This window comes from Episyrphus balteatus, chromosome 1 (assembly GCF_945859705.1).
Source record: "Episyrphus balteatus chromosome 1, idEpiBalt1.1, whole genome shotgun sequence".
NCBI lineage: Eukaryota > Metazoa > Arthropoda > Insecta > Diptera > Syrphidae > Episyrphus > Episyrphus balteatus.
In genome coordinates this window covers 157229207-157373385 of record NC_079134.1, presented here as the reverse complement: position 1 = coordinate 157373385, position 144179 = coordinate 157229207, and the positions used below count along the sequence as shown (strand labels likewise).

Sequence of the window (144179 nt, the reverse complement as noted above, 5' to 3'; positions counted from 1 at the left end):
AAGTCGGTTTTTTAAGTCGGTATGCCATTTTTAAGAAAATATTATTCAATACATAAAAAACGAAGTTTCAATAAAATTCATCAAGCCGTTTTTAATAAATTGATTTTTCAAAAAAATATTGAAATATTTTTTTAAAAATCCAAAAATGTGTTTTTTGAAAAATTTTTATACATACGACGAAATTTTTAAACGTTTCTGTATAAGAATTTTGAAATCGTTCTATATGGCAGGTACCGTAAATAACGGTACAAATTATATTTTTTACTTGCGATATAGGTACTATAGGGCAAGTTTAGGATTCGTAAAAAAAATCGAACTTGAGATAACAATTTTACATGACATTACGATGATGGAGAATGCCAAAAAAGTGGGTCCGGCAATTCTGTCTGTCTGTCTGTCTGTCTGTCTGTGTGTCTGTCTCTATCTGGAGCTGCACCCTAAACGAGTGAAGTGATTTTCTTCAAACTTGGTAGTTAGCAGTTTTTGGTGATTCCCTAGAGGGGAAATTGAAATTTTTTTTTTATGACCAAAACTAACGGTACCTGCCATATAACGGAAATAGAAAAGTTAATTTTTTTCAAAAACGGCTCTAACGATTTTGATTAAAATTTTTGTGTGTAGTACAACACATAAGAGCCAACTTTTTAAATAAAAAAAATATTTTTTGTACCGTTATTAACGGTACCTGTCATAGAACGGTTTTTTTCGTTTCTGAATATCTCGTACAACATTAACCCGATTTAAATGAAAATTTTTATACAAAAGTGTGAAGTAAAGATAATATTAAAATTTTAGAAAATTTTCAAAAAACGCATTTTTGGATTTTTTAAAAATATTTCAAAATTTTTTTTTGAAAAATCAATTTTTTGAAAACGGATCAATGAAAAATTTTGAAATTTAGTTTTTATGTGTAAATTAATTATTTCTTCAAAATGGCATACCAAGTTTTTTTTTGAAAAATGTTAAAAAATTTGTATATATAAAAATTTATTTTTTTAAAAAACGGCTCCTACAATTTTCGAAAATTTTTTTCTAAAAATACCTTTTTATACAAGAAATAAAATGGCATATTTGTTTTTTTTTTTAAGATAATTTAAAACGGAGTTTAATTAATTATAAAAACAGATTTAATTTTTTTATACTACTTATGAAATTTCTTCAAAATAAATATAAATATAAATAAAATTTCTTGAATAAATAGCTTTAACATTATAGTTACTTTAAGCATAAGAGCAAGTACGTGCGACCCCAGTCGTGCAATTTATTTTTATTTCAAAAGAGAGCTCTTATGTTTTACACTAAACAGAAAAATTGGAATAAAAATCGTTTGAACCGTTTTTGAAAAAACTTTTCTATTTTCGTTATATGACAGGTACCGTTATGGGGACTTTTCACGAGTCGATTTTAGCCGCACGATATGTGGGTCGATTAGGATTTTTCTACGGGAATTGTCACTTTAGTCGCCTGCAACTCACGTTCACACGAGTCGAAAAGCTTCGCCGCACGGCAAAAATCCACTCGTGAAAAGTCCCCATTAGTTTTGGTAAAAAAAAAAATTCAATTTGTTTTACAGGGAATCACCTAAAATTGTTAACAACCGAGTTTGAAGAAAATTGCTATAATTGCCGGACCCACTTTTTTGGCATTCTCCATCATCGTAATGTCATGTAAAATTGTTATCTCGTGTTCGAATTTTTTTACGAATCCTAAACTTGCCCTATAGTATACCTATATCACAGGTAAAAAAAAAAAAAATTAATTTTTGCTTCAATTAAAAACCACATTTTTTCTTAAAAAAGAAAAGATTCACAAACTCTATATTCTCCAACACAAAGCATAGCCGTATTTAGGGGGGGGGGGGTTTTGGGGGTTTAACCCCCCCCGAAATTTTTTTTTCAGAAAATCAAAAGATATAGTATAAAAAAATACCTATAAGTCTAATATTTGCAGTACTAAATGGTTTGTTTTTGTATTTTAGTAATTTAATTACCTATCTGAAAATCTCGGGTTGGGGTCAAAATTCTGCCGGAGTCAAAATCCTGCTTTCAAAATTCTGCTTTACAAAATTCTGCTTTCAAAATTCTGCTTTTCAAAATTCTGTTTTTCAGAATTCTGCTTTTCATAATTCTGTTTTTCAAAATTCTGCAAAAAATTAAAAAAGGGTTTGGAAAATGTTAAAAAGCGCGCGCTTTTTAACATTTCCCAAACCGTTCTTTAATTTTTTGCAGACTTCTGTAAAATCATCTTCTTGAAAAACTATCTGCTTATTTGATAACTTACCTACATAATTTGTTATTCTTTGAATGTATATTAATTTTCTTTTTATAAATAAATAAATTTGAAAAAATTAAGAACAGGTTTTTAATACTAAACATTTCCGAAAATAATTCAAAATTTTTTAAAAGGAATATTTTGTATCAAACAACCGATGGGTTCCAATAAGTTATAGATTTTATTTGAAAAATATTTGCGACACTCAAATAAAAAAATTTGGGAAAGTTCCAATGTTGAATTACATTAATGAGGTGTATTTTTCTTTAGTCAGCGCATATGCTATAAAAAAAACAGAATTGGCAGAATTTTTTGTTTAAGAATAATGCTGGCAGAATTTTGAAAAGCAGAATTTTGAAAAACAGAATTTTCGTTAAAAAAGCAGAATTTTGAAAAGCAGAATTTTGAAGCCAGAATTTTGACCCGATCCCGAAAATCTCCCTAAAAGTCTCTACCAATTTCGTATCGTTTAAGAAGCTGTCGATGAAGTTTTTATAAGGAAAAACAACAATTTTGTGGTCCATTACAACGTTTGGTAAGGGATTTTCAAAAAACTAGTTTTTACCTCTTTGATCATTTCCTAAAGCACTATGTAAACACCTTAAAATGTTTTTTTAAGAACCCTTTAAATAACACAAGTATTTATCTACAAGGTTTTTGATGTCGAGGCTAAACTATACTTTTTCAAAGGGTTGCTGAACTCGAATCCGAAGATAAAAATATTCGATCACATCACGTTTTTGAAATATTACCGTTAAATCTATTTAAGTCTTTCCGACATCTTATCCTTTTATTTCAGAGAGTACCTATGTAAAATTTTTCGTTATATTTTTAGCTTTCTATTTATCAAATTGTTTCAAATTAGAAAATTAGCTCATGCCAAACAACTTGGATTATTTAAAATTTTTAATTTTAAGTATTCCCGATTTAATTTAGAACTAAATTGATATAATAGAATATTTAAATTTTTTGCTAAAAAATTTTAGTGGGAGAAAAATTTCATTTTTCAATGTTTTTATATATAAAATTGTGCGAAATAATTTTTTGTATAAAGCCTAATAATGGTTCAAATTTATTTTTTCAAAAAAATTTTCTTGCTCGCTAACGCTCGCAATTTATATCAAACATCTTATCACTCCTTGTACCAATTTAAACTAGAGATGCCGCCGAATATTCGGCCATTTTATATTCGGTACATTCTTAAATTCTTCTACGGTAAGCAGAGCTATTTTAAACTTTTAACTATGAATTTCTCTCCTAAAAAATACTTAAAAAGGATATTGACAAGTTTTTCGCTCTGACACAGTTCTAATGACCATTTGCTTTAGCGGAATTAAGAATCGACTGCAGTAACATATAAGGCGTGTTTTTTCTTCAACTCAGTAGCTACTCATTTTTTTATTTTATTCGAAAAACATTAAAAACAAATACTTACTAGTGTAATTTTTATTATTGTTTTGCGAATAAAATCAAAAATGAGTAGCAACTGAGTAATAGAAAAAACACGCCTATAGTTGATAAAAAAGTTTTGTGAATCTTAAAAAAAAAAAATTTTCAGTCTGAGGTAACCCCCCCCGAAATGAAATCCTAGCTACGGCTATGACACAAAGTGAAACTAATCAAAGTTAAGCTCAATGTCCACACTTCTTCCAGACAATACCATTTAAAAAATGATGATAACCGCACTTGACCGGCAGGCAACAGAAGCACCCATCACCACAATCAAGCTGATACAATTGAATTTATATATCCTTTGGCAGCCACCTCCTTGGAAATAATAACATTTAATTACTATCCTAAGGCAAACTACTTGCAGCAATGTGTATCCACAGACACCACAAAGTACTCAAAAAGGATTTTCTTTTTTTTTCTAAAATAAAAACAAAAACCAAAAAAAAAGAAGAAACTTTTTTCCAAGGAATGAAAAACCATCGTCAAGAGGAGAGGTACTTAACAAAAAAAAAAATTAAAAAAAAACACAATGCAGAAGCTATTTCAAAAATTCCTTCACTTTCCTTCTCTTCTGCATCTCTCTAGATCCTTTCGAAAAGTTTTCTTTTTTGAGTTTTAAACAAGAAATATACATAGTGAATTATGTTCTCTGTTTCTTTAAAGGACAAACTTCAGCTTTAAAATAATTTTTTGAGTTTAAGAGGGGAGAAACTATATCTCATGTCCTTGTGTTAAAAAAAATCTAAAATAAAGAATTTAAAAAAGATGTTCTTTAACCATGTCTTTAAGAAGCTGGAGATGGAGAGATCCAAAATAAAGTATCAAGTTGTGCCATGGGAATACTGGATTTATAAAAAGGTCAAAGGGTTTTTTTGTTTGGTTCTATTTCAATAAAACACGATGACAAAGCATATCCTGTATCCTCTGTTATCCTGTATAACACCTTCAAAGCAAACATCAAATATTCACTTGAGAAGAAAAAAAAATTAATAATTCAAAGGAACCGGATAATCTTTCGAAATTGAATGAGTTTGTTCTATTTTGTGTAAGGTATAAGAAAGGGCTTTCATTTTGTGTGTGTTGAAAACATTGTTGATTTTTTTCTTATACCAAAACTTCTTAAATAAATTGATAAGTAAAATTAAATTTTAAATAAAGTTTGTTATTTGTTTAGATAAAAAAACATTTCTATTTAATAATTCATCGCCAAGTCAAAAAATTAGCTTTGACATTGTAAGGATTTGTGTAGTTGCGAAATTTTTTGGCCTATTTGAAGTCAAAAAAAAAAAAAAATTGTATAAAAAAAGATTAAAAGAATCCCAGGGAGACACAATAACAAGAAGGAAAAAATATTCCTAAGCCAATCTTATTTATCTACTATTCTAAGTAAGCGAACGATTTTATTAGGGTTAATTTGAATTGCAAAATGATGAATTTGATTTGCAAATAAATGCATTTTATTTGGAAAAGGGTGAACTTACTTTTTGAATATAGTGAAGTGAGGAACAATTAAGGATATTATAAATAGTCTTGCAACAATGATATTGGAATCCATTGAATATCCCAAAAAGAATACAAAATTTCTTAAACAACTTGGATTAAAAAAAAGAAGTTGTCTGTAAAAAAGCCAGTTTACGGACGACTTTTGTTTAAAATGAGTCAATTGAAGCGTTTATTTATTTCAAATAATCATAATTTACAAGAAAAAGCTTAAAAAAAAATTATCTTTTTTCTTTTCTCATTATATTTATTTTTTATTCTAAAAGCTTCAAAAAAAATTATACCATTAAAAAGTTAAATATTACTTCTTAAGGGGGCGTTTCCATAGCATTTTAATGGAAGATGGTTGACTAATTGTTGTATAACTTTTGCAGTTTATAAGATAATCTTATAAAACGTACTTTTTTGAAAAGGTAATAAACGTACGAATATTTTTGCATCATTTAAATTTTAAAAACATTTCTTGTGCGATATTTATAAGGGTCGAAAATGATTCTTTTCCTGTAAATTAAGATTGAATCAGAATAAAACCATTAAACCATTTTTAAATTTTTGCAATGCGCAAATGCAAAAAGTATTAAAATAATTTATTAAAAACAATCATTTCTTATGAAATAAGTGAAAAAATCACTTCCATCACCCAAAAATCCATTTTTTTTGACATTTTTATAAATTTTATACCACCTGAAAGCTAATTTAGTGGAGTCAAATTAGCTTTATACCTCGGAATCCAGGGAAAGTCGATGCATCTGAAAAACGAGTATAGGACTGCATTATAAAAGGGTCAAATAAGAAAGTTAAAAAAAAAAATTTCACCGCTCTCGATTACAACAGTTTTTATGGACCGTTAACTGTCATTCCGTATGGAAGCGTTAATCGGAATTGCTGTCTCATTTTAGATTTTGATCAAACTTTGTAGGGATGTTCTCTAGGACTGTAAGGAAGCAAATCCATGATGATTTAATTTTAAGTTGCGTGGTTTCCCCGCTACCCGCATTCGAACTTTTTCAGAAGGTCATTTTTATGTTATTATAACTTTGCGTCTACTAAAGATATCTTTTTGTTTGAAACGCCATTTTAAAGCTAAAGAATAGTAATTTTTGAATATATATTAAAAAATTACGTAATAATTATCCCTGAATAAAAAATAATTTTTGAAAAACTGGTAATTTTGCTGATTTTTCATGGTTTTTGACTGGCTCCAGAACCTTGGCTATTATATGTAGGAAGCTTATACTTACCAAATATTAAATATAGATATTTTTCAACAAAATAAATCTTAAATGAACTCGATGGCTGTACTCCTTATGTTAAAATTTTAAGTTCAAAGTATTGAGTATTTTAAAAAAGCTAATTTTTATACTGTCATTTTCTACGATTTGACTAAACGAAGAAATATGAAACTTACAGTGTGTTAAGCTAAGAGTACGAACTAAATATACTATTGATTTCATGCTTCTATCTTATGTCAAACATAGTGCAATCATAGCCTTAAGTAGGGGTTATTTTGGCTTTTTAGCATTTTTGCGAATTTTCAAACAAGCGGTACACTAAGAAGATATGAAAATAACACAATTTTATTTAGAGGACTTAAAGTTAAAAGTTTCAAATTAACACACTGTTATTTTCATGTTTCTATCTTTAGTCAAATCGTAAAAAATCATAGTATAAAAAAAATATTTTTTCAAAAAACTCAAAACTTTGAACTTAAAATTTTTGCATAAAGAGTACAGCCATCGAGTTCATTTTAGATGTAATTTGTTGAAAAATATCTATATTTAATATTTGGTAAGTATGAGCTTCCTACATATAATAGCCAAGGTTCTGGAGCCAGTCAAAAACCATGAGAAATCAGCAAAATTACCAGTTTTTCAAAAATTATTTTTAATTCAGGGATAATTATTACGTAATTTTTTAATATATATTCAAAAATTACTATTCTTAAGCTTTAAAATGGCGTTTCAAACAAAAAGATATCTTTAGTAGACGCAAAGTTATAATAACATAAAAATGACCTTCTGAAAAAGTTCGAATGCGGGTAGCGGGGAAACCACGCAACTTAAAATTAAATCATCATGGATTTGCTTCCTTACAGTCCTAGAGAACATCCCTACAAAGTTTGATCAAAATCTAAAATGAGACAGCAATTCCGATTAACGCTTCCATACGGAATGACAGTTAACGGTCCATAAAAACTGTTGTAATCGAGAGCGGTGAAATTTTTTTTTTTAACTTTCTTATTTGACCCTTTTATAATGCAGTCCTATACTCGTTTTTCAGATGCATCGACTTTCCCTGGATTCCGAGATTTTACAAATTTTATGCCTAATTTGACTCGACTAAATTGTTTCAGCTCAAAATATTTATATAGATCATGTCTATTAGACATCTACAAAAAGAGCTAGAATATTTTGAACTCGATCAATTTTCATCAAAAAAGGCAAAAAAACATATAATTTTATCTTCTCACGCTATTGGATCAATTTTTTCAATGTCAACCTATAAAAAAATTTTATATCATGTGAAAGCTCATTATTTCACCTTTTAAAAGACGTTTCAATCTTATTTCTGCGATGCCTAGAATTTTTTAAAGCCAACCATGTCGAAATTCCAAACTGAGATTACGGTGGTTGTTCATGATCAACAGATCTCCACAGGTGTTTTGAGGTATTTAGCAAGTTTTTTAATCTAACATTGTTTAGCTTATGCTGAATGTACCTATACCTAGTTATCTGTGATATATCAAATGAAAGGTAATATTATCAGGATGCTCAATAACGTTAAATCAAATTTGTATTTGCTCTGGATCAAAAGATATAATCTGTTAAAAAATAGAACTTTATTTTACCGTTATCTCTTAATTTGGGAGAAAAAAAATTGTTTTTCCTGTTATTCGGTCAAAAATCATTTGCACATGTATGCGCACAGGCATAGACTACATGGTCTATAAGTTTGAGATTTTTCGAACGCTACGAGAAATTAAAAAAAATAAAAACTCACCGAAAAATACCCCAAAATAGGTAGGTGTCTTTCAAAAATTCATATTTCGAAACGCAGACACTAAAAAAAAAATCCGGATTAGACCCCTAATTTTTTTTTATTATCTTTCGAATGACGTTTTTAAAATTGTCAAAAAAAATTTTCCCTACCTATCACTTATTCGTCAAAGGACTACTTTATGTTTTAGTTTTAGAAAACCATTAAGAGCTTGGTTTTTTTAGAATTTTTTCAATACCATTGTCAGTCTTGTAATAAATTTATCTATCGATTAAAAAAAAAATTCATTTCTTTACATTCTCGTGTTTAGAAAATAGCCAATATTTTGCAATTTTGTTTTACCCCTATTTACCCTATTAAAAGACGGATTTTTTTTAAATAGTTCAAATGTATTCAACTTTAGGTTCTTATCTTTCAAATAAGCTATAGAAGATTTTTGTATCTCTAATAGTTTATTTTTAATTGAAATTTTTGACGCACTGTAAAAGTTTGAAAGTGGAACGTTAGAAAATGGCGTCACTTTTTTGTGGTGGCTGCCATGGTTCATCGATTTATAAGACGTTATCACGTCAAAAAAATGCTCAATTTGTATGACTTAAAATCTTTCTTTTTTTTTGAACTAACGTGGTGAAGCTCTCGGTCCTGAATGGGTCTCAGCCTCAATCAAGCTGTTGTAAAAGAAAAAAAATTTGTAAAAAAGTGTTCCCAACCGTATTTCATATCATCGTATCCCACGTATTCATAACTTTTTAACCAAACTTCTTAAAGGACATCAAACTTTTCTACATGATAATAGATAGCACTTAAATTCATGTTATCACATTTTCTTTTAATTTTTTTCTACCAAAAAAAGTTTTCCTTGTAAAATTGTTTCAAAAACATCAATAACTCATTTAAGAAAACTTTTATTTCCATTGTTTTTGTTCTTTTTCTTTTCACAATTTCAATAAAGTTTTCATTCAAAAACACAGGAAGTTAAATGGCCTAACACCAAAAATTAATTAAGCCTCAAAAAGAATAAGAGGTAGAGACAAATTGTGGTTCTCTTGTCAAAACATAAAAAAAAGAAAAAATCAAAAAAAAAAAAAAAACTTTCAATTTTGAATGCGACAACATGTTGGAATAATGTTTTAATTTTTTAACGTCCAATCGACAAAGTTATTTCACTTTCAGGGCACGTGTCCAATTTATTCAGATTAAACTTTTCTGTCAAAAAAAAAAAAAAAATAAAGCAAGTTTTTTTTTTTTTACTTAAAAAGTAATTAAAATTTATTTGGCATGTCGAAAAAGCCTCCAAGCTCAAACAAAACTTTATTTTCTTTCGATTCCAACACTTGGCACCACCCAACAAAAAAAAAAAAAACAAAAATTATATATTGAACCGAAAAATTGATGACAGCTTGTTTGGAAATTTATGACAATCTGTTTTTGCAGTCAAAGCACTCAACAAATCTTATTTTCTTTTTTTTTTTTTTTGTTTGTTTGAAGTTCTTCACAAGGATATTATCTCATTCCCCAGGGAAAACGTATGCAAGGAAATAATTTGCAAGTTGTGTGATGTCCTTAATTGATTTCTGATGAATCATCATCAATCATTAAGTTATCCAGATGGGATATTTTTTTTTTGTATCATTTTTGTATCCTTCCATATTCATTGGGATTTTTGTTGATAAGTAGATGGTATTTTGGGACAAATGAAGAGACAACATCCACGACCGACCGACGAGGAAATTCTTTGTTTGTGTAGGCAGTAGGAATGAAGATTATTTCTAAGGACATATCCACAGGATTTCTCGATTAATGGGTGACAGTTATGTAAATAGGCACCCTAAAGCAAGAGGTACTATTATATCCTACTGTGGTTATGGGTTATAATTCAAATATGAGGAAGATAGATAAGAATGTCGGTTTAATTAATTGAAAATATATACCCCCAGAGGAATTCCAATACAAAGCGGAAAATTATATGGACATGGTGTCAAATGATGTTTAATTAAATTGCCTTATATCTCTCTAATTGTTTGTATTTAGTTGTTTTGTGTTCAAATAATTATGAACAGTTTGTAGTAGATTAGAACAAAAGTTTTGAATAATTTATTTGTTATTGACCGCCCGGAGGGTATACCTACACATGGAAATGTGTATTGCCTTCACACAAAGTTATGGGCGTATTAGATTAGCTAGGATTAAAAGGTTTTTTTTTTTTTTTTTTTTTTTCAAAAAAAAAGTATGTTATTTTTAAAATTTAAGGGCTTGTGATCTAATATTAAAATATGTACATAAAAATAAATTTAAGCTAATTTTCTGTCAAATAATATAAAACTTTAAATTTGTTTTTCAGAAAACATAGTAAGACATTTTTTTTATTAATTTTTTTATTTAGGTATTAAATCATCATAAAAAAAAAACTGAGTCAAATTAGCTATATTTTCCCGAGAAATAAAAAACAACGTGTTAATCTCAAAAAATGTGAAAGGGTAGAGTTGCCTACTTCCGGCCGTCTCCAGTAGCCGGCCACCTTTCAGAAAAATCGTTATAACTAGTGATTTTGTAGGATTTATTCCAAATTTTTGCTCTTATGCTGTTCTTTTAAATGTCCCTCCTAAAATAACAATATTCTTATTATTCTTGTTATTCAGTTTTCTTAGAAAAAATAACTTTTTGTGAAGTGATCCAATCGGGTATGGTTTTTTTTGTAATTTTACTGCCGAAACCCACTATCGTAATTAGTGTTTTGTGGAAACAATTTTCGAGCTAATGCTTTGAAATGTTGTTTTTCTTATTAAATATATATTATTCTTCAAATAAAATAGGTTATAAACAGAAAAAAGATGGGAATTTTGGTAATTTTAAGGGGGGCCGGAGATAGAACACAAAAAAAGCTTTGAAATTCAAGAGTTTCCTGTATTCGGCCCCCTTTTATTGATAAAAGTTTAAAAAATGGGAAAAAATAGATACATTTTTTAATTTTATTTAATGTTATAACTTATTAACAATTAAAATTGTTTCTAAATTCTTAAAACAAAAAAAAATTAAATAAAAAATATTTAATTTATTTAAGCTTGGCCTAATAAAGTCAGTGGCCGGAAATAGGACACTAGATGGCCGAAAATAGGAAACAAAGACCGGATTTAGGAGAATCGGACTTTTTTAGACAAAAACTTAAATAAAATATTTTTGGGAAATATTAGCAACTTTTTTTTTAACCATACCGAAAAATTAATATAAATAAAGTACATTTTATTTCAAGAATTATTCAAAAATGTTGATATTTGAGGTTTCTGTGCTTTATTCTTTGAGACAAAATCCTTAAGGGGTTGGCTACTAGCAACTCTACCCTATTCACTGAAATTTTTTCCATATACAAACATCAACAAAACTTGCGACAAAAGTCACACTCTTGACCAAATGAAATCATTCTAGACTCACATTTATAATTTCGGAATAAAAAAACACTCGATACTGCGCATTAAACATATCTGTAGCTCGATAGTTCTCAGAACTTGTTCTGCTTTCGAAGAGGTTTTAAGAAATACTAAGTGTATTTTACCACTTTGCCGTCAGATACTAAATACTATTTTAAAAACTTATGTTAATGAGTCAATGCTCCAGAGCAAGAGTGCTTTTCTTATGAAAATATAAGCCACATAAGATTGCTGGCCTAAATAACTTTTACAACTCTAAAATGTAGTATTTCAGACTTTCGGACGAGAAACTGAGAAGGGTCCGAAAATCTGATATACAGGGTGTCCGGTAAAAAATTGATAAGCCTGAAATGGCTGATAGCTAAACTATAACAGTACTAAAACAAAAAAAAAATATTAGCTTTTTTTCGTTCAGTGTATTTTAAATTTCATCATCTTACGTTTTCGTTCACCACAACAACGAATGAATGGATTTTTTAAATTTATTTTTTTTTTATAATTTTCTACAATAATTGACTTAAACCATAAAAACTTAAAAATTTGTATAGCTGTTGCACTTTTTCTTTGAAAAAATATTGAAATTCGTTTCTCGATGCAAAATTTAAAAAAAAATATTTTATTTTTATTTATTTTAAACACTTGTGATATAAAAAATTACTATGGGAATGTAGGTGGCCAACTTTTTTAAAAATGTGCGCGTTAAGGTGGGTCGTTTTTTGGGTTTTTTTTTTCGAATTTCCAATCGTAATAGCGCGGAAAAGTTGTGAATGGTGAAGACAAAGAAGGGGCTAAAATATAATCAAAATCAGTTAATACCTGCGGCTCTAAAGGTTGAAAAAAAGTCATGTGTGCAATTCACACGTGGTAGAAGTGAAACCTTAAAAAAAAATTTTCTTGCAAAAAAAAAGAAAAAATCTACCTATTTTTTATTCTATCTCCTTTAAATACATGTTTTTTTATATGACAACCTACATATATATTAATTTTATATCATCTGAAAGCTTATTGTTTCAGCTCAAAATATTTATATCGTCCATGTCTATACAACATCTACATAAAGAGCTTATTTTTTTTCAAACCAAATCACTTTTCATCAAAAAAGCAAAAAAAAATCAATCTTTTTTCTCTATTAACACCATTAAATATATTTTTTTAAATGACAACCTATAGTAAATTTTATACACTGGTCATCGTCAACAGATCTCCATAGGTGTTTTGAGGTATTTTTCAAGTTTTTCAATTTAAGATTGTGTAACTTGTAGAGCTCGTACAGTTAATTGTGATATATCAAATATATCATGTTATCAGCATGCGTATAAAAGTTAAATCAAATTTGTATGTGCACTAGATCAAAAGATATAACGTGTGTAGAAAAAGAACATCTTTTTACCGTTATCTCAGAATTTTGAATATGAAATTAATTTTGTACATTTATAGTTTATTTAATTATCTATCTACAGTACAAATTTCATTCATCTATCTATTTAAACAAAAAAGTTATAACAAGTTGAATGTTCGTGTCGCGTTTTCGTTTCATCTTGTTTCAAATCACTACGATACTAAAGAAGTTTTTACTTCAAAAATGTTAAAAAATGGCATTTTTACAAAAAAAAATTAATCTCCCTAACATCTTTTTTTAAATCAAAAAACTTTGGACAACTCATACATGAGCTAAATATTAAGTAGAAACAAAAAATTGTAAAAATTGGGTAAGGAAATTTGTCGAAATATGGCAAAATTCCTATTTTTACGATTTTTTTTTTTAAATTGTTATAGACTACTTGGTAAATTATTATTTTTACCAAATTTGAAGTATAAAAATGAAGTTGACACAATCAGTGAATGCTATGAACTCGTTAAAGATTTAAAACTGTGTCGGCCAAAAAGAATTTGACTATTTACCATTCTCCTCCTCGCCGGACAGTGATGCATTTGGTGCTTAATGGCGTCAAAAATAATTTACATGGCCATTTCTTGACGAAAAGTCATGAAATTTCGAACACTGAAGCATATTAGTATGAGAATTACGAAAAATCTTTCAACTTTTATTTTTTCAAAATGGTGGTTCCAAAATGGTGGGCAAAATAAGTGTTAATAGAATTTTATTTTTCAAAACTGTACATAACCTAGAAATATGTCAAATAGACGTTCGCTCTTGGATTTATGTAGATCTGTTCATATTCAATGAAAAAAAAAAAAAAATAAAAAATTAAAACAAATTACAACAAAGACCACTAAGTACCATAGTAGTAAAACACAATTTAGACCTTTTTTTATGATATTTCTTGGATTTGTTGTTTAAGTTTGCACTTTTTTTAAATTCTTTTTTATTTATGTTCATATCTTTATTGGTGTTATATTGTTGCCAACAACTAAGAGCAATTTTTCAGTACGTCAGGGTGGTCAGACCCCTTAAAGTAATTTACATTGTGAAATCCTAATAAATACAGCTTCAAAGTTTTCAAACACTCTAATATGACCATTTTAACCAAAAATACGGCCATTCGAAAAATCCCTAGTTTTAAATGAAGTTTCTTCTTAAATTGAAAGTATTTGTAGCACTTTATTGCATTTCGATTAAAGAAGTTGATTGCTGATTGGTAAAAGTTGAACATTAAACTGGCATTAAAAATACACAGTATTGGAATATCTAATTTTAACGTCTCTGACTGGATTATCTTTATTGCTTGATTAAGGGGGGAAATCCCTCTGGACGACGGGTTTTTCAAGAATTTTTTTTGGAAAACTGAAAGCATTAATTAAAATTTGGAAAAATACATGATATTATTGACATCAGGAAGTGTTAACACAATTTTTTTGAAGTAATACAAAAATAAAATGGCGGCTCTACAGCTGTTTAAAGTTGATGCCTCACGTTTGCGCCGTGCAATGCCCAGGTCCAGTTAATTATTTATAATCAGAAGAGAAATTTTTTTCCATTAAAATATATTTATAACTGACATGAACCTAAATTTAGCAAAAAAAAGTGTAAATAAAAATTAGAGACCAAAAAAAAAAGAAAAAAACACAATGTTTTTTTATAAACAAATTGTTAAAAAAAATATTTATTGTAAATATTATATTGAACTTTTAGGTTCATGCTATGGCCAATAAGTTATTTCAAGTCGATAGCTTTATTAGTTTTTGAGTTACGTTGCACGGCGTGTAAAAAAACGTGTTTCGAGAAAAATTCGTTTAAAGTTTTCTTTTTTGTACTGTGGCAGGCTCGGAACGCATGGGTTTCAGGACTATCTGGGGACTTTTGAGGCTTCATTTAAGGCTCCGACCACTAAAATAGTTTCTTTGGTTGATAAATGATTTTTTAGGCAAAAAATTAATAATGCAAAAATAAAAAAAAACCAGAGGGTTTTCCCCCCTTAACATCACAAATTTAATTAGTTTTAACCCAGTTTTAACCTCAAGTCGAAACTATTAAATAGAAATTAAAATTTAACAACGTTACTCAATGAAATTCAACCCCAAAATAATGATTAATTTAATTAATTTGTTCGCTGAAAACAAACGATTCAATTAATTACAAACGATTTTTGATGATCTCTCATAACTTTTTCTAGGCCCCCTCTCATATTGTTACAAACAAACTGAATACTTAAATAAATACGATCAATTTCACTCAAAATGATTGTCTACCCAAAAATAAATAAATTACAAATGGTATTATATATCCTTTATTCATGGGAAAATTTTCATAAAACCACACACTTTTACGTCGCCACTTTGCCACTTTTGTATTCTACCTACTTTCTCCTATTCTTCTGAATTCAAACTGAATCATCATGTAAACAGAAAAAAAAATATTCGTCTATGAATACACTTAACACTAATTAACCAAATTAAAAGAGATATCAGAATGCTTAATCAAACAAAAGAATACAAAATAGAAGAACGATAAAGAAAAGAATAAAAAGAAAAACCACAAAAAAAAAAAAACACATTTAATGAAGACAGGATATCACGCGAGCTATAAACAGGATATACACTCCTTACAGTCACTCATCCATATACAATACACAAATGGCGGTGCTTTAATTTAATGTCAAATAAATAAATACGCAAAAAGGTACGAGTACGAGGATATACACATTCGACAAGAGTCTATAACATTCTTAATGAGGATGAAATACACACAAATTATACGCACAGCATGAATGCGTGTACTGAGTATTTGTGAACAATTATCTTGAACCAACAATTTATTTTTATAAACTGAAGCAGAAAAATCGTGAAAATGTCCTTACAATTAAGGGATTTTTTTCTTTATTCGAATTGGTTTGGGAGATCTGCGACATATCGCAGTTGGTGGTCATTAAGAATAAGGATTTAATTATTGTGAATTGCTGCTTATGGGTGTTGTCCTTTTTTAGTCCTTTGCAGCGGATTGAAAATGTAAAACAGTCTTACTCTTTGTAATTTTGTCTGTTTCTATAGCATCGTATTTTGGTTTTCAGAAAAAACTGCATTAATTACACAGCCACACAAAAAAAAAAAAATAAAAGTCCTGACCTGAGGTTGCGACTATGTTTTTCATATAGTTTTTGGGTCGCTAAAACCGATTTCAAAGTCCGTTTTCCCCATCACGTCAGGTTTTCGAGATAACCTCAAAAAATGTCTCGAAAAAAATTTTTCTAACTAAGTTTTTCATATAGTTTTTGGGTTGCTAAAACCGAATCCGAAATCTATTTTGCCGTATCACATCAGGTTTTTGAGATATCCTCAAAAAATGTCAGATAAGAAGGTTTTTTTTTTTTAGTTTAGACATTTTTTGAGGATATTTCAAAAACCTGACGTGATAAAGCAAAATAAACTTCGGATTCGGTTTTAGCGACCCAAAAACTATATGAAAAACATAGTCGCAACCCCAGGTCAGAACTTTTATATTTTTTTGTGTGGCTGTGTTATTCCTTAATAATTTTTAACATGATAAAATTTGGCATAAATGTTCTATTAACAATAAGAATGAAGGACCAAAAGAGTCCATAAATAAAAAAGAGTGTTTTTTTCAGAAAAAAAAGGGAAAGGCAAGAGTGAAGATTAAAATAGTTTACGTGTTAAAAACAACAAAAACTTTATCTGTATAGATTTTTGAAAAATCCAGATAATTATCCAGATTTTACTTTCTCTCGATAAAAACAGTAGTGCCAAGGTACTTTATTTGTTGTGTTCATACAAAAATATCTGAAAATAATAACAAAAAAAAAGCGGAGAAAACGAGGTTTGAAAAAAACTCTCATAAAAAAAAATAATCAAAAATTTGTTTGACATGGTTGCATTGAAATGTTAATATCTCGAGATATACGCAATGCACTTTTCAGATAAAAGTCTTAAATGGATCCTGATAAGATTGTTGAACAGATATGTTTATAAAATTACCAAAGTTTTTTCGAAAAAATTAGAAATAAAAATAAAAAAGTTTTCACATTTGATTTTTAAAAAATCGAAAAAAAAATTCAATATGGCTACCTTCAAACGCTTATAACACAAGAACGACGCAACTCATGTTAATGGTCATGGTCTTAAAATGTAGCTAAGAATATACAGATAATTTTTGGTTTTTGTGTGAAAAAAAAAATTTTTTGAATCCAACATGGATGCCATGGCCATATGAAAATTTTTGTTTGCATCCAACATGGATGTAATGGCCTTCCCACTTCGGAGTTAAAAAAAAAAAAAAAAACAAAAGCAACATTTTTGAAAGACAGCTGCCAAAGTATATGTACAGTGGTGCCAAATGTTTGCATGGATTTCAAAAATCCCGATGTTGTTTTTTTTACACAAAATCTATATAGATAAACAAAAAAACACACCTAATGTGAGATAAAAAAGGCGAACCTACATTTTCAAATTCATGTTATTTTTTGCAAAAAGGAAACATTTTTGAACAGAACCATGATTGTTTTTGTAAAAAAAAAACGAGAAATGGTAAAGCAATTTAAGCATTTTGTCGTTTAACATCCTGGAAATATCCTTCCTTCAACTTTGTTTTTTTTTTTTTTTATTTTTTCTTCTGAAAGGATAAAGCCTCTCTCTCCTATAAGACCGATGGAATCGTGCGGATAGTAGGAAAAAGAAACTAGTATTCATTGTTTTGCTTAGCAGCACGCGCTGTCAAGAGGCCTTGTTGTACGTTTTCTGATATTGTTACACAGAACACCATAAGACCAAAGACCCTGCCTTGTAACTATATGTAAGCATAATAAAATGAAGCACAAGGACCATTAAAACAGGCTCTCAAGTTCAGAAACAGTTTATTAAAGGATATTTATCCATTCAGAGAGAGTATTCAGTTTTTGAATTGTCGGTAGGTCGTCGTCGTCGGAATCCTCGGTGTGTTCGTGTCTTTGTTGTAAAGTTGCTGTTCTAAGCTAAAGCTCTGAGATGCACATTGGCAGCGATTCAAGTGGAAACACAATCTCCTATCATTTCTCGTTCTTCGAAAGTGATAGAGAAGGGAGGGCATTCTGTGGAATAGTGAAGGCTTTGTAAATTGTTAACAGCCGCTCCTTGTTGGGATGATTTTTCTTTTTTTTTTTTATTGTTGTTTTAATTTTATTTTACTCTTTTCCATCTATATCGTTCTTGTTTATACGGCGTTAAGAGAGTTTCTGAACCTATTGCACGATTGGCTCGAAGTGTTTAATCAAAATAAAAAAAAAAAAAATGAATTGAAGTGTTTAACATGACATTATGTGGATGTCAAAGTTGGGTTTATAGCATAGTCGATCATAGTAGTATTCGACAAGTTTAGTGCTTTGTGGAATTGTTCAAGTTGAGGACTTCAATTTGTTCTTGACTTCGATAATGGGATTGTCATGGTTTAAAGGAGTTCTCACATTGAAAGGGATGTGATGAATATGCGGGCTGTCATAAACAGGAAAAGTGTGTGTTGTTGTCAGTTTGGATGCTGTTAGCTCGTATCGTACGTGACCAGCTGATGTCGGGAGTTAAGTGAATTATATGGCGAGTAGGAGAGAACTTAATGAACTTTTAAAAGTTTTTTACTATCTGGCTGCTTTAGATGATAAACTACAAAATTAATTAATTTTTAATCTAAAATTATAATGTTTTTTATTAACCTACAATGAGAAAATGAAAAGATACGTGTTAATTTTAATTATATTAACTTCATCCCGAAAATAATTCAAAAATATCTTTAGATCAAAAGAATTGTCTTGGATATTTTCAAAGAAAGAAGTTCAGCAAATTTTGAATGCCAAATGATGACAAATTTAAAAACCCTGGACTTTTGGTACTGAACTAGGTATACCTAAGGAAAACCTATCTAACATTTTCTAAAATTTTTTCTACATTTTTCAAAAAAAAAAAAATTCTGCCATAATTAAATAAAGCCTGAACTACATCAAAACACAAAGTCAAAAAAGTACAAAAAAGTAAACAAAGCTCAAAATATAAAAATCACATGTATATTTACCTGACATCTATTGGAAAAAAATTAACAAAAAAAGCTCTTTTGTTTTTTTTTTTGAAATTTCAAATAAAAAAAAAATTGAAAAAATAAACAAATTACAGTCAACTCCATCTAAGTCGAATTGTTACAGGACACGAAAATTGGTTCAAGTTGGAGCGAAATTCGACTAAGAGGAATCTATTTAATCTTTTTGCTGCACGCGGTTTCATTAAAAACGGTAGAAAATTTGAGTTAGAGGAAAATTTGACCTAAAGGAAGTACGACTTATATGGAATCGACTGTATTTGAAATTTCAATTGTTTGTCAAAAGAGCTTTTTTTCGCAAAATGACAGGAACTATGTGATCGAAGAGCTATGTACCTTACGGAAAGGATATAAAATATTGTTTGAGTGTATTTGTTTTTAAAACTTTGTGAAAATTGAAAGCTTGGTCTTGTTCAAGCTTTTTGAATCGAATACTTTTTTAAAATGAAAGAGAGATATACAAACAAGCTACTAGGGAGAAGAAGAAAAAACATCGTGTTTACTTTTTTGTTCTTTTTTGACTTTGTGTTTTGATGTAGTTGAGGCTTAACACTCAAAAATGAAATTTCGAAATATTTAACAAACTTCAAAAAATTGATTTTTCAAAAAAAAAGTTTAAAATAATATTTAAAAATCCAAAAATATGTATGTTTTTAAAAATTTTCAAAATTTTAATATTACGGTTACTTAAACTATTTTCGTTGAAATTGGGTGAGTCGAGTACGTGATGGTGGCAATGGTGCAGTGGATGTAGTACTTGACTGCTAACCTGAAGGTTGTGGGTTCGAGCCCTACCTCAGGCAGCATTCTTTTCTTAATCCCCCAGCTTGGAAGCCACCCGTGGGACTATATGAGATAATAATCATCTTATTCTCAATTCACTGTACCAACAAAAAAAAAAATCTTTCCTATCTTTCTATTCCTTCTAACTAGTGCCGTGCAGTTGCATTTAAAAGACCTTAGGTCTTACAGGCATAAAGTTAAATTATTATTATTATTATTAACTAAAAAAAAAAAACCGTTCTATGGCAGGTACCGGTAATAAAGGTTCAAAAAAACATTTTTTTAAATTAAAAAATTGGGTCTTGTTTGACACATTAAACACAACAATTTCAATTAAAATTACTTATTTATTTCCTTTATATGGCAGATACCGTTAGTTTTGGTCCTAAAATAAAAATTTCAAGTTTTCCCTAGGAAATCACCCAAAGCTGTTGACTACCGAGTTTCAAGATAATCGCTTTACTAATTTAGGCTATGGCTCAAGATATACTGTAATTAAAATAATTTTCTTTTCAGGCGAAACAAAAAAATGTATAGGGGCCAAAATACTATTTAGTGTCTAAAAAGTTGTCTCTTTTGACAGTGAATTTTGAAAAAAAAATATGGATATTTTTATCAATATATGTTCATATATTTTAGTTGACATAGAATGGATAACTTTAATCTATTATAAAATAACATTTGCACATTTGCCAATTTAGACACATTCCCAATACAGGAAATGGTAACGGAGTTACGAATAACAGAGTTACGCGCGACAGAGTTACGGCCGTCAAAGTTACGCGAAACCGAAGTTACGAAAAACTAGAGTTACGAATTCTAAAGTTATGTTAAGCTATGACATGTGATTTTTGGGTTGGCAACAATTGCGAGGAACGATATAGAATTATGGAAATACAAACCAGAGATTAACATTTTTCTCATTGGTCAGAACTAAATGAGTTAAGCGCAAATGGGTGTTATTTAATCTTGTAAAATTTTGATTGGATAGGTATAGATATACAAAGTAGGTTTTACAAAATACGCTATGAATAATTATATACAGGGTGTCCCACAGTCACCGCCCCAAATGAAAACCATGGATTCCTGAGGTCATTTTAAGTCGAAAAACTTAAGAGGTAATTTTCTCGTTTTCGTCCCGTTTTCGAGCTACCACGGTTTTTATGATTTTTTCTCTTTTGTCCTTTAACTGGCCTTATCTTTGCCAAACTACGTTTGATTTGAAAGATTTTTTTTGCAACCAATCAAGAATTTATTGCAGTTTAAGTTTGTCTCAAATCTTTTTTTTCTGCGGACAACCGTTTCTCCACAATTTTGCATCAAACACAACTTTCTTCGTTTTTTAAGTTGTTTTTTACACTTTTATATTATTTACGTCAAAAAAACACGTTAATGAGTATTATTTTTTTGTGCTTTTTATTAAACCCCAGTTTATTTTCATAAAAAAAATAGGTTTTATTTCATAAAAAAGGCTACTGAAAGTAATTAAAAAAAAAATAAACAAACTGAGTGAATTAAAAAAAAAAATAATTTTTCAATACAAAATTAATTTAAATGAATTAAAACTTTTTCTGAGCTTTATCTATTTGTTCTTTTCTTAACCACAATTGCTCAGAAAAAGTTTTTAATTCATTTAAATTAATTTTTTATTTAAAAATAATTTTTTTTTTCATTCACTCAGTTTGTTTATTTTTTTTAATTACTTTCAGTAGCCTTTTTTATGAAATAAAACTTATTTTTTTTTATGAAAATAAACTGGGCTTTAATAAAATGCACAAAAAATTTATACTCATTAACGTGTTTTTTTGATTTAAATGATATGAAAGTGTAAAAAACAACTTAAAAAAACGAAAAAAGTTGTGTTTGATGATAAATTGTGGAGAAACGGTTGTCCACAGAAAAAAAAGTTTTGAGACAAACTTAAACTGCAATAAATTCTTAATTGGTTGCAAAAAAAATCTTTCAAATCAAACGTAGTTTGGCAAAGATAAGGCCAGTTAAAGGACAAAAGAGAAAAAATCATAAAAACCGTGGTAGCTCGAAAACGGGACGAAAACGAGAAAATTACCTCTTAAGTTTTTCGACTTAAAATGACCTCAGGAATCCATGGTTTTCATTTGGGGCGGTGACTGTGGGACACCCTGTATATTAATAGAAAAAAAAAATACGTAGGTGCAATACCTATTAGTTGGACAAATAAGAAGTTAATTTCAATTATGTCCCCCAAACTTAAATAAGTATACTTATGTTTTGTTTTCTATTTCAACGTTTTTGCGATCTTCTGACAATAACAAAACCATATGTATATCTATACCTATCCAATCAAAATTTTACAAGATTAAATAACACCCATTTTCGCTTAACTTATTTAGTTCTGACCAATGAGAAAAATGTTAATCTCTTGTTTGTATTTCCATAATTCCATATCGTTCCTCGCAATTGTTGCCAACCCAAAAATCACGTGTCATAGCTTAACATAACTTTAGAATTCGTAACTCTAGTTTTTCGTAACTTCGGTTTCGCGTAACTATGACGCTAGTAACTCTGTCGCCCGTAACTCTGGTATTCGTAACTTCGTCGGTTTCACCCCAATACAGATAGGTAAATGTTACACATACACCCCAGTGACCCAGTGCAAAGTACATATCTCATTAAATATCATGTGTTTTGACAGATTTTTTTTCCTTTGATGTTTTAGTATATCTCAAAGTAGAATAAAAAGGGCAGTATTGTTAGGAAATTTTAAAACATGTTTGTTTAATGGGTCTAGGTTTCTTACCATCTCACAAACGATTAATAATTTTTTTCAGAATTATAAAAAAAAAATTGACATTATCTCAGAATTTTAGTTTCAGTGCCTTTCTTAGAATAATAAACGGGCTAGGGGCAGTCAGAATTTTCATCCTAAAAGCATGAAATTCTAGAATTTGCTTTAGGCTTTAGTTGTTGCACTAAAAATTCTATTTTTATAAACCGTAAAAACATGCATTTTATCAAATTAAATTATTCTGATAACAAAAAAGTGACTGGCACTAAGATTGATCTTTTGTCTCCAATACCTACTTATGAAAGTTCTATTATAATGTAGGTATCTTTCCAACATCTTCATAAATGGAAAGTTTTCAATCAAAATTTTTAACGTCCTGGAGCTTTTAAAAGTTCAAACTCTTTCCTTTACTTTTTCAACTATAAATTAAACATCTAAACGGATGTTTAATAAATAAAATAAAATTCAAAAACATTAAAATTGATAGATTTTAAGATTAATCATTCGAAGATTAGATAAATAAAATGCACGACTGGGGTCGCACGTACTTGCTCTTGCAGTTCAAAGTATCGTTATCTTAAATAGCTATTGGAAATTTAAGATTTTGTTTAGTCGAGAAAAAAAAATCAAAAAATAAAGTTACAAGTTAAAAAAATTAAAATTAAATTTTTTTTTTCAAAAACTTAAAAAAAAAAAATTTTCAAAAACTTTTTTAATTTTTTTTTTTTAATTTTTGACACTTCAAAATTATGTCTGTAAATTTTGAATAAAATTAACTCATGTTTTGATGAAATATATGAACTTAAAAAATATGTTAATTTTTGAAAAACGGCAACGCCATATTTCCGTTCTCCGAATTTTTTGAGAAAAACTAAAAACGCAGTTTTGTTAGAATCAATAAGAGTATTGCGCACAGCAAATTTAATCGAAATCGTTAGAGCCGTTTTCGAAAAATTTGCAATACCTCGAAAACGTTATATGGGAGATATGCGTTAAAATGGAGATATTAAAAAAATAAAAAAAACGGACCTAGGGAATTACGTAAAAATCATCTGTACCAAGTTTCAAGCAAATCAATCCATCCGTTTAGGCCCTAGCTTGATGTACAGATGGACGTACAGACGCACAGACGCACAGACCGACGGACGGCATGACGAAAACCACTTTTTTGATCTTCTCCATAATCGTAATGTTGGTTTTGATTAAAACCTCGATTTTTTTTTTCTACACGAAACCAATACTTGCCCTATAGAGCAAGTAAAAAGAGAAAAGGATCTTGAATGGTATAGTGAAGACATTTAAATATTTCAAAAAAATGTATATGGTATAATTCCAGCAGACAGTTATTTTTCTTCCCTTAAATGTATGTCCATATATTTTTTTAAATATCCTCTTTATCCTTCTTATGGAAATAAATTTGTACAAATTTGTAATTCTTTTCAAGGAAAAAAAAAAAAATATATTATTTCTAAATTTGTCTATTTTTCTTCTTCTTTTCAGATGTCGTTTCATCCTTTTTCACAACCGACCCAACTCACAATTTCAACAAAAAATCCTCACGAAAATAGAATAATATGTGGACTTCTTTAAAAGAAAAGGGTTAACCCTCTTTAAAAAAAAAACGATACAAAATAGAACCCCCAAAAATATTCAACAGCAAATAATTCTCATTAAAAATTCAAAACAACAAAATCAGAGAATAAGAAAAAAAAGATGTCTCTGCGTCATTTAACAAAAAGAAGTCAAAGTTAACAGTTTTGTCAGAAGAATAAAAAAAAAATTATTGTAAAATATTCAAAAAACCAAAACCATTAAATTCTGCAAAAAAAAAACAAAACGTAATAGCAAAAACCCTTAACAAAACCACAAGAAAAATAAATCAAAATCTCTTCAATTAATCAAAAATAAAATGAAAAACAACAGAAACTCTTAATAATTCAGCAAAAGTTCGTAACATGCCAGAGAAATGTATTGCTGCAGCAGCAACACTACTTCCCCCATAATCAGTGCTGCCAATCCTTGCGGAGTAAGCTGCTCCAGCAACTGTCGGAATTAAAATTAATTACAAAATCCTTGGGAAACTGCATGAAAAATATCAAAAAATACTGGCCAAAGGATGTCCTGATAAATTACCACCACTCATTTGCTAAAAAACTTACGGCAAAATAACAATAAATTTCTATATATTTTTCACCTTCTCTCTCTGTCTCTCTCTCTCTTCGTCTTTTTGTGGCTTCAAACATTCTCTTGAGAATCGAGAAAACTTTTCAACTGTAACGAGGGGTAAAGTCAGCGGGCAGCAGGAATGAAGGGACCGGACTATCCACCACCCACATCAAGGTGACGGCATTTTGAAGAGGCTCCTCAAAGTCTTCGTCGTGTTCGTCGTTCGTTTGCTCCCGTCACCATCGCACTGTTCCGTCACGCCGTCACGCCATAAACAACAATCACCGCAAAGTTTTTTGGACACACGAAATAGGCTTCCTCTCTCTCTGTTTTCCCAGGACACACAAAACGAGCCAACTCGCAAACCCACAGAGCCACATGAAAAATGTTCTCGAATGGAAACTTTTTTGTTTACTTATTCATCGTTTCGGTACAACTGCATCTAATTTCAGCCGAGACAGCAACCATCCGCCGCACAAATATTTCACAAAATGCCACATTCTCGACGACCAGCAGCGCCACCGAAGACTTATTAACCAAAAACAACAACAACGAGCTGGACAAAAAGAGAATTTCATTTATGGCCGCCGCCACTACCGCCGCCGCCGACGATGACGACAAACCGGATGTGAACTATAATCTACTTAAAAATAATCACACGAAATCAAATCGACGACGCGAAAAGTCTCTTCCCGATGACGACGATCGACGAGTCCTGGCAGCAGCAGCCACTCCCTCTTCGATGGATGCTGCTGCAACAGGATTCCGGATTGAACTCTCCCAAGGGAATATTGAGGAACTTCCGGAACCGATGGCTCTATTCGGGATGGGCAAGTCGTCTGCATCGGCAACGTCATCTGGCGGTGGACATCATCATCACTCATCTAGCCACCATCGAACTCCGGTAGTGGCGGCAACAGATGGCCTTCTGAGTGGGCCACTTCCGGTGTTCCCAGAGCGCAGTGATGCAGTTTATTTTGTTGTTGCTGTGATTGGTGGTGCCAAAGTGTGGAGCCGCACTCTGGCGAGGTGCCTGATGGAGATGGGGCCACCATTTGGGAGTCCTTTGGGCCCACCGCTGCGACCGTTGTATGTGGATTTGCCAGCTAATGGAAAGTAAGTGCATATAACTAATTCAAGGGTTTGTATATATTTTATAATTTAAAGGGCAGACACGAGGGGGTAATAAAAATCATCCAGTTTGTGTGCGCGAATGGGGATTATAAAAATATAGAGTGAATGGTTTTTTTCGGTGGCGTAAAAACACAAATTTTGTGGGCGTAGAGGTTAGAGGTTTTTGTCATTTTTTAAAATTTTATTGTGGTTAAGGTATTCTATGAATTTTGATTTTTCACCCTCGTGTGTGCATAATGGCATAGACGTTAGTTTTGCAAAGTCCTTTGGGGGAGACAAATTGAATGATTTAGATGAAGTTTGCAAAAGTTGTGGTATTTTTTTTTAAGCGAAGCATGACCGAATGAATGTTTTTCGATGTGGTTAAATAGTTTCGAAAACATAAAGTTGTTTCAAATTTCGTACGGTTTTTTTTTTTTACTGAGATTAAATTTTTCTCGGAAAAATGTTCAATGGTTTAATGGTTGTATCTAAGTTCCAACGAACACACGAAATTCGGTAACAATAAAAGAGAATCCAAATATCGCTAGTTTCTTTAAATAAGGTTTCTTAGTACCAATTTCTTAGTCACAACTTCGTTTACTAAACTAAATTCTTCAATATTCAGAAAATTGTCATCCAGTTTTTTTTTTTTTCATTTATTTAGAAAAAGAAATGTCTTAGGCAAAAATTTTGCTGAACGAAAAAAAGTTACTCATACACCACAGTGACCGTTTAAGTTTAAACTTTAAACTATTGATACACAATAAAAACCTTTGGGATTGTAGCAAAATATTATAGCAAATGGGCTTTGTTGATTTTTCATAGCCTTTTTTTTTAATGCTAAAATAATGTTGTTGATACATATCTCATGGAAAAACGTCAAAACAATTTCTAGACCTTAAAAATAAAAAATAAAACGCACGACTGGTTCGCACGTATTTCCTGTTATCATAAAACTTTCTTGAATTTTAAAGCTTATTAGGTATAATAATGCCTAATAATACCTATATTTTTAATTTTGTCATTAAAAAAAGTTTAAAAACATTAAAAGTTGTTTTTGAAAATACGAGAACACCCTTTTAAATAGTTTTAATTTCCTGAAATGTGTGCATTTAAGAAAAAATTCTAAAAAATTTTGGAACTAAGCTATAACGTTTTGTTTGAACGTTGTACACGTGTTGGGGCTATGACAAAATGATGATACCCTAACGACGAATACTTCAAGAGTGTGTGTTTAAGCGGCTATATTCCGCCTGAGGCATTCCTCTATTTAGATAGTCGGGGGCTTGTACAGGATAGATTGGAAGTTCCGCTAATCTACCACGTCGGGCGAAGAACCGTGGACAGGCGACTGCTGTATGACAGAGACATCCTCGCACTAGGCGGAGAAGGGCACCTTCGGTTCAGTAGGACTGTGTCCGATCGGGACCGAAGAGATAGGGTAAAGCAGGAGAACCAGTTTTGGTGGCTTAGTAATGGTATTCATGTATTATAGGTAAAAGTGGTCTTCGTTTTTTATGCCTTGGCCGGCTTACATAGTTTTAGGTGTTTAGTTTTAAGTAGGGACAGTCGGGGTGGCACAAAAAAAAAAAAAAAAAAAAAACAAAAAAAAAAAACAAAACAAAAAAAAAAAATAAAAAAAAAAAAAAAAAAAAAAAACAAAAACAAAAAAAAAAAAAAAAAAAAAAAAAAAAAAAAAAAAAAAAAAAAAAAAAAAAAAAAAAAAAAAAAAAACAAAAAAATACAAAAAAAAAAAAAAAAAAAAAAAAAAAAAAATCAAAAATTGCTTGCTGTGGCTGTTCTAGTTTTTTAAGTAGTTTTAAGTAGTTTAAGTAGTTTAAGTAGTTTTAAGTAGTTTTAATTAGTTTGTAAGTTTTAAAATAAAAAAAAAAAAAATGATATGAAACCAAGTTTTTTTTTTTTTAAATTATTTCTTGGTAAAAATAAAAACCATTAAAATATTAGTATTAAAATAGTTATAAGGCCGAAAGGCATTAGAATTAAGAAAAAAGAAGTATAACTTAGAGTGCCCGTATAGGGCCAGTAAGTTAGTTGTAAGTAATTGATAAGTAGGCTAGTTTTTATGAATTTTTTGTCTAGCTTTAAGATAGTTTTAAGTTGATGAATAATAAAAAATGAATTTACAAAAAAAAAAAAATGATGATTTTGGGTAGGGAAAATTTTTTTTGACAATTCTAAAGGTGCCAGGTGAAAAATGAGGGAAAAAAATCAGGCAACTATTACGGTTTTTTTCCCACACTCTGCGTTTCGAAATATGAATTTTTGAAAAACACCTTGTTTTTTAGGGGTATTTTTGGGTAGTTTTTGATGTTTAGCTTTTTTTTTGGAGCGTTCAAAAAAACTCAAACTTATACGACATGTAGGTTTTGGCCTAATTTAAAAAATTGGAATCGTTTAATGAGTTTTGACTGAATAACGGAAGAAACAAGTTTTAAACAAACGCGTTTTTTGATCAATTTTAACCGATTTTCATCGTTTTTTTATTTTTATCTTTTTTTCTTTAATAGATACAGGAATAAAGTAATAGAGTAATGATAGACCATGACCACGACTAAATGTGTGCGAAGTTTCAATCATTTTCGTAAACACAATTTTGAGATAACGGTAAAATAAAATTTTAGAATTCAACAGGTTATAACTTTTGACCAAGAGCAGATAGAAATTTTATTAAACTTTTATGAGCATCCTGCTACAATTACCTTCTATTTGGTATATCACACATAACGGTAGACTAACTACAAGCTACACAATGTTAAATCAAGAAACTTGCGAAAAACCTCAAAACACTAGTGGAGATCTGTTGCCCCCCGAACAGCCACCAGTGTGGGAAGTACCGTAATCTCAGTCTGGAATTTCGACATGGTTGACTTTAAAAAATTCTAACTTCTCATGTAGGCATCTTTGAAATGAGATTGATACGTCATATGAAAGGTGAAATAATAAGCTTTCACATGGTATATATTTTTTATAGGTTATCAAACAAAAAATTGATTCCATAGCGTGAGAACATAAAAATAAATGTTTTTTTTGCTTTTTTTAATGAAATTTGATCGAGTTCAAAAAATTCTAGCTCCTTTTTTAGATGTCTCATAGACCTAATCGATATATATATTTTGTGCTAAGACAATAAGCTTTCAGATGGTATAAAATTTTTTGTAAAAATTCATGTTTTTTTTTTTTGCTTTTTTTGATGAAAATGATTGTTTTCAATAAATTATTTTTATACTTTTTGCGCATTGTAAAAATTAAAAAATGGTTTTATTCTTAAGAAGAATAACTTGGCTTTTAAATTGCATAATTTTTTTTGTAAGCTTTTAAAATAAAAAAAATAATATAATGAGAAAATAAAAAAAAAGGTATTTTTTTTAGCTTTTTCTTGTAAATTATGATTGTTTGAAAAAAGTAAACGCTTCAATTGACTCATTTTAAACAAAAGCACACAACCTGTTTTCTGACGACGTTATCACGTAAAATCATCGTCCGTAAACCGGCTTTACAGACTACCTCTTTTTTTTCAAATAACCAAAATCTAAAAAATTCAAAATTTGTTAATTTTGTTTTTTCAGTGTAAAAATTGTCCTTTTTTCGAAAGTTAGAACTTATTTGTATTTTGTTTTTAATCAAAATCGTTAGAACCGTTTTTGAGTAAAAGATATTTTTCCATTTTACTCATATGGCAAGTAGAGAAGAGTGGGGCACTTTTTTAACATGGGACACATTTGAACACTACCTATAAAATTTTAGTTTTTCAATCTATTTTAAAAGTAATTCGATATTTTAAACTGTTAACATCATATCCATAAGCGTTATAGTAGCAATTACTTCCGAACTAATCTAGAAATATTTTTGTTTCTAAAGTTGGCAACCTGCCTTTAGAATTTTTAATAAAATATTTTTTTTTACATTTTGCATCGAAAAACAAAACTGTTTTTTAAGAAAAGGTGCAAGTTTTTAATTGCTGACGAAGCTAGTCAATTGTAGTAGAAAATTATGAAAAAAAAAAGAATTTGATAAAATTCCTTACTTTGTGGTTGGGGTGAACGAAAACGTTAGATTTTGAAACTAAAAATACACTGAAAAAAAAAACATAATATTTTATGAACTAGTTGCAATAGAATTTTTTTCTAAAGTTTTTTTTTATAAGTTATCTTATAAGAAGCTAAAATGAAGATTATGTGGTTATTTGGTTATATCTATGCATTCATGTTTATCTGTTCCATCATAACTACTGAACTACTTATTGTAATTTAAAAAATGAAGTACTTATGAAAGCGTCTTGCTTGGCTGCTGTCTCGCTTCAGATAAAAAATTGTTTCTTTTTTTTCATTACAAAAATTAGTTTTTGTTGATCTATACCAACAAGCTTCCTCTAACTTTTCCGTTCTTTGCCAATCTCTCTACCAAACCTATCTCAACAAAATGCAAACCAGTCTCATCACTGAACCAAAACGTTTCTATCAATTTATAAACATAAAAAGAAAATCTGATGGTCTTCCTTCTACATTTAATTTCCTTGACACATCTTCCTCTGATCCCAAAATAATTGTTAATCTCTTCGCTACCTTCTTTAGTCAATCCTATACCACAAATCCTAATGAACCCGACCTTGAATACCACAAATTTCTTTCAGATAGTCCTCACACGTCTCTGTCTTCCGTTAACATTTGTCCCCTGACCGTCCATGAAAAGTTAAACTCACTGAATGATGAATTTTCTCCTGGTCCCGATGGCATTCCATCAATATTACTTAAAAAATGCGCTACTGCACTCTGCGAACCCCTCACTAATCTTTTTCAACTCTCGCTTTCTCAGTCTGTCTTTCCTTCTCTGTGGAAAGAATCCTTTATTTTTCCAATTTTCAAAAAGGGTTGTAAGAACCAAATCTCAAATTATAGACCGATTGCTAAACTCTCCGCTATCCCCAAGCTTTTTGAATGTATAGTGTATGACTCCCTTTATTTCCACTCCAAATCAATTGTTTCTCCACTTCAACACGGCTTTTTAAAGGGAAGATCCACCACGACTAATCTTACTCAGTTCGTCTCCACAACACTCATGGCAATGGAAAAAGGTTACGATGTTGATGTTATAACTACTGATTTCAGTAAAGCCTTCGACAAGATCAGTCACAAAATCATCTACACTAAGTTACAAGCCTACGGTTTTCCACCATCGTTCATCAAGTGGATCAAATCTTACCTCGAGAACCGTATTTACAAGGTTGCTTTCAGAAACGAAGAGTCTGATCCGATCCTCGCCTCCTCTGGTGTTCCCCAGGGTAGCCATCTCGGTCCTCTTCTTTTTGTACTTGCCATTAATGACGTCAGTAGAATCTTTTCGTTCTCAGATCTTTCCATCTACGCAGACGACATTAAAATCATAAAAGTAATTACATCATCTCATGATTCTTTACTGCTTCAACTAGACCTAAATTCTTTTCTTACCTGGTGTAGCAAAAACTTTCTTGAACTCAATGTTAATAAATGCCAATCCATGACCTTTTCCCGTAAACGCTCACCTTCTACTCCTCGAATCTATCACTTCCGTAATATACCTGTCCCTACCGTTTTCTCAATTTGTGATCTTGGGGTAACATGTGATAGAGAGTTAAATTTTCGCTCTCATATTGACAATATTATCGCGAAAGCAAATTCCACCCTCGGATTTATCAAACGATGGTCTAAAGAATTTTCTAACCCGCATGTTACCAAATCTCTTTATACCACGTACGTCAGACCTATCCTCGAATACGCTAGCCAGGTTTGGTCTCCCTTCCAAATCACTCAATCCCTTAGAATTGAAGCTGTGCAGAGGAGATTCCTCAGGTTCGCTTTGCGTAATTTACCTTGGTCCGACCCCTTTTCTTTACCCCCTTATGAAGACCGTTTGCAACTTATTAGCTTATACCCCCTTTCTGAACGTCGTCGTATCGCTGGCATTATCTTCGTATATCAGCTTATCATTGGAACGATAGATTCTCCGGCGTTACTTGAATTTATTAATATTAATACCAACCCACGAAACCTTAGAGCTGTCCCATTTTTCCGCCTCCCTATTCACCGCACTAACTACGGCCATTTTAATCCAATGAGCAGAATGCTTCGGCTTGCCAATGCAGTACAAGATATTTTCGATTTTTCCCTTAGCTCCCCTTCCCTCAGGAGAAGACTATACAATTTACCCTCCATTCATCAATCTATAGAATTAATTAATTTTTCAACTAGCGAGTATATTTTTTGTATATACTTATTCAAATATGTACATATTTCTTATATATTTATCTTTTTTTTTTCTGTTTTTGTTTAATAATTATTAATTTATAAATAATTACTTTGTAAATAGAATCTAAGTTATCCGCTTGCAATAAGCTAAATAAATAAATAAATAAAATAAATAAATATATTTTGCCTGTAAACGAACAAAATACCTATTTGCACAGAAAATTATAAAATAAATTTCGAGAACGTCTGAAATTTCATATCCAAACTAAGTGAGATTAAAAAACAAAAATCCTCCGTCATTTTAAAAGTATTTGGCCTCAAAACAAAGTGCAAAAAACTATAACCTATATAAACCAACTTTGAATATTAATACAAGATAATCGCATCCATCTTATAGCCTTTAACCTTTTTTTTGTTTGCTAGCAAGTTTATGTCCTTTTGTTTACAAATATGTCAACTTTGTTAGCTTACGATTTTAAAATGTGCCCCCCATCAGAAATATTAAAACAACAAGATTCAAACTTTGTTTATTTTCAACACACACCAACCAGCCAAAGCCCACAAAGTCAAAGTTTTTCTGGCACCAATTTTCTGGATATTTTTTTCTAAAGTTTTTGAAGTGAAAACTTCTTTAGTATCGTAGTGATTTGAAACAAAATGAAACGAAAACGCGACACGACTTCAACTTGTTATAACTTTTTTGTTTTAATAGATAGATGAATGAAATTTGTACTGTAGATAGGTAATTAAATAAATTATAATTGTACAAAATTTCAATTAATTTCATATTCAAAATTCGGAGATAACGGTAAAAAGATGTTCTTTTCCAACACACGTTATATCTTTTGATCTAGTGCACATACAAATTTGATTTAACTTTGATACGCATGCTGATAACATAACCTTTTATTTGATATATCACACATAACGTTACGTGCTCTAAAAGTTACACAATCTTAAATTGAAAAAAAATTAAAAATACTTAAAAAAAACTGTGGAGATCTGTTGACGATGACCAGCTACCAGTGTAGAAGTACCGTAATCTCAGTCTGGAAATTCGACATGGTTGACTTTAAAAAATTCTAACTTCACTTGTAGACATCTTTGAAATAAGATTTATGCATCAATATACAAGTTGAAACAATAAGCTTTCACATGGCATAAAATTTTGTATAGGTTGTCAAACAAAAAAATTGATTTAATAGCATGAGAACAATAAATAAATTTTTTTTTGCTTTTTTTTATGAAATTTCATCGAGTTTAAAAAATTATAGCTCTTTTTGTAGATGTCTCATAGACCTTATCGATATATATATTTTGAGCTAAGACTAAAGCTTTCAGATGATATAAAATTTATATAGGTTGTCATATAAAAAACATGGATTTGAAGGTGATAGAATAAAAATAGGTAGATTTTTTCTATTTTTTTTTTTTTGCAAGAAAAATGATTTGTTAAGGTTTCACTTCTACCACGTGTGAATTGCACACATTATTTTTTTTTTTTATAAGTTATCTTATAAGAAGCTAAAATGAAGATTATGTGGTTATTTGGTTATATCTATGCATTCATGTTTATCTGTTCCATCATAACTACTGAACTACTTATTGTAATTTAAAAAATGAAGTACTTATGAAAGCGTCTTGCTTGGCTGCTGTCTCGCTTCAGATAAAAAATTGTTTCTTTTTTTTCATTACAAAAATTAGTTTTTGTTGATCTATACCAACAAGCTTCCTCTAACTTTTCCGTTCTTTGCCAATCTCTCTACCAAACCTATCTCAACAAAATGCAAACCAGTCTCATCACTGAACCAAAACGTTTCTATCAATTTATAAACATAAAAAGAAAATCTGATGGTCTTCCTTCTACATTTAATTTCCTTGACACATCTTCCTCTGATCCCAAAATAATTGTTAATCTCTTCGCTACCTTCTTTAGTCAATCCTATACCACAAATCCTAATGAACCCGACCTTGAATACCACAAATTTCTTTCAGATAGTCCTCACACGTCTCTGTCTTCCGTTAACATTTGTCCCCTGACCGTCCATGAAAAGTTAAACTCACTGAATGATGAATTTTCTCCTGGTCCCGATGGCATTCCATCAATATTACTTAAAAAATGCGCTACTGCACTCTGCGAACCCCTCACTAATCTTTTTCAACTCTCGCTTTCTCAGTCTGTCTTTCCTTCTCTGTGGAAAGAATCCTTTATTTTTCCAATTTTCAAAAAGGGTTGTAAGAACCAAATCTCAAATTATAGACCGATTGCTAAACTCTCCGCTATCCCCAAGCTTTTTGAATGTATAGTGTATGACTCCCTTTATTTCCACTCCAAATCAATTGTTTCTCCACTTCAACACGGCTTTTTAAAGGGAAGATCCACCACGACTAATCTTACTCAGTTCGTCTCCACAACACTCATGGCAATGGAAAAAGGTTACGATGTTGATGTTATAACTACTGATTTCAGTAAAGCCTTCGACAAGATCAGTCACAAAATCATCTACACTAAGTTACAAGCCTACGGTTTTCCACCATCGTTCATCAAGTGGATCAAATCTTACCTCGAGAACCGTATTTACAAGGTTGCTTTCAGAAACGAAGAGTCTGATCCGATCCTCGCCTCCTCTGGTGTTCCCCAGGGTAGCCATCTCGGTCCTCTTCTTTTTGTACTTGCCATTAATGACGTCAGTAGAATCTTTTCGTTCTCAGATCTTTCCATCTACGCAGACGACATTAAAATCATAAAAGTAATTACATCATCTCATGATTCTTTACTGCTTCAACTAGACCTAAATTCTTTTCTTACCTGGTGTAGCAAAAACTTTCTTGAACTCAATGTTAATAAATGCCAATCCATGACCTTTTCCCGTAAACGCTCACCTTCTACTCCTCGAATCTATCACTTCCGTAATATACCTGTCCCTACCGTTTTCTCAATTTGTGATCTTGGGGTAACATGTGATAGAGAGTTAAATTTTCGCTCTCATATTGACAATATTATCGCGAAAGCAAATTCCACCCTCGGATTTATCAAACGATGGTCTAAAGAATTTTCTAACCCGCATGTTACCAAATCTCTTTATACCACGTACGTCAGACCTATCCTCGAATACGCTAGCCAGGTTTGGTCTCCCTTCCAAATCACTCAATCCCTTAGAATTGAAGCTGTGCAGAGGAGATTCCTCAGGTTCGCTTTGCGTAATTTACCTTGGTCCGACCCCTTTTCTTTACCCCCTTATGAAGACCGTTTGCAACTTATTAGCTTATACCCCCTTTCTGAACGTCGTCGTATCGCTGGCATTATCTTCGTATATCAGCTTATCATTGGAACGATAGATTCTCCGGCGTTACTTGAATTTATTAATATTAATACCAACCCACGAAACCTTAGAGCTGTCCCATTTTTCCGCCTCCCTATTCACCGCACTAACTACGGCCATTTTAATCCAATGAGCAGAATGCTTCGGCTTGCCAATGCAGTACAAGATATTTTCGATTTTTCCCTTAGCTCCCCTTCCCTCAGGAGAAGACTATACAATTTACCCTCCATTCATCAATCTATAGAATTAATTAATTTTTCAACTAGCGAGTATATTTTTTGTATATACTTATTCAAATATGTACATATTTCTTATATATTTATCTTTTTTTTTTCTGTTTTTGTTTAATAATTATTAATTTATAAATAATTACTTTGTAAATAGAATCTAAGTTATCCGCTTGCAATAAGCTAAATAAATAAATAAATAAAATAAATAAATATATTTTGCCTGTAAACGAACAAAATACCTATTTGCACAGAAAATTATAAAATAAATTTCGAGAACGTCTGAAATTTCATATCCAAACTAAGTGAGATTAAAAAACAAAAATCCTCCGTCATTTTAAAAGTATTTGGCCTCAAAACAAAGTGCAAAAAACTATAACCTATATAAACCAACTTTGAATATTAATACAAGATAATCGCATCCATCTTATAGCCTTTAACCTTTTTTTTGTTTGCTAGCAAGTTTATGTCCTTTTGTTTACAAATATGTCAACTTTGTTAGCTTACGATTTTAAAATGTGCCCCCCATCAGAAATATTAAAACAACAAGATTCAAACTTTGTTTATTTTCAACACACACCAACCAGCCAAAGCCCACAAAGTCAAAGTTTTTCTGGCACCAATTTTCTGGATAAATAATGAAACTAAATATGGGACATTTTTGTGTCTCTTAGCGGTTTTATTTTTTGTATAAAATCATCTTTTTTATCTAGAAAATAGGTATTTTTTGTTAGCTTGTTTGCATAGTGCTCAGCAGCAGACAAACAAGAAAAGCATAAATAAGGCCAGCAGCCTAGGACATGGAACCTAAATTGAAATTCCTTCGGCGCCACTTTGCAAACACATCAACAGAAGCTGATGTTTGTTTTTATTTTATGTTTTTTTTTTGCAAATAGATTTATATTCATTCAAATATACCAACACACACATATAAAAAAATCTAAAGAAAACATCTTTATGGAACAAGGACATTATACCTAGAGGTAGGTTTGTCTTTGAAAAGCCATTCATTTATCAGCCCAATCTGATATTTTTTCTCCTCGATTGATTGTGATTCCAGCAGAAACAAAAAAAAAAAATATAGGATTTCTTTTTTCTTTTTTGTGAATATCGAAATTCATTTTTATTTTTTTTTTGCTTATTTTTTGATTGAAGTTAATCCTCTGAAATTTGTTTTCACTTCATCATCGATTTCGTTCGAGATGTGAAGAAGAATTTATCTGATTTTGGTTTATTTTTGTGTTCTTCTATTTGTATCTTTGACGTGCAAATAATAGAATCGTTTGACATCGTTATAATAAATGAGATTTTTTTCGTTCGTTCTTTTATCTTTCATTTAGGGAAGCACATATATATATCTATAGCAAAGGACATCTTTTCATCTTTGATTTTTGTTAAATTATGTTTTGAGTTTAGTTTTTCTTAAAGGCAATTGATTCTGGTCTTATTTCATATTGAAATTAAAAATTTCTTTTATAAAAAAAAGTCATGTGTGCAATTCACAACCTTAAAAAAATCATTTTTCTTGAAAAATTTACACCATTACAAATTTCCCTTAAAAAATAAAGCCATAAGTACTTACATTTTTACAATGCGCAAAAAGTATAAAAATATTTTATTCAAAACAATCATTTTTCATGAAAAAACAAAAAAAGAAACAATCTTTTTTCTCTTCTAACACCATTAAATTCATTTTTTTAAATGACAACCTATAATAAATTTTATATAATCTGAAAGCTTATTATTTCTCTTTTTATATGATGCTTCAATCATATTTCTACGATACCTACAAATAAAGTAAGAATTTTTTAAAGCCAACCATGTCGAAATTTTAAACTGAGATTACGGTAAATCCTACACTGGTGACTGATCATCGGCAACAGATCAAAAAATATAACGTGTTTAGAAAAAGAACATGTTTTCACGGTCATCTCAGGATTGTGAATATAAATAAGCTTATTCTATTACTTAACTAAAGTATAAATTTCATCCAAATATCTATCAAAACAAAAAAGTTATAATCAATTGATTTTTCCTGTCGCTTTTTCGTCTCATCGTGTTTCAAATCACTACGATACTAAAGAAGTTTTCACTTCAAAAAATTAATGCAAACTGAAGTTTTTTATAAATAATTTTTTGAAAAAAAAGTTTTAAAATAAAATTGGTATGCCATTGTGTAGAAATCACTAATCAACATCTAAAAACAAAATTTCAAAAAAATACAATGTTCCGTTTTCGAAAATTTTATTTTTCAAAAAAAAAATGTTCACAATTTTTTTTTCAAAATCCAAAAGTTATTTTTTTCGAAATTTTATTTTTGGTTTATATTAAAATTATATGAATGCTTCTTTATATAAACTTACACTTCTTAAAACTTACACTTGAATTTTTTAAATAAAATCGTTGGAGCCGTTTTTGAGCAATATCAACTTTACTAAAATCGGTGTATGACAAGTACCGTTATTTTTGGTCCAAAAAATTAATTCCAAACAAACCCTATGGAGAGTCTCCCAAAAATGCTAGATACCAAGTTTGAAGTCAATCGGTCTATCCGTTTAGGCCGTAGCTCCTTATACAGACAGACAGACAGACGGACTTCCGGAACCCACTTTTTTTTTGGCAATCTCTACCATCGTAATATCATGGAAAAATGTTATCTCAACTTTTTTTTGATACGAATGCATAACTTGATTAGTACCTATATCGCAAGTAAAAATAAGATGTTAGGGTGATGAAATTTTTTTTTTATAAAAAAATATCTTTTTTGATATTTTTCAAAATTCAGGGCTGATGGCCGATGCGCGACCGGAAGATATGAACCGATTTTGATCATTTCTTAAACCCTTCTTAGTTCTTTGTCTTCACCATTCGCAGCTTTTCCGCGCTATTACAATTTGAAATTCGAAAAAAAATAGTTTTTCCGCCCACTTTATTGTATAATCTAAATATAAGATTTTTTTTTTAAATAAAAAACTATACAAAAAAATTTTTTTTATTTATAAAAATGTATAAAAATGATTTCAAAAATTTAAGTACAGATAAAAAAGTACAATAAATCAATATTATAAAAAAGGTCCAAATTTACCAAATTGATTTCATTTGCAGTAAAAGTGAACGGTCAAAGGATGCTATATACAAAAAATTGCTTTGGGGGTTTTTTTCCGGAAGGAGTGGGTGGGGAAGATCAACAAAACAACACTATCAGGGTGCTTGTTTTCATACCAAAACTTAAAAACATGGTGAAAAAGTTTCGTTTGTTATAAAGATAAAGGGTCACATTTTTATTAAAAAGGGTGTTTTTTTTTTAAAAGAAAGATTGAAATTCAGAATAAGTACCAAAAAAAAAAAACTGTGAAAACAATAAAAACTGTTAAACATTTTTCATTTACCACTTCATTTTAGGTGAAAGGGTTATTTATTTTCATAAGAAATAAGAAAAATTTCTGTTACATTAATTTAAAAAAGCAATCACCTATTTTGAAATAAATTAAAAATGTTGTCCTTGCAATCCGCAAAATTTAAAGTTTGCCAAATACGAGTCAGAATTAATGACACATTTATTCAATAAATTTAATTACTTTTTAAGAAGAGGCTGAACCTTATCAGTTATCATTTTTTCCCCCGAAAATGTCTCTCTCAACAACATATTTAAAGAAAAATTTAACGATTTAATTTGTTTTCTATTTAAGACATTTAAATCCAATAAAAATTTAACCCCTATTTGAACAAAATTCAAAAATACTACCCTCATGTTAAAGTAGGAACCTAACATATTTCGTTCAAAGTTGAACACAACCTTAGAGATTTTTACCATCGTCTTCATAAATATTTTTTTTTCCCTCTTAACCTTAAAATATTTCAAACTTGGAAAAATCCAAAGTGGATTAGCTTTGAATTGAAAGTAAGTTAATAGGGTCTTAATTTGTAAGCAACAGAGGGTGGCAGTTAAAGGCACAAACACAATCATGGGGAAACTTAATTTACAATACTTTTTCAAACTGTAATTATTAAAAAATTTCAATAAGATAAAGTAAAAGTAAAAGCAAAAGTACTGAAAGTTCCTTTCTTTAACATTAAAAAAAAAAAGTTTTAGAAATTAAAACCATAAAGCCTTTAATTTAATGAGGGGCAATTTTTTAATCAGAAAAGCAGAGAAATCCCTTGGGAAAGCTATTTCATCAATAGAACCTAATTAGTTGCTTAGGAAATGAAAAACAAAGTTTTAGTGATTAAATTATAGGTATTTGATTGTGTGTGTGTGTTTTTGAATGTGAAGTGGGTGTATCTTAAATTTTTTTATAATGAAGTCAATTTATTCTCAATTGTTGAATTTTTGTCTATTTATTGCTTTATTCATATTTTTTTTTTCATTTTTAGATTTTCGGTAAAAGTTTTGACATCATTTTGCCAACAAACAGACAGAGTGCCTTTGGCTGGGGTTGTTGTTATTGGTGATGGACAATCAGCACGTGCGATTGCTTTGTCAGGACATTCAATGCAGATACCAGTGCTATGGGCTAGAGGAGGAACAGCAAATATTCACAGTACGCACAGTGAGGTATTTATTGTTCAGATTTATTATTATTATTTTTTTTTTTTATTTTTATATTTATTATCATGATGGTAGAGTGATTTGTGTATAATAATATATTTCTACTTAATGGTGGAATGTTTGAGACGTGAGCTTATTAAAATATTTGTATTGAATGGCTTTTAGTACGTGAATTGGATATTTTTCATAATAATGATTAGAATGCATTTGTGTAGAATGGTATCTATTATTTTTGTTCACATTCTGTTGACAAATAATATAGTTACGGGTGTGACTTTTGGTAAAACCATTTGGATAGTAGAGAAATTGGTCAGAATTTTTTTTAGATTTTTTTCTCTATTTGACTCTATTTTTTCAATGAGGACTTAGACCCAATTTATTTACTCTCCATTATTTTAGAAGTCCCAATTAAAAATAAAAAAATCTGTCAAATCACATATAAATTTTAAAATTTAACGTTTTTAATGGAGACTTTTGATTTAATAAAGTGTGAATAAATTTGGCCTTAAATTTTGATATATTCTACACCATTTTAAAAACTTAACCCCGAATTTTTTTTTCATGGGGGAAAAGTATGAAAGACTAATAAAAGTAAAATTTTGCTTTGAATACCCACTGGTTTTCATTTAATAATTTCATTTCAATTTTACGTCAAGGCTCCGTCAGAATTTTGACAATTTGGAACAATGTTCGAAACAGATTTTTAAATTTATCAGGGACTGTAGAACTCATGTATGATAATCGAAAAAAAAAACGTGCTCAGATATCTGAACCAAGAAAAATAGTTTTGTGCGTGTTTGAAGTTCCGCCCTGAAAATATCAACACTTATAATTTTTGTTTTTATTCGAAAAAAAAAGAGTTTTGAGTGAAACTTCAATGATTAGAACTCTTTGTTTTCTTTTTGGGACTCTATACCAGTCTGAATTCCTTTTTTTCCCGAATTTCAAAGTTTTGCAATTTTTTGGCACGAAACTTTAAATTTGTTACTAACACTAGTTTACAAAAAAATAAAAAATTTTTGCACACTAAGTGCCGTTATATTTTTCGTATAGATTTAATCCCCGAAAACTCAAAAATCTTATCTAAAAAAATATTCATGGATAGGTTTTCGGGATATGATTTTTCAAAAATTGTTGTCGTTTCCAAGCATAAAAAAAATGTCTTACTGAAAAAAAAAAAAAATGCAAAACAGTTCGAATAATCTCAGTTTTAAATTTTGTAAGTGTAGTACACATTTTGATAAAGATTACAAGATAATTTTCTTCAAAGTCTTTGAAGAAGTTATGAAGATATGACCATTTTTGTACCGATCAAAGTTTTTTACTCTTTTTGATACTCTTTTTTTTTGAGTTTAGATCTATAAATTGGAAAGCCAGCTGAATTTGAAAATTTTGATCAAAGAACTTTTTGTAGATAAAATTAAATTTCCTATGGATATGGATTCTTTTGAAAAAAAAATTAAAATTAAAGTATTTTGAAAAAAAAACTTAAGAAAAACTATTTAAAAAAAAAGAGAAAAAAAATGAAATTTTTGATGTTTTTACTAATAACGCTGTTCGGCAACGAAAATAGAGCTTGAACCAAAAGCTAATGTTCTAAAGGATGTCTGTGCTGAGTCCGAATCCGAAGTCAAAATTTCACTGGAAAGTCACGTTTTTGAAATATTTACATAAGTATAAATAGGTCAAAAACGCTTTTTTTGGAGTAAATTTGATGTCGAGTTACATCACCGTTAATTTTTTTTGCAAAACTGCTTATGCAATCTTAAAATGTAATATTAAAACGTCCTAAAGTTATTTACTTTTTTTCAAAATTATTTTTTTCTCAAAATTTAGATTGTTTTTTTTTTCAAAGTACCTAAAAGTTTTTTTTTTTTGAACCAAATTTCAGTTTACGTCTTCTGATTTGGATTTAAAAAAAGGAGCATATATTTTTAACTAAAACTAAATTGAAAATTAGTTTTTGAGACTTTAAAATAGTGATCAATATAGCTATAAAACTAAACGTGACAGAATAAATCTGTAAACAGTTTTGAGTTCAGTTTACTAAAGTCAGTTAAAATCATCTAACAAAATTCTTGCTCCCAACTTTTTTTTTATTTTTGACGACTAGTGTAGTAATTTATTTTTAAGCTGTTAGCAACATCTATAAATGTTGAACAAGTGAAGAAAAAATTAAATTTTATTTTTTACCAGGATGTTCACAAAAACAGAATAGGGCTAAAAATTCTTTCGGAGTTTATTTAGAGAAGAGTTTCTAAAATGATAGCAAGTCGGATCACACTTTAAAATTGTTAAAATATCAAAAACTATAGACAGTAAAGAACAGAAGGCAGACAAAACCACAGTAAACAGTTTTTGTACTCAAAAAATCTTAATTATAATATTTTAAAACATTGAATCAGGTCAAGTTCTACAATCTTCCTATTTCTTTCAAAAACATTATTCATAAAACATGTTCCAAAAATCTAAAAACTAACAAAACACAAAGGTAATTGTTATATTCCTGTAGAAGTTACAGTCTCCATCTATTGTTCTTTAAAAGTATTCCATTAAAACTCTAAGCTTCTTATTAAATTGGATTTAGGGTAAAATTTGAATACCCTACTTAAACAACAAAAAATACACAAAAAAAAAAAAAACAACTCAAGATTGTTTCGTTTCATATTCTTCGTCTTCCATTTTTCCATCTTTTTATATTTTAATTTTGTAGTGTTCTATAATACATTTCAAAAAATTTCAAATTTTGTACACAAATCTCCACCTGAGCGTTGAATTTGTAGCTTCGTTTCGTCATTTATTTTCCTTCATTGCATTTCATTGGCTTTATGGTTTCTTTTCTTCTCTTTTCTTATTTTTTGTATAGTACCATGCGACTCTTCAATCAATATTGCAACCATCAGCAAGGGAGATTCTGGAAGCAATTCGTGCACTATTCCTGCAGGTAAGTTTTTTTTTTTTTTGTTGCTTTCTCTATAGGTTCTCCATAGAAGCATTGCATATAGTCAAATTGAGCAGATAAATAAATAAATTTTTCATTTTTTTTTTTTGTATCTTTTCATCTTTTTCATAAAAAAAAAATAACAAAACGGTAAATACTATATAGACTCACTGGCATTCGTTCTTTGTGCTGTCGGATGTGGATGCAACGATGGTGCTGGCCGGAATCGAGGGTTTTCCACTTAAGCAGCCACCTCTAAAGCCAACAATTCTTCCGCTACCACCAGCGGACGGAAATGTATTCAGGTGAGTTAACGCTATAAAAAAAATATGATGGCAGTGGGTCTGCCATCATGCTACTTTTTTACCCAAATACCCCGGAAGTGGAAGTTGAAGTGAGGAAGATGCGGGAAAAGAAAAAAAAAATAATGTGAACAAAACTAATTATGGCAGGTTGTAGTTTCTATTGAGTATTTTTTTTATGCGAACTACTTTTATGGTGGAATATGGTTGTGGTTCTTCACTGGAAAAATACGAAAAATTAAATTAAAAATTCTAGCTTTCACGTTTTTAGAGAATAAATATTTTTTACTTAGAATAGAAATTAGTATAAGATGATTAGAGGTAAAACGGTAATTGAAAAATTTCGCAGACGATCGATTTGAATGTTTAAATTTATTGTGAATGTTTAACTGAACTGAGCTCAGTCGAAGATATTTATTTTTCAATATCGATGGAAATTATTTCCTTTTGTCCTTTTATCTTGAATTCGCAAATAGAATTTCAGCTTTTTTCTTTACTTTCATTAATTGACAAATAATAGAGGTTTTCATTTAATGGTTAACCCTTATTTAACCAAGAAATAAACTAAAGTTTAGAATAATTATAATCTCAAATTTAACCATGAAACCCCAAAATTAGGGTGAAATAATAAATAGATATCTTTTTTAAGTGTTTTTGAAGCCTTCGACAAATTAATTTTTGCATAGTATAATTAAGAGAAAAACAATTGAATGTAGGAAAAAGACATTATTATTGTTATGTTTGGATAAAGATCTATTAAAAATAATAGTTAAGGTCGTGTTAAAATGGGTTTGGATATTTACATTAATGTCTGAATGTCCCTTCAATTAAAATTCCAAACAATAAAAATGAGATTTTGTTTAGTTTATTATTAAAATTAAAAGCTTGGGATTTTGTGAGAATAAAATCTAATTGTATGGTTCGAAAATTATCCCTGGAAGTAAAAAATTAAAGACTGTTGAAAATTCGATTCATTCACCTTATTCGCATTCTTTGAATGAGAAATATTTGTAATTCTAAATAGTATGTATATAATCTTGTAATTCAATACAAGTTTAAAAAAAAAAAATTGGATATATGTATTTGTTTCTGTATGTATAAGATTTTTAAAGGAATTTAAAGAAAATTGATTTATTTTTAAAAATAATTTTTTTTTTATTATAAAAAGTTTTAAAAAGAAATTTTTTTTTTTTAAATCAAAAGTACCAATGGTTTTCCACAAATTTTTGAAAGTACTACAGTAGTTTGTTCTGTATTTTTAATGGAATCCCGCTTAGATAACTCATTTCTATTAATAAAAAGCGAACGAATTTGATTGAATAAATGTACATAATAAATAAACAAAAGAGCTGAGCAGCAAACTTGATTTTGTGAAAACATGTCTAAAACTAACACTGTTTTTTTTTTTTTATAAAATTACCAGTACATACAAAGCTACTCCTTCTTTCATTGTTGTCGTATTCTTCTTTTCTTTTCATATATTATTTTGGATTTTAAAAATTATGTTAAGGGGTTATTTCTAGTTGTTAGTGAGAAAAATCATGCATTTTCGTGAAGAGGCTTTCTATTAAATATATAGACACAGTAAATGTACATATAGCGAATTTAATGTATTTAAAGAATTCACAATATATTTACAAAAATATTGAGTTCCGTTATTTTTATACTAGATCTCCTAGAGGACTTATTGGGGTGAGGAAGATATCTCTGATCCAAATTGTTTTAAATATGAAAAACCAAAAGATTCGTTTTAAAAATAGATGAATAGAGGCAATAAACGCAGGAATAGTCAAAATATTTATTTTTGACAAAATGGCGGCTTCCCAAAGAAAAAAAAAATCGTTTTTTACCAAGAAAAAAAGGGAATTATGGTCAGAAAAATTATTCCTTCGTTCATTTTCTGGCAAAGGTATCTAAGAAAATCATGTTAAAATTTCAAGCCGTTAAGGAGAAATTTTGCTCACCGACTTTGAAAACACCGTTTTGAGAAAAACGCGTTTAAAATTTTTGGGAACCATTTAAACTAAGTTAAAAAGTCTTTACAAATACTCTTATTTCTCCGAAACGAATTTCCGTATCAATGTGAAATTTTCGGACAATATTCTCATAATACATATGTATGTACATTAGTGTGGTCCACGTTATAAGGCAAAAAAGTAAACCATATAATTCATTAGTTCCCCACCCATAATTTTGCTACAGACATCAATACCAACATATGCTGAAAGTTTTAGCCTTCAAAACTAAAAGGAAGAGGGCGCTCATCAGCTTTGGAATATTAGACTTTGTTACCCTTACCTTACCCTTAATATCTGATTATATCGTATTAGGACTTGGCTTGAGGTTGCAATTTGGATTAAACATGATAAGCACGCATGTTCCCGACAACCAAGTAAAAGATTTTCACGTTTCTTTGGTTTTGAGTCACTAGCTCGTATTTCATTGATTAATTCTGTTTTGATAACTTTAAGCAAAAAATACTTACAGACGAATTTAAATGAACAACAATTATTATCTGTGAAAATAACACTTAACTATTGGTTTTTTATGAAAAACTTCACATCATAACTTAATTCACTTGATAAATCAAAACAAGAGTTAATTACTAGGCATGAGGACCCAGCTATACCAGCATCTGAGCAAAAACTTTGAGCCTGTTGAGCGCCCACTTACACTTCACCTAAAAAGCTGAAATCACGTGTGTAATACAAAATACATATGCAACCAATTTTTGAGTGGGGAACAACGGAAATGTAAAAACCAAAAAATTGGACCACCCTAATGTACATTCAAAATATGTAAAAAAATATATTTGATTTTTTTCAAAATTACAACTAGATATAACTTCTGAATCAATCAAAATAAAAAAAATGCACGAACGTCTCTAGAATTACAACTTGATTTAATTGATTAAAAAAATTTATATTTTTTAACTAATACAAGTTTTTTTAATAAGAAAATATTCTATTCACTACATTTATATTTAGTAGTTAAGGAAAATTAGAAATAATTTTTGAAAATTCTTACTTCAAAACGAAAATTCTCTTTTTTTCAAAATTCTGCTTATTTTCTATTCTGTCTTTAAAAAATTCATTTTTATTTGATAAAATTTAAAATATTTTTCTAAAATACTAAACACTAAACATTAAAATTTTTTAATATTTTTTAATTTACTGATTTATCAAAAAAAAAATTAACAAAGTAAGTGAGTAATCAAATAAGCATCGAATTTAGCGAGAAGATATGAATTTTACAGAATCCTAAAAAAAAATAAAATATTGATAAGAAAATGTTAAAAAACTCGCACTTTCAAATCAAAAAAATGTTATTTAATTTTTGTTTGTAGAATTTTGTAAAACAGAATTAAGAAAAGCAGAATTTTAACTTATATAACGTATTTGTTGGTAGGTAAAGGTATAAATTATTATTTTCGCGAATAGTTTTTGTGAGTTAAAAATTTAAAAGTTAAAATACATATTAATAAAAATTGTTAACTTTGATGATCAAGGTATTTTTATTTTTTCAAAAACTTGCGTTATAAGGTGATGCTCTTTTAACAAACCTAATGGTCTTATCAATTTTTGTTCAACAAATTTAACAATAAATTAAATTATATGATTGTTAAAAAAGAATGAAATTGTTTAATATTTTACTAAATAGAATTAAATAATTTGCTATAAAAATCAATTTTTGTAGTTTGAAAATTCATATAAAATATTTGAATAAAATTTTAAGCTCCTCTTTTCTAAAGAGCATTTTCTTGGACTATCTGTTTAATATGCCCTATTTCTAAACCTGCTTAATATTTGCCTCAAACGAAGTTATAAGTAAAAAAAAGTGGTAATACGCACCTTCACCAATTTTTTTTTAATTTTTTATTTTTTTTTGTGCTTTTAATCACCAACTTCTACTTTGAATTCAATAAGGGTTTTCTCACTATTTCGATTTACTGATCCAAATAAAAAAAACAACTACCCAAATTGCATTCCATTTATCTCTCCATCCAAAATCAAATCAAGTTCAATATAATCGGATAGCTTTTATTTAATCCACTAAAACTCTTTTATTCTTCCTCTCTACCATCAAATATTACCAAAAAAAAAAAAAGTATAACAATTTATATAAATTAATTCAATAAAAACCAACCCAAAACTCAATTGCATTTTTATCTACAAAAACAAAAAAAATTTGGTTACAAAATCGATTAAGTTTGGTAAATTTTACGATTCATATATTTTTACAACCGAATTCTTAACGCGTATTCCCAACTAATAAACACACCTCTCGCGTGGAATCTAGATAAGAAACCCCCATTGCTCCAATGTATCCCTTCCATGTATTCATATAAATCTCTTAATGCCCCATGAATTCAAGTAACCTTCCAGCCCTTTTATACTATCTACCATACAAAATCTACCCCATAAAAATAAAAACACACACCAAACTATAAGATGTACAACATCAAACTGACGACATAAATCCCACCAACAAAATATCCTTAAATGTGTCTTGGGTTATCCTTCTTTGCGCGTCAATAAACCATTCTATTAAATCCCATGTCACAGAAAAAGTAAGATGCGGAGGATCTAGTATATGCTCTCAGTGTATCCGTACAAAATATTTATGTTAATGCGTTCTTATACTCGAAAGAGACTCTTTCAATCCCATTCAACGAAAAAAAAAGAAAGGAAAAAACTTTCACCAGAATTGAAAACGCACCCCGTCATCGTCATCGTCATCTTGTTCATTCGAAATGCGAATAAAAAGGAAATTTCTGACATCAATTCACTAACCCCATTGGGATTGGCTGACTCCAGCCACCAATTTTTCTATCTGGCTAAGCATGTTCAAGGTCAAGGATGAAGCTAAAAACACAACAACAACAACAAAAAGCACCACCAACGCAGAATTGAATATCATCCTTGAATCTGTTTTCTCATAATGCATGGCCTACTAATGGCATCCGCCACACTGCCGCGCCACGCCACTGCTGCTGAACTGCTGAACAAAATGCTGAATAGCGCCACACACATAGTCATAAATATTAATCTTGTTCTTCTGTTTCTTTTGCTTGTTCTGCGTTCTGCCCCCTTACGCTCGCTGTGTTTTGTGTAATCTTGTCTAACACATCCGCAGCAATTTCCATCGCTCGAATATCCCCAAAGTCTCAAATGGATGAATAGTGGGGTTGGAAGGGTGGATATGGAGATTGCGAAATGTTTGTATGAGGCTAAGCACTGTGGGGCCATTGAAATAAAATTATGTAAATTTATTTAACTTTAATTTAAAAAACAGAATAAAAAAAAACAAGATTTTGTAATTTATTTTATTTCTCGGATACTCTGCACCACCGGAACGGTCATTCGAAATGATGAAAAATTCAATTATAAAATTGCGAAACTTAGAAATTTGTTTCTTAATATTTTTCTTTTTATTTATTTCTCAACCAAAGCATGGACTCAGACCTCTATGAAGCTGTTAATTCAAGATTTTCAGAAATAGTTCCAAGGAATAATTTTTTTTTTTAAATTTAAAGATCCAAACTGAAAATATAAGTTAGTTGGTACCTACCCTTTTCTCATGCTTATATTTTTTATGAGAAAATGACTAATGATGCAATTACAGTCGACTCCCTCTAAGTCAAACTTTTACGTTACACGAAAATTGGTTCGAGTTAGAGGGAAATTCGAGTTAGAGGGATTAATTTGGTCTAATTTCTTCAATTTGTTATATAAAAAATGGTGAAAAAGTTCGAGTTAGAAGGAAATTTGACTTGGAGAGAGTTCGACTTAGAGAGAGTGGACTGTATATTGTTGACAAAAATCCGGATGTAATGTAAAGGATCCTGTTTGCCGAAAATCGATATTTTCAGAGCTTCGCTTAATCAAAACCAGATCATTTGAATTGATTCTCATACATTTCATACTTAATTTTTTGCCTCTCTTGAAAAGTAGACTTTTCTGTTTAACGAGGTATTAGAACTAAAGATGGGAACTATCGATAGTTAGTAACTGAATGATTTAAACTATCGAATAGTTCATTCATTTATTCATTCCAATAAAAACTATCGAATAAACTGTCGAATAAACTATCGAATAAACTATCGAATAAACTATCGAATAAACTATCGAGTAAACTTTCGAATAAAAAAAACTATTCGAATGAAAAAACTATCACGTATAAAAAAATATCGTTTAGTAAGAAAACTATTCGAATGAAAAAACTATCTGATAAAAAAAACTATCCGAATGAAAAAACTATCGAATAAAAAACTATCGAATGAAAATAGTAACTAAATGAATGAATGAATGAATGAATGAATGAATGAATGAATGAATGAATGATTTAAAACTATCGAATGAATGAATATTTTACAACTATCGATAGTTTGATAGTTTTTATTCGATAGTTCCCATCACTAATATATATTTCTTAGGACTTTGTATGTTGTAAAAGTAAAATGTGTTAGTGTAAAAAAAATGTATATAAATACTGGCATTTATTCAAAAATCGATCCTAAAATTTAGTTTTTCGCAGTATATTTTTCTAAAATAGCAGCTTATTTTTTCTACGCCATAAAAAAAATGCTGCATTCAAATTTTCAAAACTAAAAAAATTGGTCATCAACTTTTTTGACTGAAAATTAGGTAATTTTTTCAAAAAAAAAAAAAAAAATCGAAAAATTCATATATTTTTTTTTAATAATTTGTCTTATTTGAAATATGAAAACATACATTTTCTCAAAATTTTAACTAATCCAGTCAAATAAGGGTTTAACCTCGGAATGAATGTTAGTAGAAATTTCTTTTGCTCAATATCTTCCTTTTGCCATTCTATAACATATCTCAAAAGTCTAGAAAAATCTCATGTCCGCTTGTCGCGATTTCAAGGTCAAATCGCGAAATGGACATTTTCAAAATTAGCAAAAATAGGCTATGGTATTATATACACATATGATACATGATTTCAAGGAATTTTTTAATGCTGATTCCAAAAAATCTAAAATCAAGACAATCTGACGTCTCTGGAAAATGTTATACCTGTTTTTCATCTGTCAACTCATATTATTATAACAGTTGCAAACTTACTGCCGAAAAACCCTTAAAAGTTATGGTAGATGAACCAAATTTTGCATGAAAATTTTAGAATCCATCATTATTACAAATCAAAACAATCCATTACAAAAATATATATACCTACGAAATAATGGTATTTTTTGATGGGGGGGCAAATTTTAGGATATGCACTAAAGAAGATTCTTGTTCATCTAAGGAATAAGTGCTAATAGGCTAATTTTTTCATTTTAATCTTTGTTTGGATATTCTTTAACTACCCTCAAAAATCTAAAAAATCTCATGTCCGCAAGTCCTAATTTTCTTGGTTTGAAAATAAGGTGTAGATTTTAAAAGATTGAAAAACTTCACTTCAGATATTTGTGTCAGATCAACATGAATAAGGTGCATTACTTTTCAGGGATGGTCAGGTTGACTTGTTTGTGAGTTTTGTTGGAATTAGTGTTAAAAAATACCTTTAAATCATGTCGCTTATGTTGGTATACATATAAAAATTTAAACTTTTCTTATTAATTTTTTAAAATCTGCACCTTATTTTCAAACCAAGAAAATTAGGACTTGCGGACATGAGATTTTTTTAGATTTCTGAGGGTTGGTAAAGAATATCCAAACAAAGATTAAAATGAAAAAATTAGCCTATTAGCACTTATTCCTTAGATGAACAAGAATCTTCTTTAGTGCATATCCTAAAATTTCCCCCTCCATCAAAAAATACCATTATTTAGTTGGTATATATATTTTTTGTAATGGATTGTTTTGATTTTTAATAATGATGGATTCTAAAATTTTCATGCAAAATTTGGTTCATCTACCATAACTTTTAAGGGTTTTTCGGCAGTAAGTTTGCAACTGTTATAATAATATGAGTTGACAGATGAAAAACAGGTATAACATTTTCCAGAGACGTCAGATTGTCTTGATTTTAGATTTTTTGGAATCAGCATTAAAAAATTCCTTGAAATCATGTATCATATGTGTATATAATACCATAGCCTATTTTTGCTAATTTTGAAAATCTCCATTTCGCGATTTGACCTTGAAATCGCGACAAGCGGACATGAGATTTTTCTAGACTTTTGAGATATGTTATAGAATGGCAAAAGGAAGATATTGAGCAAAAAAAATTTCTACTAACATTCATTCCGAGATTTACCCCTTTTTTCTCCTTATTTTACTGTATTAAACCACATTCAACTTTTTTTGTTAAACAATTAGTTTTTTATTTTTTCAATATTTTTCATGATTACACTGGGTCTGCAAAATTTTACTTCTTTTTCTCCTTCAAATAATTTTTTGATATTATGAAAGATTAGACTTTCCTGAATCTAAATCTGGTTTCAGAAAAATTCTATCAGGTACCATTTTTGTAAATATGATTTTTGAAAAATGTGAGTAGTTTCTAAAAAATCAACCTTTTAGATTCATTTGAACTTGTATATAATTAAAACTATTTGTCGCATTGAGCTCAAATTTGGAGGACTTATTCATAATATGACCTATCGATTGACACCAAATATGTTCTTTTACATTCATGTTTACTCATTTTTTAAAATACTGATTGACAAAAAAAGCAGACATTTTGAAATCCTTCACTTTTTAGTAAATCCTACATGAACAAAAGCACCTTTATTAAGGAAAATGTAAAATATCAATGCCCATTGTATTTAAAAATATGTAAAGAAAACCAAAATAAAAAACATTAAACAAAATTTTTACGTGTTTTGTAATTTTTATACTATTTTTATATTTAGAAATATCTTATTTGTAAAAAACCATTCAATAAACTGCCTTGTAAAGCTTCAGATTTGTTTCTCCTAGAAACAATAGTACACTTTTCTTATAGTTTTTGATGTGCTGAGTTAGAATCCGAAGTCAAAAAAATTCTATCACGTCAGGATTTTAAGATATTTGCATTAAAGTATCACAAAATCAAGTTTTTTTAGAAAATCTCAAAAAAATACTATATCTCAAAAACCGGAGCTGACCGAAATTTTTTGAGTTCCGATTCAAAATAAGCACACTTAAGTCCATTAGAAAAGTATATTTTTGTTCTAGGGAGAAAGATATATTAATTTTTAGAGATCAGTTTCTATATGGTAAGATATGCCAAACCTACTAAACTTACTTAAATTAAGATATCTCGGAGAAGAAAAGAGATATTGAGAAGATTGAAAAACCGTATCAATTTTAATTGAAAAAGATAACATTATGCCAAAATATTTCTTCGAAAACAGCAAAAAAAATGGGTTTTTGAGATTTTCTAAAAGGAATATTTAAAAAACGTGACGTGCTAGGTCAATTCTGACTTCGGATTCGGAATCATCATACAAAAATCCTTTAGAAAAGTATAGTTTTATTCAAATGAGGAATTCATTGCAGACCAGTGTTATCTACAACTTTTACATAACATTTTCGAAAAGAGGGTTATTTTTGCTTGATATAAAAAAAAAATTCTTTTTTTTTTAAACTTCGCTCTTTTCCACCACCTCCATTCTGCTACGTTCCAATTAATTTTTCACCTTTTCTTCAATTTTTATTCTAAATTTGCTCATCACTCAATTTCTGTTAATAACACTACTTGTTTCAATAACACGGTGTAACACTCAAAATATACGCGGGCGGAGACCTATCAGGTTTTGTAGAGCTAGTCGCACTGAATACGAAACGGTATTTTAAAATCCCCTAACACCCCCAAAATCTGGAGTTACGGGCAAAAAACGGTTTTTTGGACCTTCACCCATTGAAAAAATTCTAGCTTCGACAATTTTTTACCCATTTTCGATTTTTTTACAGTTTCTGATAGAAGATAAATATACCTTTTTAACAATGTATAAAACATGTAACTCGGTTAAACCACTTAGAATTTATAAGATGTCAAAGATCAAAAATTAAATTTTTTTTGTCATTTGTCCAACTTCGGCATCAATTTAAAGTATATGTTTTCAAGACAACATGCTATTTTAAAAATATATTATAAAACTATATCTATTTCCCAATTGATCGAGGTATTTTTTATGAAAATCACTTCAAAATTGGCTTAGAAAAAAAAATTTTTCGATTTCAACCCAGTTACAGAAATTCGAACTTTTAGGCATAGAACAAAAATGTTGTTTCGGCACGTAGTAGTATAAGTTGGGCTCCAGGATTTGATGAAGGGTTTTTGTAGAGGAGCTCAATACAAACATTTTTTTTCTTTGTTAGGGGGGTCTATCTCCCCCCGTTTAGGTGGGAGGGGCATTTTTCTAAAAAAAAATTATCAAAATAAAAAAAAATTATTAAAAAACAACGGCAACACTTACAGTAATAAATGATACCATTTCCAAAAGGCGAAATTGTGCATTTGATTCTAATTTTTAAATCAATATAATATTACCAATAGTTTTTGAAATAATCGATTTCAAAGTTAAAAATAGGGTAAAAAAAAATTTTTAAAACTCTTTTTATATTATTTTTGTCCATGCATTGAATTTTAGTAAATAAATTACTTAGACAGAAAACTGCCTCAATTAATTCCTTATCGAACCGTGAAAACTATATGTTTCTATGTCTTCTAGTTTTTGGGAAAATTGAAAAATTATTTTATCAGATTTTTCTTTTTTCAAAATATTTTTTGTTTTCATTTGTTTTTATTTTCAATTTTCTCAAAAACTACAAACTACAAAAACTCAAAAAAGACATAGAAACATAATAGTTTTCACTGTTCGATAAGGAATTTATTGAGGCAGTTTTCTGTCTAAGTAATTTATTTACTAAAATTCAATTCATGGACAAAAATAGTATAGAATGAGTTTTAAAAAAATTTTTTTCCCCTATTTTTAACTTTGAAATCGATTATTTCAAAAACAATTGGTAATATTATATTGATTTAAAAATTAGAATCAAATGCACAATTTTGCCTTTTGGAAATGGTATCATTTATTACTGTAAGTGTTGCCGTTGTTTTTTAATAATTTTTTTTTATTTTGATAATTTTTTTTTAGAAAAATGCCCCTCCCACCTAAACGGGGGGAGATAGACCCCCCTAACAAAGAAAAAAAAATGTTTGTATTGAGCTCCTCTACAAAAACCCTTCATCAAATCCTGGAGCCCAACTTATCCTACTACGTGCCGAAACAACATTTTTGTTCTATGCCTAAAAGTTCGAATTTCTGTAACTGGGTTGAAATCGAAAATTTTTTTTTTCTAAGCCAATTTTGAAGTGATTTTCATAAAAAATACCTCGATCAATTGGGAAAAAGATATAGTTTTATAATATATTTTTAAAATAGCATGTTGTCTTGAAAACATATACTTTAAATTGATACCGAAGTTGGGCAAATGACAAAAAAAATTGAATTTTTGATCTTTGACATCTTATAAATTCTAAGTGGTTTAACCGAGTTACATGTTTTATACAGTGTTAAAAAGGTATATTTATCTTCTATCAGAAACTGTAAAAAAATCGAAAATGGGTAAAAAATTGTCGAAGCTAGAATTTTTTCAATGGGTGAAGGTCCAAAAAACCGTTTTTTGCCCGTAACTCCAGATTTTGGGGGTGTTAGGGGATTTTCAAATACCGTTTCGTATTCACTGCGACTAGCTTTACAAAACCTGATAGGTCTCCGCCCGCGTATATTTCAAAACCTCATTTTTGTAACACAGTGTAATTATTTGTTCCTAAAAAGTTTAAAAAAAAAATTAACGGTAATGAAATTCAAAATCAAATCAAAAAAAAAGTGTAGGGGTGTCAATTGCTTTTGTCACGAGGATGATTATCTCTATAAAAGTTATGGCTACAATTGTTGGATTTTTCTAGTCTATTATAGTATTATAGTGAAAAGGATTTTAATATTACCAGCAGATACAACACAAAATAAAAAAAAATGTAAAAGAAAACGGAAGATGAAAGTGCTCAAAAGGGTATTTGCTTTTTCAAGAAAATATTTCATTTTAAAAGAGGCAGTTTCCAACTGCTTTACAGAAATGTGGGTTTCGGTATATTGAATTTCACACCCTAAAACCTAGATTTGGCCCATATGACTCGGTACAAAGGGTTTAAGTAAAAAAATTTTAAAATTGTATGGTACTAAGGGCGTAAGTTGACTTAACTCCTTTGTTTTTGCATTAACGGTCATTTTCTGGTCAACAGCGTATGGATATTAACACGTTCGCTGCCATGTGACCCGCCGGCGGTCACAAACAATACATTTTTAAATACTTTTTCTGAAGAGGCCTGTTGAAGAAAAATTTACTTTTCAATGTTGGCACCTAGATAAAAGTCTAAATTATATAAAAAAAAACCCAGATTAATCCATTTATATGTAGGTATAAGTATATATACATATATATATATGTAAGTATATAAGACAGGTGCCATGTGACCCGCCGGTAGTCACACTTAAAAAAACATTTAATAATTTGACAAAACACAAAACAAAAAACACAGCACAGTTTATATATAAATAACGAACACTTTTGAACAAAAATACACTTATGGCACACAGAGAAGAAAATTTTTTTTCTATGGGGGCAGCGAACGTGTTAAAATAGATCTTATAAATGATGTTACTGCATCATTACTTTTTAAAAATAATAATATTCAGATTCACAAACAAAAATTGAAACTTTAATTTCATTTTCCTCAAAACTACATTTTCTGACTTAACACCTTTGTACCCGGCGCCAAAGAATTATTTTCTGTTTTATGAAAAGAAGATATAAAATTACTAAAGCTACAACAAATATTTTAGAAGTTGTGTTATTTTTATTAAAATATGTACATAATGTATATTAATGTAGATTACAAATTGTATTACAAATTATTATGTATTTAATTTATGATATTCATAAAATGCTAATTTTTAACTACCTGCATTATGTTAAGTTAAATGGCTTCAGGAGATCGAAATTTATTATACGTGAGTCAAAAGTTTTAGTCTTACTTTCACTTTTCCTGTTCAAAAATCTACAAAGTTTGGTTCCACTGTGCTTCAAAATCAAAAATATTCAACCATAAAAAGTTACAAAATACTATCGTGTTTTGTCAAATAAAAAAAATTCCTTTTTACTCTTCCAAACAAGATAATATAAATGTTTGAAAGAATTTCTTTATAAAACATTCTACAAAAAAATGAATAAAATAGAATCATAAATGGATGTAACCCATAATATTATCTTTTACTCAGTACCACAACCACTACCAATTTACTTTATTCATTTTGGTTTTCGGTCTGCTTCTGTCTACTTTCATAAAGCAGCATCAAATATAGTTGGCAAAGACCAATTCACGAAAAAAATATCCTTTTTTATTAAGAATATAAAGAAACTTAAGATAGAAAGGTCCTTTTGGTTAAGTAGGTATACAGGAATGCAGACAAAAAAAAAAAAGAAAAACCTTCATTCAATTTTGTCCTTGCATTAAAATGAAGCTAAAAAGTTGAATAAGAAAAAAAAAGGAAAAAAAGTATTCGGTTCTAGTTCAATTGGGTGAACTATACAATTACAAATTCAGGTCGTAAACGTGTGGAAGGGTATCCCCAGAAAGTAGTGTAAAATGGCTAAAATTAATGGAATCCACATGATAATTGCATGGCTATCTCATTTCGTTTGTAGAAGAAGAATTTAAAGAGATAATGATGTGATGGAGGATAACAATGGAAACAGTTTACTAGTACAGGAAAGATAGACTTTTTCATGGAACGAAAAACAGGACGGCTGAATTTTTCAAATCTGAAAGACCGGTATTAGAAAAGCTTAAGTCCTGGTTTTCGGGACGGCACTCCCCTGGCGAAATCCGCCATTTTGGAAAACGCGAATCGCTCTATATCTCTAAAACTATGGGTCCTATAGAAATGGTTATCAGACCAAAGTTATTGGAAATTTAATTATCTTTTTCTTTGTAGTACATTATTTTTCTGCGCGGGCAATAATTTTGAGGTTATGTTGTTTTAATTTATTTTTTTTTCGGTTTTTTAAAGATTTAATCATTCCCGGTATCAGTTACATAATTTTTTAAACAGTAAAGGTTATAGACCATCAATTTTGTAATAATTTGGTATATTTTTGAAAGTCATGCGAAGTATAAGTTGAAAGTTATTGATATGAAAACTATAATCTAAGTGCAGGAAAGTTAGTAAAAAAAACAGGCATTTTGTGGAACAAAATGCAGGACGGCTGATTTTTACAAATCTGAAAGAAGGGTATTAGAAAAGCTTAAGTCCTGGTTTTCGGGACGCCAACCACCTGGCGAAATCCACCATTTTGAAAAACGTGTATTGGTCCATATCCACTACACTTTTGGCTTGACCGAATAAGTTACTTAACCAAAGTTGTAGGTAATATAAATATCTTTCCTTGTGCATGCACTCTTTTTCACCGAGGACAACGCTTTTGGGGTTATGTTGTTTTATTTTCTATTTTTTTTTCTTTTTTTTTTTAACTTTTCTCAGTCTCTATGATAGAAACATAAGCACCATTAAAGTTGTAGAACATCAAATTTCTATTAATTTGGTATACTTTTGAAGATTATATGATTTTTAAAACCAAAGATAAGGAACTTTAAGAGCAATCTATCTCAATATTTTCAAAAAATATACCCACTTATATATTTTTGCATAAGGTATAAAAAAAAGGCTAAATCGTGTACGTTATGTAAAAACGAGAAAAATATGATGTGAGAGGGATTTATTAAGGTGGGTAATGGTAAGACTTACAATATTGTGGTACACATATTTTGTTTTAAGCCAACATCCAACTTTTATATTTCTATCATAGAGACTGAGAAAAATTCAAAAAAAAAAAAAACGAAAAAATAAAAAAATAAAACAACATAACCTCAAATGTGTTGTCCTCGCTGAAAAACAGTTAATGCACAAGGAAAGATATTTATATTACCTACAACTTTGGTTAAGTAACTTATTCGGTCAAGCCAAAAGTGTAGTGGATATGGACCAATACACGTTTTTCAAAATGGTGGATTTCGCCAGGTGGTTGGCGTCCCGAAAACCAGGACTTAAGCTTTTCTAATACCCTTCTTTCAGATTTGTAAAAATCAGCAGTCCTGTATTTCGTTCCACAAAATGCTTGTTTTTTTACTAACTTTCCTGCACTTAGATTATAGTTTGCAGATCAATAACTTTCGACTTATACATCGCATGACTTTCAAAAATATACCAAATTATTACAAAATTGATGGTCTATAACCTTTACTGTTTAAAAAATTATGTAACTGATAGCGGGAATGATTAAATCTTTAAAAAACCGAAAAAAAAATAAATTAAAACAACATAACCTCAAAATTATTGCCCGCGCAGAAAAATAATGTACTACAAAGAAAAAGATAATTAAATTTCCAATAACTTTGGTCCGATAACCATTTCTATAGGACCCATAGTTTTGGAGATATAGAGCGATTCGCGTTTTCCAAAATGGCGGATTTCGCCAGGGGGGTGGCGTCCCGAAAACCAGGACTTAAGCTTTTCTAATACCCCTTTTTCAGATTTGAAAAATTCAGCCGTCCTGTATTTCGTTCCACAAAATGCCTGTTTTTTTACTAACTTTCCTGTACTATACTAGAAGTAGAAAAATCAGGACAAGGTCCTTACGAATTGGAACAAGTTTTTTAAATAAAAATAAAATTATAGAAGAAGTTTAAAAAATAGTTTTAAATCGTATTTTGTTACCAAATTAATCTAATTTGTGCAACAAGTGATTTATTAGATTTAAAGTTTAACTTGAAACCTCAAAATTTCCAAACCAAAAATAAATACACATAAGGTTTCAAAAACTCTCTCTCTCTCTTCCTGCACACACAAATGCAATTAGAACAACTGCCAAAGTCATGTTTACTATAGAAAACACCTCCAAAAGTTATGATGCGAGTTTCCCTGGTGGTTATCATTTCATATTTCATGACAACCATTATTGCAATCAAGTTACACACAAAATTAGTAACACAAATGTAACTCGTTTGCCAAACTTAGCAAAACTATAAACTTTCAAAATACTCTTCTAGGTCTTTATGCATGCATATACATAAACCATATGTGTCTGTGGTAGAGACATTATATATACAACCAAAAACAGTTTGCAAAACAAATATCCTTTAATTCATTTGTGTGTGTGTGTGTGTAACATAACCATCCTCTTAATCAACCATTCTGTTTCCTTCTCTCCTCGTTTTTCCAATTCAACACCATTCCCCCTTTTAACTCGCTTCATTCATTCGAAACCCAATTTTACTCTCAAGAAGGTTACTTCTTCTTCTGTTCCATTAGTTATTACCCATCTGAAGTCGCTGGTATCATGATATACGAGCGCATTAAATTGTATCCTCAAAATTGCAAATACAATTCTCACACAGGATACAATATCCTTGGAATATGGAATTCCTTCCGGCAGCGCATTTTGGAAGATGGAATATCTACTCCCCCCTTCTCCCCTCTTTGCAATGAAATTCAAATTCTCATATCTGGTATATCTGAATGAACACTTATGTGTTTGTATAAAGGACATTATATTCAGGACGACGAGGAGCGAGATAAGAGAGAAAAGGTATTATAGCAAACTCGTATCCTATTAAAATTGACTTGGCCTTAAGGCATAATGAAGAAGGACCTCAAATAAATTTGTTACAAAAGAGACCCCATACACAACAACACCGATGGCGGACACAAACAGTTATATTATGCTGACATACATTTTTTTTCGTTCTTTTTTTTATTTTTATTTTTTTTTTGTTAGAATGGTTTCATCTGATTTCCAATATATTCTACCTACACCATCATGGTTTTGCCATTATGCTTCTGGTAGCTATAAATTTTAATCAGAAAATACACTTTTATAAGAAGAAAGAATAAAAGTATACATTAAGATAGGAAGGAAGTAAGAATATTTTTGGCTTGAAGCATGTTATTGGTTTCCAGTTGGGCGCCAATTTTAGCTTGTTCACAAAAAAAAAAAAAATCTGACCTAACCAACAAAATAATGTCAAAACGATGACCAGAATGTAAGAGTGGGAAATTAAAAGAAAAGAAAAAAAGGAAAATTAATATTTAAAATATTGTTGTAGCAATTTGAAAGAAGCCTGAAGGAAAATATATCTTACTAGAAATTAGGAAAAAATCACGTTCACTGAAAATCAGGTGCTTTTTTAGAAATATTTTATCGTTAATGTAGCCACAGGAACTTGGCTGGAAGCAGAATAAATGTTTAATTTGTATTTTATTACTTCTTAAGAAAGATGTCATTTTACATTTTTGGAGCAATTTGGAACAAATTCTTCATTTAAAATGAAGAAGAACAATGAAGGAGAGAAAAAAAGGTTGTATATTCAAATATTTCATGTGAACCAGGTGCTTACAGATGCTTTTGCAAAGTTCAATCTTACCATCTTTTATTGGAGAAGTCAGTTTCAAAGTCCATCTCAGTTTTAGTATCAATTCTACATTCAGCACCAATTTCAGTATCAGGTTTATATTCAGCACCAGTTTCAACATCAGTTTTTGTATCAGTCTCACATTCACCATCAGTTTCAGTATCAGTTTAATATTCAGCATCGTTTCTACAACAGTTTCAGTATCAGGTTTACATTCAGCATCAATTTTTAATATCAAGTTTACATTCAGCACCAGTTTCAGCATCAGTTTCAAATTCACCACCAGTTTCAGTATCAAGTTTACATTCAGCATCAGTTTTTAGTATCAAGTTTACATTCAGCACCTGTTTCAGTATCATTTTCACTTTCAGCATCAGTTTTAACATCAGTTTCAGTATCATTTTCACATTCAGCATCAGTTCCATCATTGGTTTTAGTATTATTTTCTTTTTCAGCATCAGTTTCATATTCAGCACCAGTTTCAGCATCAGTTTTAATATCAGTTTCATTTTCAGAGTCAGTTTCAGTACCATTTTCCCTTCCAGCATCAGTTTCAGCATCAGTTTTAGAATCAGTTTCATATTCAGCATCAATTTTAACATCAGTTTAAGTATTAATTTTAGATTCAGCATCAGTTTCGGCTTCAATTGTAATATCAGTTTCACATTTAGCATCTGTTACAGCACCAGTCTCACATTCAGCATCAGTAAAGCATCAGTTTCAGCACCAGTTTCACATTAATCATAATTTTAGCATCAGTTTCATTATCAGTATCACATTCAGCATCAGTTCAAGTATTAGTTTAACATTCAGCATCAGTTTCGGCTTCAATTGTAATATCAGTTTCACATTCAGCATCAGTTAGTTTCAGTATCAGTTTCAGCTTCAATTGTAGTATCAGTTTCACATTCAGCACCAGTCTCACATTCAGCATCAGTTAAAATATCAGTTTAACATTCAGCATCAGTTTGGGCTTCAATTGTAATCTCAGTTTCACATTCAGCATCAGTTTAGCATCACTTTAGCATCAGTTTAAGTATCAGTTTCACATCCAGCATTAGTTTCACTTTCATCATCAGTTTCGGTACTATACTTTTCCTCCCAATCAACCTACTTTAATTTACTTCAAAGCCCTTCACTGTTGGGCGCCATTTATAAAATCTTTTTCGTTACCTTTTGTTGTTTGTAATTTTTCATTTCCGCCTTCTTCCTAACCTAACAAGCTGATTAAAACTTTGTAAATCCAATTTCCTCAGAAATTAATTTCGATTCCTGTTACACAAATTCAACACTTTGTATCTTTTTATCTTTCCAGACAACTAGCAGAAATATCCCGTTCCACACGTGGCATCGTTCTACTCCTCTGCAACCTAGTATCAGCTCGAAATGTTATGTCAGAAGCAAAACGTCTGAACATGGCCGGAGGACATTTTATTTGGTTGTGGGCTGACACAAGTAGCACTGCTGAATTCTTCGATGTAAATAAAAGTCCTAGCGTTCCCGAATCCCAGGAACACAATGGCGGCGACAATGGTGATGGTTTAGTGGATGAAGATGAGGAGAATCTTCTCAATTATCCAGAGGCTGTGAAGCAATATACCAACACTCATAGTGCTGGTGGTGTCAATGAAAATGTGATTGCTGGTGGGAAATCAAATCCCAGTGGTGGCGGTAAAGTATCCCAACACCGTCATCATTCAGCACCAGCTGGATTCCATCAGCGTGGAGGTTTCGACACAAGTTGGAATCCCTTTCACAACACCGTTGATCCACATAAACGGGGCTCCGCGGGCGATTCAAACTTTGAAACGTTAGATAGACGTGGTGGCTCGAGTAGTAGTGTTGCCAGTGCCGAGGGAAGGTACTTAGTCGATGTTCATGAGAGTTCTTATGAAAGTGTTGAGAACAGTTATGTGACAACAACAAAAGCAAATCACATGATAGATTCCGAGGAGTACAGTGACGAAGAAGAAGAAAACGCTGCCGAACAACCAGGTTTTAAGAAATTCTTCGAGGCCACCAAGTTTGACAATAAAAATCTCGATTCTTACTACAATGTACTAAGTAGCAGCACTGGTGGCGGTATAAATACTAGCGATTCATCGTCGTCAAATCATCAAAGTCCAAAGCCCAAACGAACCTCATCATTGCATTATGGCATTAATGCCTCTTCAGCATCGTCACATGTCCTATTCCATCATTATAAGGACTTTCCGGTAGGTCTCCTCGCTCTGAGACCGGTCAAGATGGCGGTCGATCAGAATTTCATTCGATCGACGATAAGATTGTTTGCCTCAACCTGGGCGCAGGTACAAATAAACGCAGCCCGTGATCTGGAGAAGACACGTCAGCGTGTCAGTATAAATCCATATGGTGACAGTATGAGCTGGTCACCGGAGAATCAAGATCAGAGTGGTCGAGGGACAAGGCGACGTAGAAGAGGTCGTCGGAGGCGAAGGCGTCGATTTATTGATGACAATGAATTCGATATAGTTAACAGTAATCAGCAGCAGCAGCAGTTGAAACAAAATTCAGTGCATAGAATAAAAAATCTAAGTAGTAATAGTAGTAAAAAAACATTTCGTAGCGAAAAAGTAGCAGATAGTAGTAGAAGTAGTAGTACTAACAGTAATATTAATATCAATCGTAGCGGTGATAGTAACAAATTGAATTCTAGTTTTTATATACACAACAACAACAACAAAGAGAACACAACAAACCAGAACAACAACACAAGTAACAGGAGCATACCCACTCAAAATAGTAGTGGGAGTAGTAGAAATAGTAGTTATAATCAAAATTTAAGTGGCTTAACCAATCAAAACAATGAAAATGATGATAAAAGTAAAAAAGTCAACGACGACAAAGAAGAAGAAGAAGACAAATCGTCTTGGGAAACACCAAGAACTAACAATCAAAGCAATACCAACACAAACAAACAAGAAGAAGAAGAACAAAGTGCCGATAACGTTGACAAGAATAACGACGACTCCAAGGCACAGCACGAAAGTCCTCTTCCTGCTGCGGGCAAAGTGAAGAGGGCGTCATTTCCTTGGAGCACTAAGAAGGTTGTAGATAGTGGAAGTAGAAGAAGTTCGAGTTCAAGCAGACGTAGACCCACTGACGGCGGTGATATAGTAGGTGATGACAACGAGTCCAAGATGGGCAGTAGGCTAGCAATGGACGACGATGAAGACGATGGGAACGATGGACGATATCGCAAACCAGGAACACCATTTTTCACTGGTGGATGTTTCGGAAGTGCCAGCCGGTCGGATGTGCACAGAGCTGAATTATTTTCCAGGTGAGTTTTGGTTTTTTGAATTGAAAGTAAAAAATATATTATATTTTATAACAACAGTATGTGAAGCAAGAAATTTTGAACATTTAAAATAAAATTAAGAAATTAAAAGTGCCCCTCCCCCAAACACTTTCACTTTTGAACCAAAAATTACAAGGGGTCATAAATCCAAGTAAACAGCAGATATATAGCCCAGTAATTTTAGACATTTTTTAACCCAATCTGCGGAAAAATTCCTACTGGGCTCGATTTTATTATAGACCTTCGTTACGGCGTTGTTATGAAGATGTGAAAAATCGACATTGATATCGTGTCCGCGTTAAGAGTTATAGGGGTCAAAAGGTCACAAAAACTGGTTTTTCACGATTTTCAGCAAAACGGTAAGTCTTATCAAAAAATTTTCAATGCAAGAATTGTAGACCAGATTATTATATATAAAAAGTGTCATGACACTTTTTTTCCTAAGACCCACCGTTTCTTAGGTATAACGATTCAAAAAGTTGAAGTTTAGTTGTAATCGTCATAATCCTATTCCTGAAAAAAAAACTCCTAACTGAAAAGTTCCTGAAATTTCATTATTTTTTTAGCTTGAATTTCGTTCCTCAACTGTTAAGAATATGGGGAAACCAAAAAAAAAATGGAAATTTTCGCCATTTTTCCGATTGGGGCCCTTCTCCCGAAACCATTTCCCTGGGAATTTTTGTTTAGAATATGTCTAAAAATACACAGGGTGTGCAATAGAGAATGGACAACCCTAAAACGGCTTATAGCTACACTTATGATTGTTCTAAAAACAGATAGAAAAAAGTTCTATCGCAACCAGTTCATAAAGTATGGACTTTTTTTCGTTCAGTGTATTTTAAATTTTATCATCTTATGTTTTCGTTCACTACAACCACGAATGAATGAATTTTATTTATTTCTTTTTTTTATAATTTTCTACAATAATTGGATGAGTACATAAACACTTTAAAAATTTCATAGCTATTGCACATTTTCGTAAAAAAAATTTTGAAATCTGTTTTTTGATGCAAAATGTAAAAAAAGTATTTTATGAAAAATTTTAAACACCTGTGGTATTAAATAAATCTATAGAAACCTAGGTGGCCAACTTTCTTAAAAATATTCTCCTTATACCAGAATATTTTTAAGAAAGTTGGCCACCTAGGTTTCTATAGATTTATTTTATACCACAGGTGTTTAAAATTTTTCATAAAATACTTTTTTTACATTTTGCATCAAAAAACAGATTTCAAAATTTTTTTTACGAAAATGTGCAATAGCTATGAAATTTTTAAAGTGTTTATGTACTCATCCAATTATTGTAGAAAATTATAAAAAAAAGAAATAAATAAAATTCATTCATTCGTGGTTGTAGTGAACGAAAACATAAGATGATAAAATTTAAAATACACTGAACGAAAAAAAGTCCATATTTTATGAACTGGTTGCGATAGAACTTTTTTCTATCTGTTTTTAGAACAATCATAAGTGTAGCTATAAGCCGTTTTAGGGTTGTCCATTCTCTATTGCACACCCTGTATATTTTTAGACATATTCTAAACAAAAATTCCCAGGGAAATGGTTTCGGGAGAAGGGCCCCAATCGGAAAAATGGCGAAAATTTCCATTTTTTTTTTTTGGTTTCCCCATATTCTTAACAGTTGAGGAACGAAATTCAAGCTAAAAAAATAATGAAATTTCAGGAACTTTTCAGTTAGGAGTTTTTTTTTTCAGGAATAGGATTATGACGATTACAACTAAACTTCAACTTTTTGAATCGTTATACCTAAGAAACGGTGGGTCTTAGGAAAAAAAGTGTCATGACACTTTTTATATATAATAATCTGGTCTACAATTCTTGCATTGAACATTTTTTGATAAGACTTACCGTTTTGCTGAAAATCGTGAAAAACCAGTTTTTGTGACCTTTTGACCCCTATAACTCTTAACGCGGACACGATATCAATGTCGATTTTTCACATCTTCATAACAACGCCGTAACGAAGGTCTATACCAAAATCGAGCCCAGTAGGAATTTTTCCGCAGATAAAACCTAAAATTACTGGACTAATACTGATATTTTTGAAAATGGAAAACTGAGGTCTCATCTAAAAAGACTCCTTAATTGAATATTTAGCACCTAAATAGTGTCAAAGTACCACAAAACGCTCAAAAATGCACTGTTTGAATAAAAAGTTACCAGGGGCTCATAAATCCCAGAAAACAGTAGGTATACTGATATTTTTGAAAATAGAGAACTGTGGGTCTCATCTAAAAAAGACTCCTTAATTGAATATTTAGCACCTAAATAGTGTCAAAGTACCACAAAACGCTCAAAAATGCACTGTTTGAATAAAAAGTTACCAGGGGCTCATAAATCCCAGAAAACAGTAGGTATACTGATATTTTTGAAAATAGAAACTTGTGGGTCTCATCTAAAACGACTCCTTAGTTGAATATTTAGCACCTAAAAAGTGTCAAAGTACCACAAAACGTTAAAAAATGCACTGTTTAAATCAAAAGTTACTAGGGGCTCATAAATCCCAGAAAACAGTAGGTATACCTACTGATGTTTTTGAAAATATAAAATTGTGGGTCTAATCTAAAAAGACTCCTTAATTGAATATTTAGCACCTAAATAGTGTCAAAGTACCACAAAACGCTCAAAAATGCACTGTTTGAATAAAAAGTTACCAGGGGCTCATAAATCCCAGAAAACAGTAGGTATACTGATATTTTTTTTGAAAATAGAGAACTGTGGGTATCATATAAAAAGACTAATTAATTGAATATTTAGCACCTAAATAGTGTCAAAGTACCACACAACGCTCAAAAATGCACTGTTTGAATCAAAAGTTACCAGGGGCTCATAAATCCCAGAAAACAGTAGGTATACTGATATTTTTTTGAAAATAGAGAACTGTGGGTCTCATATAAAAAGACTCCTTAATTGAATATTTAGCACCTAAATAGTGTCAAAGTACCACAAAACGCTCAAAAATGCACTGTTTGAATCAAAAGTTACCAGAGGCTCATAAATCCCAGAAAACAGTAGGTATACTGATATTTTCGAAAATAGAAAATTGTAGGTCTCATCTAAAATGACTCCTTAATTGAATATTTAGCACCTTAATAGTGTCAAAGTATCACAAAACGCTCAAAAATGCACTGTTTGAATAAAAAGTTACCAGGGGCTCATAAATCCCAGAAAACAGTAGGTATACTGATATTTTTGAAAATAGAGAACTGTGGGTCTCATCTAAAAAGAGTCCTTAATTGAATATTTAGCACCTAAATAGTGTCAAAGTACCACAAAACGCTCAAAAATGCACTGTTTGAATAAAAAGGTACCAGGGGCTCATAAATCCCAGAAAACAGTAGGTATACTGATATTTTCGAAAATAGAAAATTGTAGGTCTCATCTAAAATGACTCCTTAATTGAATATTTAGCACCTTAATAGTGTCAAAGTACCACAAAACGCTCAAAAATGCACTGTTTGAATAAAAAGTTACCAGGGGCTCATAAATCCCAGAAAACAGTAGGTATACTGATATTTTTGAAAATGGAGAACTGTGGGTCTCATCTAAAAAGAGTCCTTAATTGAACATTTAGCACCTAAATAGTGTCAAAGTACCACAAAACGCTCAAAAAAGCACTATTTGAATCAAAAGTTACCAGGGGCTCATAAATCCCAGAAAACAGTAGGTATACTGATATTTTTAAAAATAGAACATTGTGGGTCTCATCTAAAAAGACTCCTTAATTGAATATTTAGCACCTAAATAAGTGTCAAAGTACCACAAAACACTAAAAAATGGACTGTTTGAATCAAAAGTTACCAGGGGCTCATAAATCCCAGAAAACAGTAGGTATACTGATATTTTTGAAAATAGAGAACTGTGGGTCTCATCTTAAAAGACTCCTTAATTGAATATTTAGCATCTTAATAGTGTCAAAGTACCACAAAACGCTCAAAAATGCACTGTTTGAATCAAAAGTTACCAGGGGCTCATATATCCCAGAAAACAGTAGGTATACTGATATTTTTGAAAATAGAAAATTGTGGGTCTAATCTAAAAAGACTCCTCAATTGAATGAATATTTAGCACCTTTATAGTGTCAAAGTACCACAAAACGCTCAAAAATGCACTGTTTGAATAAAAAGTTACCAGGGGCTCATAAATCCCAGAAAACAGTAGGTATACTGATATTTTTGAAAATAGAAACTTGTGGGTCTCATCTAAAAAGATTCCTTAATTGAATATTTAGCACCTAGATAGACTCAAAAAATTTAAGGTATCACGAAACACTCTTTGAACTTAAAGTTATAAAGTGATTCTCAAACCTTTAAATTTTGGTCAAAATTAATTTAAGTATTCTGTCAATGTTCTTTGCAATAAATATGAATTATTGAAACAAATTTTTGCTCTACGTGCAGGATACTAAAATGAAAATATACCAGTCGCCAAATTTATTTCTATCTTTACCTTAAAACAATACAAAAAAATCAAGTTTTCTTCTTCTAAATCTCTACATGACATTCTCAAGTATTTTGTTTCTGTCGACGTTGTCGTTTGTTTAAAAAAAAAAATACATAAAATATACAATAAAACAAACACAAATAAATCAACTCCATAATTCTTGCCGCGACACATTGTCATACCAAACGTATAAGAAAAATCCCCCAAATGCACTCTTTTTTTTTTCTTTTTTCGCCATCTCCTAAACAAAAATAAAATTCCATTTCCAACACAATATTGGCCAAGAGCGCAAAAGACAACAATTTCAAAAATTCCACAAACGTTTTGTTACCTAAGTGCCGTATTTTCTTTTCGGTTACATCCATTTTTTCGAATCGACGACGAGTAGAAAGCTACGAGTATAAGTAAAAGTAAACATATGTGAGATGTGACCTCGTGGAAAAAGCGACAATGCTACGCCATGGTGCACCGGAAATGGGTTGTTGCCTGCCTCCATTACTTTTACTGTTTTTTTTTTTCCCAAAAAAAGAAAAGATATAACTTTAACTTCCATAATGTATGGGAGTGTATCGTGTTGCTTAGCTGAGGGTGAAAGAGATAGAGACAGATTACATGAAGCATGAAATCCCAACTAGAACCCAGATACAAGATGACATACAGAGCAGTGTGGCGGGGGGGGGGGAGGGTGAATGTTGATACATTAATCTTCCGCAGGTGCAAAATCGTAATGCAATAGCGAACTATTTCCAAGAAAATTCTCATTTCACAGAGACATTTTCACTTGCAGCGCTATGAAATGAGGAAATGTGCTTTCATGTTTGCCAACTACACACATGGCTAATGTACAAAAAAGGAACACCCTAATTTCGTGAAAGGTTAACACATTCGTAGAAATTTGCTGAACAGTATGATTAAAAGAGAACTTTTTTTACAACTTTGCAATAATAATTTGTGTTATGTTGAAAATGTAGAGAATATGCTAGAACGAGACAGGGAAATTTGTTGCTTTTTGACCTTTAGCAACAACACAGTGGTTTTGAATTAACATAAAAGAACTGTCCAGAAAAGGAATAGACCCTTCATTAAAACCTTGTGGGAAGAGCAAACATTCCCATCGGATAATTTAAATAAAAAAAAAAATGAGTTAAAAAACCAAAACCCATTTAGTTCATGACTTTTTGACTCATGTTAGAAAAAAATTAAATAGCCTATAACCTGGAGACAAACAATGTGCTTCCAACGATACCTTAGTTGTTCAATGAAAACATGTAGTTTAGAAGTTATGAAGGAATATACCTACTCACCTACATAAAAACTCTTTGGGGTGTGAAAAAATCATTTTCTCTTCCGTTTTAAATAAAATTTTCTTTAAAATTACCCTTCAATTGCATCACAAAAAATATTTCTATTTCTAATTTTCACACGAAGATATTTTGCAGCAAATCGAAAATACAAAATTAATAATTCCAAATCAATTCACTTCTTCCAATCTGTGTCTGATATTTTCATCTATTACTTAAAATCGTTTTTCGGTATTGACAGTCTCACCTCTGCATACATTAATTCATTCAAACAGCAGCAGCATGTGCATAAATAATTTGAATCTCATTTCACACGATTTATTCTCCACAGCAAAGTGATGTGCTCTCTAACTGAGTTTCACTCAGTTGCACTAAACTAATATACCATTCTATCAACCTTTATCACAATCCTATCACGTACCGATATCTCGAATTTACATTTTTTGGGTTTGTTCCAAAATAAAAAAAAAAAATTTAGACAGAATGAGAGCTAACATTTGAATTGAGGAAATAGGTTAGGAATGGTACACTGAGAGAAAAAAAAATTAATGAATTTTTCAAATTAGTAAAGAGTTGTTTTTTTTTTTTTTTTGTTTTTGACCCTCCAATTTAAAGTCGTCATTTAAAACGTGAAATTTCAAAATTTGTATGTAATTTTATAGATTTCTCATTTTTTCCAGCAATTTTAAATATTGTAAGGATTAGTTGGGATCAAAATCCCGAAACCGGAATGCCAAAAACCAAAAATCCCGAAAATCCAAAATCCAGAAAAACACAAATCCAGAAAATAGAGAATCCGAAGAACCAGAATCTCAAAAATCCAAAATCGCAAGAACCCAAAATCTGGAAAACCCAGAAATCCGATAACCCAAAATCCCGAAAATTATTCGTTTTATTTTCGGGATTTTGGCCCTTTCTTGATTTTGGGTTTTCGGGATTCTGAGATTTTTGGGATTTCGAATTTTCGAGAAGCTGGGTTTTCTGGATTCTGGATTTTTGGGATTCAGGGTTTTCTGGATTCAAAATTACAGGATTGATGAATCCCAAAAATCTAGAATCCTGAGAACCCAGCTTCCCGAAAATTCGAAATCCCAAAAAACTCAGAATCCGGCTAAGAATTCCTAAATTTTTTAAATTTTCTCTGTTCGAAGAATTTGGAGCGTCTTTCATTCAATTTCCATGTTCACTTTTTCTTTTATATTTCTTACATACTTAAATATTTTTTTTCTCAGTGTACAAATATATTTTCAGTGTAAATTTATCATCCTTTCGAATGTGGGTGGAATTTTTTGTATTCTTCTAAAACAACTTCTCCTCTCACATGACTTTATAGATGTTCTTGTTTTCTTCTGCAATGTTTTTGGTATTTTTTTATGTGAATTTTTCAAATGCATACCTTCTTCTTTCTCTTGAGTGGAAATCAATTTTGAAAGTTCACTTTTTTAAGAATTTTGGCAAAACGAAGTTAAAAGCCACTTAGAGAGAGAATGGAATCTATTGAATTATTTGCATAGTTGGTAGTGTGCATTGTTTTTTGTGTGAATGAAAATTGGAGAAAGATTCGAGAAAAAATGCAATGATTTGCTTATCAATGTTTCTATTTTGATCCAAGTTTTTAAAAAATCAAAATAATTTAAAGGCTTTTGTTTGGATTTGGGAATTGAATGGATTAAGTTGGAAGATTGTGATTTTAAGCCTGCCTACATTTTAAAATTATGAATTCTTCAGAAAATTGTGTGCATTTATTAGGGGATATTGCAAGATTTTAGTCTTAAATCTTAGAAGCCCAAACTGTATTATACAGAACAGACAAGTTACTTAGGGTGACCCAGACAAGTTACTAAGTTAGGAAATAAAATAATGGGATAAAATAATTGGGATAAGAACCAAGGACAAAAAAGTCTATACAAAAAAGTTGGGTGGACGGGTGTTTTTTCGCCGACAAGAGGGGTGGAGTTCAAAAATATAGTGAAAAAAAATTGTTAGTCAAATATCATCATATGACACATGTTTTTAAGGTATTTTTTGATGCTGAATGTAATGACATAAGAATCAAGTCAATACGATTGCTCTAAGTAAAGTTATAGTTTACGGTTTTTTGTCTAAAAAAAATTGAAATATTTTCGACAGAATTGCCCTGTTAATTGTTATCCCGAGTTCGATTTTTATTACGAATCCAAAACTTGCCCTCTATAGTACCTATATCGCAAGTAGAAATAGTGAAAAAGACCTTCGACGAAGTTGTAGCATTTTTTTTTTTGAAAATTTGTAAGATGGATACACAATAGAAAAAAGAACTATTCGTCTTATATCGATTTTTTTAAGTCCTAGATTTTGAAATACGATTTTTTGAAAAAAAACACACTTTTTTAGATATAATCTTTGAACAACAGCAACATTTTGAAGGTGCTACCACCAAGTTAACGTTTTTTTTTGGGCGGTTTTATTTCTTTTAAGGATTTTTGAAAACATCCAAAAAATATCAAATTTACAAAACTTATAGGTAGGTTTGACTGATGCGCATGCGTGTCAAAAAAAATTATTTCAAAAAAGATATTTGAGTGAATAACGTTAAAAACTTTTTTTTTTTTGGGCCTAATGTTTTTGATCATTTTCAACCGTTTTTTATTAATAACTTTTTTATTTTAAAAGAATTCAGAGATAACTGTAAAAAGATCATCCATTTTTCAAAGTTCAAAATTACCGTTTGCCGACACCATCCACCAGTGAGGGCAGTTTTAATTTCGACGTAGTTGGCCTTATAAGTAGGTGTCGCACAGAGATGATTGAGATATGTTACTTAAGCTGAAATAATAATATTTATTGTAGGTTGTAATATTAAAAAGAAAGGATTAAAGGGAGGTGGAAGAAAAGTTTTTTTTTTTTATTAATAGCTATTAATTGATTTCCAAAAATTCTACCTCTTTTTGTAGATGTTTTACAAACATGATTGATGTGAATATTTTGACTTGAAATAATAAGCTTTCAGATGATATAAAACTTATTATAGCAGGTTTTTATATAAAAACATTTATAAACTGTTATAAAAAGAAAAAAAAAGTTAATTTTGTTTCCTTTTTTTTATGAAAAATGTGTGATTTCAAGAAATGATTTTTAAACTTTTTACTTTTTAAGTTGCTACCTACCTTTTTCATCAAACGTCGAAAATAAATTCTTTTTAATTTATTTTTATTCTCAACAGAACCTTTAAATTACCTCAAATAAATATCAAAAAAAAAATATCCTTACCAAAAATAGATTTGCTTCCTGACATGTTGTGTTTATTGTTTTTATTGGCAATATAATTTAAATTGCTCTCAAATACTTCCTTCCGTTTAAATCAAAAGTTAAATAAAAAATAAAAAATCAACAGAAAAAATAAAAAGGAACAAACAAAATGTTCCTTTACAATAAGGCAGGTATAGGTATCGCCATGAAGAAGTAAATCAATCAAAATGGCCACCCTTTTATTTCCTCTTAGCCTTATTTTCCTTTTTTTAAAGTTCTGTTTGTTGAGTATTTTTTTTTTTTTTTTTTTTTAAGCTGAGTGCCTTCTTCAATTTATTTGATTGTGTGCACAAAGGTTTGGCAGAGGCAAAGCAGTCTTTTCAATTTTATTTGGCAAGTTTTATTGGGTTCAAATTTCACATTTACCTTTTACAAAGAAATAAACACCTAACTAATAGCCAACTATAAAAACAAAATTGGAAATAAGCAATTTAGTCAAAATGATAGTAGTTTGATCCCTGTCCAAAATGAACCCAGCCAGGATACAAATGGGAATGGTAAATTGCATTTCAATGATCAAATATTAACTTAACCTAAAACCCACAATTTATTTATTGAATTAAATTCACTTTTGCACACTTTATTCAGTGATATAAATACACTCGCATGCCGTCTATCTATTTTAAACAAAATATCATCTCTCTAATTTGAAAACCGCAACAAGGATGCCACCAAAAAACCAAAGTTAAGCCTAAATATATTCGCATACAGTATCTATATATAAATCTACCAAAACCGTGAGTATCCTGGTTAAATAATTATCACACACAAACGCGTGCGATATTCCAATATTATTCCAACAAACACATACACACGCATCAAACAGTAACAGAGTAATACCCACAATCCCCTTGGAAATTCAGACAAACAGATTATCGAACCAAAATACCGTTGTAATACAATACACCATAATTCAGCTGAAATTCCCCCGAATTACACACATGCTTGTAAAGGGAAACAATAATAAAATTTGGCATCCAGTAGCAGTACAACGGAACTGCTAGCAAAAGCATCACGACGTCAGAGGCTTTAATCCAGCTACAATAATCCACAAAGGAAACACAATGTGATTTGCTGGCGGAGGATTTCTTTAATTAGCTCACCATTTTGTTATGGAGGAAGAACCGGAAGCACGTTTACACATTTAACTTTAAATGAGGCTTTTCAATTATTATTATGGAAACGGTTTCTGTTTTCTGTTTTGCATGGGGGACTCTTTTCAGGGAATCGAAAGCTCCAATCATTCAACATTAATTTTCAACACTGTTCGATTGTTTTTTTTGTTTATTTTATTCAAATATTGTTGTGGGTTGGAAGGTACTTGAATATACAAAACGATTGTTCAATAGGTATTTGAAAAGTCATTGTTAATCGAAGGATTATCCTTTTGATTAATGGAATTAGCATGTGTTATCCTTTTTAAAGTTTATCCTAATATTGTTTATTTAGGTGCTTTAATCTCCATAGTTGCATTATAGCGTACTTATTCAGTATTTATTGTTTTTTTTTTTTTTTTGGCGTGATAACGTCTTATAAATCGATGAACTATGGCAGCCACCACAAAAAAGTGACGCCAGTTTCTAACGTTCCAATCTCGCACTTTCGCAGTGCGGCTAAAATTTCAATTAAAAATTAAAAATAAACTATTACGATACAAATATCTTCTATAGCTTATTTGAAAGATAATTGCCTAAAGTTAAATAAATTTTGAAGGATTTTAAAAAATTCTATCTTTTGATAGGGTAAATAGGGGTAAAACAAAATTTCAAAGAATTGGCTATTTTCTAAACGCGACAATGTAAAGAGTTGAATTTTTTTTAAATCAATAGATAAATTTATTGCAAGACTGACAATGGTATTGAAAAAATTCAAAAAAAAATTCAAAACCAAGTTATAAATGGTTTTCTAAAACTAAAACATGAGGTAGACCTTTGACAAAGTAGTGATTATAGGTAGGGAAATTTTTGTTTGACAATTTGAAAAACGTCATTCGAAAGATAATAAAAAAACAAGGTAGGATTCTGATACGGATTTTTTTTTAAATCTCTGCGTTTCGAAATATGAATTTTTGAAAAACACCTACTTATTTTGGGATATTTTTGGGTGAGTTTTTATTTTTTTAAATTTTTGTAGCATTCAAAAAATCTCAAGCTTATAGAACATGTAGTCTATGAAAAAATGGTTTTTGACCGAATAAAGGGAAAAACAAGTTTTTTGTAGCAAGTTTTTTGACCTTTTTTAACCGGACTATATCTGTGCAAAATTTTAATCAATTTTGTAGTCACAATTTGGAGATAACGGTAAAATAAAGATTCATTATTCAACATGTTCTTTCTTTTGATCTAATGCAAATACAAATTTTTATTTTATTTATTGAGCATTCTGATGATGTTACCTTTCATTTGGTATATCACACATAACTGTTCATTCACTATAAGCTACACAATGTTGAATTAAAACTCAAAACACCTGTGGAGATCTGTTGATCATGAACAACCACCAGTGTGGGAAGTACCGCAACCGACATGGTTGGCTTTAAAAAATTCTAACTTTTTTTCTAGGCATCGCAGAAATAAGATTGAAACGTCATATGAAAGGTGAAATTATAAGCTTTTACATGATATAACATTTTTTTATAGGTTGTCTAAAAAAAAATTGATTCAATAGCGTGAGAACATAAATTTATATGTTTTTTTTTTTTATTTTTTTTGATGAAAATTGATCGAGTTTAAAAAATTCTAGCTCTTTTTGTAGATTCCTAATAGACATGATCGATATATATTTTGAGCTGAAGCAATAAGCTTTCAGGTGGTATAAAATTTATTATAGGTTGTTATATCAAAAAAATGAATTTTTGTGTAATGGAAATGATTTTTTCACTTTTTTCAAAAGAAATGATTGTTTTTAATAATTTATTTTAATACTTTTTGCTCATTGTAAAAATTTAAAAATAGTTTTATTATTAAGAAGAAATATTTGGCTTTTTAATGGTATAATTTTTTTTGTAAGCTTTTAAAATAAAAAAAAATTAATATAATGAGAAAAGAAAAAAGGTCATTTTTTTTACCTTTTTCTTGTAAATTATGATTGAAATATTTATTTATTTATGAAATAAATAAACGCTTCCGTAAACCGGCTTTACAGACAACCTCCTTTTTTTTACTTTACAATGCCATAGCAGAAAAAAAGAGTAAGCATGCATGTATGTATGTTCTACCATAACTTCCAAGCTTCTTATCATAATTTGACAACTTAGGTATTGTTGAAAGCATCTTCTTTGTCCGCTGGTTAAAGACTATGTTGAGTTGACTTTAATGACGCGAAAATTTTGAACTATACGGATTTGAACTCATCTTTTTTGATTTAGCTATAGTAGGTTTAAATTAAAATTTTTAATTCATAACTTGTGACTTTATATCGTGCAATATTAGGTAGAATTCAGATAATCTATAACCAACGGTAAAGCAATATGCTTTTAACGATACCTTATTTGTATAAAATTGATAAATAGTCTAGAAGTTATGAGGGAACATACATACTCACACGTAGAATTAACAGTTAAATACACAATATGTACTTTCTATTATTCATTTAAGAGCACAGATCAGTATCTTTTAATAAAAGTTTCCCGCTCGAGTAAAAATAAAATTCCGTTAAAGTCACACCCGTAACGTTTACTTACTTATCACACCCGTGACAGTGTTTTGTGTAACAATGTGGAAAGACTACCGAATATTTTGTAGGTACTAAATACTTGATTTTGTATTTTAAAATCCGGTGTATTTTTTATTGTCACATCCATAAAAAAAACTAAATTGGATATTGATACTTACGTATGAATGAAAGTGTCACATACACGTCACACAGAAACACCACATCAAACCTGATTTACAATAAAAGTTGTCAGTAAAATTCGTGCCCACATTTTTTTATAATTTTTACTAAATTTAGTTCTTAAAGTCTTGATCCACACAATTTTAAAAAATTACTCCTACGCAAACTCTTATATTCAACACTGTTCATGGAAAATAATAAACAAAACGAGGGTGATTTTAAAACGAATTTAGGATGAAATCGTTTTTGAAACCAACTCCAACGTTAAAACATACCTTGCTCAAATATCGGGAAGCCCAACTACTCACGCTGGTACTACATTCATGTTTTTACCAACAGTCTACATAAAAAGCCTTTCAATTAGTGTCGAAACAGTTTTTCGTACATAATCAAAGCATGACGGACAAAAAAGTCTATTTAACCAAGCCAACAACCACGAAATATAGTGATTATCGAATCAATTAGTAATAGTGACATCCTGGTATTGTCCTGTGCACCTGTTTTGCACTTGCACGCACATTAATCAGTTTTTCTCCCAAAATTACCACCTTTTTTCCTTCATTCTCAATATAACCAAAAAACCAAAAAAAAGTGAAACAAAAAAAAAATTCAGTTAAACCAAAATGTTGGACAAATTAAAAGCAAGCGCCCCCAAAATTGTATGACCCCGCCTTTCTTCAATGAAAGCAATTTGCACCCCAGGATCTGATTCTCCAAATCTACATCATAGTTGTTCCTGCTGCTATACAACCTATTGAAGATCACCTCTTCCGATTGCCATCCGCACTTTTGCAAATGAAAATATCCTGTCAGTGGAAGAACTCAATAGGAGCAGAGGGGATGAGCTGTCCGTGTTGGTGATTGGTATGAATGCAAACCCATCATTCCACTTCACACAGTCCACACAATACAAAAAAACACAATGAATTGCATTTGTTTGCTTGTGTATAGCACAAAATAATAGAACTTGAGGCATCGAATTGCAGCACACATTCACTCTGTGTACAATAATTTCCCATACATCGCATCGCACCGGAAGAACCCAGTCAATGTATCCTTTTTCACTCCTTTTTATGGTCAACCACCATCCTCACATTTTCTGCTCCTCCTCAATACCATATTGATGACTATCGACATGGACATCGGCATCTCTCTCTCTCTCTCCATCGAAATTAATTAATTTTCCCATTTTGCTAGCCTCCATGTATGAGAGTAGAGATGGTAGAGGTCGCCACACTCGATGTTCAATTACCGATTGTGCTCCACAAAATTAAAGTTCCATTGAGAAAAATTGTACACGATTTGTTAACCTACTCTGTATCTCTTGTTTTTTACTCCCTTTTTTTTGTGAATTCTAGTTTCTAGGAATACATTGAAGCATTATCTTTAGCTCGACACCTATTTTCAAAGAAATGGCAGCGGCGGCGAATTGAAATGAGAAAATGGGAAATACTCATTTGTATTTTCGAATTGTGTGTGAACCTGAAAGTAATTTGTTTCCGTTTCCAGTTTTTAAAATGGATGCAATGTGTGGATGTGAATTGTAAAACAAAAAAAAAAAAAAAATAGCTGCTAAAGGCGATCGATAATTTTACCCCTGACTTGCATTTATTTTAACGGGTCGTTCGTTGAAATAATTTTTTAAAGGAGCTTTTTTTCTTTTGTTTTTTATTCGCTTCGCTTTTTTTTTAATTTTCTTTGATGGAAGTTTTAAAGATGAAGAATGAAAAGAAGGTGAATACTTTAATTTTGTTGGAAGGAATTCCAACTAGGTTAAGAAGTTTTTTTTTCTATGGAAGAGTTACGATGAAGAAAAAACTTGGGAGTTTGTGATGCAAATTTTAGCCTTGTTCTTCTTTTTAAGAGCGTGATGAAAACAACTAGGTCAACTTTATGATAAAAAAAAGATGAAGTTTAAAGATAACACTTTTAAATTCAAAGTTTTTAAAAATTAATGTTAACTCCGACAAGTCAATCTTCTACATTTATGGTGAATATGTGAATTAGGGGTTATAACTTGAGTTTTAATAGTTGCGTCTTCAACAATATTCTTGAGAAAGTACTCAACAAATTATCGATATGAAGGTTGATTTATTACGCAATTACTGCTTGCGTGTGTATGCAGTAAGCCTTGATGTAATGGATGGGCTTACGGTGGCTAATTCGATGCAAATAAGTGTATTTAGTAATGCTATTGGGGCAATTGTTTAATCAGAGGGATCATCCATTGATGGTCTAGAGGTCAAAGTGGATATACAATAATTGGATTATACATCTTCATATGTAGACCAGTGCCAATCCGGTTTTCAAAAGGCAAAATTTGAACAAATTATTAGCAGCATAAGGGTGGTGGGAAAATTTAGGATAAATGGTATATGAAAGGGGAAAAATAAATTGCCCACAAAAAAATTTGGGGAAAGGGGGTGGGTGGGCGAAAAAGTGGGGTGGGTGTCAAAAATCATGGTTTTTTACGTTTCCTGTCAAAATTAGACGTCCTATCGAAAAAAATCAAATGCAAAAGTTGTAGGTAGTATAAATGTCTACAACAGTAAATGACAGTAATATTGGCGAGAAATAATTTTCCATAGAAACCAAATTATACTTTTCTAATGGCCTTTGACCTTCTTAATTTGAATCAAGCAGAATAGCTCTAACGTGCAAAGTTTTTGAGATATTGAATTTTGAACGTCCCAAACACTTTTTTCTGATTTTTGACATGGTAATATGTCAAAAACGTGATGTGATAGAATTTTTCTGACTTCAGATTCAAGCTCAGCGCACAAAAAACCATTAGAAAAATATACTTTGATTTCTATAAAAAAAACTTTTTGGCTAGTGAAATCGAACAAGGCATTCGATTTTTTCTGCCCTGTTCGATTTTACAAGTCAAAAAATTTTTTTTATAGAAATCAAAGTATATTTTTCTAATGGTTTTTTGTGCGTTGAGCTCGAATCCGAAGTCAGAAAAATTCTATCACATCACTTTTTTGAGATATTACCATGCCAAAACATCACAAAAATAGTGTTTTGGACGTTCAAAATTCAATATCTCAAAAACTTTGCACGTTAGAGTTATTCTTATTCTAGATTCAAATTAAGAAGGTCAAAGGCCATTAGAAAAGTATAATTTGGTTTCTATGGAAAATTATTTCTCCCCAATATTACTGTCACTTACGGAAAAATCAATCTTAAAAATCGTTTTTTTGTTTTTTTTTTCAATTTTTCTCAATATTTTCTGAAACAAAAGTATAGTTTTTCCACACAATCCTAAAAAAACGGTTTTAAGCTAAATAATTATTGCATTCCAAACTATTCAAAAATCAAAAATTTTTTCGGTAATTTTTTTGATTGAAAAATAGGCTAATTTTCAAATTAAATTCGTCAAAAATCCAAAAATTAACTTTTTGCTTTTATAGATAGAAAGCATAACAAAGTAATTTTTAACCAAGTTTTGTTAAAATCCAACTATTTTTGTAAAAGATAAAAATAAAAAATCAAATAATCGTATTTTTGCATTTTTTCCAATGTTTTTGAGGTTATAGAAAAAAATTGTTTGAGTAAATGTTGTAGACATTTATACTACCTACAACTTTTGCATTTGATTTTTTTCGATAGGACGTCTAATTTTGACAGGAATCGTAAAAAACCATGATTTTTGACACCCACCCCACTTTTTCGCCCACCCACCCCCTTTCCCCCAATTTTTTTGTGGGCAATTTATTTTTCCCCTTTCATATACCATTTATCCTAAATTTTCCCACCATATACTGCTAATAATTTTTGTATTTTCAAAAATTATTGGCACTGGTCTATAATGGTCAAAGCATCTTCATAATGGTTTTGAAAGCTCAGGCATCAGACTTGTGAAAGACATTAGATAAAGTTAATTATTTAGTTATCATCACACTTTGATTGAAGCAATTTGGGGGTAGGTAAGTTATTGAAGAAATTTTTTGCCAGTATAAAAAACCTGGTTTTGCTTATTGAGTAGGATTTTTTTTTTCAAAAAGGGATAGGTTCAAAAATTTTAATTTTTAAACGAAATATGCCGTTTTGTTCCTAACATTCCAATGCTTTGAAAGTTAAGTCAAAATGAAAAAAAAACAAACTCAAACCATCGGACTAAAAAAATACGTGAAAGCATGATCATGAAACCATATCGAAATCTAACACTTCGCATTTCGTTTTGCCGAATACGTGAAAAATGAATAAGAGTGTTTTTGTTTCCTTTTGAAAAGTCACTGCTAGGCAATTGACTTTTTCTTTATTATATCTGCCTTTTCAGAAAATCATGGGAAGTGTGCAGTCAGTTTTTATCATAGTAACTTAAGCCCTTTTACCTTGACGAGGATTGAAGAGGCGTTTAAGTCATCATTTCGAGGCGCTGATAAATGTGACCAATGTATTGATTAAAAAACACTCGGTCGACACAAAAAAAAAAAGTTGGGAGCAATAAATTTGTACGGTGATTTTAACTGAATGAATTCTGATTCTGTGCTGAGTTCAAAACTGTTTACAGATTTATTTTATCACGTCTAGTTTTTGAGCTAAACACATCACTTTTTTCGGTATAAAGTTTCAAAAACTAATATTCAATCAAGTTCTTTTTGATGTTTAGTTTAGTTCAAATCAGAAGACGCAAACTGGAATTAAGTTCAAGAAACCATTCGTTACCTTGAAAAAATAATCAAGGTTTTGAGATAATGTATCATAATTTTTTGGAAAAAAAATAATTAAAAAAAAAAAAAATAAATACCTTTAGGACGTTTTAGTATGACGTTTTGAGAGTGCATAAGTAGTTTTGCAAAAAATAAATTTAACGGAGATGTAATTCGACGTCAAATGTACCCAAAAACCGCGTTTTTGGCCTGATAAAAATAAAGTATTTCAAAAACTTGAAGTGCCAGTGAAATTTTGACTTCCGACTCGGACGCACAAAGAAATCCTTTAGAAAAGTAGGGTTTGGTTCATGCTCTATTCTCGTTGCCGACAAGTGTAATCAGTTATTTTTTTCTGGCAAACAACTCAATAAAACTTTTAAGAAAAACTGCTTTAAACCAAGCTAAATATTTTTTTTTTTACATAAGAGGAATAACTTTCTCGATATAGCGATCTTGTGATTTTGTAATTTTTGACCTTGTAGTTGCAGATGTTCAATGGGTTTTATAAACTTTTACAAAATTTTCTCAACAATTTTGCTGATCTAAAATTTGTTAAGGAATCTCAGATAAGTTGTGCAAAGGTCTTGCTAAAAAATTATATTTCCAAACAATACGGTTAAATAATAACATGGAATGAAAAAGAATTCAAAATTTAAAATAAACTATTAGAGATACAAAAATCTTCTATAGCTTATTTGAAAGATAATAACATAAAGCTTAATCCAAATGAAGGATTTTTAAAAATTCTGTCATTTAATAGGGTAAACTAAACAGGGGTAAAACGGAAAGATGAAATTTCGGCTAAAATCTAAATGCGAAGTCGTAGAGAATTGATTTTTTTTGCTATAGATAGATGAGATTAATTTAAGAATAACTGTATTTAAGAAAAAATTCTAAAAAAATTTGAAACTAAGCTATAACGTTTTGTTTGAACGTTGTACACGTGTTGGGGCTATGACAAAATGATGATATTGGGTAAAGGAAATTTTTTTTGACAATTCTAAAGATGCCAGGTGAAAGATGAGGGAAAAAAAATTAGGGGTCTGATACGGATTTTTTTCCAACACTCTGCGTTTCGCAATATGAATTTTTGAAAAACACCTTGTTTTTTAGGGGTATTTTTGGGTAGTTTTTGATTTTTAGCTTCTTTTTTGGAGCATTAAAAAAATCTCAAACGAATAGAACATGTAGGTTTTGGCCTTATGCATACCATGTGAAAAAACTTGGAAACGTTTAGTGAGTTTTGATTGAATAACGGAAGAAACAAGTTTTTAAAAAACACGTTTTTTTTGTTTTTTATTTTTATCTTTTTTTCTTTAATAGATACAGGAATAAAGTATATAGAGTAATGATAGACCATGACTAGGACTATATGTGTGCGAAGTTTCAATCATTTTCGTAAGCATAATTTTGAGATAAGGGTAAAATAAAATTTTAGAATTCAACAGGTTATAACTTTTGACAAAGAGCAGATAGAAATTTTATTAAACTTTTATGAGCATCCTGATACAATTACCTTTCATTTAGTATATCACACATAACAATAGACTAACTACAAGCTACACAATGTTAATTCAAGAAACTTGCGAAAAACCTCAAAAAACCAGTGGAGATCTGTTGCCCCCCGAACAGCCACCAGTGTGGGAAGTACCGTAATTTCAGTCAGAAAATTCGACATGGTTGACTTTAAAAAATTCTAACTTCTCTTGTAGGCATCTTTGAAATGAGATTGATACGTCATTTGAAAGGTGAAATAATAAGCTTTCACATGGTAATTTTTTTTATAGATTGTCAAACAAAAAAAATTGATTTCATAGCCTGAGAAAATAAAAATGAATGTTTTTTTGCTTTTTTTAATGAAATTTGAACGAGTTCAAAAAATTCTAGCTCTTTTTGTAGATGTCTCATAGATCGATATATATATTTTGAGATCAGACAATAATGTTTCAGATGGTATAAAATTTTTTATAAAAATGGACTTTTTTTTGCTTTTTTTGATGAAAATGATTGTTTTCAATAAATTATTTTTATACTTTTAGCGCATTGTAAAAATTTAAAAAAGGTTTTATTCAAGAAGAAATACTTGGCTTTTAAATTGAATAATTTTTTTGTAAGCTTTTAAAATAAAAAAATTAATATAATGAGAAAATAAAAAAGGTATTTTTTTTTTAGCTTTTTCTTGTAAATTATGATTGTTTGAAAAAAGTAAACGCTTCAATTGACTCATTTTAAACAAAAGTACACAACCTGTTTTCTGACGACGTTATCACGTAAAATCATCGTCCGTAAACCAGCTTTACAGACAACCTCTTTTTTTTAACAATTGTTCTTTAACTGAGACTGATTTTTTTTGGCTTTCAGGTACCGTTTTTTTATGTTCAGATTGGTCATTTATTACATAAGCTACATATACATATGTAGACCGAATATTTATAATGCTTGTAAAAACAACGGTAAAAAACTTTGAAAAATCTTACGTCCGAAAAATAAATTACAAAAAAATTATCTGTAGGTACCAAATTCCAAGACACCTTTTGTAGAATTTTCCATCAACGTAATTTTGGATTGGAATAAAACCTCGAATTTTGTTTTACACAAAACCAAAAATAGTGCTGTTGAGTGTTTATTTTGGCTGTATGCCAGTATTATTTGCCCTAAGCAGGATAACACATTTCATTACTTTCTATTTTATTGCTAAAATACAATTTTTCTATCTCAAATATAGTGTCGTCTATTTATTTTTATACTACTACTTGGATTGCAAAATTTATTTGAACTTCTTTCAGAATGTACCCAAATAAATGATGATAATTTCTCATAATGAAGATGAGATAATGAACAAGATAGTCTCTGTTATTTCAAAAGCAGATCTTCAGACCCTGGCACTATTCTTTCGGCTTTACCTATAAATACATTTATGATCCAATTTTAAATATAATTATGATCTGCTTTGTTTGATCTATACAACACCTCCAGAGACTCTCAATACGTTTGGTGAAGAGTGTTTTTATTCCAAAAGGCTAATTTTCGAGCTTTTAGCTGAATGGATACGAAACACGTGCCGTGCATGGATGAAAACCTTCAAAGTTTCTTCTTTCTTCAAAGAAGAATTAAAAATTATTTATTTTTTTTTTTTCAAAGCAATAGGTACTTTCGAATAACCGAAATTTTGGTTAAATTTTAATCCCGACACGTTTTGATATTTTCAGAAAATATATATTCTAACCTTTATATACCGACTTCAATTGAAAAGAATCGCTGTTTCCTATCAAATAACCTACCTAAATTCGGTAGAAATAGATACGGAACCAATTTCCAATTATCAATTGAATTGGGATTTCTTTTGTAGAAGTTTTGTATGAACTGTTTTCTAGTTAAAATCAAGTGAATCGTATAAAAATTCGCTTGAAAGAAATAAATTCAATAGCTAACTTTTCTCTACTTCCACAAAGATACATAATATATCACAGACAAAAACAGGATTCACAAACTCTCATATAAATACGAGTATTCCTCTTACTACATTCTCCTGTCTATTCAATTGAATTCGACTCTAGTTGCGCTGGGGAAGGACTATACTAATGACAAATGAATGAAAATCCTGATACCGATTTTTTCGTTTGACATCTTCTTTCATCATCATTATCTCCCATCAACGTCATTGTGTTACCCAAGACGAATCAAAAGGATTCTCTTATATTCTCTACACAAAATGCACTTTACTCTTTACCACACTGTCCACCGTTCTCCTTTCGTGGAAAAAAGGGAATCCTTTTTCAGTTATAAACTAAAACAATTTAAAACTGAGAATAGCACATTTAACCTTCGTTGGTGGGGACTGGGGAGTTTTTGTAGTTGCAAAGTGGAGGAACATAATATGTATACCGAGGACCGACAAAAAGATATTTCATTTCGAAATTGAATCCAAAGGAAAAAAAAAAACAAAAACAAAAAGGATATAGAAGAAGATGAAGCAGCACCATCTATGGAATTATCTTGCCAGTGTATAGAATAGATACATTTGCAGGACGAAACAGGACATCCATAAAGTGTGAATGTTTATGGGTGTTTTTCGGTACCGGTTTTTGTAGGAGTTGACCACTTTATTGGATCGTCCTTTTTTTATGGGGTGGCGTAAATATCCTGGCATCGTTCTTTCTAACACACAAACATACACCTTATACCATACCCCCAGCACGAAAATCAAAACGAAATTTTATTTTTCTGCTTCAGCTCGGATGGTGGGAGGGGGTGGGAATCATGCTGGAAAGTGTAAAAACTATTTTGTGGATGTTTACACAGAAAAAAAAGTATCCTTTTATGTGTTTTGAGGGATTTGTGGTATTATAGCCACTTGTTTTGTATTTTAATACTTTTTTTTTTTCAATTTTGTTTAAGGATGTATGTGAACGCGTGTCGGTGACCCTTTTTTATGTTGAGAATTTGTTTGGTTATATTTTTTATTTGACCTTGGGAAGTCCTTGGTGTTAAAAAAGGATGCTTAGTGTTTATTTATATGTAAAATTGAGGTTTAGTTATATCCTTTCTAGTTGGGGTACGAATTTGGGTTTGGGTTTTGATGATACGGAGCTTAGTAACAAGCAGAATAAGCTAACATTTAGGATCATTTATTTTTTGACAACATTTTTAATTTTTACATATTCTTCCTGGGTTGGGGTCAAAATTCTGCCGGGGTCAAAATTCTTTTGTCAAAATTCTGCTTTACAAAATTCTGCTTTCAAAATTCCAAAATTCTGTTTTTCAAAATTCTGCAAAAAATTAAAAAAAACATTTTTCTGTAAAATCATCTTCTTGAAAAATTATCTACTTTTTGAATGCATATTAATTTTTGTTTTATAAATGAATAAATTTGAAAATATTAAGAAAAGGTTTTAATACTAAACATTTCCGAAAATAATTCAAAATTTTTTAATTTATCAAATAAAGATGAATATTCAAAAATTTGAATAAGAAATGGAATATTTTGTATCAAACAACATCGGTTCCAATAAGTTAAAGATTTTATTTTAAAGAAAGTCAGTCTAAAAAATATTTGCGACACTTAAACAAAAAAATTTAGGAAAGTACCAATTTTAAATTACATTCATGAGGTGTATTTTTCTTTAGTCAGCGCATATGCTATAAAAAAAAAAAAAAAAAACAGAATTGGCAGAATTTTTTTGTTCAAGTATAATGCTAGCAGAATTTTGAAAAGCAGAATAGAAAAAAAGCAGAATTTTGAAAAACAGAATTTTCGTTAAAAAAGCAGAATTTTAAAAAGCAGAATTTTGAAAAGCAAAATTGAAAAAAAGCAGAATTTTGAAAAACAGAATTTTCGTTAAAAAAGTAGAATTTTGAAGAGCAGAATTTTGAAGCCCGAATTTTGACCCGATCCCATTCTTTCTCAACAAAAAAATATCTTTCATTTGACACCTTAGTGGGTATTTGATGTATTTTTTTTTAATACTTGATTTTTTTATGGCGTTTTTTGGCTGCCATCTTGTCAATTATGAATAAAAAAAAAATAAAAAGTGACCATTTCTTAATTCAGTAAAAAAATACCTATCGTTTGATATCCATATTGCTATATTTTGATTATTTTGAAATTTGGTCATTTTTCTGACCATCATGGCAAAAAAAAACATATTCGTCTCAAAAGTACAAATGTCGATTTTGGAACGTCTCACCAACATTTTGGGACATAAATCATTTTTGTCGGAATTAGCTCGACCTTTGGACCTTATTTTGCTTAGATCTACGGTGCTATTCTACAATTTTGTTTTACCTATTAATTTTTTTTTTACTTTTCTTTCAGAGCTCTCAAGACATCTACATCGCAAGCCATGTCCGGAGATCTAACCCTCGATGGTGGCCAAAGAGAACATCCGCTGATAACAAAATTCGAAATTCTCAACTTGGTACCCGATAACAATGGCCGCCATTTGCAATTGTTCGAAGACGAACTAACGATAGTTCGTCATCGTTCACAGCAACGAAGACGGCCCCGTTATCCATCGACCAAGTGGCGTCGGGTCGGTTTAATAGCAGGTAGGAATGTACATTTGGATACAATTGTGTGGCCAGGAGGAGACATTGTTGTCTCAGGTAAAGAACAACGTCGTAAGTCAAACATAAGATTGGCCCTTTACAGCGTTGGTTCTTCGATAGGCCTGTCGGCGAAATCACGAACGGTATTTCGTGTTGTCACTGCCTTAGCGCCGCCATTTGTAATGGCGTCCGAATTGGATGAAGATGGTTTATGTTTGCGTGGATTGCCGTGCCATCGATTGCTGCCGAATCGCAAGCATAATTTGACAATTATGTTTAATAATATTGAGACTCAGCAAAGGTTTACGCAGGATTACTTGGATCACGGCGGCAAAGTGCCTTCAGATGAGACGGATAATTTTTCAAATCCAATGTTTGAGTAAGTAAATTTGTCTTTTTTTTTAGTTACGTTTTTTTATCTAATATCTCTTGAACCTTAACCTCCTTAAAAATTTCTGTTTCAACTTTGACTCAATTCACTTAAAGGAAACCCCTTTTCTACCAACTAAAACCAAGTTAAACAACTTTTGAAAACAAAGTTCTTCTTCTCGCACGGTGACTTTTCAACTTTTTTGACTTTATTTTTAATTTATCCAAATACAATATCAACTTTCAAAACATCCTCTTAACCTAATAAAAACAACAACAAATTAATGCGGCAGCTTCCGACAATTTTAATTGTCGTTCTATTTTTAAATTTAGGATTTTATTCAAATTGCAAAGGAAATTCCTTAATGACTTTGCATTTTTTAGAGCAGAGAAAAGTGGTTCGGTATTATTCATGGAATACCAATCAGCATTTTCGTATAGAAATAAATAGTTTTTCTTCTTAGAGAATATTGTTTTGGTATGTTCAATAAGTAGTTGAAGCTCAGAGAGGATGTTTTTAGTTTGAAAATTTCAAATATTTATTAGAAACTTTAGAAACTACAGCAAAACTAAAGTTCACGAACGATGATGATGGAAGATGAAGATGACGAAGCAAAAGATGAAGCAATTTAAATTCCTTAAAATAGTTGGTTTGAAGTTTTACTTCAATCATTTACAAGTAAAATTAAGTATCATCTTGTTTATGTGATCAAACTAGGTTACGAGTAATGAACAATACAGTATGGCTTAAAAGTAATATTAGGACGATAGGATAGAAATTCATATATTTTTTTTTAAGTTTTCTTAAATGTTCTTTCAAAAGTTCTATATTGAAAAACACAGAAGGTTATTTTTTTAATTCTGTAAAACCAAAATGCTGTTTTCCAAAATTCTGGATTTCCAAATTCTGTATTCCAAAATTCTGTAAATGATAATTGAATTTTTTTATTATGAAAAAAGTGCACATTATTTTTCGCAATTCAAACTATGTATGTATTTTTTTTTTTATTTGTCATTTACACATTTTGGAATATCGAATTTCAAAAAGTTTGTTAGTTTCAAGCAAAAATGACTGAATTTTAATACACATTCTAGCTCATAAATGTAGTTTCAATTTTCTTCAATTTTTTTAGGTATCTATAAGTTGTTTCGTTTTTGTTATACCGCTCAAATCCTCGATTAAGATTTAAGAATACCAATTACCAATTTTTTTCAAAAACGACTTCGCTAAACTTAAATGTTCATTTGTAACAACTAATAAAACTGTGTTTTAGTTTTTCCTAAAAGATGGGGTCGCTATTTTTTTTTTTTCAAAAAATTTTATATGTTAATTATAATAATAGTTTGGATTGGAATTAGCAGTTAAAAGTTCTTTCTAAAATTCAGCGTAATTTGGATAGTAATAATTTTTTTTTGCATTGTTAGAAAAAAATTAAAAAAAAAAAAACAAATAAATTAAGTTTTCCATTTTGGAGTAAAAATTAATAGACATAAAACGAAATGGTTTAAAACGAATTCAATATACCATTTCCGAAAGATTGATTTTTTTAAATAAACTATGTTTTAATTCAGTGTTTTTTTTTTTCAAAATTTAGTTATCGAAGTAATAAAAAAATCAACAGCGTTCAACAAAATTTGCCCCACTTTTCCATCAAATGAAAAAATATTAGAAATCATGAATAAAATACTAATCACATCATGAATGTACCTATACTCTTAATGTTGTTAATAAGAGACTAGGAAAAAAAAGTTATAAATTAAAAAATTATTAAATTATAAAAACTAATAAGGAAAAACAGTATTAAAATTATTAAAAAAAAAGTTCAGACAACAGAAGCTATAAGCGTTTTTTTTTTTTTTTAATTTTAATTTTAAATCTATAATTTTTACTTTAAAATATCTATGTACTTTTCTATTACATCGCCTCTTCTAGAGCCTAGGTTTATGTCGTTTGTAAAACTTTTATTTTCAAATGGCTTAGTATTCTTTGTAATTCTCGTAAAGCTACCTAAACGTTTCTGTAAAAACAAAATTCAAAACCGTGCAAATAAAACAAATAATAAATGAAAAAAAGGTTACACATACACCTCAGTGACCAATCTTGAAATGACAAGAAATTATAATAAAAAAGGTGTATGTTCTCATGTAGACAGACAAGAGGATTAACTTTTTTTATCAATTACTTATGTGCACGAATTATTAACACATTTATTCACCAAATAAAAACAGAACATTATGAACATTCTGAGTGAAAAAAGAAACACAACAACACAACACCACAACACAAACAAATGGAATCGAATGGATTAACAAACTGAATTAATTGAATAATTTGAAATGAAAAAAAAAAAAACCGACCTTATGTCTGAGAGTTAAATCCAAAATGACAAAGCAAAAAAATAACATAATAAGTTTCAAAGTGGCCGCTCAGATGAAGATTTTACAAGTTTACGCGCTAAAAAAAGTATAACTTAGAGCCGATTTTTCCATCTTCTAATAAACAGTCAGTTAACTGTTCGACGAATAAATTTATTAGGCTCATAAACAATCGGATAACAACATTGAATTTTTCAATCAAAAATAATCTATTCTACAGAATAACAAAAAAAAATTGTCAAATTCAATAATATTCAAAACTAAACGTCTTTTTTATTTATAATTGTTTTTGTTTTCTTGTGTTCCTCTGTATTCTTTGTCAAAATTATTTCAAAGCAGCTTTGACAATTGACACAGTATTTTTATTGATATTATTCCTTAGAATAATTTTTATTCGTCTCTGAAAGAAGCAGATAGTTTTATTCATGGGAATAAGCTATGTTTGCCTGTTGAAAAAATGATTTTTTCTCTATCAGGAGAATAAGTACTAACTGATTGTTTAACTGACTGTTGAAAAATTGGCCCTTAAAATACTTGGTATTGCTTACTAAATAATCAAAACAAATAAGAAGGTATATAGTGGAGTAACTAAAGCTCAAAAATTGGCAATATTAGGGAACCCGGCCGAACAGCTTAGATTTTGATGATCTTTTTTTTCAAACGTTGGTAATTAAAAATACTTTAAAGTCTATAGATTCAAAATAACCGGTGTTGCCGTGTTGATTTTTTTAATTTAATTGAAGATTTTTGTGAACAAAAACAAATTTTTTTCAAAAATTTTTCTTAAATTTCATAAATTAAATGATGCCAAAAGATTGTCTAGGAAATTCAAGGAAAAAAAATATATGGGAGTGAGGGACAATCTTCCATAGTTCAAGCGATAAATGCAATTTTCTTATTAATTGACTTCAAACACAAAAAAAAATATTTGAACACAACGGCATCACCTACAATATTCAAATATACATTTTTTTAAAGCTAGAAGCTTAGTTATATATGTAAAATTAAAATTAAGTTAATTGAATGAACGGCTTTTGAAAGAATGGTAATTGAACTCAGATTTTTGAAAAAAAAAAAATTATTGAAAAACTTTTAACATGTCGTTTTTTAAACTTGGTCGTAATATAAAATGCATTTATTTTCAAATTTTTTTGGCCGCATTAATTATGATTTCAAATTATAAAAGGAAATGTCAATATGTGTTACGGTTTATGAAAAAAATTAAAAAGTATTTCATTTTCGAAGAACTTTTTTTAATAAAAGTTTTGAAAAAAAGTGTAACTTATTTTTTTTTTAAGTTCAACATCTAAACATAAAATTATTTTTTATTCATTTAATAACCCTTACTGTTGAAAGTTAAATAGCAAAAATTTAAAGTTCCTATTTACCACAGTCTTTGAGAAAATTAATTATTTCAATGCAAAAATTCAGTTTTAATAAAAAAATACCATTGAAATTGAAGTAATTTTTCATTTTTTTTTTCAAAAGTGTGATATATTTGACCTTTTTTGCTTCGAAATTCAACTGATAATATTTATGGCCAAAAATTTTTTTAAATAAATTCATATTTTATTAGAAAAAATTTGGAAAAAAGTCATTTTAAATTTTTCTAATAACATTTTTTTTTTTAATTCTGAGTTTGAGGACCATTTTTTCAAAAAGTCTTGATTAAATTTAGTGGTTTTAAGTTTAAGAGATAAGAATGAGCTTCTGGCTTTTTTAAAATGTATTTTAAAATATTGTAGGTGTTGCCGTTGTTTTCAAAAAAATTTTTTGTGTTTGAGGTTAGAATGTTAGAAAATTGCATTTATCGCTTAAACGATGGAAGATTGTCCCTTACTGCCTTTTATATATTTTCCTTAAATTACCTAGAGAATCTTTTGCTATCATTTGTTTTATGAAATTTAAGCAAAAAAAATGGTTTTGTTAAAAAAAAATTTAATTTTAATTTTAAAAAACAATACGGCAACACCGGCAATTTTTAATCTATAGACTTTAAAGTATTTTTAATTACCTACGTTTGAAAAATAAAATCGTCAAAATCAGAGCTGTTCGGCCGGGTTCCCTAATAATTTGCTTTAGTTACTCTACTAATAGTCCAGTCAAATAGTTTTCAGACTCATATAAGATTTGAAAATTCTGGTATAATGGTTTTTGGTAGCTTTCCTTTAGGGACTTTTTCCGAACATGAATCTGAAGTTATTTAACAAAATTTCTCACGGAAACCATCAGCAATTACCAATAACTCCAACGTGTTTTTTTTTTAACAAAAGCGATCTTTTTAAAAAAAAAAAAAAAAAAAAAAAAAACAAAACAAAAGAATTCAAAATTTCCAACAATTCACATAAATTATTTATTTTTAACCAATTTTTGATACGATCTTCTGATTTTGAAGATGACTGAAAGCCAAAAACCGTATAGATAAAATTGGGTAACACATAAATTGTTGGTAATATTTTCTTCTTTTTATACCCACCAAAAACAATTACACCAGAACTCTCCATTTTTTATTATAAATTTTTTTTTTTTTTTTAAATTGCTTTTTGTCAATTTTTTAATCAATTTTGAAATTAAATATCAGCTCTAACTGACGCTATAGGTACCTGACTCCTTAACTTGGCAGAAGAAGTATTGACCATTTTTTGGTATATAATTAGAAAACATTTGTACTCTTTTATTGCATTAATTAGTAGGTACACTTTAGGTTTTTTTTAAATAGCAACTTAATAAAAAGTATCATTTAGCCAACTAACTTTTAAACTTAAAAATTAAAAATGCCAACCGATAAGCAATCTTTTCCAAAATTTCTTTTCATTTATTTTTTGTACAAATACAGTGAAAATCGGTTAATACGACATCGTTTGTAACGAAAAAAAAAAATTAGTTATTCCTTATTTATCTTTAAGTCCCAAAAGAGGTTCATTCAAATATGTATGTAATAGCAAATATGTATGTAATAGATTAAAAAAAGTCCCATCGAGTTCGTTATAACCGGTTTTGACTGTATTTTTAAAAGAAGGATTCATGTTCATAAGAATATCTTCATGCACCTTGAAAAATTTTTCGTCTTAAAATCTGAAAACTAGATATTTTGAGCTTTAAACTAATTTTGACCTTAACAACACAACTGTTTTTGACGGCCAGTTGAAAAAGTTTTTTATATTAGAGCTGCAAACATAAATATTATATTGTTACCCGCACGAACTTATAATTTTTATTTCTGTAACATTTCGTCAACAACATTTTTAGATATTAACCATTTGCCGACATCTCGTATTAAAACTTTCCTTTCATCAAAAGTTTTAATTGGCTTAACTTGATAAGGAATAAATTCCCTAGATCTTTGTGAAAGTTAAAAACCCGACCCTAGTTAATCCTAACTCCCATAAATTGCTAAATCGATATGGTAATAGGTTTGGTAACCAACAACGGGAAATGTCAAATGTTGAAGTTTCTACACTTTATCACACACACTGTTCCCAATACTTCTTCCTTTTTGTTTCGAACAAAAACTACTCCACAGTATACATTACAAGTTGTTATATTCTTCTCTCAATTGGCAAACAATCTACATTCTACATCCAATAACAAACCCTATCTATATGTGCTCTATTCACTTTAATTACAGAACAAAGTGCTGTTATGGCCTTTCCATGGATCTGCTCGACAACATTGCTACAGAATTGGAATTCGAATTTCATTTGTACATTGTTCATGATGAATTATTTGGTGCTAAATTCTCGACACTGAATGATTTTAAGCCTCGAAGGGCTTCAGCTAAGGGTGCCAATGCTGGTAACAATCATGATACGAACAACAATCGACAAGCATCATCCGGCAGCGGAGGCAGTTCAACATCAGGAGTCAAGGAGCAACAACACGAACAACACAAAACGAAAGATTCAACAATGATGGTGGACGATGTGAACGATCAATATCCTGCCAATTCAAATTCAGCTGCCAATCAACAGCAACAGCAGAAAGAACAACAACAACAACAGCAACAACGTCGATATCACTCACCCGAAGGACGAACTCGTACTCGACGTCATTCGTCTCCTCCTTCTGATGGCAGCGGTAAGTGTTCGTTCTAATCAAATGAGTACTTAGAATGTACATGAGTATGAATGTGTAATTTATGTGTGTGTGTGTGTATCCTGTCTATCTAAAGAAAGTTCAATTAAAATCCCTTTTTGTTCAGCCAGCTTAGAGCGTGAAAACAGCTTGAATAGCAATGAATTCAACTCGATGAAGAAAAAGGTGTCGTCCTCTTCGGTAAATATGGGTGTTAAGCAACAAGGACGACGCATCCTTAAAAGACATCAACGTCAAGCCACCGCATTCAATTCGAATGACAATGATGCCGCCACCACTGCCGACGACTACAATACTCAAACCAATGTCGAGGTTAGCAACAAAATTGACGCCATTTCCGCCACGATGAAGGATTCCAAGGATGTGGTCGAGGATGTATCACTAAATGACTGGGTCGTGCTGAATGATTACATTGACGATCAAGAGGAAACAGGTGCACCAAATGACGACAACATGGAGCAACCTTTCAATGGCAAACGAAGTATGACAACCAAAATTGCTTTAGTCCTTTTTTTCATTTTGTTTTCATCAATATAATTTTAATTTGCCATTGTTTTAAGCAAAGCTTTTGACGATAATGGTTAGAATTAATCCTTCTTCTTCTTCTTTGTGTGATATTATTTCTCGTTGCAGTTCAGTGGAATGGAATAATTGGTGATTTAATATCCGGCTCAGCAGACATGTCATTTGCACCTCTCACAGTCTCAAGGTAAGTACCGCATTCATCGGCTCTCTGTCTGTTGAATATTGGATTTTGGGGAGGTTTTTGAAGTGTGTCAATAGCATGGTACATCCTCGAATCGGAATGTCATGTGTCAAGTGGATTTTCATGACGAGAGAGGGGAGGAGGAGGATAAAGGATTTTCACATATTGAGAACTGTTGCATTTATATATGCAACGGAAACAGGTTGCAAAATGCTTTTGATTTTAATCGATTCACAAGAGCATAGCAGCACGAGGTGGAGCACTGTTTTTGAGATTATTGCGTTTATGCATATAATTTTGAAATAAAAAAAGAATGTTCAAGTATGTAATTTTAGAAGTGGCAGCATATGGTTTTGATAGCAGAATCTTTGAATTGAATAACTCTGGCTGACAGCTGTTTTATGAATGCAGTTGTATGACCTACTTGAGAGATTTTTTAATGAGGTTACCTAGAATTTTTTTATGAGGAAATGACATTTTAAGTAAAGAACGAATACATTTTTCAAAATTTCTGTAGCGAATAGTCGTGCAAAGTGGAACTAGGATGTGTGAATTGAAAGTAAAGTTATGAAGTAGAAGCAGTTTATTCATACCTTATTTCCTCTTTTCTAAAAGTTTGGAGTAAGATGTCTTACCAGTAATCAACTCAAAACAAATTTTTGTATACATTCTAGCACTTTGCTGCCAAAATGGAGCCCTTTGGATTATAAACATGAAATTCATAGTCGTTACTTGACTTTTAGTTTATAAATGCAAACTGAGAAAATTTTTATTTGAGAAAAATCTCAACTTTAATGAAAACTATAAATTCCATCGTAAGTGTAGGAAAAATTAAGAGGAGCATTTAAAATTTAACATTGAAGTGGCACTTTTAAAAAAGGACGCTTTAAATGAGATCTGGCGCCACATTCACATTGCAAGTTATTGTGTATTCGATAGCCAAAAACTTCCTGGTGCGTTGGTACCAAGACCAAAGTTGTAGTTTGAATGATATGTACTTTTCACTCGTGCACTGTGGCGTATACGTGTTTTTTTTTTTAATTTACTTGTTTTAACATTATATTGACATTTTATATGAAACGAGAAATAGTACAGATTGCGTCAGAAAAATTATTTCATGAATTTTTATAAATGGTTTTGACGCAGAATTTCATCGTCTATAGCAGGTTTAAAGTCTACCTAAATCCCCCTTTCGATCCCTTTTTAATCGATTGATTCGTTAAAAAAATATAAAAGTAAATAGCGGTAGGTCCGAAAAATTTAAATTCTTAAAAAAAAACTAATACCAATATTGGCACTAAGGACACAACTCGAAATAATCTTATTCTTGTTTGGTCAAAATAACATATCTCACTAAAAACATAATAAAAACGCTTAAAAATTATTTTTTTACCTTATTTGTGTTAATATTATTATTTAAAATAAAATTGCATTTGGAGGAATTTTTCTAACTTTAAAATGCATTTATCTCAAAACGACGATTTTGGACTTACATATGTATAATTCTTTTTATTAAAGGATGAATATTTTTTTGTAACCACAACAGTAAAAAAGAAAATCTATTTTCATTGTTTCACATGAGAAGGTATTTTGTGATGGATATTAGGGTGGGTCAAAAAAATCGAAATTCTTTTTTTTTTTGATTTAGTACTCCGAAAAATCGATTGCTAGACACCTCTAGAATATACACACAAATATACAAATATGAGCTCTTAATATTAATGGGAAGGTCCTCCGCTTCGCAATTTTCCATTTTTACATCAAGCTTCTACTAAAAAAAATCATTTTTTTTTTAAATTGACTTTTTAGCAAATTTCTTTACATATTCTTGTAGGAAATTGAACGCTCTACAAAAAAGGCCTTGAACACTTTTTTCGTTTATCTAACCGTTTAATAGATATTTGAGGTCCAAAAATCGAGAAATTCTTAAAAAATTCGTTTTTTGTTCTTAATTTTGTAGAAAATTGAAAAATTATAATAATCAAACGCGTAAGACATATTCTTATAGGAAATAGATTGTTTCACAAAAAAGGTCCTAATAACTTTTTTCATTAATCTAACCATTCTAAGGATATTCGAGGTCAAATTTAAAAAAAATTATAAAAACACTTTTTACTTTTCAAAACTTTTGAATTCACTGAAAGTTCATTATTTTCAAATTAGCAAGATATATTCTTGTAGGGGCTTAAACGTTCTACAAAAAATTTAGAAGATATTTATATCCAAACCAATGGCCACACACCAAATTTCATTTTTAATTTTACATCAATTAACCGTCATTCCGGGAACGCTTGTTTTGGGGTATAGATAGATTGAAATTTTATTTTTTTTTTTTTGTGATATTATGATAAAAAATAGAGGCCACTACAATATAATCTCAAAAATATTTCGTTTTACTTTTACATCAATTAACCGTCATTCCGGGAACGCTTGTTTTGGGGTATAGATAGATTGAAATTTTATTTTTTTTTTTTTGTGATATTATGATAAAAAATAGAGGCCACTACAATATAATCTCAAAAATATTTCGTTTTACTTTGTGACATAAATAATAAAAAATAAATTATGGTCAAAACGTCATTTCCGGGAACGCTCTTAGAATCTGAATAAATAATGTAGTCTTACACTCATAATTTTGCATTTTTTTGGTTTTTTTTTACTCAGTATCCTATCGAAGTATGGCTGTAATATATCTACACATTTATCAAAAAGTTACAAAAAAAAACAAAAGAAAAAATTAGTTATGCCCTAAGTGTTTCGGACGTGCATATAAGCAAAGTTATATTTGATTTATTTAAGACCCACTATCTTCATATAATAATATATTATTCACATTAATACTATTTCTAGACCCCTAAAGTCATTTTGAAGAGATCACCACCATTTCGAGGAACGTTTTTCTAGTACCTACTAATTTTTGTGGTTTTGCGGTAAATTGAAAAATATACATTTTTGTGCTTTGCCCGTTCATAAACCGACAAATTATGGCTAAAGCGAACATTTGAGCATGAAATTTTTATCATAAAACAATGTTGATTTTTTTAAGAATTCGGTCATCGAAATTTCCCACCTCCATGATTTTGACCCATATGTACCTCCAAAATCTAGTTTAAGGGACAAAAAATATTTTTTTCAACCTTCAAACATTGAAAAATTCTAGCGTCATTTTTACTTGTTTTAAAAGAAGATATCAACGATGCATAAGACATGTGGTTTTGATACAAAAAAAAACTCATGCTCAATAATTTCTAAAATACTTCTTTTTCTACATTTTTCGAACAAATTGAATTCCATAAATCCAGATTTTTGGGGCGCAGTGAAATTTGTACATTCCAATTCGTAATAAGTGTGACCAGCCCTATAAAACAAAAAATGCCTTGATGACCTGTGAGTGATCTGAAGATCAATGTTTAGGCTTGTGATTTCATCTTATTGATGACATCATAAATCGAGGGCTATTGCAAGTCACCGATTAGTCACTTATGCGGGATTGCCATCTGGTAAGAATTTCTTAGTTTAACTTTATAGAAATTTAAAAGTCGGTTAAATATGGACACATTAAGATATTTCAGTACAGTAGCCAAACAAAATTTTAAACATGCCATTAGTCAAATAAATTTGGCAATATGGGTTAGATATTTCTGTGCCCACAACCAATAACCGCTTAAGTGAGTTAAGACAAAAAAATTTCAGTGGTCTTTTGATGCCTTCCAAATCGAAGCCTACATATTTTTAACAATAAAAAACGAAAAATTAAAACCATCTACATTGAGTTTAGAAAAGATTGAGTTGTTAGTAAAACTTAATTTTTGTTTTCTTTTTCGACTTAAGCTGTTATTGGTTGTGGTCACAGTTTAATATTAGACCCACTTTGGTGATCCAAGATGTTCTATGCGATGAATTTAATGAATTCTTGTAACGTATATTCGTGCGATGGGCTAAGATGGCAGAGTTCTGGGTTTGTATCCAAGCTGCTACTCAACATCTTGCAAAGAACTAGAAAATTATCCAAAAGGTCAGAGCCGGTTTTAGGGGGGGGGCAGCCTGGGCCATCGCCCAGGGGCGCGAGAATTGAGGGGCACCGCAGGCGCCCCGAACTTTTACAAAAGTTATATAAATAACGAAGTCTTTCCAATCGATGTTTTATTTTTTTTAACATTCACAAAGGCGCCCCAATTTTTTTCTATTTTACATTTTCAACGACGATCGTATTGTTTGTCCTAAACTTTTTGAAGAATGAAGGCGCCCCCCAATTTTGGGTTAATTTATTTGGCTTCCGGAAGGACAATGGTGTCCAAAATCTTCGTTCATCTTTGAAGAACAAGGCGCCCCAATTTCTTTTGAAAGACTAAAGCAATCCTAATATTCCTCCTACCAATTTAATTTTTGCAAAGGTGCCCCTATAATAATGAATAAGGAAAGAGAAGGGAGACGGACAGAATCCCGAAATTAAAAATCCAGAAAGCCCAAAATCCAGAAAACCCTAAATTCCGAAAACCCAAAAACACAAAATCCCGAAAACCCACAATCCCAAAATCCCGAAAACCCAAAATCCAGAAATGCCAAAAATTGACAGCTTCTCCATTTCTCATAAAAACTACGTTTGTGTGTGAGAATAAAAAAATAGTTCTGTTCGTTGTTCCCCCCTCCAGGGCACTCTAAGGCATTTCAATTAACTGTGAAAAAAATCAGAGTTTCTCGGGTTTTCATTTTACATCGAACACCTCAGAGCTTTAGTTTCATCAGCGAACATCGAACACAGAGGAAATAACTCTGGTTGAAAAAGGAGCTACAAAAAACGCTTGACAACGAATTCGGAGCGACCCAGAGTGCCCTAGAGCTCACAACGAACAAACCTTATACTTATAAAGGTATGTTGTTTTCGATTGGCCGTCCGGAAGCGCCTGGAATCATTAAGAAGCGTGCTGCAAGTTTTTTACTCTCCTAGTGAAAAAACAAATACAAAATATTTGATTTTTCACCAATACAGATTTAAATTTTAGAATTGGGTGGAAGCGATTCAAAGTTTTTTATTGGATTTCAGAATGAGTGAATCATTGAGTGATTCCAATTGAAAACGACATTAATGTACCTAGTTGAAAAAGTTTTTGAAAAAATATTGTTCAAATAAAACCAACTGTGTAGTCTTGTCAATTGAGCCTAAATGACGTGAATAATTAATTTTTTTTTTTTTAAGTTAACCTTTTTAAGTTAATACACTGCACATTTTTAATAAATGCATTAACAAGTATATGAGAGGTAAGACATAATCTGCTATTGCTTTTTTTTCGTGATTTAAAAAAATTGTTTTTAGATGAATTTTTTTTAGAGGCGCCACTTGCAATCTTGCCCAGGGGCGCCGGTAGTGCTTAAACCGGCACTGCAAAAGGTTTAGTGCCATAAAAAACTGCATTCTTTCTTAGCCATTCGGACTTGACGGTAAATTGTAGGTTCTTTCTATTCATACAAACTAGTTACACGCACAATTATTGACCATCCTAAGAATTGATTCGTCTAATATTGGCTTTCCTGATTTTCACCTTTTTTGAAACATTTTCCAGAAGCTCATTTATCTGACTCAAATAATAACCTCTTAACAACTCAAACCAAAGTCCTTAGAATAACGTTCTTCTTAAATTTTATTTAAACCTTCGACATCCTCCTGTATACTTTGGTTGGAGGTGGTACCGGTTCTAAATTGGGTTTTTCAACTTTTTTTTTGTCAGTTTTGTTCTTTATCCTGTTTCATATCTGTCATTGAATATTGAATATTTTTTCTCAATTTATTTTACTTTCCAATAATTGGGGGGATTGAACAACTACTTCTGTGTACATAAAGATCACAAAATTGCATTCATGCATAAAACTTACCTCTAAGTAGCTTTGATTTATTCAAAAACCACTCAACTGAAGGTATGGTTTGGTTAATAAATCTCTGTTAAATCAAATTTGCTAAGAAATTGAAAAGAAAAAAAAAAGAAAGAAAAAAAAAAAACAAACAGAAAAAAAAATAAACCCGAAGAGGATAATCAAATTCCAGCAAAAGAAAATGTTACTCCTTGACTTCCAGTTGAAGAAGAAGCTGTCACAAAACCTAAAAAAATATAACAAGAAATAACAGAGACAAATTCAACCGCAACCACACAATCCACAATCTGTCATTTCCAATTTGCACTCTCTTAATAGGATTTGCATATCAAATCTACTCTTTCGTACAAAAAAAAAAATAACAAAAACACACAACTTTACCGTTTTTCATTTTTCCCATTTCCATCCACAACAGTATGCAGTTTATCTTCTTAAAATTTTGTAAAAACAAAAAAAAAAAAAAAAAAAAACAGGAAACAACATTAACTCCAACATTCTTCGTTTAGAAAATTTCCTTCCTCGTCCTTAATTGACACAATTTAAAAATTTAACCCAAACAAAAAAAAAGTAAAAAAAAAAAAAAAAAAAAAAAACAGACTAACAAGGACGAACGTCGTCGAGAGGATACAAAGTTTTTTTTTACGTTTTAATTTTATACTCGTGCTCGCGTATATGAACTTTGAACTCTTTTGCATATCTCACGCATTCCACATAACTCGTTTGTTGTTGTTGTTTTTTTTAGGGCTCGTGCCGAGGTAATAGACTTCAGTGCCCCATACTTTCATGGAGGTGTATCCTTGTTGGCAGCACCAAAGAGGAAGTCTGAAATTCCATTGCTCGCCTTCCTGTTGCCATTCTCGCCGGAACTCTGGATTGCCATATTCACATCACTCAATGTGACAGCTATTGCTGTTGCTATCTATGAGTGGTTAAGTCCGTTTGGACTGAATCCTTGGGGTCGTCAGAGGAGTAAAAACTTCAGTATGTCATCAGGTAAGTGCATAACTAATATTTACTGTTGCTTAAATTAACTTGAATTGAGTTATATACAATGTGGATGTTATGTGGAATGTATGTATGTATAATATTTATTATTATTTTCTTTGCAGCACTTTGGGTAATGTGGGGATTACTATGTGGACACCTGGTGGCTTTTAAGGCTCCCAAATCATGGCCTAATAAATTCTTAATCAATGTTTGGGGTGGTTTCAGTGTGATATTCATTGCTTCGTACACAGCCAACATAGCAGCGCTTATTGCCGGGTTGTTTTTCCACAATTCAGGGAATACACCCGAAGTGTCGGTAAGTACTTTACATAATACTTTTTTCTGTCAACATTTTTTTTTTTTTTTTTTTTCTTTCTTATTTATGTGGAAGAAGGAAATATACTTGAATGGGATTTTTTTTTTCTCATGTTGAGGAGGGGTTTGTACTCTCTTGAGGGATAACAAAAGTTCTTGAGAATGAAACATGAATAGTAAAATTTGTTCATAGTCACTGTGGCGTATGAGGAACATTTTTTTTATTGCTCTTTTGGGAGATATGGTTTTTTTTGGTGGTGGAAGGAGGAGAGAAAATAAAAATAAGGATGTGTGCCGAGTTTTATGGGATTTCGTTTTTTTTTTTTTCTTGTTAAGAGAATGTAGGACTTCTTTCTTGGGATAAACTTTTGGTGTTGTTGTTTGACTTTGAAGGCTTTCAACTGGGCTTCTTTAAGAAAGAAAACAAGAATAATTTTGAATTCTATTCTAATTTCAGTTTATGTCAAAGGTTATGTTTGAGAGAATATTTAATAAGCTGAAAAGACAAACAAGAAAATGTATGGCTAAGAGATTTAATGTCAAAGTTATACAAAATTAAAGTTTGTCAGGGGAATGATTTTACAAAGGGAATCTCGGTTATAAAGGCTTTTTTAAATTTGATTTTTATTTTTAGGAGACATGAGTATGTGGGTAAATTATTTACATATTTTTACGAAAATGTTAATGTTTTTGGGCTTAAACAACTGACAAAAAAGGTGGCGCATACGCTACAGTGACCACGAGTTTTACAGCAATCATAATGTATTGATGGGTCACTGTGGCGTATGAGTAACTTAATATATTGAAAATAAAATGAAATGAAAAAAAAATTAAAAAAATGAAGTGAAATGACGTAAAGTGAAATGAAAAATGAAAAAAGAAAAATGAAAAATGAAGAATTAGAAATGAGAAATGAGAAATGAGAAATGAAAAATGAAAAATTAAAAATTAAAAATTAAAAATTAAAAATTAAAAATTAAAAATTAAAAATTAAAAATTAAAAATTAAAAATTAAAAATTAAAAATTAAAAATTAAAAATTAAAAATTAAAAATTAAAAATTAAAAATTAAAAATTAAAAATTAAAAATTAAAAATTAAAAATTAAAAATTAAAAATTAAAAATTAAAAATGAAAAATAAAAAATGAAAAATTAAAAATGAAAAATAAGAAGTGAAAAATGAAAAATGAAGAATGCAAAATGAAAAATGAGAGATGAAAAATGAAAAGTAAAAATGAACAATGACAATAAAAAATGAAAAATGAAAAAAGAAAAGTGAAAAATGGAAAATGAAAAATGAACAAAGAAAAATGAAGAATGAAGAATGAAGAATGAAGAATGAAAAATGAAAAGTGAAAAGTGAAAAATGAAAAAAGAAAAATGAAAAAAGAAAAATGAAGACTGAAAAATGAAAAGTGAGAAATGAAAAATGAAAAATGAAGAATGAGAAATGAAAAATGAAAAGTGAAAAATTAAAAATGAAAAATAAGAAGTGAAAAATGAAAAATGAAGAATGCAAAATGAAAAATGAAAAATGAGAGATGAAAAATGAAAAGTAAAAAATGAACAATGAACAATGAACAATGAACAATGAAAAATATAAATGAAAAGTGAAATATGTGAAATGAAAATAAAATAAAATATTTTCTCTTGATTCTCGTGTTAAATCAAAACAAAGATAGTTAAAACATATATTTTTACGTCATTGAACAATTTTGCATAAAGTTGTCAAATAAAAATATCAATTTTGTTGAACCTGTTTCAGTAATTAACTTTGTGGTAGAATTCAACCAAAAATACCCAATCAATATTATTTTAACGTTTATTTTTATCGATAATGGTTTTGTATTAAAATTCACAATATTGCTCTTGCTCTGTACACTTCAATATGGACGCAATTTACTTTTTTTTGTCTATAATTTATTTGGAAATTTAAAACATAAAATAGCGTGCGAATAATATCAACCCTTCTAATCCAGATGTTAAAAGCGATTAACTTGATCTGTCAAATTGCATTTTCCACAATAACCAAATTCAGCTGCATGTCCAGGAGCTATCTATTTTTGTATTTATCTTTTTATGTCTATACAATCCATGCAAAACTATTCAAATCAAATCTTTTGTTAAAAAAAAAAACAAAAACGAGCAAAAAATTCCATCCCCAAACAACTATTTTCAATGCCTCTCTGAATAAAAAAAAAATGACTGCATTTTCACCCCATATCCAACTGTTGATGAGAATTCCACTGTTCTATCATGGCAGTGAGTAGGTATTTCATTTTTTTTTTTAATTCTCTGCAACTGAGCTGCAGCAGATCTGTTTCCTGTTGATTAAATCAGGATTCCATTTTTAGAATAAAAAAAAAATATTGTCATATGGAATTCGAGTCCTGAATTTGAATGCAAACACAATAAATTACCATCACTTTACGGATATTTTGAACCATTTTGCATTTTAATTTAAAACACACACACATACACATATAAAAAAAAAAAAATTATAATCATAATAATCGGCTCCTCTGGCTTATCCAGCATTATAAGCTAATTAGTTGGCTGGGTAATATTGTGTTGTTAATTAGATTACTTCTAGACTGATTAAAAGCAATTGAAAGGATTAAAATTCCCAATAAACATAAATTGCCTTCAGAGGAAGGATGGATGTAGGCGAGTAAAGTCAGTGACCTAAAGTGACTTAATCAGGATACGGATGAAGGAGAGAGAATTTATATATCCTTTAGCTGAGAAGTCCTTGTTATTTGTCATAATACTTTACGACTAATTCAAAAAGGACGTGTTAATTCATTTTGATTTATCTGGTCCATTCAACTTCAACAATTCGCCATATCAGCAGCTCCCTGTCTGTTGTTTGTCGAGGATATTCCAACAACATTATTATATTTATATGAAATTAAACTCAAGGACCTTGAAGAATAATGGACACTTCAGATGGAGAATATACACCAGCTAGATACACTGCAATAATAGTCAATTGAATTGGGATAAAAGGAGTTCATTCACAATGTGTCCTTACAGACACACAAACACACACATACACACACAAATAGAACGATAGACGATTTTTTTATGAAATGTCCCTCTCTGTAGGGGGCACATTGCTATCATTTCCGCACATCCTTGGGATGATCCAAAGAAGCTCTGCAAGCCAGTCAGGAATATGATGGTCTCATCTCGTTTTGAAGAAATGAAATGAAATATTTCTAAATGAAGAGGATTCATTCTATGAGCACACAGCACACTGAGAGAGAGCAAGGAAAAATGATAAGGATATTATTAAAGCTGACAGAAGGACTTAATGTTTTTTTTTTTTTGTTTATTTGTGAAGACGACGACGATGACGAGGATGATGATGGTGATGGAAAAGAATAAGAAAAGGAATTAAGATTTATATGGGAATTTAAAGGAGGACTACTGTTTTTTTTTCGGTGATTTATTTTATAGTTATTATGTGCTCTTTGTTGAAAAAGATTAAAATAATTGCCAGGCTATAAATTTAAAGACGGAGATTATTTATGAAATTTAAACGAAGTTTTGTATATTATTTTTTGGATGGTGAAAAATTGAATGTCGCCGAAGCTTAAGTTTGTTTAAGCTTTTGTTTTTAATTATAAAATTATAGATGTGATGAAGGATAAAGGGATTATCTAGTTTAAAAATTCAGTGATCCTTTTGACAGATATTGAGTGGTTGTCTTAAGGTTATAATTTACCTGTCTCTATCTCATGATTGATGAGAATGTGTCGTCAATGATTTAAATCAAAATTTAAAAAAATTGTTGCACTCGGGGACTGCCGCAGTTAAGCTATTGCATTGCATTTTTTTATCAACTTATACAATTAAAATAATTTATTTACTTTTTATTAATACCGTATTTTTGTTTCTTTAATATTAATTTAAGTTACAATAAATGCCAAAGAAAAAAATTAATTAAAATTAATTAAATTAAAAATAAGCATTTCTCATTATGTCAATTTTTTTTTATATGCAAAAGTATACAAAAAAAAAATTATACCTTAAATAAACCTTATATTTCTTCTAAAGAATTAAACTAAACTAAAGCCATGTTTTGTAAAAATAATACAAATTATTTCTTGAAACTTTTTTTTTCTATACACATCATACTCTCAATATTTTTACATGACAACCTGTAATAAATTTTATATCATCTGAAAGCTTATTATTTTACCTTTCAATATTTCCTTAAATCATGTTTGTACGACATCTGCAAAAAAAGAAAAAAAAAAATTCTTGAATGCAATCAATTTTCATCAAAAATATAAAAACCATTTTTTTTTTCGTCCATCTCGATTTGATGCATTTTTTTGTTTGCCAACTTACAGTAAATTTTATATCACTGAAAATCTTATCATTTCACCTTTAAAGATTTGCTCCAACCATATCTGTAAAAAAAAAAGTTACAATTTCTTAAAGACAACCTTATCAAAATTGAAATTGAGATTACCGTATTTCCCTATTATTATTATTTTTTCCAAATAACTTAAGGCTTAAGAATTGAAAATAACGGACCTTTTGAACTGAACAGTCGAACGCTGGAGATTAATTTTAAAATTATTTTGACAACCTAGATCAAAGATCAGTGGATTGAATAAAAAACTCGGTTAAAAAAAAACGAAAATGAAAAACAGCTTTAATAAATTAGTGTTAACATAGGACTGAAGAAAAGGACAAAGGATTTATTTAAGATAGAGAGTAGTTCAATTTTCATGTATAGAATAGATATACAATGCAAGTAATACAAAACAAAATTTAATTATTTTTGTCAATTTTTTTAAAATGTTACAGCAAGAGCACGTATCCTTTCAGAAAAAAAAACGATACTCTTGCAAAATCCAATTTTAAAACATATTGCTACAGGAAAAAAAATAAATTTCAAAATTGTATAGTATCTAAAAAATGTATTTTACTTTCATTTTTTACCTCGAACTCCGATGTCCACACAAATGCAATTATATAATGTCCGATGGAATATTGGTATTTCCAATATGTCGAATTTTATACACTTGTTTGGATTAGCAATTTCAATGCGCCTATACAAACCAACCTACATCCGTTTTACCATTTTGTGTGTATCTAACAATTTCTATTAAAAAAATATACAAACATATACTTTTTGTAGTAGGTACGTTTACCTACCACAATTTTCAATATAAAGTCAGAAACCATAACCATTAATATAGAGGTTTTGACATTTATTACTTTGTGATTTTTGGTCCTCGTTGGTGTTCCTATACAAATTCCTGTATGAAATATAAAAAGGTAGCCTGAGGTTGAATTAGGCTTTTGCTAATAATTCTATTTTATGGAGTTTTGCTTTTTAGCAATAATTTTTGTCAGTTTGTGATGGATTAATATTTTGCTTTTTGTTGTTTTTTTTTTTTTTCAAAATCGATATTTCTCTGTTACATTATTTAATAAATTATTATTTTTTTCATCTCTCGCTTAAGTTTTTGGAGGTTTAACTTTTAATGGAAGTTTTATTTTTTTTTTCTGTCTATTAAAATGATTTATAGGCCTTTAGAAGATTCATAAAGAGAATGGGTAATTTAATATAATTGAGAGCAGTTATGGGTAATAATTTATAAGAAAGGTGACTTTATATTATAGTCGATAAAATAATGAAGTAGATGGAATTTGAGGAAGAGGATCTTTGGAATGTAAAATAAGAGACTAGTAATTGAGAAGGTCACTGTGACGTATGAGTAACATTTTTTTGTATATGGAATATTTTCAATATAAGTGGATACAAAATTGATGTCTTTAATTTTTTTTTCACATTTTAAATATACAAACGAAATTTTTATAATAAAAAGACAATCTTTTCTATAAAAAATCACAGTTTGTAATAAAAACTAGGATTGTATTGTGTATGAACAAAAATTTTAATTTAATTCGCAGACGGTCCTGTTAAAATATACTCTACCTAAAACTCACTTTCTTTTTATCGACTTCCAAAAAGGAGGAGGTATTCAATTCTGTATTTTTTTTTTTTTTTGTGTTTGTTACCTCATAACTTTGGACCAATGTGGTCCAATTTCAATTTCGTTCAGTTTTGGCCATAGAAACTATTAGAAAAACCATAGAACACAGTTTTGATCCATGGAAGTCGGTTTTGTTTTTTGATAAAAATGATTTTCCGAAACAGGTATATGTTCAAAGTTCTTCTTCTTCATCCAAAATATTTAATGTGTTAATCATTTTGAGTATTATTTGATCTCAGAGTACCGTTTGAGTTATTTAAATAATATATCCATCATACATAAAAATAAAAAGCTTTCTTTCTTTTTTTTTAATACAACTCCTCTCAAAGGAGTTACAAAATGCCCTAAAAACCTATAAATTTTCAAAGAAAAGAACATTTTTTTGTTCAACAAAAACAAACAAAATTTGTTTCCCTTTCATTGTTTCAATTGTTGCCAGAGAGCATAAACAATGTGTTTGTTAATTGTTGAGTCTTTCTATGCCCTAAAGACCCATAAACATATCACTTGCACACTTTTAAACCATTATTTATTTTTTTTTTTGTTTGTTTTGTTGTTTTTTTTAGAAAGGATGTTGAATACTGTTGAATATTATGTAATTTAAGAAACTCTTTCATTTACAATTTAAAATCATAAATAAAAAGAAAACAAGGCAAAACTTGTTTTTGTTATCCGACAGTACAAATATACCCTACAATTGCATGTTAAGGGATAACAATTCACTGAAGATTATATTAGGATAAATTTTTCTCATTTACACTCATATGTTTATGAAATCAGCAAGCCTTCCTTCACTCTTGCTTTTAATATCTTAAGTGTTTAACTGTATCCGGATAATTTTGATAATCACAGAAAAAGGCTCGGATAAGAGTTTTGAGGGTAAATTTGAATGATTTTTTGTCGTATATAAATCCGAAGACAAATGACACGATTTTCAAAACTATCCGGATATCTGAGAATATTTTTTGTTGTTATCCGAAACTATTTAAGTATATCAAACCATCCGAATAACAAAACCTATCCATATTGAAGACTTGGTAAAAAAATTATTCCTATAGCTGAAATAAATAAATCCTGTAACCCAAACCTATATTCGGATAAGTGACATTTTTCGAAAAATTAAAGTATGCCAATCTCACTGATATCATATATTTTCAGATTATCAATTTCGGGTATCCGAAGTTTTCGTGTATCCAAAATATTATGGATATCCAAAAACAAAATTTTTTTTTGTATAGGTAAGATATGCTCTCCTCGCAAAGTGCGAAAAAGAAAATAAGTTTTTTTTTTTTCTTTTTCAACTTTTGTTTTGTTCTCATGCAAAACTTGTATTTATGTATCTGAATTCTCAAACTATCTGGCTAACCAAACATATCCAGATTGAAGTCTTCTTAAAAAAAAACATTCCGATAGCCGAAATAAAGGAATATTGGAAGTTATCCTGTAATCTAAAACTAGATTTGGATAACTGATATTTTTCGGATGATTCAAATTATCTAAAATAACGAAAGAGTAAAAGTACGCCTATCTGGATATCCCAAAATATTCAGATATTTCGGATATCCAAAGTTTCCGTGTATACAAAACTTTCTAAATATCCAAAAAACATAATTTTTATTTAGTATTTATGCTTTTTGGCTAAGTGGAAAGGAAAATAGTTTTTTTTTTTCATTTTAAAACTATTGTTTTGCTATTATCCGAAATTACATATTTGAAACTATCCGGATAGCAAAACATATCCAAATTCTAGTACGAAAAATTTTCCTTTACTGAAATAAAGAAATATATGAAGTTATTCTGTAATTCGGATAACTGAACATTTTCGGATAATTCAAATTATTCGAAGTAATGAAAAAAATGAAGGTACTTTAATCTGTCCAAATATCCAGATGGGTTCAATATGATATCGTTGCGTTGCGATCTATTTTTGATATCCGAATAATCCGGATCTCTTTAAGCACCAGAATGGTTGTCAACCGAAAGATGTAAAGATAACAGAATTTATATAATACACCCTATTTTTAAAACTTCACAGCAAAAAAAAAACTACAAAAAAAAAAAATCAGTATTCACTTCATCAGGGTCACAAGACCTAAATACATACATTTCTTTTGTTTCATAGAAGCATTCCATTAAAAAATTAACCACCACTCGGAAGTCAGAATAAATAAATTCCACTCGCATCCTACGCCAGCAACAACAACAACAACAACAACTGCAACGTTCCCATCGACCATCCGGATTGTTTCACCGGGTTAAAGCAGCATAGGAACACACACAGGAGCCTGAGAGAATTAGAATCCCCCAGAGAGTGTAGGTGGTGGAATGGAAGCATGTGTGATATTAATGTGGATGGGAATGGGATGGAGGTGGCATGAAATTTCAATCGGTATACCCTAGAAGCCAAGTGCAGTGCAACAGAAGCAGCTTCCCCGCTCATCTCTTTCTAATGGGAGTGCTGCTGCTGCATGTAATCCATGTTCCGGACATGACGACGATGACATTATTTTGTCTTTCTGTTCGTGACGACAACGACGATGAGGACGAGAAACGAGAGTACGTGAAGGAGCGTCCTCGTCGTCGTCGGTCGGTCGTGTGGTGTGCTTATGTGCTGCTCTGTGTCATTGTTGTTTAATGTCCTTATAGTCACAGAGTAAAAACAACAACAAAAACAAGCTTGAAAGAGCGATAATGATAGAGAGTATATATGCACATGAGCTGGGAACTGGATCAGCAGTTAAATTACGAGCATGCAGCACCAGAAGCAACTGAAGCAGTTGTGCAACAATGGCTTCTTTTTTTTCGTCTTCTTCGTCTTCTTCTTGTACATGTTGGAGGCTATAACAATAAGGACCCGATACAAATCATATGCACACACAAACATGGGGATATGAAGAAGAGTCCTCGAAAGTAGGAGGTAATGTGTGCAATCATCGTCATAGCCCATCATCACTCTGCGAAAAGGTCCTTGAATAAATCCTTGTACTAAAGTCTCTCTCACTCTCTCATTGGCGGCAGTCTTTAAAAAGGAAGTTCATCAGAGATCGATTTGTCTTCGTGTTATCCACTTCTGGGTTTTGCAATTGTCGGTTAGTGACGGGTGAATGATGCTCTCCTCTGGCACATATACGAGAAAAACGACGATGATCGAATTTTCGTTTCCCGAAAACGAAAAAAAAAAAAAAACAACAACAAACAAAACTATCCTGCTCCTGCATCTCCGGCTACTTAGTCATGTAATGAGATTCGAAATTGGATTTTGATCCGATATGTGTGCATGCGAACGACAAAAAAAAAGAATGAAGAGAAAATCAGGAATCTTTATCGAAAGTAGTGGGTTTTGTGTCAGAATCAGGCAGAGTATCAGTGTCCTGGTCGTTCTTCTCGTGTGGGTAAAGTAGTTTTCAAGTTTTCTTGATTGGCTTTTAAGGAAACAGATGTTCAAGTGCTAAATCCAGTTTTCGAGTGAAAATTCTGACAAAAAGATTTTCTTTTTCGTGGAAAATTCAATGTGGTGTTGATGATATTGTTACATTGTTACATTGACATCAATTCAGAGTTGAGGGATTGGTAAATTTTGAAAAAGTTCTTATGGAAACGATTTAGTAATTGAGTTATTACTATTTTTTACCGACTTCCAAAAAGGAGGAGGTATTCAATTCGTCTGTATTTTTTTTTTTTTTTTTTTTTTTTTTTTTTATGTTTGTTACCGCATTACTTTGGACTGAGTGAACCAATTTTGATAATTCTTTTTGTATTGGATAGCTGGTGGCTGCAGTGTGGTCCCATTTCAATTTCGTTCACTTTTTGCCATAGGAACTATTTTAAAAACCATAAAACCTAGTTTTGATCCATGGAAGTCGGTTTTGTTTTTTGCTAAAAATGATTATTTAGTAAAATATTTCTTTTTTTATCATAAAAAAAATTCCGGTACAATCCGGTTTTTCGACTTTTTTCAAAATTCCGAGAAAATCGCGTTTGAAAGTTGGGGTAAATTTTTTTTTCGAAAAATCCCCGAATCTTTGAACGCTCCTGGAAGCTAAACCGCTTGAGAGCAATTTTTGGGAGTGATGCCAAATGATAGCTTCTGTCATAGGCCTACGCTTTGCACATTTTCAGATTTTTAAAAAAATCGCCTTCCATGTTAAACCGCCACATCATGCCTATTTTTTTCAGAATCGTGCCTATTTTTTTTTTACTTTTAAGTTCTCCCGGTTTGAGAACGCATGGACCTACAGGGATGGGATTTGTACCCAAATGTAGGTTAGAGTCCCCGCTACCTTTTGGCAACAAAAATTTTATTTTCATTTTCTTCAAAATTCCGCGATATAGGCGTTGGAACGCTTAGATCTAGAGACAGGGGAATTATGCCATATGAAAGCTTATTTTCTCACCTACCCGATAGTGGTATAATCCGGTTTTTCGATTTTTTTCAAAATTCTGAGAAAATCGCGTTTGAAAGTTGCGGTAAAATTTTTTTTCGAAAAATCCCCGAATCTTTGAACGCTCCTGGAAGCTAAACCGCTTGAGAGCAATTTTTGAGAGTGATGCCAAATGATAGCTTCTGTCATGGGCCTACGCTTTGCACATTTTCAGATTTTTAAAAAATCGCCTTCCATGTTAAACCGCCACATCATGCCTATTTTTTACCGACTTCCAAAAAGTCCGCATAACTTTGGACTGAGTGAACCAATTTTGATAATTCTTTTTGTATTGGAAAGCTGGTGGCTGCAGTGTGGTCCCATTTCAATTTCGTTAACTTTAAGCCATAGGAACTATTTTAAAAACCATAAAACCCAGTTTTGATCCATGGAAGTCGGTTTTGTTTTTTGCTAAAAATGATTATTCAGAATCGTGCCTATTTTTTACCGACTTCCAAAAAGGAGGAGGTATTCAATTCGTCATTTTTTTTTTTTTTTTTTTTTTTTTTTTATGTTTGTTACCGCATAACTTTGAACTGAGTGAACCAATTTTGATAATTCTTTTTGTATTAGAAAGCTGGTGGCTGCAGTGTGGTCCCATTTCAATTTCATCTACATTTAGCCATAGGAACTATTTTAAAAATCATAAAACCCAGTTTTGAGCCATGGAAGTCGGTTCTGTTTTTTTGCTAAAAATGATTATTTTATTTTTATTTTTTTAAAGTTTTATGGATTTAACAAGTCAATCCGAGAACACCTACACCGAAAAAAAAACCAATATAGACCAGTGCCAATCCGGTTTTCAGAGGGCAAAAGTTGAACAAATTATTAGCAGCATATGGGTGGTGGGAAAATTTAGGATAAATGGTATATGAAAGGGGAAAAATAAATTGCCCACAAAAAAATTGGGGGAAAGGGGGTGGGTGGGCGAAAAAGTGGGGTGGGTGTCAAAAATCATGGTTTTTTACGATTTCTGTCAAAACTAGACGTCCTAGCGAAAAAAGTCAAATGCAAAAGTTGTAGGTAGTATAAATGTCTACAACTTTTACTCAAACAATTTTTTTCTATAACCTCAAAAATATTGGAAAAAATGCAAAAATATGATTTTTTGATTTTTTATTTTTATCTTTTACAAAAATGGTTGGATTTTAACAAAACTTGGTTAAAAACTACTTTGTTATGTTTTCTATCTATTAAAAATGTTTTTTGAGCAAAAAATGAATTTTTGGATTTTTGACGAATTTAATTTGAAAAAATAGCCTGTTTTTCAATCAAAAAAGTTACCGAAAAAATTTTTGATTTTTGAAAAGTTTGAAATGAAATTATTTAGATTAAAACCTATTATTTAAGATTGTGTGGAAAAACTATACTTTTGTTTTAGAAAATATTGAGAAAAATTGAAAAAAACAAAAAAACGATTTTTAAGATCGATTTTTCCGTTAATGACAGTAATATTGGCGAGAAAAAATTTTCCATAGAAACCAAACTATACTTTTCTATTGGCCTTTGATCTTCTTAATTTGAATCTAGCATTAGAATAGCTCTAACGTGAAAAGTTTTTGAGATATTGAATTTTGAACGTCCAAAACACTATTTTTGTGATGTTTTGCATGGTAATATCTCAAAAACGTGATGTGATACAATTTTTCTGACTTCGGATTCGAGCTCAGCGCACAAAAACCATTAGAAAAATATACTTTGATTTCTATAAAAAAAAAACTTTTTCGAATTCACTAAACAAGGCATTCGATTTTTTCTTCCCTGTTCGAATTCACTAGTCAAAAAGTTTTTTTTTTTTATAGAAATCAAAGTATATTTTTCTAATGGTTTTTTGTGCGCTGAGCTCGAATCCGAAGTCAGAAAAATTGTATCACATCACGTTTTTGAGATATTACCATGCAAAACATCACAAAAATAGTGTTTTGGACGTTCAAAATTCAATATCTCAAAAACTTTTCACGTTAGAGCTATTCTAATGCTAGATTCAAATTAAGAAGATCAAAGGCCAATAGAAAAGTATAGTTTGGTTTCTATGGAAAATTTTTTCTCGCCAATATTACTGTCATTAACGGAAAAATCGATCTTAAAAATCGTTTTTTTTGTTTTTTTCAATTTTTCTCAATATTTTCTAAAACAAAAGTATAGTTTTTCCACACAATCTTAAATAATAGGTTTTAATCTAAATAATTTCATTTCAAACTTTTCAAAAATCAAAAATTTTTTCGGTAACTTTTTTGATTGAAAAACAGGCTATTTTTTCAAATTAAATTCGTCAAAAATCCAAAAATTCATTTTTTGCTCAAAAAACATTTTTAATAGATAGAAAACATAACAAAGTAGTTTTTAACCAAGTTTTGTTAAAATCCAACCATTTTTGTAAAAGATAAAAATAAAAAATCAAAAAATCATATTTTTGCATTTTTTCCAATATTTTTGAGGTTATAGAAAAAAATTGTTTGAGTAAAAGTTGTAGACATTTATACTACCTACAACTTTTGCATTTGACTTTTTTCGCTAGGACGTCTAGTTTTGACAGAAATCGTAAAAAACCATGATTTTTGACACCCACCCCACTTTTTCGCCCACCCACCCCCTTTCCCCCAATTTTTTTGTGGGCAATTTATTTTTCCCCTTTCATATACCATTTATCCTAAATTTTCCCACCACCCATATGCTGCTAATAATTTTTTTATTTTCAAAAATTATTGGCACTGGTCTAATATCAATTTAACATTTTTTAAATATCAAATTAAGATTTTTTTTAAATATCAGCCAAAAATGCTCTATAAAATGTGTTTTATGATATTTAAAATGTTAAAACAATATTTTTATTATCAGGATGATATTTAAATGTCACATTTTGGAAATTTTTTTTGATATTTCATTGTCATTTTTTCATATCAATTTCTCATTCCAAATTATTGAAAAATATTAAATAAAAAATTCTTAATGTGTACTAATTTAAATTCACTTTGTGTTTTTTTCGAAGTAAAATGTATGATTTACTGAGAAAATTTGATCGGCAATAAGATTTTACTTTACATAGTTTCACCTATAATAGAAAAAATAATATCACCACTATTTTGTAAAGAATATTCACTTTCAGTAATGTTTTGAAAAAAGAAAGAAAATACTTAAAATAATAAAAATAATGAAAAAGAACGAAATAGGTTTCATTTTAAGGTCTGTTAAATGAATCTGATCCGCACAGAAAAGAACAGAAAAGATCCGAAAAGTACAAGTTTTTGTGTTTCATGAAAAAAAACTCACCCCAACTTGTTCTAAAATCTGTCATTTTATGTTTCATGAATTTTTTCAGCACAGAAAAGTTCAAGATTTTCTGCTCTTACTTTTGGGGTAGAGCAAGTGACTGAAAAGTGTCAATTGTCAGCTGTTTGTTTGATTGCGAAAAAAAATAATAGAAAATACGAATTTAAAAAGTATATTTCTAAGAGTTTTTGATTAATAACAAAAAAAAAAAAAAAAATACGGGAATATTAAAAATGCTAGTAATTCATTTATTTTTAGAAAAAAATCATTTCAAGAAATGGATTTGAATTAAATTTTTTTCAACTGATACTGACAACTGTCAATCTTGTAAAATACGAAGTTGAACTTTTCTTGTTCTGACAATATTGTGCTGCCCTGATCTATTCTGTGCTAGATTTTTTTCATTAAACGGACCTATAATAAACTAAAACGTAAAATCTAGTCAACATTGATATTTTAATTGTCAAAGTGAAGTTTTCACTATCCACCTAAAATTAAAAAATGTCAAAATGATATGATAAAATATCAAAATTGATATTTTAATTGTTGGAAGACTTTTGTCACTAAAAAATGTTATTTTGATAGCTATTACTATCAATTTTTTTTTTCGGTGTAATTTATGAACTCAACCCATGCTAAAGCTCAGTTACCTTGTGCTTATACAAAAAAAATGCACTTAAAAAATATATACCCTGTTGAGTTTTTGGTGGTTTTAGTCCACCACAGTAAAATGACTTATTATTTGAGAGGAAATCCGATTAGTTGATTTATAAAAAAAAAAAAATTATTATAGAGTTAGGGACGGTTTTCGGGGGGACATCGCCTAGGAGCACATGAATGAAGGGGCACCAAACGCCACCAAAATTTTTCTGATACTACATATGAAAAACAAAAAAATCCCAATTATTTTGACTTTCATAAAGGCACACTTTTCACCTTATATCTTTTGAAAGACTTTTGCAATATCGCCCCTATTTTTACTTCTAAGTTTTTTGAAAGACGAAGGTGCGTCAGGCTCCTTTTCCATGATATTACGATGATAGAGAATGTGAAAAAAGTGGGTCTCGAAAGTCCGTCAGTCTTTTTTAAGTCTGTTCACTGAGGGAAAAAATAAATTAAAGTTGAAACGTGTCGTTGTTTTAAAGATGAACTACATTGATGTATGTGACTTTAAGATACGAAACCATCAAAAATTAACCTTTTTTTCACGTTGATTTTAAAATGTTCATCTTCAACGTAAAATCATTCCGAATAATAGTTAAATTAATGTGGTTTTCATTAATTTCACGTTGTTATATGGTGGCTTTTCCCTCAGTGTTAGGATGTCTGTCGTTCTGTATAAGAAGCTACAGCCTAAAGGGATGGGCCCATCTACTTCAAACTTGATATGTAGCAGTTTTTGGATTCTGTATACAGATGGGTTTTTGGAATTAATTTTTTGGACCAAAAATACCTGTCATAAACCAATTTTGAAAAAGTTTAATTTTCTCAAAAAACGGCTCCTACCATTTTTATAAAAAAAAATCAAGTATGTATTACTTTTCATTAAAATAAAGACCTTATCTTTTAATGAAGAAAGTTTTTTTTCAAAAATCCTTATTAACGGTACCTCCCATAGAACCGTTTTTTAAAATGTCAAACTATCTTCCAAGTTACTAATTCAATTTTAACGATTTTTTTTATGCAAAAACCTTTATATTACTTAAATATAAATCAAAAACAAAATTTTGAAAAAAATATATTTTTTTGAAAAAAAAAAAAAATTTCGAAAACGTGATATTAATTTTTTTGAAATTTTGGTTTTACGTGTGGATTAAAAGTTTCTACAAAATGGCATACAAAATTTATTTTAAAATTTAAAAAAAAATTAAAAAGGCTCTAACGATTTTGAATTTTTTTTTCTAAAAATGCATTCTAAAAATGCATGAGTTTTGAGAAAATTGTCAAAAATAAAAAAAAATGTTCTAATTGAACAATTTTTTGAACAAATATTTGTAGTGTAACCATCTATAAAGATATTTAAACAAAAAGTCAGAGATAAAACCAGCAAATTGGACAGTGGAACAAATCGTTTAATAGTTTTCGAAAAAGTCAGATTGTTGCATTTGATATTTCAAAGGCATTTGATAGAGATTGGCATCCTGCTACTCTTTCGAAAAAGCATGCATTTGGTATCAATAAATCTCTTCCTCCCTGGACTGGAAACCTTTCATTACATGTCGTATAGGATGGATTCAAGTCTTAAACCTACAAAGTAAATGCTGGTGCGCCCCAAGGCTCCATGCTGTCTTCGTATCTATTACTCGTTTTTAATCTAACATTTCTATTTTCAATACGATATAATTTTATTGACTACCGAGTTGTAGACAAAATTTAGGTTGTAAAATTGACTATAGGAAATTGTCATGTTGACAATTTGTTGTTTTAACTATCAAAATAGTCAATATGGCAGCTCTTTTATTTCTGTCCACTTAGTATAATTAATTTTTTTTTTTTATTTTTCGACCAAAAGAGTCAAAAATACCCTTAAAAACCTATCCACTGCAATGGATTTCGGCCACTGACTGCCGTTAAATAAAATCGATGTTGAAAAAAGAACATCGATCGCTTCTTGTTGATAAAATCTCGATACTCTATTCATTTTTAGCATATCTTTGGCCAAAAAAGTAAAACAAAAATGAGCTAAAAAACTGAAAAGGTGCAAAACTGATCCGATTTTCAAAAAAGTACGGATGTCAATTTGTCTCAATAAAATATCGATCATTGTATATAAATTTTTTGTATATAAATTTTTGGAATTTATATACAATGTATCGATACCCTTTTTTTAGGTTGATTTCCTCTTTGTACAATTGGTTTCCACTTTTTTTCAGTTTAAATTTTGTCCTTTTTCGTCATTGTAAACTGATTTTTATTTGATTGAGGCCTTATTAGATTATAAAAAGGGTTAATTAGTTTCGCTTTCAATCCTAAATAAATTTAGGTAATCTATTACAAACAAAAGTGTTTTTCCTCGAACACTTTCCTATCAAATTGTATTTTAATAAAAATTCAAATAAAATTTCGGCACGTTTCCTAGAAGACCATACAAAAACGTGGATTTCATTTCAATGTCATTAAAAAAAATTAACTCTGAAAAAATAAACGAGTGCACTAATAAACAATTCAACCCCTTTTCGAAATTAATTTCGTGCACAAACACCTATAATCTGGAAATGGTATTTTCTGTTCGCACCAAGCATTTTTCTAATCTTTTCAAAAAAAAAAAAAAACTATAAAAATGTTGACTTAAAAACGCCACAGGACCTACAAAAATACAAAAAACACACATACATACAACAAAAACACTCAAAAAACAAACAATGCTTTCTCTATCCGCGAAATCCTTTTAAATAAATGCCAAATGCATGGAACCAAATTAGCCCCGGCTGTTTAGTATTCCACTGAATACTATAACGGCGGCGGCGACGACGGTAACAACAGAAACGGAGGCGGAATTCTGTGGCTTTGACTACCGCCAACCCCTATATTCATTTCCTTCGGCTCCTGATGATGCCCTGACCTCATTTCACTCTCTAGGATGTTGTAGTATTCAACGGCCGTAAAAAGAGCTGTGAACATAGCAAAAAACTTTTTCCATGAATGACTTTCCCTCAACAACATTTAATTAAAAAAAAAAAAAAGGAGAAAAAAAAAAACGGAAAAACACAGCAAAAGAAAAGGACTCCCTCCCCACTCAAAGTACACTCGCATAAAATAGAAAATGTTATATAATTTTGTTTGCGCTTCAATTTCTGTGTGAGGCGAATGTTAAATAAAATAAAATTGCATACGCACGAGAGCTGTCCAATAAAAGGGGAACTTGCTGCTTTTGCTACATCTTCAGCCTTTTATGGATGGAAAATTTAATTTCCCACAGCTTTAAAGAATCAAGGACCTCTTTTCATTATACACTTTACAGCAGGACATTCTCGATGTACAAGTACCTACTCTTGTTAAACAGAAAAGAAGAGAAAAAAAAAATTAAAATTAAAATAGAAAACACCTCAACACACCAAGAAGTGCTTTTGGTTATGGCTTTTTATGCTTAATTTTCTTGACATGAGTTCGAGTCTTTTAAAAAGTAGTTATAAGGTTAGTTTGAGGTTAAGGTATAAGAGAGGAAAGGTGATTTTTACAAGTTTATTTTTGCCTTTTTCATGATGTCGAACAGGAAGAAGCTTCAACGTTGAGGAAGTATAGGTATTTATAAGGAAATAACGAGGAATGTTATTTTCTACTTGGTGGAAGAGCTATTAAAAGTTTCTTGTTAACTTTAAGGATTGAAAAAAATATTGCTAATGATACCTGAAGTAGTTTTCGATCAAGTTAGTTGATGTTTAAAAAACGTGTTCGTGTTGTTATAAGCCTTTTGAAAATTAATAAGAAAATGTGATTTCCTAAGAATGTAGAAATTAGGCTAATTAAGATTGGTTCCTTATTCAAATGTCAGCTAGTATGAATAGTAAACTCATTCAATAGAAATATATTGAAGTTTTCAGTTTTACAATAGAAAAAAATGTTACACATACGCCATAGTGACTCAGGGATAATTTCTTTTTTTATAATGCAAAGGGCAATAATTCTGTGAAATGATTAATTGCTGGAGTAGGTTGACTAATCGTTTTTAAAAAGTCGGTCCACAATCGCCGCACAGTGGACCAAATTTTTAAAAGTCGTTACGATATTCCATATTTCGCGTGTGCTTAAAATAGGTTGGGTTCGATATCCCGCTTTTTATATTCCCGTTTTTTTAAATCTGGCTTTTAAAATCCCGTTTTTCATAATCCCGCTTTTTAAAATCCCGCTTTTTGTAATCCCGTTTCCTATAATACCGATTTTAATAATCCCGTTTTTTATTATACTGATTTTGCAATCAAAACTAGTTGTTTTATTTTTAAAAATCGCGCGATTTTTTAAAATAAAACAACTAGTTTTGATTGCAAAATCGGGATGATAAAAAAATAAAACAAATTCAAAAATGGGAGATTTTTCTAAACGCATTTAATTAAAACCTTTAACAAAAAATATAATATATAAAAAAAAATATGAAAATGTAAGGAATGTTATATTAAAGAGAAATCAATTAACAAAAAGAAATTTAATTTAAATAGGTATATTTATATAACATATTTATATAACATATATTTATTTAACATTTCAACTTATATTTGGATGCATTTCAATAATTTTGATATTTAAATAAATGAAATTTATTTTACTTGTGAACTCAATTTAAGCTTTTAATCATTTTATGTTTTTATAAAAGAAATACCGTTTTTATAATGTGTTGAAGGTACATATTCTGTAGACTTTACGTTTACGACGCAAAAAATCAGTTTTACTAATTTTTTGTCTTTTTATCATGATTTTTTTTATTGTGAATTAAGCATGTATTTTGTAAAAAAAAACGGGATTTTCGGGATTTGACGCGATTTTAAAATGCGGTATTATAATTGATGTGGATTTTAAATAAGCGGGATTTCAGAAGACGGGACTTTCGAAAAACGGGATTTTAAAAAGCGGGATTCCAAAACGCTCCCGCTTAAAATTTTTTTTATAGGGAAATTTTAAAAGAAAATTTTAAAATCGTTCGAAGAACTCTGCTAATAAAGGTAGTCAGATATTCGTTTATTTTTTAAAATTAATAGCCCAGTCATTTTAGTCATTTTTAAGCCCAATCTGCGGAAATAATAATGAAGGCACTTATTTTACAAAAAAGGGAAACATACAACATTTCCAAAAAACGTGGTTCCCCCTTTTGCATAATATTTTTTATCCCAACGTGTACATTTTTATTTTTTTTTAGTTAATTCGTATTTACGTAATAAGATAAGTTAATAAAACTAAAAAAATTTAAGCTACTTCGATAAAAACCTCAAAAATCAAGCAAAATAAACCAAAAATATGTATTTTTTCGTATGTGAGTGCAATCTAGTCACCTTCTCTGCGCTCTACTTGCGAAACGGTTCATCTTACAGAAAAATGTGCTGGGCATATGTTGTAGATAATTTCACGACCATCAATTTTTATATAACCTTTGATGACCTCCGATCAATAGGTCGCGAGATACTTTTCGTGACCTTTTGACCCCTATAACTCTTAACGCGGACACAATATCAATGTCGATTTTTCACATCTTCATAACAAAGCCGTCATTAAGCTGTATACCAAAATTCAACCCAGTAGGAATTTTTCCGCAGATAAAACCTAAAATTACTGGACTACAAAGAAAAAAAATTATTTATGAAAATTTTAAGAGTTTTGCTGTTAAAATCTAAAAACCTAGTTCAAAAATTAATTTTTGTTTTGTGAAGTATTGTAAAAATTGATTATTTTTATAGCAATTATGATTTATTAATGTTTTCAATATTTCAAAATTTTAAGATTTCACAAAGCTGTTTTTGGCTCAATTTTTGGATTTTGAGTTATATTACATTTCCCATGAAAGTGCACGGACTAAGCCCAACTAAAATTTAATATTTACTAAAAAATCAGCTTCCATTTTTGCCTATTTGAGGTTTAATACAAAAAAAAAAGTTATTTTAACTCCAGTTATGGCCAAAATTCAAATTGATTTAATATTGTTTCCTTAAAAATACAAGCGATTTGTTGTGCATATAAAAGAAATAATCGAAAATTTGAGATTTTTCATTCAGGGGGCGTGGTATCCGCCTATTTTTGATGAACTATAATCAAATATTATAGAATCTTGAAGTTTTGTTAAATGGATGGATCAAAAAAAACATGTTTTTAATTCCACTTTTGCTCTCTTCTATTGCAAAATCATTTTTTGTTAAATACAGACCTTATTGATTTTTTTTTTAGAAAAAATAAAAATATACTAAATTTTTCATTGCAAATAACAAGCAAAATAAATTAAAAAAAAAAAAAGAAAATTTCAAATTTCTGAAAAACACTGTCAACAAACCTTAGGGGGAAGTGGTCACCCTTCGTACAGTTTTTACTTATTTATTTTTAGTTATTTATTTACTCACTCCAGCTTCGAGAAAATGGACTTTATTTGTAATATGTATATTATTACACTTTACAAAAATATTTGACACTTCCAAGTCAAAGGCTTAAATAGTTATAGCCATTTTACTGGGACTAGATTTTTGTACGAATCCTCCCCACCCGTGGGGTACCTTCGTACAGCACATGGGGTACATTCGTACAGGATATTTTAAACGTTAATTTGACTAACTTTTGATTTGTCAAATGCCAAATATGAGTTTTAAAACATTTAATTACTTATTAATTTATTAATTAATTGAACTTGAATCAGAAAAAAAACAAAAACAAATAAAAAACTTAATTTTTCGCGATTCGATGATTCTGAAACAAATTATTATTTACATATATAAAAATACCAACCTTAATTTACTATAGAATGCGAAAAACTTATTATAGAGGTTTAAATTTCATTTCAATAAAACTGTAACTCCGTGTTTTGATTGTTATCTGCTCAAGAAAATTTACTGGCGGGCATACGTATGCATACGAATGTGCCCCATGTTTGACTGTACGAATGCTCCCCAAGCTGTACATAATGCAGAAAAATCGATTTTTGAAAAAATGTACTGAGATTTTGCAATATTTATAATTAAAACACAAATTTAACACTTTAAACAACAATTCTTCATTACTGTTTAGCCAAAAACATAATTAACTTAAACACAACATGACATCAAATGTACATAAAAAAATTACTCAGAGCACTAAAAAACACTAAAAGTCTTGTGGCGACCGAATCCGTTGCACTTAGGATTCAAAATTTATCTAGCAGCTCGGCGCCTACTATGTCTATGCACACTAGTAAGCACGTGTTTGAATACCGTTTAGTTTTTGTTTTAAGCTCACTGTACGAAGGGTGACCGTGTACGAAGGGTGACCACTTCCCCCTATTGAAACTCGGAAGTTTTAATTTTGCAACGAAAAATGAAAATCTATCCACCACTTGAGAACATCAAAATTGCCATGTTGACTACCGCAATTGTAATTTTAACCACCAAAAGTTATCATATTGACTATTTTTTGTAGTCAATATGACTATTTCAATGTTTTTTAAGTTGACTACAGAAGATTTACTTTAGAGTGAACTTCTCTGAATTCTCTCTCCAAAAAAAATACCATAATATTACCTTAAATCAAAAGAGACCATTCAACCTCTGTTATTCTTTTTGTGTGTGTCAGGAAATTAAGTATAAAAGCTTTCGATATCTCCCAAAAACCACAATCGAGTGTCATGCCAGATAAACAGAAATCCAAACCATTCTCCCAAACCATTTTTGGAAATGAATACTCTGTTACAATAAAGCCCAGTGATTTATTGACGGGTCGTCCGTACACAATCTTCTACATAAAAATCATTGGCAAAAGTAATTCTTGAGAATTGTTTACTCAAAATAAAAAAAAAATAACGCATAACAATAAAAACGAAAAACAGAAAATGAAAATGATAAAAAAAAAATGGCCACCAAAAAATATTATTTCTTTCTTCTGACATTTCTAAGCCAAACATTTATCAATTCGAATGAAAGTAAAAGATTGTTAAAAAAAATTCTCTGGTAGTCAGTATAATCCGCTCAAGGAGACGTGCGACAATATATTTTTCTGTCCGCCATCATCAACCAGGACCTGAGCTGGAGTATGTTCTTGAATAAAACAACGATTCCTTAGTCAATTGATCAACACAAAATAAACCAAAAACAGCTAAACAAACAAACGAGGGTTGATGTCCTTTTTGTCCTGTGTTTTAAGGATGTTTCAATCCCTAAGTGATAATAATTATTAAATTACGATATTTTCACCAAATTATTATCCACAGGATCAAAACAGAACTGCTACTGTTTTTTGTTTGTGTCCTTGTTGTTGAAAATGATATAATTTGCAGCTACTCCTGCTTGTTATCCTTAAATTGAATAAATTTTCATTAAAAACATTTTTTTGTCGTTGTTTTTTTTTTTTATCTTCATTGTTTTTTTGTTCTGGTTTAATGTCTTTTGCAGTTATTTAAGCAACGCGTTGGAGCACCAGTATCATCATCTACAGAATCGTTTATGAAACAACATCGTCCTCACGAATGGGAGCATATCAAGAAGTACTCGCTTATGAATATTGAAGATGGGATTCGAGGACTCAAGTGAGTAATGAATGTTTGTTTTATATTTTGTCACGCAAAAATTGAGATGGAAGGATGCGGGAGGTTTATTTAGCAGAAGGATCTCGACTGCAGATAATAATATAATTATATAAATGGTATCAAAAAACTTGTTCTGTTTTGTGTTCTCTGTGGGTGTTTTGTAGGTTTTAATCTATGGGTAACTTTAGTTGTGGGATTTTAGTTTTTGAAATAAAATCGTGACGGAGATTGTGGGTGGAAAAGTTTTTTAAGAGTGAGAGGTTTTGTTAGATTTTATTATCCCTTTGAGATTAAAGTTTCATTAAGGTAAAATCTTTATTAAGTAAATGTTTCATTTGAATAAGATAATCATTTTATGGTTTATTAAAAACAAGAGATTACTACACATTTTTAAAATAAAACTATCTTAGTCGGTGCCATAATTTCTCTACTACGTAGGTATAACATTGAATTTAGAGTTTAAACATTGATATTAATAACTTAGAGAATATCATGTTTTAATGTTTGATGTATTTTGACTAATAAAAGCGGAGAAATACGCTGACATGAATCATCGTTACTTAGATAATAATAAAAGTAATACTTTTGAAAGCTTATATTTTGTTTTAAAACACATTTTTCCATATTTTTGAAGTTTAGAATGTTGCAAGAGAACTAATTTATAAAAGAAAAAAAGAAAAAAAAAAAATAATAATAAAGTTTTTTTGCATGACAAATTTGAAGAGAACTTCACATCATTTTTTAAATGTTTTAATCAAGGTTAGGCCTAGGCAATAAAAAATGCTTATACATTTTTTTATTAAAATAAAAGATCAATAGACCGGTGCAGGGTCATAAGTCCACGGGCCAAAAGTCCATAATGGACTACTGACTCACTTGGGTGGGTTATAAGTCCACAAATCAATTATGGACTTACAACCCACCCAAGGGTGTCAGAAACCCACAAAAAAGTGAGCCAGAACTCCATAATGTAAAGAATGTTTAAACGTTAATTTTTTTCAACAATATTTGGAAATTGATTTTTTAGTTTTTTTTTAATTTTTTTTTTTGAAAACTTTATGTTATTTTTCTTAACTGACTCTAGTTTTGTTTGTAAAGCTTATTGAAGTAATTTTCGAAAACTCGCACAAAGCAAAGAAGAACAAAATTTTTTTCAAAAGACGATTAGTTTGGAGTCTCATAGTGATAATTATTTGGGGAACTATCTCGCAAACAAAGCGGGCTAATTAATTATCACATGGAGATTATAAAAACAAATAAATCCCAATTAATTGGGGAAAGCGATGCGGAAAAAAATTCGCACGAGTTTGTATTTTCACACCTCAAAATTTTGTTCCGCTTCGCGTTTGGCTTGTGCAATTTAAATAGATTCTCATGTGAGGAAATTTTTTTCCATTTCGCGTTCACCGAGTTATAACATAAATATCATTGGTGTGCGGTATTATCATACAATTGCCAAAACGGGATTTTTTCATTCAATGTTTTCAATTATTATTCAAATGTTTTAAAAAGCTTTTGAATAATTGTATATTTATAAATGTTGAAAATTGAAGTAAAACCAATTTTTGAAAGTCTTATTTCACTTGGACTAATTTCATGACACCAATTGAACATTTAGGCCTGGTACGCAGATCGAGCTAAATTTTAGCCGAGATAAAATTTCCATACAAGTTATCGATAATTTGTATGGGATCCATTTTAGCTCGGCTAAAAATTTTCGATAATTTGTATGGGAGCTAAAATTTATCTCGAACAGAGTACCAGGCTTTAATGAAGAAACTTTCGAAAATTGACAATTGTTCCAGTTTTGAATACATATGTATTAAAGTAATTTTCCAAAATTATTATGATATTATTGATATTATTTTTTTCTATTATAGCATAGGTGATATAATTGTTTTGTTATTTTCTAGCAAACTATGTGAAGTAAAATCTTAGTGCCGATCAAATTTTCTCAATAAATCATACATTTTACTTCGAAAAAACACAAAGCGCCTTTAAATTAGTACACATTAAGAATTTTTTATTTAATATTTTTCAATAATTTGGAATGAGAAATTGATATGAAAAAATGATAATAAAATATCAAAAAAAAATTCCAAAATGTGACATTTAAATATCATCCTGATAATAAAAATGTTGTTTTGACATTTTAAATATCATAAAACACATTTTATAGAGCATTTTTGGCTGATATTTAAAAAATGTTAAATTGATATTGGGTTTTTTCGGTGTAGTGAGCCAATAGTCCATTATGGACTTTTGGCCTGTGGACTTTCGACCCTGCACCCAATATAATTACGGTGAAAACCCAAAAATACTGTTTTTTCCATATAGTTTCCTTCTCACTTTGGTGCATTATAACCTTTTAGGAATTCATGTTTGTTTTTAACATTTTTATATTGAAAACTGGATTGGCCGAAACTTTGTCATGTAATCTTTTTTTTCCAATACTTTTTTAAACACTTTGGGTAAATATTAATAAATTTTGTAGATTTTTAAAAATGGATTTTTTGCTTATTTTTTTTAAATTGTAAAAAAAAAACAGGGTATTTTAATAGCTTCTTTTTACACTTGTATCATTTTAATTTTATTAGAAATTTAAGTGTGCAAAATCAGAAATGTATTGGTTTCTCATTAAAAAAGAAATATACGTTATTAATTCATTAGGGGTTTTTCGGGAGCGTCCGAAAATGTTGAAGTTTTCAAAATTAAAAAAAAAATCAATTTATTTTTTGTAAGATTAGTTTTTTTGTAATTTTGTTTTTATGTGGGGATTAAAAATTTCTGTCCAATAAAAAAAAATAAAGATTAGTTTTTTTGTAATTTTGGTTTTATGTGGGGATTAAAAATTTCTGTCCAATAAAAAAAAATAAAGACCAAAATATAATACATTAGGTAATTTCTTTCCAATTTTTTTTTGAATTTTTTTTTGAATTTTTTTTTTTTTTTTTAAACCAAATTCACCCTTTTGAAAACATTATGTTTTGGTGTACGATTTATGGGTCAAAATCATGGAGGTGGAAAATTTGATGTCCAGGCACTTTTTTAAATCAAAATAACATTTATTTAAAGTTATTTTCTCATTTACCAATTAAAATAGTAGGCACGCATCTAAGAATATATTTGTTTCGGTTGGAAAAGATTAAATTTCTTTTTTATTGCATCTTATATACCCAAAATCAGCATTCTTGTACATGTCCATAACTCAAAAACTGATATTCAAATGACTTAAAAACACATTAAAGTCAATTATTTTTAAGTATTTCTTTTCTAAATACTACATATACACAATACTTTTTATAAATTGGTACATCTCTTACAAAAAAATTAAGTTTTGTTATTTTTTATACATTAATAAAAGTTGTCCCAAGAAAAATGACGCATAAAACCAACATTTCTTAATGTATCAATATTTAAATCATCTAACGTACAAATTGTGCTGCAAGCAGTTTTTAAATTTGATTTTATATAGATTTATCATTCCACGCTTATTTTTATGGATAAATATATAAAATGTATGTAAGAAGCTAGTTTTAGTTTCATTTTTAAGTAGCGTACATCAATTAACCGTCATTCCGGGAACGCTTGTTTTATGGTATAGTTAGATTGAAATTTTAATTTTTTGGTGATATTATGATCAAAAATCGAGGTAACTGCAATATAATCTCAAAAATATTTTGTTTAACTTTGTGACATAGGTAAATAATAAAAATAAATTATGGTCAAAACGTCATTTCCGGGAACGCTCTTAGAATCTGAATAAATAATGTAGTCTTACACTCATAATTTTGCATTTTTTGGGTATTTTTACTCAGTAATCTATCTAAGTATGGCTGTAATATACACTTTTATCAAAAAAGTTACAAGAAAACAAAAGAAAAAATTGCTTATGGCCTAAGTGTTTCGGAGGTGCATAAAAGCATTTTTTTTGTAGAAATCGGTCTCTGTCTTAAGAAATAAAGTTATATTTAATTAATTTAGGACCTACTACCTTAATATAATAGTGTATCATTCACATTGATACTATTTCTAGACCCCTAAAGTTGTTTTGAAGAGATTACCACCATTTCGAGGAACGTTTTTCTAGTACTAATTTTTGGGGTTTTGCGGTAAAGTGAAAAATATACATTTTTGTGCTCTGCCCGTTCATGAACCGACAAATTATGGCTAAAGCGAACATTTGAGCATGAAATTTTTATCATAAAACAAAGTTGATTTTTTAAGAATTCGGTCATCGAAAATTCCCACCTCCATGATTTTGACCCTTATATGCTAACAAAATTAGTATTCACTAAGAAAATCCACAAAAATAGTTATTGATATTTTTAATGGACATATTGATGTTTTTTTTTTTTTTTAATAAATTCTTTGAAAGCGATAAATAGTACAGTAACCATATACATCAGACCGTATGTTAAATTTAGCTCTGATTTTTAAAAACCTAAGTTTTCGAACGAAAATGTCGAAAATGTAAAAAAATATCTTGAAAAATGTTCAGTTTTTATTAATTTAACCCTCTAACGACAAATTAGGTATACTTTTCTATAGGTTTTTTGTGTGCTGAGACTCCGAAATCAGAAAAATTCTATCACATCAAGTTTTTGAGATATTCCCGCTAGAAAATCGAAAATGCCGCTTTTTACCAGGTTTTCGAGGTTATTTCTTAGTGTTATTTGTTTTAATTAAATTTATAACGCTTTCTCAAAGAACTTAATTTTGTCTGTTTAGATCTTTTAAATATCTATTTTCTTCTTCGAGAAAAATCTTAAGCTGAAATCAACGTGTTTGATATATCTACGGTGACCATCCGTCCCAGTTTACCCGGGACTGTCTCGTATTTCTACAGCTATTCAAGAAACCCGGGACGCATAAGTGTGTCGTATTTTGTAATTTGTCCCGTGATTGTCCCGTATTTGGACATTATTTGATTTTTGTATTCAATATTTTAAATACTTTGTACGGAAAACAAGACAACAGTGGGTGGAAATTAAAACTTTTCTAATTTTTGGATAAAGCATTAAGCCCAGTACGTTGCTGAAGCAAAACGAAAATTTTTCTAAGTCTCCAAAGTCAAAAAACTTTTGCTGCAAGAAAAATTTCCTGGACAAATAATAAATGGGAGTGACAAACTATTTAAAATTCTCCATATATTCTAGCACAGGTAAGAATTTCGTTACCTAAGCTGCGTATTGTGCAACGAAAAGCAAAATTTGGTGCTGGTTTTGTATGAAAATTTTTGTTTCGCCTCTAGACTAGGCTAGTTTTTTTTAAATGTTCGTCAATTATTCAGTTCCAGCTTATGTTTGTCAGGTTGCTACACCAGGTAAAATTTTTTCGAATAAAGAAAAACATATAGAAGATAAAGAACCCAGATAAGTTTCAAAACTTTTAAGGACATGTTAAAAGTTGTGTTAAAGATCATACAATTTCAAAATCATTTACAAAAAATAAAATTTTAAAAAACAGCTCTCCCGATTTGATTAAAAAAAATATTTTTTTAGAAGTTTTTAACTGACATTATTTTAAAACCCTTTTCTTGATTTCGTAAACGATTTCAATAAAAACGCTCCCATAAAATCTTTTAGGAAATCTTGATGTCAAAATAAGGAAAAAATATGAAAACTCATTTAAAATATTTTTTTTTTTTTTTTTTTTTGAAAAATCAATATTTTTAAAACGATCCAACGAATTTTTTATCCGTCCCGGGTTTCGCTTCCAGAAATATGGTCACCGTAGATATATCTCATGTTTATTTGCTTTTAATAGCAAATCTCGAAAAGTTCTTTACCAATCGCTTTAAAATATCTAAAAATGAAATAATTCTTACATCAAATTCTGAACGATAGATGCACAAATTTTTAGAGCAGTTCTGGTAATTTTTTAATAGATTCTGAAAACTTTAAGAATTCTGTTTTGGAAAATTTTAATTATAAGGCTTATGTACATAAATGTTTCATACAAAAATCTCAAACAAATTTGGTTTTCTCTTAGGACGGTTTACGGACGATAATTTAACGTGTTCATAAGAAAATTATTAAAAAATAAAATTGTAAGCAAAAAAAAGTATTGCCCCAGACCTCTGATGCAAAAGTGCAAAAATGTTTTTATTGATATTTTTATTGACCTCTCACGTAAAATGCGTCTTAGTTGCAAGCTATTAGAGACAATTTTCATTTTTAACTTGTTAGGTACTCATTCCTTTATGAAATATTTAGGGAGTATATTATGCTTGGTATTGGTCTATTAAATAAGACTTTCTAATATTTACATTCAAACATATCCATTCACTTATACAACCAATCAGACAGAATTCCATAGTAACTTTTCCTATTTGCTTAAAAGCCAAACACTCCTTCAAATGTCCATTAATAAAATTATTACTTCTTTATTAAAATTGGCTACTCTCATCCTCTCTTTACTTAACCAATCTCTATTGACTTTTTTTCCTTATGCATAGAAACGGTTCACTGGATCTCCTTTTGGGGGACACTCCAATCCTAGACTATTACCGAGCCATCGACCATGGTTGTAATTTGCTTAGGGTTGGCGAAACATACGTCGAAGATACATATGCTATTGGCATGAAGAAGGGGTAAGTCCGAAATTACTTCTTAAAACAAATATCATCTGAAAAAAAAAACTTTTACCATTTTCTATATAATCAAATTCTCTGCAAACAGTTTTCCACTCAAAGATTCCATATCAGCATTAATTGCAAAATACTCTAGCAATGGCTACTTGGATATCCTTGCTGAAAAATGGTATGGTGGATTGCCATGCTTCAAATTGGACAGTGATATCATCATGCCACGACCTTTAGGTACTTTTGAGTGGCAGACATAAAAAAAATCAACAAAAATGAAAACTCTCATTTTTCATTCATCCAAACAGGGGTCGCTGCTGTAGCTGGGGTTTTTCTTTTACTTGGTCTCGGCATCACCGTCGGAGTTGTGATTCTCATCTTCGAGCATTGGTTCTACAAATTCATGCTACCCAAGCTCCGACACAAGCCCAAAGGCACCGTTTGGCGGTCACGAAATATCATGTTCTTCAGCCAGAAGTTATATCGGTTCATCAATTGTGTGGAGCTGGTTTCACCCCATCATGCTGCCCGAGAATTGGTCCACACCCTGCGGCAAGGACAAATCGCTAGTTTGTTTCAGAAGAGCATAAAAAGGGTTCGTTTGATTCCATTTTATCAAGTTGTTTCGTATGATTTTTTATTTTCGTCCTTTTTTATTTATTTTTGTGTAAAAATGCTTAAAAACCCTATGCGTATTTTATTTTTTTTAAACAATTACAAATGCACATTTCATTTTCTTAATGTTTTTTTCTGCTGAACATACACACACTTCTTCTTCTTCTGCTGCTGTTGCTGAAAATAAAAAAATATATTCTGCTTTTGGATTCTTCTATATTAAAATATGCTTCGAGTTTCTTTGAAAATAAAATTTAAGGATATCTTCTCTACACACACTGACTCAAAAAAAAAAAAAAAAACAATCAATATTTTGTATAAAAAATTAGAAAAAAAAAAAAAAACCAAACTTAAATTTTGTGTTGTAGTTCCAGTGACATTTATATGGTGTATCCGTTTTTTTCTTTGTTTTTTTCTTTCTTCTGTTTTTTTCGTCTTTCGTTCTCCTCCTTTTTTCTCGAATAACCAACTTTGTTCTAGAAGGAAGATGAACAGCGGCGTCGCCGGAAGAGCAAGGCTCAATTTTTCGAAATGATTCAAGAAATTCGAAGGTAAGTTTAAGACACTTTTGTTGAATTTATTATTTAAGTGTTTTTTTTTTTTGTAAGAGTTCGTGCAAACTTTATTTTTTATTGATTAATTTAATGAAAATATGAAATAGCTAAATAATTAAATTTTTTTTTGAAGGAAGTTCCATTAGGTTTTGGTGTTTTTAAATGGCAAATAAGATTGATTAAAAGGTTCATGGGAAGATCCGGAAGTTTAATTAAAATCTTAAAAAATGTAGGGATTATTGATTTATTTTGGGATATGTTTAAAGTTATACAAAATTCAATACAATTCACCCCAAATCCTTCTTTTTTTCATGAAACCCTAAAAAGAATCATTTCAGTCTTTTTTTTCGATTCTCAGTTATTCCAGTAAGAATTTGTTATCTGTAACATTGAACAGAAGTACCTTAAGAACCTTTTACGAATATTTGCAATAAATTATCATCTATTGTCCGAAGCAGTTGGATCATAAATATTTCCTTAAAGAAATTTGTGATCTAATGACATTATACGCATTTTGCAGATATGTATGAATCCAAAAGGATAAGGAGATTGAAAATAGCTTCTTTTTTTTTAGATAAATCGTATCACAAAGCAAATTAAAGGTAATCAGAAAAAAAATCGCTAGAAAGGTTTATTGGGTTGGAAACTATATCGACACACTACTTTCCAAAACAAGAATAAAAAAGTATTTTAAATAATATTTCTATTTATAAAGGTACTTGATGTGTCTAGTTTACGAGTAGCACATTTCAACTTTACCAATCCCCAATAGTTTCGAAAAAAATCGTTCTGTCTGCCATATCAGCTTTGAAGAAACACAATAAACCTTCAAATAAAAGGATTAATATTGTTGCTAAACGGTCTCCATTTTCTTTCTCCAATACCTACAATAACACGGATTTTAAATCGAGCAGTCTTGTAAAAATCACAAATTATGAATGAACCTGACTTTTTTTTCATAGTTTTTCGTAATAAAATATAAATTTATCTTTCAATTTTTTTTTGTTGCCATTATATGTATGTACGTATATATATTAGGGTGGGTCAAAAAAATCGAAATTCTTTTTTTTTTTTTATTTGGTACTCCGAAAAATCGATTGCTAGACACTTCTAGAATATACACACCAAATATGAGCTCTTAATATTAATGGGAAGGTCCTCCGCTTCGCAATTTTCCATTTTTACATTAAGCTTCTACTAAAAAAAATAATTATTTTTAAATCGACTTTTAAGCAAATTTCTTTACATATTCTTGTAGGAAATTGAACGCTTTACAAAAAAGGCATGAAACACTTTTTTCGTTTATCTAACAATTGATATTTGAGGTCCAAAAATCGAGAAAATCCTTCAAAATTCGTTTTTTGTTCTTAATTTTGTAACAAATTAAAAAATTATAATAAACAAACGCGCAAGATATATTCTTGAAAGAAATAGATTTTTCCACAAAAAAGGTCTTAATAACTTTTCTGATTAATCTAACCATTCTAAAGATATTCGAGGTCAAATTTTAAAAAAATTATAAAAACATTTTTTACTTTTCAAAATTTTCTTATTCACTGAAAATTCATTATTTTCAAATTTGCAAGATATATTCTTGTAGGGGCTTAAACGTAGATATATTCTTGTAGGGGCTTAAACGTAGATATATTCTTGTAGGGGCTTAAACGTACTATCAAAAATTCCTTGGAATCAAATTGATTGCTTTAACCGTTTAGAAAATATTCGTATCCAAACCAATGCCCACTGATTTCAGTAGTTTTCTTATGACTCGTATGCATTGCGATTTGGATACGATTATCTTTTAAACGGTTAAAGCAATCAATTTGATTCCAAGAAATTTTTTGTAGAACGTTCAAGCCCCTACAAGAATATACACTTAGGAGCAAAAAAATGGAATCAAACTTTTCGTTCTGTTTAAACGATAATAGGTCAGGATGAAATTGACATACATGAATGTTAGTTGCACCATTAAAAAGCTTGAAACAAAAGCTTTAAATCAGTGCTAGGAACTTAAAAACTCGTTCACTTTATAAAGATCCAATCAACATAAATGAAGCATGTAAAGAAAAAAAGACTGAAACTGAAACAGAGAGTATCTGGAAAATTAAACATTTTAAAAAATTTAAGTGCATTTTATTGACAGATAGCTATGATACTATCGTATGCATTTATAAGTTTTCACCAACAATTAAAAGTAAAAATTTCAAGCTTTTAAATGAGGCCATGAAACTTGAAGAAACATTATTTTATCCATTGCAATTTTTGTTTTTAAAATAAATAATTTTTTTTGATTCCGTTTTTTTGCTCTTAAGTGTATCTTGTTAATTTGAAAATAATGAATTTTCAGTGAATAAGAAAACTTTGAAAAGTAAAAAATGTTTTTATAATTTTTTTTTAAATTTGACCTCGAATATATTTAGAATGAAAAAAGTTTATAGGACCTTTTTTTGTGTTTTTTGTGGAACAATCATTTCCTTGCGCGTGTGATTATTATAATTTTTCAGTTTGTTACAAAATTAACCCTCTGTCGGCACACGGGTGCAAATTTGGCAATAAAAAAATAAGGATTTTTCAAAAAAGTGGTCACAAAAAAGTCTCTTTATGACGGTGAAAATATATTTTTTTGGAATTGTAAATACAATATTCAAATTCCTCGGAAAATTCTACATCAATTTCATGTATGATTCTCTATAAAATATTGAGACTGAAAAAGGTTCTAGCGACGTGAAAAAGTACAAACCAAATTCGCACCCGTGTGCCTATCACGTCACAAAAAAGATGTGTGCCTACAGAGGGTTAAGAACAAAAAACGAATTTTTAAAGATTTTCTTGATTTTTGGACCTCCAATATCTATTAAACGGTTAGATAAACGAAAAAAGTGTACAAGGCATTTTTTGTAGAGCGTTCAATTTCCTACAAGAATATGCTAAAAAGTCGATTTAAAAAAAAATGATTTTTTTTAGTAGAAGCTTAATGTAAAAATGGAAAATTGCGAAGCGGAGGACCTTCCCATTAATATTTAGAGCTCATATTTGGTGTGTATATTCTAGAGGTATCTAGCAATTGATTTTTCGGAGTGCCAAATAAAAAAAAAAAGAATTTCAATTTTTTTTGACCCACCCTAATGTGTATTGATAATTAATATGTACTGAGCCAAAAAAAAATTGTAGAATCAAACAAAAACGCTTTGTATCAAAGTAAAGAACTATGATTTTAGTCTAAATACGAAAATAGTTAAATCAAAGTGCGGCACTTTTGAATTAAATAAAAATAAAATATTTATTGAAAAAAAATTCTATTAAACAAATTTTATTCAGCTAAAAATGCTTTGCAACACAGATTTTACTGTCTCTCTATAATCCTTCAGCAAAATTATCCTTCAAAATGTTTTATTCTTGCTTTCTATCAACAATTTTGTTTTCACTAAAAAAAAAAACAACCTTTTAACCATGATATTCTCATAGACTCTTCAGATTCTTGTTTACAACCTCAAAAGTAACAAATAAACAAAATTAGGCGAAAGTGTGTTTTTTTCGAAGAGATAGTAAAATCTATAATCGGTCTGATTTCGTCTGGTTTTGATGACAAATCGAACATTTATACTTAAGTTCTTAAGTGTTTTACGCGAATCATTGGCTTTTTTGGACCAATTAAAAATTGTATCATCTCTTTGAAAAAAAAACACCCTTTCACCTAAATTTTACTTAGCAATTCCTATGGGAAAGACAACATTTTTAAAAAAGGGTACCTACTATACCATTTATTTTATCGAATACGGATTTTCAACCCTATCACCTAAAACATTTTTATAGACTGCTTACATCCTCGGTTTCTGTTGCCAATGAAACATTTGTACCAATTTTCATTGGTGTAACATTTTTGTCCCAGTTTTTGTGGTACTAATTCCGAATTTCATCATTTCTTTAAAATAAAAAAACACCCCTTCACTCAAGATAATTTTGTAGACTCTGTAGATTCTTAGTACTTATAACAAACAAAACTTTTTCACCAACTTTTAAAAATTCACAAAATTTATGTCAGCTGTTATGATACTTTTCTCACACACAACGCAAACACCTCAAAAAAACACCATTTCACTAAAAATATAGTTTTAAGAACTTTATGGATGTTAAACCTTTATCCCGAATTTCATCAGTGTGGTTTTCACCTGGTTTTTGGTTATATTTTTGTTTTTAATCGGCAATAACTTCTCTTAAAGCAATCGTATTGACTTTATTTTTATTTCATTAGATTCAACATCAAACAAATACCTTAAAAACATGTGTTATATTATTATATTCCACAACCACCCAATTTTTGTATAGACTTTTTAGATCCTTGGTTCTTCTCCCAAAAGAAAACTTTTTGCCAAGTTTTTTTCTGATTTTTTGCACTATTTTACCTATACTATAAAATTCAATTAGCAATTTCATGTCTATATTACCAATTGTTGTGTAATTTTTTTTTCGTCATTTTTCCGTCAAATTAGAGCACTGATATAAAAAACGTATCTTCGTTTTCAACTTAAGTTTTGTTAAGGGCCAGTAAGTTTGCGTTCGTATGATTGCACGAACTCTTGCTATAATTGTATGAAATAACAACATTTTACACTATTTTTGGTACTTTTTCGAACATATTTTCTACTATCAATAGAGTCCAACAAGCAGAAAAAATGAAATCCAAGCTCGAAGTCCTCAAAGAACACGCCGAAGCTGAAAGTCATCCGCCAACAATGCAAATTCCCGAAATCATAACCCCACACTCTCGATCACCCAAACCACGTTCTAGTCCTCGATCAAAACTCTTTTCAAGTCGTCACAAACGTTCCCGATCGAATTCGTCAACTTTAAATGTGCGTCGCTTTAGCAACGATAGCATTCTTAGTGATCGATTGGATACAATCGGTAGACGTTTAAGTCGTGATTTGACCAATTCACCACCGGATTTCGGTAGACGTTTTGATACCTTAAGTGCCACAAATACGGGCTCTGGCAGCACTGTTAAATTCGAAACCTACTCGGCTAAAGATCTTTCCACCGATAAAATAGAAGAAACTAAATTTGATACTTTTAGTGCGAAAGAGCTGACGGTACCTTCAAAGAAACATCTTAATAAACGAGCTCCATTGAATTCGGATACTTTTAAACCAATGGGAGGGAAGGAAACATCTGGAGAAAGCAGCAGCAATTCAACTGATAGTCCTACAGTTCAGCTACTTCCGGTGCTTCGAGAGGGTCTAATTTCACCAGTTTGTCAAGAAGATCGAGCTCAAGCTCTCCTCCGGGAACGCATGCATGAAGAACTCATCACAAAATACGGTGAATGTGAGTACGAAGTGATTGTGCCGATAGAAGACTCCAGTCCTCCCCAAACATCTAGCCAAAGAACGAGCTTTCGATCATCGAACCGTTCTCCACCGTTATCTCTTATGCGACACCGTCAGCGAAGTCTCGATGGCTTAGAACAACGACCAAAGATGCCCTCGCCACCGAGGATCTCGGTCGACACCGATAGCCGACACGTGAGTATTTCAAGATCCAACCTCCGAGAGGTTTCCCTCGAACGCCTCAGTCGCGAAGACCTCCTCCGACTTAGCGAAAGCACAGAGTCCGAAATTCATGATTATCTTAGTAAACCAGCAATAGAACGGTCTCTAGAACCGCCTTGAAACCACTGATCATTGGCCAGAGTACTTTGTACATTATTGTATTGTAATTTGTAAAACCTTTGAGGTGTATGGGTAGCCTCGTCAAAAACCGATGGATGGTTCAAAAGATTGGTAACCATTTATAAAAAGGCACCATGCGGAGTAATAAATTTATAAAAAAAAAAAATTGTCTGCACCAGGTGCGGGATGTAAGGGAAATTTATTTGATTTACAAATTAATTTCCTCAAAAATTTGAGGACCTTAAATTGTAAAACAAATTATATATTTTTTCAAAATTTAATCAGTTAACGATAAAGGAACGTGTTCAAGCTTTTTGGGATATAAAAATAATAAATAAAAGTTTTAAACTTAAATTAAAAAAAAAAAAAACTAAAAAAAGTTTGTAAGTAAAAAAAGTTAAACATTAAACTTAAATTTAAATTTAAAAAAAAAAGAAAAAAAAAGCTTTAGGAAACTCTTTAAAATAAAATGGAATGTAAATTCCATAAATTGTTATCTTTGACTTTCAAAAAAAAAACAAAAAAAAAAAATATTATTAACCTTTTCCTTGTTTTTATATAACATCTCTGTTTATATCTATTTAGAATTAAGATTATTTGTTAAGTTTAAATTTAAAAAAAATAAAAATTGGTTAAATTAAAAAAAAAAGAATAAAATATATATAATAAAATTATACATGAAAAAAATTCAACGACCATTTAGAAAGTATAGAATAAATCAATTAATTATTAAATAAAATATAAAATTAGATGAAAATAAATAAAAAACAAAAAAAATTACAATTAAAAAAAAAAAATAAATTTACAATAAAAGGTGAATATAAAAACAAGTAAAGTAGAATTCTAAATTAAATTTTTAAACAAAAATACACAAAAAAAAACAGCAACAACTACAACAACAAAAAATGGGATAGATAAAATTGTGAAAGATTTGAAAAAAAAACATAAAATAAAAAAAATATTGGACGACAGTGGTAAGTAAAGCAGCTTGAAAATTATTCCCATTTGCTGCTAACTTCTCATGACTATACCCTGTCAAATTGTATAAATTTGTTATCTACTACATAGAATATATAAATTAGTTATGAATTGGATGGAAACTTAACTTAAGGATGCATGATTTTAGTTTTTTTTTTTTTTATTGTCATTTTTCATCCAAATTTTTCCTTCTGACTAAAAGCAATACAAAATATGCCTTCGAAAGATCAATTTTCTATGCATTGACTTATGTTCATTCAAGACCGCTATGAAAGACTATAAGGCTAAAAATAGAAATATTTATTTATTAAATCATTAACATAATGTTTTCAGTCTTTAAAAAGGTAGGTACCCTACTGGTTCTCAAGAGACTAATAGAACGCAACCAATTGGTCACTCAAATCAACCGATATGACTCATCTACCCGAAGTCAACAATATTTAAAAAAAATGTTTATTTTGTGTGTTATTTTTCTAACTTCTAATAATTCACACTGTGTTTGTTCAAATTTTAAAATTTTTCTTCTTGTCTTCTTACTCTACATTTTATAAAGAATAAAGATTTTTTTGCGCCAATATATTCTCCATCAAAAATTCCATCTTTATTATATTCTTGTTTTTACTAAATGGGTAGGGTTTTATAGCTGATATACGATCAACTTGTGTTTGAATTTTTTAACCAAAAAATCATTAACGGTCATAAATTTATGGCAATACATTTTTTTTTTTTTGCTAAATCTTTACCAACATCAAAAGATTTCTTAAAGCATTCATTTCCTATCTAACGACACAAATGACTTGAATCAATATTTTCATGCGATGAAAAAAATCCAGTACCATTACGTTTCATAAAATTTAGTTGAAAAAAACTCCAACAATAAATTTATTATCTCTCGCTGATTCCAAACACTTTTTTTAATAGCGGATTTTCTATCAACTTCGAATGTATATAAGTGGATTGAATCAAGTAATTAATCAGTTCTTTTTGTATCATATTTTCAATACGAGCATTTTTCACTGATTTGCAGCCAAAAATCGACATTTTTTTACTCTAACTAGTGTATTTAAAATAAATTAGTAAATTACGGAACATTTTTTCGGTGTTATTTGTGCTGCTTTATTTATAAATAATAAATTCCATTATCCACCAATTGAAAAATTGTGAAATACATGTTTCCAACCTGCACATAGCCCAACGAAATCTCGAGTAACTGTTTTTTAAATGCAATTTTTTGAAAGTAACAAACCGAGAATTGCATACTCAATGTTGAAAAATGCCAATATCCAAACAATATTTAAAAGAATTATCCCCACAGTTTTTTTTTTTTTTTAGAAATTTTAAAATTGTTCCCTACTGTTTTCTTTCCACGACATACAAAAAATTACTCAACTCACCGAGACCTTTCCAATGATATAAATCACTAATTAGTGTTTTATATCAATGGGACGAAAACACTCGTTTTCCATGCCCCTTTTTTTTCTTTGAAATTCAATTTCTGTTTTTTTATTTTATTTTTTTTTTTTATCACAGAGAAAACTTAATTTGTTTTTATTTTAAATCGATTTTTCAATATCCGGCTTAAAAGTGGACCAAAGCAAGAAAAAAATTTATAAAAATCATATAAAAAAAAAACACTGCCACTTTAATTAAAAACTTCACTTTTCTATTCCCAAAAATTGTCCATTATTTTTTTTTTGCATATTTTGTTTTTAACTAAAATCATGCGATTGTTACTTTTTAATAAAGAAAAAAAAAATCCGAATCAAAATTATAAAAAAAAAAGTAAAAAATTCAAAAGTGCCAATTGAAAAATTGTGTTAACATTTGCAAAAAATTTTCCAATCACCTTTGTTACATTATAAAAAAATAATAAAAATTAAATTCTTAAAAACTATGTATAAATTGAAAAATAAAAAATACTAGCGGTCTTAAATCATTATATTATACCTTACATAGTAAGTTCAACTACCTATCACTTTATCGCACAATTATTATTGATTAAGTATCAAAACAATATTGTTAAAAAAATTAAATTTTAAGACTAGAATTAAATACAAAAACATTTAGTTAAAAAAACTTTATAAATGCCTTCAAGATATAATATACACAAACAAAATAAATTCATTTAAAATAGTTATTATTTTTATTTCTTCAAAGAAATATTTTTTCAATAAGATTTTTTTTATTTATTTAAGTTTTTTTTCTCAAGTGCTACTATAGTTAACATTTTTCTTCTATTTCTGCAATGAATAAAATAAAAATAATAATATAAAATACAACACCAATACACAAATAAAAATTAAATAATTTTAAACACAAAAAATAATAAATTTTAAAATTAAGGGGAAGAGTAATATTATACTTAAAAAAATAAAACAAGAGTAAAACAAAAATTATATATTTTAATAAAATTGTAAAAATTAAATGCAATTTAAATAATGAAGGATAAAAACAAAAAGAAACACGATGACGTATTGAAGTGAAAAATTAACAAAATACAAACGCAACTTATGATTAAAAATTAACATTAAACAAATTATTGAGAAAAACAAAAATATTTTAGAATATAAGTTATAATTTTTGTACAACATTTCTCGGATAAAAATTTAATAAAAAAAAAATATTAAATAAAAAAACTTAAACAAAAAAAGTTGGTTAATGTGAAGGGATTTCTTTCCGAGAATCAGTCATATATTTGAACCTTCACTTACATATTTGTACATACAAAAAAACATTAAATAAAAAAAATAAATTAGAAGAAATAGTTACTGTAACATTTTAAAATAAAAATATAAAACAAAACAAAGAAAAATGTAAATATTTTGAAAACACAAAAAAAAAATTTAGAAACCGAGATTTTAAATAAATTTATTTGAAAATAGAAGAAATGGTTCATATTTTATTTTTGAGTGGAACAGGCAGTTATAAAATTGAGATTGACGCCCGTATTTTTAAAAGAACGTAAGTAATTCAGTATTTTTGGAAAGCAACCTTGTTTTTTTTTATCGAAAATCCAAAAAACATATGAGTTCACTATGAACTCATATCTTTAAAGCAGAACTTGTTCCGAGACTTTAATGTTTGATCCGAAGATATCTGCTTCCAAATTTTAGTAAAATAAAATGCTCTTAGGGCCAATTTATTGAGCCTCCATTAAATTTTGAAATTTATCGCTTTAGTTAACGGCCTCGTTAAACTATTGTCGCCTTTAAGTATACATCATTAAAAATTCATTTAATTCACTCTTCTTTAGTTAAAGTCCTTACTTTTAATGGAAACTTTAAATTTAAAACTCTGTTAAAAATATCCTAGGGATTTTTTATTTTGTTTGAAAAATAATCTGTCAAAAGCTACAATTTTGTCAAATCAAATAGATTTGAATTGGAAGAAAAACAAAAAAACTATGACCCGTAAGTATTTTGCAGCTGAAAACGCCAGAAAATGCAAGAGATTAACGATATACCAGTGGTAACCAAAGAATGCTACAACCTACAATTGAAACCATGAGATGAAGAAGGAGTTAAGTGAAATTTTTAATTTTTTCCATCGGTGTCAAATAACAACTTAAGTGTTATCGGCATTCATCTCGTGTCATTGGTTTAGAAGTAAGCTTTATATCTCTTCTTCTCATGGCTTCAATTGCAATGTTATGTATGTTATATATGTATTATGCAGCATCTCAAAAATGATTAGTTTTGAAGTGGAGAATAAAATCTAGTAGATCTAGTACTATCTGTGCGAAGTAGACAAGAAATGCATTAATTTCTTTGAATTTTGTTCTTTTTTATGGTACAAATGCATGTGTACCATAAAATTCTAGTCTGGACTTTTTTCATAATTGTGATGTTTTTTAAATAATTCTTTAGCTCATTTGACATTTTTCAAATAAAATAATAATTCAAATAAAAAAAATAAATGAAATGACATTTGACACTAATGGAGAGTGAATAAATAGAAATTCTGTTTAAAACCTCCATTAGCTCTAAAAATCCCTCTTAAAAGGTCGAATTTGGTGTTTTAACTAAAACTACTTTTATATTTAATGCTCAATTAGTTAATGATGCCAAACTTCAAAAAAATCCTTAAAAGGGACTGAATTAAACGAAATTGGTTTTTAATTTTAAAATTCCCTTTTTTAATTGCGATTTAAGTTTAATGGAGAGTCAATAAATTGGGCCTTAGAATTCAAATTGCTAAAATTTTTAAGACTTTTTATAAAAAAAAATTTGGTTAATGTAAGTAAAGATGATAACAAAAAGTTGCAAAAAAAAAATAAAATTCATTCTC

At 29.9% G+C, this 144179-nt stretch overlaps 1 protein-coding gene across 3 annotated transcripts; it reads left to right on the top strand.

Moving 5' to 3' along the window:
- The first annotated feature begins 24357 nt into the window (after window positions 1-24357).
- On the top strand, window positions 24358-139825 carry LOC129921359 (uncharacterized). Of its 3 annotated transcripts, XM_056003155.1 has the most exons (18): window positions 24358-25948; window positions 40118-40298; window positions 43159-43236; window positions 43399-43538; window positions 62278-64266; window positions 87648-87937; window positions 88001-88259; window positions 94254-94702; window positions 94827-95201; window positions 95354-95429; window positions 102037-102287; window positions 102404-102597; window positions 125357-125490; window positions 131951-132085; window positions 132174-132313; window positions 132385-132671; window positions 133172-133242; window positions 137900-139825. In XM_056003155.1, exons 1-18 carry the CDS (start codon window positions 25218-25220, stop codon window positions 138912-138914), a joined length of 6795 nt encoding a protein of 2264 aa, XP_055859130.1. In that variant the 5' UTR covers window positions 24358-25217; the 3' UTR covers window positions 138915-139825. The 3 variants fall into 3 exon arrangements, with proteins under 3 accessions (XP_055859130.1, XP_055859129.1, XP_055859128.1); XM_056003154.1 differs by having other exon boundaries at window positions 87648-88259; window positions 133175-133242; XM_056003153.1 differs by having other exon boundaries at window positions 87648-88259.
- The last annotated feature ends 4354 nt before the right edge of the window (window positions 139826-144179 follow it).

Coding starts and splice junctions, on each gene's coding strand:
- LOC129921359 (XM_056003153.1), top strand. CDS start 25,218: ATGTTCTCGAATGGAAACTTTTTTGTTTACTTATTCATCGTTTCGGTA. Junction 64,267..87,647: donor AGAGCTGAATTATTTTCCAG/GTGAGTTTTGGT, acceptor CTTTTCTTTCAG/AGCTCTCAAGACATCTACAT. Junction 94,703..94,826: donor TCCTCCTTCTGATGGCAGCG/GTAAGTGTTCGT, acceptor CTTTTTGTTCAG/CCAGCTTAGAGCGTGAAAAC.